The following is a 144,179-nucleotide window of genomic DNA, read 5'->3' as shown; positions in this document are numbered from 1 at the left end:
AAACAAAGCCTGCCAATAAGAGAGAGGACAAGAAGAAGAGATTAGGAAAACAAACAAACAAAGCAGACCTCTAAAGGATCAATGTAAATGAAGCCGTTACATTGAATATTCACAGCAGATATTTTCAGCCTTCGAGGAAATTTTAAATAAAACATCCAAATCGGTCTGTCGAAAAGCTGTGGATCGGGGGATTTCTAGTGAAATGCTCCATGTGGACAACTTTCCTGGGAGTCGACTGTATGGGAGGGAGACAAAGAAGATTAAGACTTGGTCCTTGTCTTTGAGGACTTTACACTTTCTTTTAAATAGTCTGTCTTGATTGCCTGGGTGAAGTACAGTCCTATTTTGGTTTTCCTCATGTTCTTGGAAATTTTTTTAGTCTGAGTCTACTTTCCTGCCTTAGCAAGTAGAATCTAGTGAGCATCTTTACTTGTGTCGATTTGCAGGCTCATCATCTCAGGAATCAGCGAAATGTTTCCAAGAATGGATGGAACAGATGTTGGGCATGAGGCTGAGACACGCCCTGGAAGGTAACTAGAAGTCGAATTAGCTTTATTTTTTGTTTGCTTTGCCTCGTTATTTTAAAAGTTGTATGTAAAAGAACTCTCCTTAATTAAGGGTTTTGGTTAGTTTGGTTTCAAGTAGATCTTTTCACTGTAAATGATTATATGGCTCTCAATTTTATCATTGGAAGGGGATAGGGATTATCTTGATGATTTCATTAAAGTTACCATGAATGTTAGAGTTGGTGAAAGTAATGAAACTGAGGTTTCTCAGAAAGATATCATTAAAAAAATTTTTTTAACGTTTATTTATTATTGAGAGACAGAGCGTGAACAGGGGAGGGGCAGAGAGAGAGGGAGACACAGAATCGGAAGCAGGCTGCAGGCTCCGAGCTGTCGGCACAGAGCCCGACGCGGGCTCGAACTCACAAACCGCAAGATCGTGACCTGAGCCGAAGTCGGACGTTTAACCGACTGAGCCACCCAGGCGCCCCAAAAGATACCATTTTTAACCCATGGATTGCAATTCCCACGAATGTTTTCTTTATTCCCTATCATGGTGCAGTTGCAATTTGAACAGAGGCCACTGAGGACTGCAGGTGTGGGGGGAAAGCTCTATGGATGAGGTAGGATTTGTGTTAGCCATAAAGAGGAGGTAGATTTTCCATTGTAGGGGGAAAGAGGAAGGGTATTTCCACTTAAGGGAACAGCATGAACAAAACTGTTGAGGTGGTTGCGAGCATGATGTATAAAGAGGGTGATGATGAAACTTGTTTGACCCGAGGGTTGGGCTCATAGGCACAAGTAAGTTTTGGCTGAGAGTAGGGTGAATTTGAAAGTCTGATGAAAATTTTGAAAACTACACTTGAGGTGTCTGAATTTGAACCAGGTAGGGTGGTAATGCAGGTGTTACAAACATTGAAGAAAACGACTGATTAAGAACTGCAGTATTAGGGAGGAATCTATAGCAATTATTAGTTGGATGTTATAAAAATTAACAACAGTTTTGGGCTTTTGTCCCTTTGCCTGTTGCCACATATAGGATAAACTGATTCTTTTAGAACACAATTAATTAAATGAGTTTGATGATAGGCAGGGAAGCCAGACAATGCTACATCACAGACAAGCTAGAAAAATTTTTTTAAAGCTTTTGGAGAACTTGGAGGCTGCCAAAAATAATTTGGGAAAATGTCCTCATAATAAAATTCAGACAAATTATTTTATGGCAGAGAAACACTGCGGGTCCCCTGTCCTTCTCCCTCCCCTCTGTTGCTATCCCAAAGTCAAGCAATTACCATTAATGTATGTGGAAAAAGTTTGAGCATACCCACACCCAAAAAATAACCTCGCTTAGGCGTTTCTGATACCTTAGGACACATCTTGCTAACAGATGCATGAAATAAATCTAGATAAAGCACAGATGCTCACAGACACAGTTAAAAGCTCTGGTGGCTTGATGTGGAGATACTGAGTATTGTTCCCAGGGAAGGAGTCGGGTGGGGCTGCTCTCACTGCTCACGGTGCTTCTACAGAGGCTGGCTAGCTACAAAACAAAACGCTAGGCACTATTTTGGCCTTTCACCTTTTTTCGTGGAAATGAAAATCCTCTTTGGGTTTCTTTCAGTTAGCAAAAACAGGTTCTAACGTAGGTCTTTGGTAAAAGCCAAGTGGCCTAACGTGAACTTTTGAAAAGTGCGGGGCTCCCTGTATTAGGTAGTCAGTGGAAGAATAGGATTTGGGGTTCAAGTTTGGGTCCTGGTTTTACCAGTAATCCTGATACTGTCAATAATTACATTACTCTCAGTTTAATCATCAGAAGGAGATAAAGAGAGATTATCTTTTTCTTCAGTTGTGCTCTCTGTGTTATTAGGCAAATCATTTAACTTTCCTGAGCTTTTAGTTTCTATATCTCTAAACTAAGAATAATGGTACTTGTTGCTATGTTGTTAAGAAATAAATGAAACAGTGTGTCTTATGAACCTTAAAGACCTACTCAAGAATAAGTGATACTGATAATTAATTTCCATCAAGTAATTACAGGTGATTATAACCTGAATAATGAAGCCATCCAAAATATGTCATAATTACATGGATTTGGACATGAAGCATATGGCGAGGGTCTCAGTAGAAGGTTGTCAGTGGGGAGACAGCAGGAAGCTAGGACTTGGAATCAGGACTAGGCCTAGTAGGCAGTGAACTTACTGGATCTGGCCACAGAAAATGGTGGCCAGTAGGCTAAGTAGAATATTCCAGGAGAAGGTGTGGAAATCCTGTGTGGTTTCAGTAGCTACCCACAAATAATATTTTATTTTATTTTATTTTATTTTATTTTATTTTATTTATGTATTTATGTGTGTATTTATTTATTTATTTAAATATAGTTTATTGTCAAATTGGCTAACATACAGTGTGCAAAGTGTACTCTTGGTTTTTGGGGTAGATTCCCATGGTTCATTGCTTACACACAACACCCAGTGCTCATCCCAACAGGTGCCCTCCTCAATGCCCATCACCCATTTTCCTCGCCCCCCACCCCCTCCATCCACCCTCAGTTTGTTCTCTGTATTTAACAGTCTCTTATGATTTGCCTCCCTCCCTCTCTCTTTGTAACTATTTTTTCCCCTTCCCTTCCCCCATGGTCTTCTGTTAAGATTCTCAAGTTCCATATATGAGTGAAAACATATGATATCTGTCCTTTTCTGACTAACTTATTTCACTCAGCATAATACCTTCCAGTTCCATCCACGTTGCTGCAAATGGCATGATTTCGTTCTTTCTCATTGCCAAGTAGTATTCCATTGTTTATATAAACCATATCTTTATCCATTCATCAGTTGATGGACATTTAGGCTCTTTCCATAGTTTGGCTATGGTTGAAAGCGCTGCTATAAACATTGGGGTACATGTGCCCCTATCCATCAGCACTCCTGTATCCCTTGGATAAATTCCTAGTAGTGCTATTGCTGGGTTGTAGGGTAGTTCTATTTTGAATTTTCTGAGGCACTTCCACACTGTTTTCCAGAGCGGCTGCACCAGTTTGCATTCCCAACAACAGTGCAAGAGGGATCCCCTTTCTCCACATCCTCACCAGCATCTGTAGTTTCCTGAGCTGTTCATTTTAGCCCCTCTGACTGGTGTGAGGTGGTATCTCAGTGTGGTCTTGATTTGTATTTCCCTGTTGATGAGTGACGTTGAGCATCTTTTCATGTGTCTGTTGGCCGTCTGGATGCCTTCTCTGGAAAAGTGTCTATTCATGTCTTTTGCCCATTTCTTATGAAGATGTAAAATTGTGCAGCCACTTTGGCAAACAGTTTTAGCAGTTTCTCAAAAGATTGAGCAAAGAGTTACCATATGACCCAGCAATTCTACTCCTAGGTATATATCCAAGAAAAATGAAAACATATGGCCACTCAAAACCTCATACTCAAATATGCATAGGAAGATTATCCATAATAGTCCTGAAGTCATTTAACTTCCCTGAGCCAAAGTGAAAGCAACTCAAATGTACCTCAAGTGATACATGAATGAATACATATGGTATATCTAAACAATGGAATATTATTTGGCAATAAAAAGAAATGAAATTCTGATCTACACTACAACATAGATGAACCTGAAAGCATTATGCCAAGTGAAAGAAGCCAGACACAAAAGGCCACATATTATTTGATTTCATTTATATAAAATATCCAGAGTAGGCAAATCCAGAGAGACAGAAAGTAGGCTAGTGGTTACCAGGGTAGGGTAGAGGGAAATGGAGAAAGAATAGCAATGGGAATGGTGTTTCTTTTTTTTTTTTTTTTTAAGTTTTTAATGTTTATTTATTTTTGAGAGAGAGAGAGAGACAGAGAGACAGAGATAGAGACAGAGCGTGAGCAGGGGAGGGGCAAAGAGAGAGGGAGACACAAAATATCAAGCAGACTCCAAGCTGTCAGCACAGAGCCCAATGTGGGGCTCAAACTCACAAACCGTGAGATCGTGACCTGAGCTGAAGTTGGACGCTCAACCGACTGAGCCACCCAGGTGCCCCGGGAATAGGTTTTCTTTTGTGGGTGATGAAAATGTTCTGGAACTAGGTGATGCTGATGATTGTACAACTTTGCAAATAAGCTACAAACCATTGATTTATACACTTAAAATTTTTAAAAATGTTTATTTATTTTTGAGAGAGAGAGTGAGACAGAGCGTGAGCAGAGGAGGGCCAGAGAGAGGGAGACACAGAATCCGAAGCAGGCTCCAGGCTCTGAGCTGTCAGCACAGACACGGGGCTCGAACCACGAACCGTGAGAACATAACCTGAGCCGAAGTCGGATGCCTAACTGACTGAGCCACCCAGGCGCCCCTGATTTATACACTTTTAAAGGATGAATATTATGGTACACAAATTATATCCCAATTTAAAAATTGGGGTGCCTGGGTGGCTCAGTCAGTTAAACGTCTGACTCTTGGTTTCTGCTCAGGTCATGATCTCACAGTTCGTGAGCTTGAGATCCCACTCTCTCCCTCTCGCTCTGCCCCTCCCGCTCTCTCTCTCTCTCAGAATAAATAAATAAACTTAAAAAAAAAACCCAAATGACACTACATGATCCATATGAAGCTTAACCAAAACCAGATTTCACCAAAATAGAATGAACTCATGATACACAAAGATGAATGTAAAATTTGTCTTTTATACATTTTTGCAGTCATATAAAGTGTTTGACATTGTGGTTTAGAAATCATAAACTCTTGGTACTGTCTGATGCTGGAGTATTCCCGGGGTCATTTTACTGCATATTGTTGGTCCTAAATAAATAATCATTTAAACTGAGGCTTAAACATTTTTAATGTTTATTCAATTTTGAGAGGGTGTGTGTGTGTGTGAGTGGGGGAGGGACAGAGAGAGAGGGACACAGAGAACCTGACGCAGGCTCTGCACTGTCAGTGCAACCTCGATGCGGGGCTTGGGCCCACCAACTGTGAGATCATAACCTGACCAGAAGTCGAACACTCAACTGACTGAGCCACTCAGGTGCCCCTAAACTGAGGTTTATATTAGAGTAAGATAGTTATAGGGATAGGTATAGGGTAACTAATCTTTCTCTAACACTTCCTTATTTTATTTTTAAAGTTTATTTATTTGGGGGTTATGGGGGGGGGGGGAGAGAGAGAGAGAGAGAGAGAGAGAGAGAGAGAGAATCCCAAGCAGACTCTGTGCTGAAGCAGAGCTTGAACCTACAAACTGTGAGATCATGACCTGAACTCCTCGTGACTCTTAACCAACTGAGCCACCCAAGCGCCCCTAACACTTCCTTCTTTATTCTTACTCTGTATTCTTTTTTTTTTTTAAATGTTTATTTATTTTTGAGGGAGAGAGAGAGAGTGCAAGTGGGGCAGGGGCAGAAAGCGTCATACAGAATCCAAAGCAGGCTCCAGGCTCCGAGCTGTCAGCACAGAGCCTGACGCAAGGCTTGAACTCATGAACCATGAGATCATGACCTGAGCCCAAGTCTGACGCTTAACCGAATAAGCCACCAGGCACCCCCTTACTCTGTATTCTTTATTCTGTCTGGATCAAAGACAACTTATCATGGAGGTTTGGTATTTGATTTGGGGGTTCTTTTCCTCACGAAATTTTGAGATGGCAAAATTAATATTCTGTTTTTAATTCTTTCTCTTAAGATGTGCATAATGTTTAATTATGACTTTTTCTTTGAATAAATGGAATTCAATATCTTTAAATCAAATAGAGGTTTTAAATATCACTTTATTTAACTAGTATACCAAGTAATTTTATAAAGATGCAAATTAGAAAATCTAATATCCATTATTCAGCGTTTATAATGATTATAATATTTATAATAATTTTATAATAATTATTATGTAAGTATTTGCCCTTGTAATAATAAATATTTATAAACATTTGGTGACTCAAAAGTATATCATATTCTTTTTAATTTTATCTGGCTCAGGCACTCTTTTAATATTTGCGTTAATTGTCAATCTGTTTCCCAATTTATTTAAACACTTGGAAGTCTTTAATAATTGCTTTTGTATTTAAAAATAGTTTTTACAGTCTTCACTAATCATTAAAATATTTTATTATTGCAATAATATGTATATATTTACACTTCAACTGGTTAATGAGAATTTCAGTATATAAAACACAAAAGATTTTTACTTCAGGGTTCAACAGGAATGCTCACCTATTTTATAGGTGAATATTCAGATATTGATAATAAGTCTAAATGGTGTGCTTTGTTTCTATTACTGATATTGGTGTGCCTACTAGATGTGATGGTTAACTTCATGGACTCATGGGTAATAATCTTATGTGAATTCAAGAATGCTAAATATGTTATTGAAGTATGTGCTTGGCCATTTGGCCTTGAGGTTGAAGCTCAAGCCAAATATAATTTGCCTGAGTATGGACACTGATACGTGCTACGTGCTAGAACATGAAGCCAGATTTTGTTGGAATTCTAGCATGTGGGTTCTCGAGGCTCATCCCAAGGATACTAAGTGCTAGTTTTTAGGAGGCAGACTTATTTCATACTTCTGCCCTCTGTATTATAGAAACTCTTCATCTGTTTATAGCACTGGTTATAGCAAGGTTTTCTCCTTGCTTTGATTTCTCCTTTTTCCTTTAGACAACCGAGGTCCTTTCCATGTCATGCCATCCTAATCTGCCACCTGCTACCTCTCCTTGTTATCCTCTAAACCAGTCACTTCCTTTCATTCAATAAATACTTCAGGATACAAAAATAACCGATTTGAGGGAATACATGCACCCCGATGTTCTTAGCAGCATTATCAACAATAGCCAAATTATGGAAAGAGCCCAAATGTCCATCAACTGATGAATGCATCAAGAAGTTGTATAAACAGGGCACCTGAGTGGCTCAGTCAATTAACTATCTGACTCATGGTTTCAGTTCAGGTCATGACCTTGTGGTTCATGGGTTCGAGCCCCACATCAGTCTCTGTGCTGACGGCGTGGAGCCTGCTTGGGATTCTCTCTCCCCTGCTCTCTCTGCCCCTTCCCTGCTCTCTCTCTCTCTCAAAATAAATAATAAACTTTAAAAAATTATATCTATCTATCTATCTATCTATATCTATCTATCTATCTATCTATTGGAATATTGCTTAGCCATGAAAAAGAATGAAATCTTGCCGTTTGCAATGACATGGATGGAGCTAGAGAGTATTATGCTAAGCGAAATAAGTCAGTCAGAGAAAGACAAATACCATATGATTTCAGTTGTACGTGGAATTTAAGAAGCAAAAAAGAGAGAGAGAAACCAAGAAACAGACTGTTAACTATAGAGAACAAACTTATGGTTACCAGAGGGGAGATAGATAGGGGGATGGGTTAAATAGATGATGGGGATTAAGAAGGGCCCTTGTGATGATCACTGGGCGTTGTGTGAAAGTGCTGAATCACTAAATTCTGTACCTGAAATTAATATTACACTGTATGTTAACTAAATGTAATTTAAATTAAAACTTGAAAAAAAACGCACTTCAATACTTGACCCACTTTCTTCCTCTCCCTCCTTAATGTTAATCATATTCTTGGTGACTTCAACATTCATTTAGAAGATTCAGCCAATCCTCTGGCTCTTCAGTTCCTTGACCGTCTCATTTCCAACTGTCTTTTTCTTTATTCTGCCTGATCAACTCAATCTCGGGGTCATATCCTTGAACTGTCCTCACCAAAAACTGAACCACCTCAAAAATCTTTTTTTTTTAATTAAAAAAAATTTTTAAAAACATTTTTTAATGTTTATTTTTGAGAGACAGAGATGGTGTGAATGGGGGAGGCGCAGACAGCGAGAGGGACAGAGGGTCTGAGGTGGGCTCCGTGCTGACAGCAGAGAGCCTGATGGGGGGCTCGAACTCACGAACTGTGAGATCATGACCTGAGCTGAAGTCAGATGCTTAACCGGCTGAGCCACCCAGGTGCCCCCAAAATCTTGATCTTAATTATCATTAGAGTCCTTTCCTTGTGTACCTCTTCAGCTCTTGCCCATCTCTCCTCCAGCTGTTCTTTCCTTGCAAAATCCAAACTCTGTTAATACCCTGCTCTCTGCCTATTCCAGGCCTGTATATGAGCAGTAGACACTATTGGGAAAAATATACAATCATTCTGTGCTCATCAGAAAAATGGCCCCCCAACGATATCTGTGTCCTAACCCCAGTAACCCACAAACGTGACCTTATACGGCAAAAGGGCTTTGCAGATGTGATTAAGACCTTGAGATAGGGGAGGTAAACTTGGATCATCCAGGTGGGCCCAATCTAAATCCACGAGACCTTAAAAGTGGAGAAGCTTTCTCAGCTGTGGTTAGAGAGAGACGTAACATAAGCACTCCTGGTATTGCTGGTTTTGAGGATGGAGAAAGGGGTCCAGGAATGTGCGTGGCCCAAGACACGCTGGAAAGGGTACGGAAATGGATTCTTTCCTAGAGCCTCCAGAAGGGAAGGCAGCCCTGCAGGTATCTTGACTTTAACCCAGTGAGACCCACGATGGACTTTTGACTACAGGGCTGTCAGGTACATTTGTGTTCTTTTAAACCATGAAGTCTGTGGCCATCTGTCATGGTGTCAATAGAAAACTAGTCCATGTGCTAAGTGGTCTTACTTTATATTTGTGTCCTCAAATTTCAGGCTTACCTTCCTGGGAATTCTATTATACTATCTTTGCATATTTGCCTTTACTAGTCATTTCATTCATTTTCCTCTCTGCTGAAACTTCTAAAATACTCCACCCCCATCGAAAACCACATTATCATAGGGGAGTTCCCTCACCTTTCTACTAGTAAATCTATCGAACCTACTTCCGTATATTCTTTGTTTCTATCCAAGGCAATCCCTCCACTTGTGCTCTGGATCCCATCTGCTCTTGACTTCTCAATGACTTTTCACCTGTCATTGTCTCCTCTCTGTTCTGCATTGTCAGTTCTTCTGTCGTGGAATATTCCCTTTCTCTGTCTATATGAGTATGTTCCTGTGTTTCCCTGGATCTCACATCTCTCCTTCTTGATATACCACCCCATTTTCTTGATCCCTTTCATGAAAAACTTATTTAAAAGATTTGTTCATCGTTGCCGTCTCCATTTCCTCATGACCCGTTCTCTCTCTCCAACCAACCACAATCAGGCTTTTGTCTTTAATACTGCAATGACTTTTATGTTTTCAAGTCCAGTGGCCAATTTCTAATCCTTGTTTTTTTTTGACTTATTTCATTTTTTAAAATTTCATTATTTAAATCGAAGTGTGGTTGACATACAATGTTACTTTAGTTTCAGATGCAGTTAATAGACTTCTTGTAAACATCTGACACAATTGACCACTACCTTATTCTTGAAATCACTTCTTTTTTGGTTTCTAGGACACCATATTTCCTTCATAACTAGTGGCTGTTCATTCTTAATCTGCTTTGCTGGCTCCTTTCCTCTGCCCTATTTCTAAATGTAGAAATGCCCTAGGACTCAGTCCTGGCCCACCTTTCTTCTCTATCTATACACTCTCTCCAAATGATTTTATTTAGTCCCCTGACTTTCAGTACTGCCTATAGGCCGATGACCCCTCAATTCTCATTTCCAAACCTGATGTCTCCTCTAAACTCAAGATGTATAACTGTTAACTTGAAATCTCCATTTCCATATCTAATAGGCATCTCAAACTTTATATATTCAAAATAATTATTTATCAAGAAAGGGGTGGATTTTCTATGAGTCATCCATAATTTCCCACCCAGTGAAATCTATTTGCAAGATTCTTGGCTTGGGTAAAAGCTCTAGTCTGTGACTGAAGAGCCAATTTCATAAAGAATCCTTGATTTTTCCTAGTCTCATTAATATTGTGGGTTGAAGTTTTGTTTGGTTGCAAAGAATAGAGGCCCACTCAGGCTAATTTGTGTAAAGGGAGGGTGATTTTTAAAAAAAAAAAAATTTAAGTTTGTTTATTTATTTTTGAGAGAGAGACAGAGTGCAAGTGGGGGAGGGGCAGAGAGTGAGGGTGACACAGAATCTGCAACAGGCTCCAGGGGCAGAGAGTGAGGGTGACACAGAATCTGCAACAGGCTCCAGGCTCCCAGCTGTCAGCACAGAGCCCAGTGTGAGGCTTGAACTCACGGACCATGAGATCATGACCTGAGCTGAAGCCGGACGCTGAACCAAATGAGCCACCCAGGTGCCCCTAGGGAGGGTGATTTGATAAAGGAAAGTGGCATTCAAATCCAAGTAAAGAAAATGAAATGTAGCTAGGCCTCATTGAAACTGTTGGCCAAACTAAAATATCATCCATTTCTCAGGGGTGAAGTCTCTCTCATTATATCCCTGCTTCTCTCTGTGAATCTGCTCTATTTTCTCCTCTCTTCTGGCATCTTCTGCTCACCCATTTTCCACATGGTTCCTAATGACTGTGCCACCAACCAAATCAGCCCGATGGCCATAGGTTCTTTCCTATCGAGAAGTAAATGCAATGATGTACTGGTAAATGTTTAATAACTGGCTCTTGGTGTGGGGGAGAGGGAAATGTCCCGGTTTGTCACATTTTTCAATCTCTGTGGTTTAAAGATTCTCACCATGGCTTATTTCAAGCTACCAACATGACATGAATGAGCTTGCAAAATTCCTGAAGGTTTCACATTTTTCCTGCACAGATGGGTATGGGTTGACTCTAGTACACTACTACTTAAAGAACTCAAGCTTCATGGCTTCTCACTTGCATGAGTCCCTTCCCAGGCCTTGTGCCTAGTTTCAAATTTTGTGTTCTTTTCCTACAAATTATTCTGCCCTGCCCCAGTGGTATAAGGTCTATGCTGCACAAAACCTGGATTTGCCTTGTTAATGACCTTTCAGTTCAGCTCCTATAGCTAACTTGCAATTACCCTGTGACTTCTCTGTGGCTTTTTTAAACTACCCAGAAAGGAGGTTATTGATTTAGCTCACCTCTTTCAGGGCTGATCTCTTTATGCCAGGCCAAGCCTTAGGTCAGTTATGAGTCTGTGGCTGAACTTGTCAGGTTTAGGTGTCCATCTCTAGTCTAAAGAACTGTAGCTGGGAAAGTGGAATCATGTGTTTCACTGCCAACTTAACAAGGGCTGTGTGGGGGCCAGTTTCCCATAGAAGAATCTGTCAGTAGAACGCATTTTACTTAGAGATGTCAGACTTCCTGAATGTCCTAGCCATCAACACAAATAAGACTTCTAGCACAATAAAGCACAGTCTGTATTTGATATAGTAGCTGAAAATGATCAGCCTGCCTTCTAAGTAACACCTTGAAGAGTATCATCTGATCTAGAGACATGTTACTTTTTGATCTAGACTGCTCCAAGAGTTATTGAAATAAACAAGCAGATAAGGATGCAAGATTTATGGTGTTGACCAAAATTAACAAATGACCACATGGGATTTCCAAGTGGAGATGGGATACAGTAGACATGTTAGCATTTATATAAACTGAGTCTTGTATTTGTATGACCCAACACATAGGATGGTTCAGCAGAAATGAAGACAGATGGTAGGTGATTAGCCTTGAGGATTCTTTTACACCATCGCCACTGTGGTGAGTTCCTTTCTGTAAGTAAACCCTTCTCACAAGAATATTCCCACTTCCAACTGGCAATAATTTGGAATACATAAATTCCTGAGTTGCCCCAAAGCCTCTGAAAAAGACTGTCTGAGGGAGGGGCCCAGGAACCTGTCTTTTGGATAGGTCTGAAAGCTATGTTTTATTATATTTTATTGATGTACACTGAAGTTTGCGAACCCTGTGCCAGACTATCTGGTACTGTTTGCCACTGTATGCCCAGCACCTAGAATAACTCCTGACGCTGAGAAGACTCTAAAAATGGTTGAATGAATGAATGAATATGTCCCTTGGGGTCTGGGAATTAGTCGCCTACATCTTCTTTAGAAATCATAGGGAAGAGGACGTGGAGATATGTACTACATGCTTTTTAATTGCTGGAAACGCTAGGCTGTTTCGGATGTTATCCAGGACATATGTATAGAAAACAGAATCATTTTTATTTACCTCCTTCATCCACCTAGTTCTCCAAGTCTCTGTCTTATTCAGCCCATTTAGCTCTGTAGGCTGCCTTGCTCAAGGGATTCACTCTAATTGCTCACACCATCAGGATGGCACTTCTCAACTTGTCATTGTCATCAGGGGTGAGAGTCAACATGTTTAACAACTGATACAGGGCAGGCACCAACCAATCAGTACAGATTCTGGCTGTGAATAACTGGGAGGGCCATCTCAGTCCATAATTGCTGAAGATCAGCTTTGATCATTAGCCTTGTGTAGAAGACTGTGCTCCTAAGCATTTGGCTCTGTGGGTCCTTACCAGAAATGATCTATGAAAGGGTGAAGCTTTCTGGGTCTTGGGTCATAGCTCAGATTATCCTGTGATAGGTGAGAATAATGGCCCTTTAAAGATACCCATGTCCTAATCCCCCAAACCTGTGAATGTTAGCTTAGATGGCAAAGGGGACTTTGCAGATGTGATTAAGTTAAGCATCTTGAGTTGGGGAGATTATCCTGGATTATGTGGGTGGGCCCAGTGTAATCACAAGGGGCCTTCTAAGAGAAAGAAGGAGGTTGGAGAGTCTGAGTCAAAGAAAGAGACATGAGGAAGGGAAGGGAGGGAAGGGGGGAAGGGGGAAAGATGCTATGCTGCTGGAAGATAGAGGAAGAGGCTATGAGCCAAGGACCGAAATTTGTCTCTAGAAACCAGACAAGCTAAGGAAACAGATACAGAGTCTCCTCTAGAGCTTCCAGAAAGAGTACAGCCTTGTTGATGTATTTAAAATTTTTTTTAATGTTTTTTATTTTTGAGAGAGACAGAGGCAGAATGTGAGTGGGTTGGGGCAGAGAGAGAGGGAGACACGGAATCCGAAGCAGGCTCCAGGCTCTGAGCTGTCAGCACAGAGCCCGACACGGGGCTTGAACTCATGAGCTGTGAGATCATGACCTGAGCCGAAATCGGACGCTCAACCAACTGAGCCACCCAGGTGCCCCAGCCTTGCTGATATCTTGATATTAGATCTTCTGATCTCCAGAACTATCAGCTAATAAATTTGTGTTGTTTTAAGCCACTAAATGTGTGTTGACTTACTACAGCGGCAATAGAATACCTTTTGTAGCTATGATTTTCATAGCCAAATTCAAGTATGTAAAGAGGTAATTCTCTTTCCCCAGTACTGTATGTAGTCCATGTTCTGTTCAGTCTCAGAAATCTTAATGTTGACAATTAAAGAAAGGTACTCCTAGTCAAATGTGTGATTAAGCATTTTTTTTTCCAAGGAAAAACCCAGTAGAAATCAAGGTTTTGTTTTTCCCCCTTCTTCTTCTATGGGGTAGCATCTAAGTATCAAAGTGGAAGGCAGAGTATTTTGTCCGTGATCATTCTCTGCTTTCTTCTGGTGTCTGAGGAGGGGAACTGAGCTCCTATTATATTTGAGTTGTTGGTCTTTATCCCTATTGCAGTGTCTCCTCATGTCCACAGTCCCAACCGGACCTATGTTGCACTGTTAATGTAGAATTCATTGTCAGTGTTTCCTTATTCAAATTCCAAGGCTCCTACACATCTTTCAGTCATTTGTACCCTTCTTGAGGGCACAGATAGCTTTGACCTATCATCCCATCACCCTCTGGGATCTTAGGATATTTGGAAGACTTTCTGGTCCTCTCTATCTAGACACATCTGGCCACGATTTTTGCAGAACTTGCTGTTTTCTTGAGCTTTCATCAGGGAAGTTGAGCACAGGTCTCTTCTCTGAATATTCTCCAAATATTTCTGGGGTTTCCATCACCCCTCGTCCCAGAAATGGCTTTCAACTCTCCCCCTTCCTCAGCCAATCTAACTTAATTTCATTTTGGATGAGGAAAATTGGCTCTTCTTTCACCATAAATTTTGCCCAACTCCTTTGTTTGTGTGATAACCTTTGTGCTCTAGGTCTTTATGCTAAGTCTTTAAACTTTTGAAACTCAAAACCATTTTCTCCCTTCAAAATCTTGGGTTGTGTAGTCTAAAGCTTTATCTGTTGCAACAGTGGCTCTGCGAGGGCTTCAGGGGTCGAATTCCAAAGTAAACTCCAAGAATGTGACTCTTTGTTTTAGGCATCGGGCTCTTACCTGAGGTAATACGTCTCAGCCTCAAGGTCTAATTTTAATGGGAAATGTTGAGGGGTAATGAGGGGTAAAAACAGAATAAAAACCCATCCGTTAATACTTGAAGATATTATGCCTTTACGTTTTTCTCCTTAGTAAATCGTTGCATTTGGATTCCTCCGCATAGGTCTCCCCTCCCCGTTGCTCCCCTCCAAGTTAGGCAAGGCCATTGAGAGACTTATCTGACCTCTGTGGAGGCTCTGCCTTCAGTTATGGCAGAATTCAGAGGGGAACTAAGTCTCTGACCAGAATCTGTGCCTCCAGAGTAACAGCTCCCAGAGTTTGTAGGGGTAGTTATTAGGATAAGCTCCAACAATAAAGGTGACAGATTTTTAGCTCCTGACCTCAAAAGACAAAAACAAAAACAATCCCACGACAACCAAAAACTCAGCCACTTGTTTCCGTATAATGGAAAAAAAAAGTTAGGAAGAATACAAGATCAATGTGAACACTTTCTCCTGCCTTTTCATAGTCTCCCCATGTCTACCACGTGTGCAACACACACATGAAAAACTTTTCAAGCAGGCAATGAGAAGAGCAGAGAGTTTTGGAGAGGTAGAAAGAGAGTTAGACGTGCATCTGGAGGTTCTTGTGTTCTGTCCCCTCATCCTATTGGGCCACATATGAGAGGCTGTAAAACATGATGAAAATCCACTTGAAGGTTGAAGAAATCGGAGGAAGGATTTATATCCTAGGTGAGGACCAGAGAGCTGGGCAGCCTGGTCGAGCAATCTACCTCTTTTGATCCATTGCAGGAGCCTTATTGTAGAGCTGAACTGTGTGACAGGTCTAGGCAAGGAAAGGCAGAGATAAGTGTCCTCTACTCTTACTGCTTGCCAACTCCCATCCCCTAAGTTCTCTAAACCCTCCAGGGACAGGGGGAGACCATATGAAAGTGCCCCGTGGTTCCCTGAATTGAATGGGGGAGGTTAAATGAGGGAAAGAGAAAGAGAACCAATGTGTTTGTAAGGTGCTTTTATCCAGGATAAGAGGATTCTGTGTATAATTCGAATAGTCTCTGCTATGAATTGGGATATATGATGCCTCTCACTGGCTCATCATCTGACAAAGAGCTAAGTGGGAGCTAAATGACTAGAAAACAAGCAATTTCCATTTGTGGCAGGTTGATGCAGTATTTCTAATTTATTCATGCCTTTCTTTTTCTATACTCTTTGATAGCATCCTTCACATGGACTGTGAAGCTTGGTCATGTTGCCTTTTTTTGTTTTGTTTTGTTTTGTTTTTTGTTTTTTTTTTTGGCCCATGAGGCAACAGAAAATATGACAGCTAGTAGAAACTTCAAGGAGTGCTCACATATTAGGGTTTGCTTTCTCTTGCTTCTGTTGGGATTCCAGATTACTCTGTGATCAGCCTGTTGGATCATGAAAGACATGTGGTCCAGTTACTCTCTCATCCCAGCTGACAGCCAGCCAATCTGCAGACATGTGAATGAGGTCCTTGACTGCCAGCTGACTGTGGATGCATAAATGAGTCCAGCTGAGTCCAGACCAAATTGCTTACCCACAGAGTTGTGAGCTAAATAAATGGTTGTTATTTTAATCTACTAAGTTTTGAGGTAGCTTGTTAAACAGCAAACATCAACTGATAGAAAATTCGAGGGAGCATCGTGCAACATGTGTGCCTAGGAACAGATGGGATGAGTTACATCTGTGGCAGTAAGAAAGCAAGGCCAGCACAGTGGCATTCCCTTTAGCTGCCTCCTCTTTCCCAAATATCTCCAGAGCTGATCATTGATTCTGAGGACAGCTTAAACTGGGAAATGTCTGAACTTACCTGGAAAGAACTGGCTGCAATTTTCTGTATTAGGCAGAATGGTGGTGGCTCAGAGGAGGGCATTTTTTTCAAAGCATGTCTGAGCCTGTGACCAGGGAAATCTGTGCTTGCTGTATTTGGTATTTCTGGGGTTGATGCCCTAGACTGAACCTGATGTATCTGGGTGATTAAGCTTAGAGCTATGTATCCTACTCATGTACAGATATGAAGACCTGAGTCAATACCAGTTTTGAGTTACTTCCCAAGGTGCAGGAAAGGGGCTGCCTTGCTGTGAGTTGGAGAAACATGAGAAAATATAGAGACCCATAATTGATTGTCATTATTCCTTTAGCTTTGCTATAATGGAGAGCATGATGGAGAGCAAAATAGCAAGGGGAAAAAAACATTTTCCATAGGTTACATTTATTAATTTTAATATTTTAACACTTAACATTAGATTGAATACTTACTCAGCACTATGCTACACCCTTTTATGCATTGCCTCATTTAATCCTTGTAACAATGTATGAGGTAATACATTATTTCCCCCATTAAAACATTTTTTTAATGTTTATTTATTTTTGAGACCGAGAGAGCACAAGTGGGGGAGCAGCAGAGAGAGAGGGAGACACAGAATCCGAAGCAGTCTCCAGGCTCCAAGCTGTCAACACAGAGCCCAATGTGGGGCTCGAACTCCAAACCACGAGATCGTGACCTGAGCCAAAGTCGGACGCTTAACCGACTGAGCCACCCAGGTGCCCCCAGTATTTTCCCCATTTTATAGGTGCAGAAACTGAGACTCAGAGATGGAATTACTTAAGTTCATGCAATGAATAAAGTGGCTGAAATCCAGAACTGTCCGTCTCCAAAGAATGTGATTTCATTTTGGCAAAACCCTGCTTCTTAAATGCATGGTAGCATTTTGAAATTTATTGCTCACCATGAGTTTTCTTACAAGAGAAAACAAGTATTGAGAAGGACTGGAGAGTAAAATTAAGTGCTGAAGAACCAGTTATAATTTCATTGGGGGACTCAGGACATTGAGCAGAGCAAAGTTGAGAGAGGGGCCACTTTGTTGCTTTTGGATGACTGATCTTGCTCAAGGGGCTTCCTGTAGACTAGAGATGATGGCAATGATTCATATTGAATTTAGCCAGGGGAAGGAAAAGCCAAGTTTTTCTCTTTAAAGTAATAGTGCTTTACAATGAATTGTCCTGATAATAGCTTTCTTGTAAAGAAAATAAGATATACAATCAAAGAAAGCACAACTGGTCTTTAGGCCTTCCCCAACATCCAGGTAAGTACTAATTCCCTCCATTTAGAAATTGGTATATTGATAAAATGTGTCCTGATTGTGATTTTATACATCTGATCTCTAATTAAAAAATGAAATATTTGCAGGCCAAGAGATGCTCATCTGAAATAACTTGCTAGGTACTATAGTCATCACATCTCTCGATCACCACTCTTAGGTTCCAGCGGAGGCCATGGAAGATAGAAGGCTCTTTGCTTTCTATCCATTCTACCTTAAAGTATCATCAGTGCAGTACCAAACGTTGGCAGAGCCCTTTGACTTAGTGCTATTCTGACATTCTTGCAGTCTGTGCTAGACATCGACATGGCTTTGCCTTGTGTTACTGACCATTTTGGCCGTTAGGTCACCGAAGCCCCAACTACCCCAACTGCTGCCACATACAAATTCATCCTTGAATGCCAATCAATGCACGATCAGTGCCAATCATTCAATGGAGTGGCTACACTTGCCCCCCAGTTTTTTCTATGAAAGTCAAGTATGTTTATTAGGAAATATCTTTCCTGGAGGCAGGAAACAAAATGATTAGGTTGAATGTATGGTCTAAAAGCAATCTATAGATTAAAAAGACATCATCATATGTGTGGAAGCATGTAGGTAGAAGGCACTTACAAAACGTGTTTCCCTCCCTTTTCACTTCCATTTTCACATGAATGAATTTGTGGGAAAATACAAGGGTACTTTTTTTTATGGCAAACTGAGCTATTTTGAAGATTGTCAGTCAACAATTAATCTAGTTTCTAAACTATTTTCAATGAAATCTCCATAAGTTTTTGAAATGTGTGCCCTTTGGTTAGTCTAGCGATTGTCACCGTTTGTTCATAAAAACCACTTTCAATATCTTTTTTCGAGTACATTCAATTTTCTTTAATACTAGGCAAAATGCATGATTCTGTATGAGATACTGTAATCCTTTTAGAATATAGTTTCTGAAATCTTAGAAATTTCATTTTAGCTCCAAACAACCAGGTTGTTAGTTCCTTGTTGCTAAGGAAACCATTGTGTATAAATCACCAGTAAATACAATAGATGGTAGTTAGACTCTTGTTTGGTGGGGGCAAATGCCTCTCCTTTGAGATTAGAAAATTACTACCTTTTGATTGGAAAGAACAAGTCATGTGGGTTTAGGCTATTGCTTTAGAGAAACACACCTGCAGGATTCTATTTTTTTTTCTTCTGTTTTAGTCATGGATGAATAGGCAGGGAACCTAGACATAGTTTTTAGAATGACCTGGTAGACAGGCAGCCCTGTCTTTCTCCTTTCCTGCAGATGTCCTGTTCCTAACAGTGAGAGGCAGAGATCCTTTACCAGTGTCTCCCAAATCGATTCTTTCCTTTCTTTTCCACCTCTATCTCCCTGATCCAGCCCTTGTCCTCTTGAACTGAGACTTGACAATAACCTCTACATTGGTCTCACTATGTCCAGACTCTTTTTCCTGTATTTCATCCTTCATATGTTGTGTCAGATTAATTCTGAGCCAGTCTGCTTGTGTTTAAATCTCAGCTCTGCCACTTACAAACTGTGCGACCTCTGGACACGTTACTTAACCTGTCTCAATTTCTTCCTCTGTAAAATGGAGATAATAATATCTGTTTCATAAGGTTGTGAGGAATAAATAAGTTAATTCATGTAAAGCTCTTATTACCATGTCTGATACAAACACTCAATAAAAGTCAGCTCTTACTAGATTCCCTAAAACATCACTTTCCATACCACTATTTTCTCTTCTTGATTCAAATACTTCGATGATTCTCTATCATACTCTTTGCCTTGACATTTAGGGTCTTCTCTGAATGTCAATATATAGCAATATACAAGGCAATAAATGGCACTCTGTAGTCAATTCTTACATATCTGAAAGAGCCTCTCTAAGTAGCCCTGGGAAGTGGCAGTGTGTAGTGACAAGGATACTGGCTTAGGAGTAATTCACATCTGAGGTTGAGTATCAACTCAATAGCGGTATAATCTTAAGCTGTTTGGTCTTCAGTTTCTTTGTCTATAAAATTCAAATGACAAGTTCCATTCTCATGGGGGTTCTTTGGAGAATTAAACAAGAATGTCCTTATAAAAGCACCTAGTATAGTACCTCCTATAACAGGTGCTTAACAAACATTATTTCCTTTTCCCATTCCTTCCCTTCCTCTTCGGTCATCCTGGTTGTTATGGGCTGAATTTTGTCCCCCTACATACAAATTCATATGGTAAAGCCCAGATCTCCAGTATTTCAGAATATATTTGGAGATAGTGCCTCTGAAGAGGGAATTAAGTTAAAACGAGGCCACTAGGGTAGGTCCTAATCCAATCTGAGTGTTCTTATAAGAAGAGGAAATTTGGAAACCTGGAGAAAAACCAGGGATGTGCACCCAGAGAGGAAAGAACATGTGAGGACACAGTCATCTGCAAGCCAAGGAGAGAAGTTCAGGAGAAACCAAATCTGCTGGCCCCTTGATCTTGGACGTGTAGCCTCCGGAACTGTGAGAAAATTACTATCTGTTGTTTAAGCCACCCAGTGTGTGGTATCTTGTTATGGCAACACTAGTAAACCAATACACTGATCTACTCATAATTTCCCAAAGGTGTGTAAGTTGCCACCTTTTAGTTTCCAGCTTGGTGGACAGACCATGAAAGGTGGAACCAGATATACTACCTGCTGTGAGAAGTCACCCACATGGCTTCTTCTAGAACTTTCCCATGGGTTACCACCATGCTTTATATGAGATGACCATACCATTCCAGCCACAACTGATTGGGCCTTACCAAAACTCAGTCATCTAGACAGGTCAGTGATCTATGGGTGGCTTGGCATAGAGCTATCCTAGAAGGGGTACTCTAAACTTGACAGTGATGATCCAGCCCGTTTAGATTCTCTGTGTTGTGGCACAGGTATGAAAAACACACTGAGTATCAGTAGATGGAAGAGTGGGCAAGAACCTAGACATACATGGGATAGGATAATAATCAGAAGCTACAAATAAGCAGAGAGATAGTTGAGAGAGAGAGAGAGAGAGAGAGAGAGAGAGAGAGAGACTATCAACTCATTTGTAGGAGAATGGGAACATCGAAAGATGTAACCAGAAAGTAAAAAACATACAAAAGGTGAAAATAGTTGAAGCTGTGGGAGTAGAGTTGAAAGTAATACATGTCTACCTGTGTGGTTATCCGTTGGATTTTTAGAGTTGCTATTCAATTACTGAAACCACACATCCTAAAAGGTATTGAAGGGCCACACGATGCCTGGCCGTGGAGCCGCTGAGACCATTTCCTGTATTTCCCTACTTCCCCACAGAGCCTTGCACTGGAGGGTTACTTCTCTTCTCTCTGAAGTACCCTGATGGTGCCTTTGTTCTTGAACTTCAAGGGATTAACACACTTAAAAAATCATTGCCTCTCCTCTTTGCTTTTCTATGTCCTGCCCTTCCCTTGTGACCTAACTCAGATCCTGCTTTGCCAATAAAGCCCTCTTCAACTGCTTCAGTATTGGAAAATACCTATAGCACTTATTGGCTTGACTGTGTATTTGGCCCTTATCAGTTCATTGAAAATATTTCTTTCTGCATTAAAGAACCTTTGCTTATGGACTCCTGAGTCACTGGATATGTTTGAATGTCCTAAAGCTCTATGGGTTCATAAATATGGAATTTCGACTCACATTAATGAATAGTCTTCTCCATATTATTCAAATTAGTGAGGTAAGATTGTCAGCCCAACCTCACATCTGGTCTTCCTTGTTATCAAGAGAGGTCCTGATAGGGCTTCATTTGGCACCTGACCTTCTAGTGTCTTAACGGCTGTGGCACTCGGATGAGGCCTGATGTCACCTGAATCGTATCGAGGCACCAGATTTATTTGCAGAGTCACGCTCTAAAGACCAAAAGGTCAACATTAAGCTGTGGGATGATTATGTTGTGTGTCTTTAATAAGCAGCCATCAAAAATGTTGTCCATTCCCCCCATGCTGCCCATTGGGATGGACCTCCCCTGTAGTAGCATGAGGGCATGCTGACAATTGTGAGGGCCTGGCTGTCTAGAGTAGTAAAGGTGATGGCCACAGCCAGCTCCTCAGCTCCTGTCAGAAAATTACAATTTGCTCTTCTGTGAATTAAACCCCAGAGGAGTCAACTAGCTGTCTTAGTAATGACCTGATGAACAAAGGTGTTTCTAAGCTAATGTCTGGCCCTCTCTGCCCCCTGCCCTTTAGATGTATTAGTGTCCAACGATTTGGGTGAGTTTGTTTGAAAATGTCTGGAGTAGCTGTTCTGGGAGGGTGAAGGCCTTTGTACAATATTTGAGAAAAAAGAAAGTAGAAGAGCTATACTATGATCACTCTGAGGGAGACAGCCGAGATATTTCCTGAGCACTAGAAAGAATGGATTTTTCCTGGAATTACTTGACTCTAAACTCTGGACCCTCCCTTTACTGTCTCTTGCCTAGTTCCTTTGATATTGATTAAGCTTCACTAAATGCCTTCGGAAAAGTGTTGCACAGACCGGAAAATGTTAAATTGTCACCTACTCTGGATAAATTGAAGGCATCAAAAGCCAGCAGTATCTCTGGAATAGGAGATGGAACAATATTGTAGTCTTGGTTAATTAATAGCCTTCCAGGGCATATTTCATGGTGCCAACATATTGGGCTTTTGGTTCCTTTATCATGATCACTGGTTAATTGCATAAGTAGAGTCAAAACAAAATACCATTGAGAGCTAGAACAAGTAAATTGTTCAGGCAAAAACATGGAGATTAGGAAGGGAGGGACAGGGGCAAGACACTGAATACCTTCTTCGTGTCAGGTGTTCTGTTTGATGCTTTATCTAAGGTAACACAAAACCGTGTAAGGTAAGAGCTACTCAAGTTCCCAGGATGGGGAAACTGAGGCACGCGGGGTGGTTAAATCATTTATTCAAGGCTACAAAGCTTATAAGAGTGGCAGAGCTGGGATCAGAAACCATAGTCGTTTTACCCCAGGGCCGATATTTTAAACCACAAAAGCAATATATCTTAATATAATTTCATGTTACTACTAGGCCTTAAGTGCTCACTGACGCATTTGATTGATTTATCAGATTAGCTAGAATTCATCTTGCGTGGGCCTGAGCTTATGGTACACAGGGGAGGGGAGTTTTAGAGGGTGACTTAAAGAAGGGAAGCATAGTCCAAAGCAAAAAGATCTGAACCATATTTACTTACTGGTATACTGGGAAGTTAGAACAATTTCCACAAGGGACTTCCGAGGGGGTAACAGGAATAACCTCAACAAGAGATCACCATCTACCAGTAGATCGGAAAACCTTACCTGGTAGGTCACCAAGTTGTTTGTCACTGTCATTTCCTATTCTTCCATCAAAATGTATTCTCCTGACAAGGTCAGTTACATCTTAGTGTTTAGTGCTGACAAGGTTCTAACATGGCAAGGATACTAAATAGTTTTAACACTTGGATTCATTGTATTGTATTGTATTTCTTTTCTTTTATTTCATTTCATTTCATTTCATTTTACCATCTTCACAAAGACAATTCTAAGGCGGGGCAGGGCTAAGTGGTTGGGAATTGGATATTCCATGTGGACAATGACTCTATTTGCTAGAGTCAACTTTTGGCTAACCCCAAGGACAAATCTTTATAAGTCCTTACTGACATTGTCTACCTAGTCTGCTGATTTAAGCTTTTGTTGACAGAAAGAAGATCATTATTTATTCTAGCTCAGCGCGAATACAAACAGCTCTCTCCCCTCCCCTTACCCACCCCTCCTTTTACCTTCAGGCTGACTTCCTCATTACACATTAGAATCCGAAAATAAAGCTTTTATCTATTGGCCATTGAATCTTGCATCATTACAAGCTTTAGAAATCATTGGCTAATACCATCATTGACGCATAGATTGAAAATGGAAACCACAGGGAATGATGTGACCTGCATAGTTTTCCAGATAGTTATTTAGTTAAAGGTAAAATAACAAATCCCCTGATCTCACATTCAAGGCTGATATTCTATGAGGGTGTCCTTTTTTCTTTTCTTTTCTTTCCTTTTTCTTTTCTTTTCTCTTCTCTTCTTAATCCAGGAGTCATAGTAGAAACTCTTATTTCTCTCATTATTATTATTATTATTATTATTATTATTTACCCAAAGTTTTCAGCTTCTGAAAAATGGCTTCAATCGTTCTTGATCTTTGTTTCCTTGTGTAATTTTCCTGACTTTGGGAATTCATCCCTTAGCTGGAGAGTTGGGGGGTCGGAGGGAGAGCCACAGATAGTTTAAAAGGTTCTCTGTTGCTGCAAATTGCATTTCTCTCACAAACAGTTTCTGCAGTCACCGGTCCTCTATGTCTAGCTTTTCAATGTCAATGGTCGCTCAAATTCCCACAATTTTCCAGTCCCTTAGGGATGGAATTTCCTAAGTGGCAGCACAGGGGATTGAAACACAGATTCCCTTTCATGATCAACATCTCAGATTACAAATAATGTATGAGGTTTAAATATTCCCTCTGTCTCAATCTTTGCGTTTTTATTTTCTGAAAAGGCTAGCAAAGGTTTTCCAAAATTCCTTTGCTGAAATATTCATGGCTGGTCTAGGAGGCTGAAGGACACATTTATAAGACAGAGGTCTCTCTAACATAAACAGGAGGCTTTGGGCTCAGCTGGTGTTTGACAGTGGGGATGTTTATCTTCAGTTAGCTTTTTGTTGAGGGACTTTCCTCCATCACAAAAGCCCCCTTTTAGTATTCACTAGTAGACTTCGTTAACTCCTTTGGATCTGGACCATTGCTATTACAAACTGATATCATAAGAGAAATCGATTTATAGGACCCTATCAGACCTCAAAATCAGGCAAGAATACAGCTTATTTGGCAAACGAGGACGCAAGTCCGGTATGAAAGTAAAAAATCTGAAATGACCATTTGGAAAGAAATAGTTTTATTCCTTTCAAAGGGAATGTTAAGAATTAGCACAGATGAACATATAAGCAAAATTTTTCCACATTGCCTAATTTTGTCTTAGAAACCAAGGGCTCTGAATATACAAACGGTATTTAGTTCCAGGTGGACCCAGGCATTTTGAAAAACGTATGAATCTCTTGAGCTCTTGGAACTAAGAAAGGCAGTGAACATGTATCGAGCGCTGTTTTGTACCAGGCACTACGTTAGGCACTTTACATAGACTCCATAATTAAATTGTCTCAACAATCAGGGAGGTAGGCACTATTCTTCCTACTTTATAGAAAGGGAAATAAGTGTGCCATTTCTGGACCTGTTTGCCCCAGATCCATTCCTTGCCTTTTCCCTACCCTGCTTCATAGCACAGGAATGCTAACCCCTGCAGACCACATATCTCAGGCACCAGTGAAAGCTAGCTTTCTGGCTACGTACAGCCAAAGAGGGATGCAGGTAGGAGACTGGAGGACAGGAGAGGGAAGAAGCCATGGTATTTCTTACCTTCCTTCTGAACCCTCCAGCCTGGGGCAGCACCTTCAGAAGTGGTTGCCTTTCCTCTGTGGTTCCAGTTCCACCAGACAGGCTCCATGTAGTTCTAGCTGCTTCTGGGTAACTCTGGCCCCTGGGCTCCAGAAAAAAACATTTCCTTTCTTTGCCTTTCCAGTCCTAGGGGGCGGTTAGTGGCCTCCTGCTGTTTCTAATCTCTGGGCTGCCCACCTTCCCTTTATTTGGTTTCTCAGCTCCTCCATCAACTACATAATGCATTTCTTGTCTTTTAAAAAAAAATTTTTTAGCCTTTATTTCTTTTTGACACAGAGAGAGAGACAGAGACAGAGCATGAGTGGGGGGAGGGGCAGAGAGGGAGGGAGCCACAGAATCCGAAGCAGGCCCCAGGCTCTGAGCTGCCAGCACAGAGCCCCACATGGGGCTTGAACTCCCCGGCTGCGAGATCATGACCTGAGCCGAAGTCGGATGCTCAACTGACTGAGCCACCCAGGTGCCCCATGCAGTTCTTGTCTTAAATACCCTGTATTTCCAAGACTATATCAAAAAGAGTTTCTGGTTTCCTGGCTGAGCTCTGACCAATACCCCAAATCATTCAGCTAGGAGGTGATTAAGTCTCAAAAGTGTATACTCTGTCTTCTTGGTTTGAAAATATCACAGATTTGTGATTCTCAAGACTTTGAAAATCTTTGGCAGAGAAACAGTTTTGAAATATTTAATCGACAAAATCCTATTTCCATTTCCCCAATAGTCTCCATTCGTAAGTTATCAGACTCCAAATTGATAAGAGTTCGTTCTGTTCCCTTCTAGCTAGGCATTGAAGTATTCATTATAGAGCTAGTCCTTTGCTAGCCCAATGGAAACATCTTTTAGGTTTCTTACTTCCTCAGTGTCATCCCACTCCACTCTTAGAACAGCATTCTGTTGTTTCCAGTTTTCATTCTTTTAGTTATGTCAACTCTAGTGCGGTGGATTTTTTTTGAGGCCTGGACCTCTGCAGAGAGAAAAGTGCCTGAGGTCATACTGTCAGTCTAGATCTGAGTTTCCTTCAAGTCATTGAGAGAGATGGGAAGGATGAATGCAGGGAGGGAGGGAGAGAAGAAAAGGGACAGGGCAGGAGAGAGGGAGGGAGAGAAAGTGAGGAGGAGGAGGAACACAAGAGGAAATGCGGCAAGAAGCAAAAGGGGGGAAGACATAAGGAAGGAGGGCGAGAAAAATGGTTTTCATGGATTAAGGCAAATGTCATGTTGGGTTTTGCAGTATATATTTAAGAATATGAATATGGGGATTTGTAAGGACAGAATAGGAAGGTAGTAATTGTCAACTCTCCTTCATTATCAAATCTTGTCCTTTTTTCCCTCATGGAACTGAGACAGTTTCCTAAATGAAAACTTATCACCTTGTATAAATGATAGATGTTGCTTTAAAAGAACTTGCCATTATTAAAGAACAAATCAGCAGAAAGCCAACTAGTCCTTCATCCTGGGAATATAGCTGAGATTGGCTTGATTTGTTAAAATGTTTATTGAGAGAGAGAGAGAGAGAAAGAGAGAGAGAGAGATGGGTGGGCAAAGTGAGAGGGAGAGAGAGAATCCCAAGCAAGTTCCGCACTATCAGCACAGAGCCTGACATGGGGCTCATACTCACAAACCTGTGAGATCGTGACCTGAGCCGAAACCAAGAGTCAGACACTTAACTGACTGAGCCACCCAGGCGCCCTAGGTTTGTTTAAAATCTTTTTGTTTGAGTTTATAAAAATTAAGTACCACCTCCCTCACTCCATATGCATAATTAAGAATGTTTTATTTGGGGCTGATAGTTGGGGTGGGCACAGTGATTTGCAGAAGTTTTGTAAGATATCTCGTGCAGCTGGGTTTTGCTAGCCTCATGTTGGAGACTTTCTTTCCAGGAGACACACGAAGTGGCAGAAGCTTGGTTTAAAATATAGCACAAACCCCTTTTCGGTTGGTTTGGAGATTTATTACTGACCTCTATAAACAGGCAGCAGGTGACTTGATTTAAATAGAATTTTTAGTTGTAGCCTAGTAGGGGGAGTCCTCAAGCCTAAGGAGGGGGCTTTGGGAAGTTTGTTGTCACCACCTTTTTCCTCCACTGGCACCTACACTAGACCCAGGAAGACTGGGAGGTCAGTGACCTTTTTGTTGAATGCCCCCTCCACTTTTAGTGACCCTTTCTGTCTACCTTCTTTATCCACCCTTCCTACAAAACACATGCGCATAAATGCACACTCCTTGTCCAGAACCCCAAGGACCTCAGGGGACTCTTCCCAGTAAGTAAACAAGACTCTTTCTTCTTGTTCATCATTATGTTCACGTGCTGGGCCTTTTCCCTTGGGGAAGACTCTCCAGCACAATCTGAGATTGCAAATTCTGTTTTAGAAATGCCTAGAACTGTCTTAATTAAGTGTCTTAGTCCCTTTCTCAAGCATTTTGTGTTTGCTAGGGGTCTTCAGTTCATAAAGGCAAAGGAATGGGGAATCTAGCAATTTGCAGATCCTGCAGGGAGTTTTGTTTTGTTTACTGTTTTTTTTCTTTTCAAATTCTTCTTAAATCAGGTCTGCCTTAGGGCTTTGGAGGTGGTGCAAACATCATTTACCCTCAAGTCCAATGTCTGACACTGCAAGAGGACTTGAAAGCTGTGCCGAAACGGAAGCCAGTGTTAGAAAAGTCTCATCACTTTTATCAGCAAAAGTGCCTGCTCTGCTCTTTTCTTTGGTGAAGATTTGGAAGTCCCTTTAGTCAGGAATCTAACATTAAAATGTGGGAGGGATTTTCAATGAGCTAGTTAGGGGCTATCACTATTTAAACCGCACCTTAGAAACTCAACTCTGAGACAGTCCATCTCATGGTCTGACATGTCCCCATTAGTGACATTCCTTTGGGCTAGAGCAGAAGAATTTACTGGATAATATATTCGCTGGATACTGATTGCTCAAACATTGCCATTGGAAAATGTGTCGGGGCAAGGAGATTGGCCCCATGAGGCAGTTTTGATCCCGTTGAATGCTGCAGCTCTGGGGCCAATGGGAAACCTGGGGGACAGAGTGTCGGAAGAGGGCTGATGAAAGATTCAAGGCAGTGACTAGGATTGACCGTGTCCTGGGGAGAAACCGGACAGGAAACCTGCCTGTATTCTGTTCTTGGCTGATGATTGGGGCCATTCTGCATTCCACTCCAGGAGTCCGTTTGATTTCTTAACCATTGTTAAGAACTCTTAGCTTCTCTTCACTTATTCAGATGAAGTTTTTTTTTTTCTTACATGGGGTAAAGTGTTCAGAGAGAAAACTACTTTGACCATTTCTGTTTTTTTTTTTTTGAATTTGACTATTTTTTTCCCCTTCGAATTGTTTGAAATTACCTATTTCTTCATACTAAGTGTCATCCCTAATTCCTCTCTTTTCTAGACAAATCATGCATTTGTCTCACAGCTTTTGGGGTTATTTGCCTGAAGGCTAAAATAGCCTGGTTGATTTCTACAAAGAGAATGTGAACAGGTGGAAAGGAATATTCTTGGTGTATAAGCCTTGCTACTACTCAATCTGGGTCAAATTCTGAAAGTTACTCAGACTGGCCTGCCGGTCCACAGAGAATCCAGTCTCTCCTCTTAATCCTCATGACTGTACCCACCTCTGGAATGATGTCATTCAGCTTTCTCATTTGGAGAGAAGGGGATGAAGAGGCCATTCAGAAAATAAGTACCAGAGAGCTACAAATATCGGTATGATAGCTTAATTTCTCGGAGTAATTTGGTCTTGACTTTCCGTCCATACACTGGCAAATATATTTGTAAGCATTAACTGATGTATGGGTATAAGGCAATGAGCAGTCATTTTCCAGAAGTATTCTTTCCTAGTCCTTTCTATCAGCAGCATGCCTGTAATTCAGTTGTGTATCTATCGGAAGTGTTTCTTTATGGGGTGAGGAGAATGAACCCCTATGCATAAAGAGTCCTAATAAATTTTGTGCTTATTTCAATCTATGTTTACCTAGATCCCATCCTTCTTAGTAACACTGGTGGAAACGGAGGCAGCTTAATAGTTTCAAAAGTAGGCACTGTGATTAAAGCCTTGCTCTGTATGGACATAGGGCTTTGAGGCCACAGGCCTGGAGTTAACTTCTGGCTTTGTCACTTATTAACCATGTGACATTGGGGTGATCTAGTGAGACTTTCACTGCCTATTCTTCATCTTCCAACTAGAAATAATAACACTTGCCTTGTAGAACTTCTAGGAAGATTAAATGAGCAAATGTGTAAAAGCTTAATCTAGTACCTGGGATGCGGTGGGACACCAACAGATATTTGCCAAATTAATTAATTCCTTTCTGGAGCACCAACAGTAAAAAAGAACCAGTCTTTTGATGCTAACAGACCCCAGTCCCCTTAGATGCGGTCCCAGTTTATACGGATGCCGCCTCAACACAACTGGGTTGTCATTCGCCTGACAGGCCTGTAGTCCGCATCCCTGTTTATCTTCTTTGAGCCATTTATCATCCCTTCCTCTTTGCATAGTAGGGAATATTTGGCTTTGCGCAATAGCTATGTGCGTATGCTATTTATCAGCTTCTCAGAACGCGCGGCAACTGATTCGTTAGCAAGAATTTGGTGACCACACTGCATTTTCCCAATTTTCTATACTTTTCTATAGCTTAGGCTACATAATACTATTGGCCTCCCAGATATGAGGAATGAACAAATTAAGTGCTAACTCCAAGCTCCCTTTGATTGGGTTTGTTGGAATAGGAGGCATGGGGGCACCTAGGTGGCTCAGTCGGTTAAGCGGCTGACTTTTGGAGCCCTGCGTTGGGCTCTGTACTGACAGCTTGGAGCCTGGAGCCCGATTCAGGCCTGGAGCCTGCTGTGTCTCCCCCTCCCCTCTCTCTCTGCCCCTCCCCCACTCACGCTCTGTCTCTCTCTGTCACTCAAAAAATGAATAAACATGAAAAAAAAAAAGACTAGGAGGCATGTATTCCTGCCCTCCATTCCCTTGGCCTGTTTGCCGTGTGTCCTCTGTGCTTACCCATTAGCAAGTGTGCCTCCTCTGCCAGCATTTTTTTGGGTGGGAAGTCTGGGGAGTTCCATTCCAGATTCTCTAAGGACTTTCTCTCCACTTTCTTCTTCAGAGTTCTGGATCTATACTTTGGAGCTAGGTGAACTTGACCAACTGCTTCACTTTTTTTTTTTTTTTTTACATTTTATTTAATGTTTACTTATTTTTGAGAGAGAGAGAGAGAGAGAGAAAGAGAGAAGGGGAGAGGCAGACAGAGAGAGGGACAGAGGATCTGAAGCAGGCTCTGTGCTGACAGCAGAGAGCCCGACGCGGGGCTCAAACCCATGAAGCAATGAGATCATGACCTGAGCTGAAGTCAGATGCTTAACTGCCTGAGCCACCCAACTGCTTAACTTTTTTTTTTTAATGTTTTTATTTTATTTTTGAGACAGAGAGAGACAGAGCATGAGCAGGAAGGGGAGAGAGAGAGAGGGAGACACAGAATCTGAAGCAGGCTTCGGACTCTGAGCCGTCAGCACAGAGCCCGACGCGGGGCTCGAACTCACGGACTGTGAGATCGTGACCCGAGCTGAAGTCAGACGCTTAACTGACTGAGCCACCCAGGCGCCCCAGCAACTGCTTCACTTTTTAAGCTTCGCTTTCCCATCTGCAAGATCTGGGTAATATTAAGTACATGGCAGGACTGTTGTGTAGATTGTTTAAAAAAAAAGTGATTAAAATCCTTGATGTACTAGAAAACACTGTACAAATGTGGTATTAGGAGAGAACTGAAGAAACACTCAGAGGTGGGACGTGATGGGCATATTCTGAGAGCAGTGCAAGTAGCTAGATCTTCCGGAGGAGCTAGGTCATTCCCCCACTTACCTTCTCTTCTTGCTTTCTCCTGGTTTTTTTGGCCCCACAGCTAAGAGTTGTCAGTGTTGGAGAAATATGGGCAGGGTTGGGTAGAGGTGAAGGAGAGCTGAACCATGCTAACTCAACACTCACTGCCATCCTAGATCTCCGGCAAGTTTGCTGCCCCCGGTCCCCAAACTGGTCCTTTGGCCCTCCTAGTGTGTCCCTGCCCTAATCCCCAGAACCTGTGAATGTCACCTGAGATGACAAAAAGTGCTTTGCAAATGTGATCAAGTAAAGGATCTCAAACTGGAGAGATTATCCTCAATTGCCTGTGTGGGCCAGTGTAACCACAAGGGTTTTAGAAGACAGATATGCAGGAGGAGCCAGAGACAGACAGAAGGTGATAAGAAGATGGAACTGGAGAGACTGAAGCTGTTGCCTACAGTGCTGGCTTTGACGCTGGAAGGAGGGACTGCAAGTCAAAGAATGTAAAGAATGCAGCTCTAGAAGCTGGAAAAGGTGGGGAGACAGACTCTCCCTAGAACCTCTGGAGGGAGCGCAGCCTCGTGGCCACCTTGCTTTCAGCCCAGTGACACCCATTTCTGACATCCGTCCTCCAGGTTTGTAATAAATTTGTGCTGTTTCAATCCACTAAGTTGTGGTATTTTGTCATAGCAGCAAGAGGAGACAGATCGCACCAGGGGCAGTGGTCACACAGTGTTTACAGATTCTAGGGGCGACTATATTAAGTGGTCTCCTCATCTTTACCTCCACCTGGCTTCCTAACCAGATGCACCTGGAGTGACCAACCATCCCGGTGTATCCTGACCAGCTCTGGAAGCCCCGCGTTCCGTGAAACCCCTCAGTCCCTCGCAAACAGGGACCAAGGGGTCACTCCACACACTGTCAATTCTCCAAACTTTTACTAGTCTTGGTTATAGGGCCTCAGTCTCTAAGACGTCTTCTATTGTTTATGTTCTTAATTTGTTACCCATTTTTAGTTTCAATTCAGGCACCAAGTGGCTTCTCCTAGTACTTCCGGCACTGTTCCCGGCCTCCCCCTGAGTCACATTTCTCTTTGCTTCGCGTCCCGGATGGCGGCTGCCGCTGCTTCTCTGATGATACGTCCTCCAATCCCCACGCTGCCCGGTCTCAGTCTTGCTGTTGCGCGGTGTTGCCTTGGGCTTGAACAACCTTGTTTTGCTTTGGAACATGTCTGCAAAATTGTGTGACTCTTGCGTGGACTGGGGCGACGGAAACAACCTTGAATCACTGCCTTTTAAATGTCACATCCTGAGCCTGCCAGTGGGAGGCATGTTTAACTCTCAGAAGTGGTGCCTCAGTTCAACATTACTCCTCCTCCTGAAAGGTTCCCACTTTAAGGGGATCTGACACACAGATACACAAACATACTCAGGGGAGAAATTATTCACATAACACAAGAGATTCTCAACTTTACAAAAGGTTTAACTTCATGGTTTACTTAAATAGCAAGTCCCCATAGTGGACTTTACATGATTTGATTTTTGAAAGGGAAATTCACAGTTTTCAAGGGCATTTATGGTGATAAACGCTATAAGCTCGCCTTAACTCTGTACGTTCTGTGGCTAATTGAATGTATGACATTTGAATTCATTTTATGGAGTTGATGCATCTCTGATCTTACAGAGTACTGGGTCCCAAGGAAAGAAGGGTTTTGTAGCTCGCTCACCTGTTCTTAGCCCCCTCCTAGAGGCATGTTACCAGCCAGTCATCCGCATGGACATGATGCTGGTTGGTAAGGCTTTGTGTCCCTCTTTTCTTCTCTGTGATGGGTCCCTTCCTCCCTTCCACTATTCCAGTGGCAGGACAGTTCATTTTGACTCTAGGATGTATCTTTGCCAGATGCTTTCAACAGTTCCAGACCAATATTCTCGGACTCATCCTCCATTCTCTTTATTGCCAGGCTAGCCCTGACCTTTTCTTTCCATTCTGATAATTGGCCAACTGTCTTATTCTGAGAGCCAGTCCTTACTTTATATCTTGGCTCTGATTAATGTCTTGTTTCCTGTGCTTGAGACTGTGTCTTGTTAGCCTGCCCAACAGCCTCCTTCCCCTAGAACTGACCCCTATCTTGATTTTGTCATCACTACTGCCCCTCCTACCGTATTGTGAAGACTCCCTGAATTCCATCTCGGTGTCTGGGTCCATCGCTAACATGTCAGTAGAAAGCCAGCTGCAAGGACTAGCTACATACCAGTGTTTCTTGAAGTTTTTTTCCCCCATTTTCCATTGGAAAAAATCTGAGGACAAGAACTACATCTCACTCATGTCAATTTTTCAAGTACTCACCTCAAGGTTTTTTACATGCTCAGTGAGATTTGTTCAATAGGTGAGGAATTGGATAAATGATGAATGAATAAGTGAACTGATAAATGATATACTCCCTAAAAGCTGGTGATTGGTGGACACCAGCCTTTCAGGTGTTACATGACTTCTGGGATGTGACCCTGGCCCGTATGGACTCCTAATACTAATGTGCTCGCTAGGGTCCTTGGGAGATCTGGTTCATTCATTCCTTTTCTTCCCTGCGTACGATGTGTTGAGATATAGGGAAACAATTAGCACTGAAAGCCAATAGCAATAAAAGCTACAAAGCCTGTGAGAGTAAACCAGCAACAAAGCAACCAGCATCAGGCCCCTGTGAAAGAAATACTTAATGCACTAATACAGAATGTGATGTTAGATGTTGGCTGGTCCTACAATAGGAATTTGTGGCAGCTGTACAAACCAGAGGGCAGCCATCCGTCTAAGGGAATTCACATACGCAATTTAGAACCATACTGTGTAAGGCAAGCAAAACATGTCTGAGGGCAGCATCTGGCTTTCAGGTCTACATTTTATGACTCTGAATTCTTCTTGGCTGATAATCGTGAGGGTGATAAGTGGCTAAGTTTCCAAATGGGGGTATTGTAGTAAGATAGCCATACTGCGAGTAGCTGAAAGGTGGAGAGAGGCTGTTAATATTCATTGGAAGAAAGACTCAGGAAACTATTCCCTGAGATGACTGGAGAGTTGTCAGGGGATTCTGGTGCTACTCTGGGGCCAGTCCGTGGAAACTTGTTTACTGCTGGGCTTCTGAGAATGGCTTATTAATGAATAATGTACTCTTCTCTCACTGGCTCTCACATGGGAGAGATTTGGGGAGCACTGGGCCTAACCAAGCAGGAGATAGCTTAAGCTATTTTCACAACTATTATTTTTAAGATCCATATAAATTCTTAGAGAATAGAATATTTGAGTTAGATATCAGCATTACTTTAAAATTTAGTGCACTATTTATTCTTCTAAGCAAATCATGATAAGATTAGCATTAATCTGATAGAAATGTATTAAGTTATCCGATTCTCTGTCAATTTTGTTAGACCAAAATTTCCACCTTACTCTTTTTTAAACTTCGTTTTTAAAATGTTTATTTAGTTTTGAGAGAGCAAGAGAGCGAACGGGGAAGGGGCAGAGAGAGAGGAGGACAGAAGATCTGAAGTGGGCTCTGTGTTGACAGCAGAGAGCCCGATGTGGGGCTTGAACTTACAAACTGTGAGATCATGACCTGAGCTGAAGTTGGACACCTAACCTACTGAGCCACCGAGGCGCCCTTCCAGCTTATTCTTTTTTTTTTTTTTTTTTAATTTTTTTTTTCAACGTTTATTTATTTTTGGGACAGAGAGAGACAGAGCATGAACGGGGGAGGGGCAGAGAGAGAGGGAGACACAGAATCGGAAACAGGCTCCAGGCTCTGAGCCATCAGCCCAGAGCCCGACGCGGGGCTCGAACTCACGGACCGCGAGATCGTGACCTGGCTGAAGTCGGACGCTTAACCGACTGCGCCACCCAGGCGCCCCCCAGCTTATTCTTTAGTATGCTCTCTTTGACTAAATGTGTGGCTACCCTCTCAGCCCCACCCTCACAATACACTTGTTAAATCATTTCTATTGTGAAAACCCTTGGATGTGTTTTGTAGTTACAGTAGTTTAAGGAATATGAATATAGAAGAAACCAGGACAGGAGATTGTCAGAATTTGAAAATGGGGCTGGCCGGGAGAGACTTAGATGTTGAGCATTGCCAACAGATACCACAAATTAATGTACAAATGGGATCAGTCCATAAAGGCCCACTTAAGCCATGGGGTGACAGGCAACGTGTGCAGTCTTAGGGGGTCTGGCAATATGAATGGTTGGGTGTATCAGTTCTGAGACATAGTCCTCTGCTATCTTGAAGCATTTGTAAATCCACAGAGCTATTCTGCTGGTGATCAGGTAGCCAAAGGCCTGTAGGTCAAAAGCAGAAGTATTGGGGTCATGAGATATTTTTTATAGATGATTTTGTACTGTACATATTTTAGGTAATACTATAGTCAACCCAGAATGAAAACCTGGCTCTCAAATAGCCTATCTGTCCTATAAGACAGTTATTCCAAAATGGACCTGGGACAGCTTTATATGCAGATGTAAATTGGCTACTGCTGATATCTTCCCAGAAATGAAGGAAGTTTACCAGATTTAGGCAGTGACATTGAGTGAACTTCTTATAGGCATTCCAGAACATAACTCTTGGAAATTATCCAGTTGTCATGGCATCTTGCCATTGATTGTGAAGGAATGGCAGGCATTGAAAACTCCTGTACATTTTAAGTTTTCAGGGGAATAGAAATAAACTTACATATTACAGAATCCAAATAACATACTTAGGTTTTATTTTTCCACTGAATTCAACTGCCTTAATTTTTTTTACTTTGTTCAGTCACATTGGTTTGATTTGCTATATCTTTGTACAAGTATGGAAGGGAAAAAAGAACCTTCACATTTATTGAGCATTTACAAAGGGCTGAGCATTCTACGATTTACCTACATCATTGTAGGTCACCTAGTCAGGCAGAAATTGTTATCTTCATTTTAGAAATAAGGCAACTGAGTCTTAGAGAGGTTAAGTAGCTTGTCTAAAGTCACATAGCTAGTAAAGGGCAGAGCCAGGATTGAATCTCGAGTATTATCTGTCTCCAAAGTCCACGTTCTTTTTGTCATAAGCTGTGTCCTTGAGCAGACTTTGTTATGTTCAGACAGTTTGAGTCCCATTCAGTGACAACAGAAGTGCAACTTATTTTGTAAGAGGGCACTATGCGTGCGGTAGACATGATAAATTTTGGTACGTTAGTAAAAAGTTGAATACTTTAAAATACAGTGGTTTAACAGGAAGACTTGGATTTGACTTCTTTTGTACAAAACCACAAGTAAAAGAAAACCTTTCTGAATTTTAGTGTGAGATTTCACCTCCTGGATTTTAATTACTGTATTTTTCATTACCCGATGGTGCTTCTGTATTTTAATAATCATCAGCTTTCAGTAACTAATACCAGTGTGTATCAGTAATAAGCTTTGCTTTATGAATGAATTAATGAATGTATCGGCCATCTTTACCCCAAAGGAAATGTTAATGACGTTTCCTGAAACCCAATGAGTCTACTGAGTCTCCGAAATGTAAAATTTTAAATCTGCGATTTTAATCTGGAGATTGTGCATTTTACTTCACTCTGGGGGGAACCCCAATGTTGCTTTGTTGTTATTTTCTTAGTTGTTTCTTTTGAATCACACGATTCAAGTAATGCTTTGGAAAATATGAGAAGCTAAATGCCACATTTACAATTGTTTTTGAAAGGTCTAACCTTTATTAAAGTAACTGGGTAAATACAATTCAAAAGGGTTTACTTCTCTTGTAAATTAAATGGTATGTTTGTAGACTGAAAGGTCAATTTTTCAGCAGAGTCTGGTTTTTAAAAACTATCACTTTTTGCCTACAATAAATCAAGAAAGCTAATTTGTTTTACATGTATGATACATAAGCAATAATGCTGTTCGTCTGATTTCAGGCTCAGTTACCTGTGGCACAAAAGCACTTTTTTTGTGATGAAGTGTAAATGTTGGCTTCTGAAGACAGATGTAAGAGAACTTTGGACTGAAGTATTTGGCTTCTTACACTCAAGAAGTGAATTTATCTTTGGATATATGTAACCCAATCATGTTCTACGTGTCGCTTTGGGTCTATTGAGTCATTTCATACCACGCCACAGAAAATATTATTTTTCCTCTTTTCATTAGAGACAAAAATCATCTTTTCCTTTTCATTATCCAAAAACTCTTTAAAAATTATAACCCACTTAAAAAATGCACACACACACACACACACACACACACACACACACAGCGTCAGAGTCCTCCTTCAGGCTTTGTTTTTGGATATTTGTTTTGGGTCTGGAGTCAGTCTTGAAATCCTGTTAATTTAAAGAAGAGATGCATGAGGGAAATCCTGCTTTGAGACCGCTGGCTTTGAACAGAGCCTGCCCAGAGCAAATTTAATTGATAGATGGAGTCTTGGGCCTGATTCATTCCTTGGGTTTGAAGGGCTTTGGTTGGTTTTACACAAATGAACAGGTAGCCATCTATAAAATGATGGAACTACGTGAATAATAATGGCAAATACTAAATGTTAAGTAAATGCTAAATTCAAAGAATAATAAATGCTTGTTCCAACAAGAGTATTTGAGCAATTGTTTCTCTTAATATGCTTGATTTTTTTTGTCTGTGTAGGGAGTTCAGCTTAGTTCAACACGTTAATTAAGCACTTACGTGATAGGCTTTGTGCTCAGGAGTGGAAATTCAGAGAATATGAATATGGCACCAGCTGTACCTTCCTTTTTCCTTTCTTCTTAATTCCATTTTTTTTGGCCACAGAAGCTCGCCCTTCCTTCCTTCCTTCCTTCCTTCCTTCCTTCCTTCCTTCCTTTGTTCCTTCCTTTCCTCCTTCCCTCCTTCCCTTCTCCTTCCTGCCTTCCTTCCTTCCCTCCTTCCTTTCTTCTTTCCTTCCTTCCTTCCCTCCCTTCCTCCCTTCCTCCCTCCCCCACCTTCCCTCTTTCCTTCCATCCCTCCCTCCTTCCCTTTTCTTTCATTCTGAAGTCAGCAAAATGTGTGAAAACTTCTGTTCTAGAATCTTAGATTGAGGGATCGTTGACTTTTTTTTTTTTTTTTGCTTTTGTTTTTGATACTCACCAGCTTGCCTCGGGGACAAAGTATGTGGCAAGTTGTTATCCTGGTTTTATGGATAACTACAAGTCAGGGATATGACAAATCATTTTACCTCTCTGAATTTGTATTAGATTAGCTTCTTATTTTTTACAGTCCCTCCCGTCCCCCGCCTTAGTGGCTCAAGATGTTCTGCTTAGGCTCCTCGTAATTTAACCTAACAATATGTTTGTCACAACAGCACTGGATTTAATTTAATTCAACCAATATTGTCATTTTACAAAAGCACTCTGCTTGGCCCTGTGGGGGCTACAACAAATAAGATCCAGTCCTGTCCTTGGGGCTTTCCCAGTTTTGCCTGGGGGGAAGATAATTATGCAAGTAATTATAATAAGGCAGGATATGAGAAAAGCTATAACAGGCATGAACAAAATGCTATAGTGACTTGAAGGAGGGAGAAAGCACATGTAACCGGAAACATCTGAAAAGGTTTCCTGGAGGTTGTAGCGTTTGAGATGGCCTTTGGAGAATAGGTATGATTTAATAAGCAGGATGCACAGAAGTTTCAAGCAAAAGGAGCGAGAGCAAAAACGTGGGATGGAAACACACAGGGAATATCTGTCTGCAATTCAGGGTTCCTGTTGGGGCTGGTGGGAGATAAGACTTGGAAGAGAATCTGGAATCCTATTGAGGAGGGATTGAGCCTGTTGAGCTGAGGCATTTCTACTTCATTCTGTGGGCAGTGTTGGGATGGCAGTAAAGATTTAAAGACATCCATACATAGATTTATTGGTTTATTATTTATTTATAACAGGGAGTGACGTGATCTTGCAGAGGGAACGATCTAACAGTAGGCTGGACTGAAAGGGGAAAGCCAATTTGAAATCATGAATAAAATCTTTTCCCTTCTGATTACAGCAGCAGAGCAAGCCCATTATAGAAACTCCAACATAAAGAGAAGCACAAAGAAAAAAAATTACCTGTGATTTCATCATTTACCCATTATTTACATTTTAATGTATCTGTTGCACACTCAGTTATTAATGGCATTGTAGATCATCTCCTTCTGCTTCTTCATATACCAGGAGTGGTTATCAGGCCATTCAACTGAATCAGGAACTCTGTTTTAAAAAGGGAAATTGTGTTACTTTTAAGAACAAAAGGTAAGTTTACAATGTCATCAAGTAGAGGTCCTGCTAAGTCAACTCTAATAAGTATAAGAATTATTTGTAGGGGCGCCTGGGTGGCTCAGTCGGTTGAGTGTCCGACTTCGGCTCAGGTCATGATCTCACGGTCCGTGAGTTCGAGCCCCGCGTCGGGCTCTGTGCTGGCTGCTCAGAGCCAGGAGCCTGTTTCAGATTCTGTGTCTCCCTCTCTCTGACCCTCCCCCGTTCATGTTCTGTCTCTCTCTGTCTCAAAAATAAATTAAAAAAAAAGAATTATTTGTAATTAGGATGCCAATTATTTGATTAGTTAGTACTGCTATGGGGTGCACTTTTTGTAAGTCAGTTCAACATGCTACTCTGTCATATTTCTTCCATTGTTAGCTCACTGATATTTAAAAAAAATAGTATAATGTTAATACGTAACTTTACTCCTGTCCAGCTTTTCAAAAACTCCAAGTTAGTGTGTTCTAGATCAAATGTGATTTTCAGTAAGTTTATTTAGGAAGAGAATTTTTCATCCCCCACTATATATTTTTTTCTTTTTAATGATCATTGAATGGATCTTTTTCTGGTCAGTATTCCTTGGTAATGTTTCGGTTATTTGGAGGGATTGTTTTGATATTTGAACTGGATTTTAAAACATCCGACACATTGACACATTTTTTAATAAGAATTTTTATTTTATTTTACTTTTTTAACGTTTATTTATTATTGAGAGACAGAGAGAGACAGACCGTGAGCAGGGGAGGGACAGAGAGGGGGAGACACAGAATCCAAAACATGCTCCAGGCTCTGAGCTGTCAGCACAGAGCCCTACACGGGGCTTGAACTCACAAACCGCGAGATCATGACCCTGAGCTGAAGTCGGGCGCTTAACTGACTGAGCCACCCAGGCGCCCCGACACATTTTTGTTTTAAGGTGTACATATTTATCAGAAAAATGTAGCTGTTAAGGGATCCGAGAACATTCGGTATTAGGAAATCCTGCTTTTTTTTTTTTTTAAATGAGATTTGGTTTTTGATGTTTTATTATTTAATCAAAGGATTAAAAAATCACTTCGCCATCTCTCTTTTCATCATTAATCCCTTAAATTCAGTTGAGTGCCCTTCCCGCTCTGGGTCATGGTAATGCCTCCGTCGTGTAAACCTATGTTCTATCTGTCACGAACTTTCCATTAATGCGATGCTTCAGCGCTGCTTACTCAGTTCGGCTTGTAGGCAGCCTTCCCTGGATTTCCATCTGCTTTATAGCCTTGTATTTCATAACCAGGATGTGACTCCACCAGGCTCTTGTGGATGATACTATAAACTGTGTTGTAATGGCTCGTAGGATTAGATAGAGGCTATTATACATCTAGCCTGGAGTGCTAATGTCTAAAATTAGGCATGGATTTTGTAAACTGTAATGAAATGGAAAGAAATGACTTTCAGATGTATTTTGGCCCTGTGCTATGCAATCACAACCCTAATGTAGCAGGGAACCGTGTCCTTCTCCCCCTCGTGATTAAATGCTCTACCCTTCCTTAACTAGACTATTGAATTGTGTGTGTAAATCTCAGTGTCCCTTAAGTATTATTAATGCCATAAAGCTGGGATGCTCTAATTACCAATATTTCTCCCTTCTTGAATTGTTTGCTCTTTCTGGGCTGTCTCTGTGACTTCAGTACATTAGTGGCTGACCCAATCTCAGACCTATGGCCTTTCCCCCCTCATACAGCGTGTTTTGTTTAAAGAGGTGGTAAGAATGCATTTACAACACTTCCCTTAAACGACAGGGTTGAGAAAATGGAGTCCTTTCTGTTTAAAGGGTCTCTGAAAGAGAAGAGTCTGTAAATCATTTTGCAGGATAACCCTTTATCCTGGATTTAAAGAAAGCACAAACTTGCCTGAACATAGAAATGTATGAACATAGAAAGCATATCAATTAGTGATTGATTTACTACATCACAAGAGGAACTTTCATTTAGTAAAAAGATGTACCATGAGGTTCCTAAAATGGAGGGCACTTCTTAGGGCATGTAAGGTTTTGACAGATGATTGCCTGTTTGGCAATCACTGTGGATATGTGCAAAGAGAACATGGAAGGGAAGAATTACTGCCTGTGGAAGATTTACCCCCACAAGCCACCTTGTTTCTAAAATTAGTGGATAAGCTGATGGGAAAAATAAGGGTCATTAAATTTGTTTCTGGAGCACTTACTATGTTCCGGGCACTTTATACACGTTATGTCATCTAACTATCACATCAACTCTACGAACTGTAAACCAGCTTTACAGACGGACAGACCAAAGCTTGCTTAGTGTTATATAGCAAGTCATTTTTGTCTCCAGGGATTGTAATCTTTATACATTATAAACTAGGCATTTATTTTTTTATTTTTATTTTTTGAATGATTTATTTTTGAGACCATGTAAGTGGGGGAGGGGCAGAGAGAGGGTGGGGGCAGAGGATCCGAAGTGGGCTCTGTGCTGACAGCAGTGAGCTCAATACGGGGCTCAAACTCATGAACTGCGAGATTATGACCTGAGCTGAAGTCTGATGCTCAACCGACTGAGCTACCCAGGTGTCCTGCTAGTGGAATTTAGAAAACGTTCATGTGTGTGCACTTTTCCCAGACTCAAAATTAGTATATGTAGTAAAGGGCACAGGTATGGATAAATCTGGTTTTAAATCTCTGAACATCATTCAGTAAACAGCCCGAGATTCTTTCTCTTATTCATTCTGTATGGTCTCTGAGAACTTCCTTTGATAGGAAGGTACATCTGCTATGCCAGTGATCTTAAAAAAGCATTTTGAAGCCAAACAGAGGAGGTTTCCAAATTTGCCTCTGATTGGAATGATCTGGATTGCATCTCCCTTCCATTAGAGTGACTGTATCATGTATGATGTCAGATTTTTGAGGTTTTTAGACAAGTCCAATTGAGCTGCATTTCTTAAGACAGTGTGGTACAGTAAAAGGAACATGGACATTGGAGTTCCACAAGACGGGGTTCTAATTCCTCTTTTCCTAGTTGTTGGCGGCAAAAACTCGGTGAAATCACTTAACCTCTCTGGGCTTCAGTTTCCTCATCTGTTTGCCATTTTCTATTTTAAAAGGGGCGTCAGCTCTCCTCCCTCTCTGCTTTCATTCCCAGTCACAGAAGAGTTTCAGTCAATCATACCCCTAATCACATGGATGGGTTCTTTTTGTTGTAACAGACAGTATTGTATTCGTTTCAGGTGTACAATGTAGTGATTCAACAGTTCTGGACATCACCCGGTGCTCATCACAAGTGCCCTTCTTAATCCCCATCACCTGTTTCACCCAACCCCCACCCACTTCCCCTCTGGTAGCCATCACTTTGTTCCCTATAATTAAGAGCGTGTTTCTTGGGGCCCCTGAGTGGCTCAGTTGCTTGGGCATCCGACTTCGGCTCAGGGCATGATCTCACGGTTTGTGAGTTCAAGTCCCACATCGGGCTCTGTGCTGACAGCTCGGAGCTTGGAGCCCGCTTTGGATTCTGTGTCTCTCTCTGTCTGCCCCTCCACCGCTTGCACTCTGTCTCTCTCATTGTCTCAAAAATAAGTAAACATTTAAAAAAAAAGTCTGTTTCTTGATTTGTCTCTCTCTCACTCGCTTTCCCCTTTGCTCATTTGTTTAGTTTCTTAAATTCCACATATGAGTGAAATCATATGGTATTTGTCTTTACCTGACTTATTTCACTTAGCATCATATCTAGCTCCATCTATCATTGCAAATAGCAAGATTTCATTCGTTTTTATGGCTCACTAATATTCCACTATATATACAATCTTCATTATCTATTCATCTATCTTCATTATCTGGTCATCTACATTATCTTCATTATCCATTCATCTACCAATGGACACTTGGGCTGCTCCATAATTTGGCTATTGTAGATACTGCTGCTATAAACATAAGGGGGCATGTATCCCTTTGAATTAGTTACTGTTTTTGTATTCTTTGGGCAAATACCCACTAGCAGACCATCGGGTAGTTAGTTCTATTTTTAACGTTTTGAGTAAACTCATACTGTTTTCCAGAGTGGCTGCACCAGTTTGAATTCCCACCAGCAGTGCGGGAGGGTTCTTTTTTCTCCACATCCTCGCCAACATTTGTTCTTTCTTGTGTTGTTGAGGTTAGCCATTCTTTTTTTTTTTTTTCAGTATATGAAGTTTATTGTCAAATTGGTTTCCATACAACACCCAGTGCTCATCCCAAAAGGTGCCCTCCTCAATACCCATCACCCACCCTCCCCTCCCTCCCACCACCCATCAACCCTCAGTTTGTTCTCAGTTTTTAAGAGTCTCTTAGGCTTTGGCTCTCGAGGTTAGCCATTCTGACCAGGTGTGAGGTGATACCTCATTGTAGTTTTGATTTGCATTTCCCTGATGGTAAGTGATGATGAACATATTTTCATGTGTCTGTTGGCCATTTGGAAGTTTTCAATGTAGAAATATCTGTTCATGTCTTCTGCCCATTAAAAAAAATTTTTTTTAATGTTTATTCATTTTTGAGAGAGAGAGAGAGAGAGCATGAGTGGAGGAGGGGCAGAGAGAGAGATGGACACACAGAATCCAAAGCGGGCTCCAGACTCTGAGCTCTCAGCACAGAGCCTGGTGCAGGGCTCTAACTCACTAACCATGAGATCATGATGAGCCACAGTTGGACGCTTAACCAACTGAGCCACTCAGGTGCCCCTGTCTTCTGCCCATTTTAAAATTAGATTATTTGTGGGTTTTTTTGGTGTTGGATTTTATAAGTTCTTTATACATTTTGAATAATAATATATCTGATCAGATATATCATTTGCAAATATCTTCCATTCTGTAGGTTGACTTTTAATTTTGTTGCTTGTTTTCTTCACCATGCAGAAGGTTTTTATTTTGATGCAGTCCTAATAGTTTATTTTTGCTTTTGTTTCCCTTGCCTCAAGGAGACATATCTAGAGAAAGTTGCTATGGCCAGTGTCAAAGAGGTTACTGCCTGTGTTCTCTTCCAGGATTTTTATGGTTTCAAGTCACATTTAGGTCTTTAATCTATTTTGAGTTTATTTTTGTGTATGGTATAAGAAAGTGGTCTAGTTTTTTTCTTTTGTATGTTGCTGTCCAGGTTTCCCAATACCATCTGTTGAAGAGATTGTCTTTTTCCCGTGACAATTCTTTCCTGCTTTATTAAAGCTTAATTTACCATATAGTTGTGGGTTCATTTCTGGGTTTTCTATGCTGTTCCATTGACCTATGTCTCTATTTTTTGTGCCAGTACCATACTGTTTTGATTTCTACAACTTTGTAATATAACTTGAAGTCCAGAATTGTCATGCCTCCATTTTTGCTTTTCTTTTTCAAGACTGCTTTGGCTATTTGGGGTCTTTTGTGGCTCCATACAAATTTTAGGATTCTTTGTTCTAGTTCTGTGAAAAATGCTATTGGTATTTTGATAGGGACTGCATTAAGTGTGTAGATTGCTTTGTGTAGTATAGACATTTTAATAATACTGTTCTTCCAATCCATGAGCATGGAATGTGTTTCCATTTCTCTGTGTCATCTTTAATTTCTTTCATCAGTGTTTTATAGTTTTCAGAGTATAGGTCTTTCCCCTCTGTAGTTAGGTTTACTCCTCGGTATCTTATTATATTTGGTGCACTCGTAAATGTGATTATTTTCTTAATTTCTCTTTCTGCTGCTTCATTATTGGTGTATAGATATGCAACATGTTTCTGTACATTGATTTTGCATCCTGTGACTGTACTGAGTTCATTTATCAGTTTTGGCAGCTTTTTGGTGGAGTCACTCAGGTTTTCTATATATAGGATCATGTCATCCACAAATAGTGACAGTTTTGCTTCTTCCTTACTGATTTGGATGCCTTTTATTTCTTTTGGTCTGACTGCTGTGCCTATGACTTCCAGTCCTATATTGAATAGAAGTGGTGAGAGTGGGCACCCTTGTCTTGTTCCTGACCTTAGGGGACAAGCTCTCATTTTCTCCCCATTGAGGATGATGTTAGCTGTGGGTTTTTCATATATGGTCTGGATATATTGAGGTATGCTCCCTGTAAAACTATTTTGTTGAGGATTTTTATCACGAATGGATGTTGTACTTTGTCAAATCCTTTTCCTGCATAATGGATGTTGTACTTTGTCAAATCCTTTTCCTGCATCTATTGAAATATTCATATGTTTCTTATCCTTTCTGTTATTGATGTGATGTATCATGTTGATTGATTTGTGAATATTGAACCACCCTTGCAACCCAGGAATAAATCCCACTTGATTGTGGTAAATGATTTTTAAGGTCTTGTTGGATTGTGTTTGCTAGTATTTCGTTAAGGATTTTTGCATTTATGTTCACCAGGAATATTGGTCTGTAGTTCTCTTTTTAGATGTTGTCTTTATCTGGTTTATCTGGATATCACAATCATATAGGCCTCATAGAATGAATTTAGAAGTTTTCTTTCCTTCTCCTTTTTTTTGGGGAGAAGAAATCTGAGAAACATAGGTATTAACTCTTCTTTAAATGTTTTTTAGACTTTGTTAAGCCATCTGGTCCTGGGCTTTTGTTTATTGGGAGTTTTTTGATTACTGATTCAATTTCTTTTCTGGTTATCAGTCTGTTCAAATTTTCTATTTCTTCCTGTTTCAGTTTTGGTAGTTTATGTGTTTCTAGCAATTTATCCATTTCTTCCAGGTTGTCCAGTTTGTTGGCATATAGTTTTTCATAATATTCTCTTATAATTATTTGTATTTCTGTGGTGTTGATTATTTCTCCTCTCTCATTTGTGATTTTATTTGAGTCCTTTCTCTTTTTTCCTGACAAGTTTGGCTGGAGGTTTATAAATTTTATTGATTTTTTTTCAAAGAACCACCTCTTGTTTTTATTGATCTGTTCCATTGTGTTTTTAGTTTTTATACCATTTATTTAAGCTCTAATATTTATTATTTTCCTCCTTCTGCTGGCTTTAGGCTTCATTTGTTCTTTTTCTAGCTCCTTTAGGTGTAAGGGTAGTTGTTTATTTGAGATTTTTCTTGCTTCTTGAGATAGGCCTATATTACTATAAACTTCCCTCTTAGGACTGCTTTGCTGCATCCCGCAGGTTTTGGACTGTTGTTTTTTCATTTTAATTTGTTTCCATGTACTTTTTAATGTCTTCTATTTCCTGGTTTACCCATTCATTGTTTAGTAGCATGTTATTTAACTTCCATGTATTTGTGGTCTTTCCAGATTTTTTCTTGTGGTTGACTTCTAGCTCCATAGCATTGTGGTCAGAAAAGTTCATGGTATGATTTCAACATTCTTGAATTTGTTGAGGTTCTGTGGGCTAATATGTGATCCATTCCAGAGAGTGTTCCGTGTACATGTGAAAAGAATGTATATTCTGCTATTTTAGTAGGGAATATTCTTAATAGATCTGTTAAATCCATCTGTTCCAGTGTGGCATTCAAAGCTTTGTTGATGTCCTGTTTAGCTGACTTGTCCATTGATGTAAATGGGGTATTAAAGTCATCTATTATTGTATTATTATCAATTAGTTCCTTTATGTTTGTTATTAACTGTTTTATGTATTTGAGTGCTTCTAAGTTGAGTGCATAAACATCTATAGTTGTTATACCTTCTTATTGTATCATTCTCTTTATTATGATATGGTATCTTCCTTTGTCTCTTCTTACAGTCTTTGTTTTAAAGTCTATTTTGTCTGATATAAATATTGCTACTCTGGCTTTCTTTTGACATCCATTTGCATTGATAGATGTTTCTCCATCCCCTCACTTTGAATCTACACGTGTCTTTAGGTCTAAAATGAGTCTCTTGTAGGCAGCATATAGGTGGGTCTTGCTTTTTTATCCATTCGTTCACACATGGATGGGTTCTCGGATGACTATATAATCAGGTCAATGAGAGTTGTACTTAAGATGTTTGGGGAAGAGAAACTGATTTCCCCTGAATGTGAAGCTGAGGTTATATAAGTCTGGTGCTGCTGTGGCCATTTTATCATTGCAAAGAGAGAGACTGTCTCAGAATAAACCAGATCCAAACCATGAGTCTGAGAGAATCAGGTCCTAGTGATATCATTTGAGTCCCTGTATCAAGCTGTGCCCAGATTGAGCAAACTTCACCCTTGAGGTTTTCATTTATGTGAATCAATGTTTCCTTTCCTGTCTTAAAAAATTCTCCTTTTCAGGGGTGCCTGGCTGTCTCAGTCGGTTAAGCATCTGACTCTTGATTTTGGCTCAGGTTATGATCTCATGTTTCATGAGTTTGAGCCCCGCATAGGGCTCTGAGCTGACGCTCGGAGCCTGCTTGGGATTCTCTCTCTCTCCCTCTCTCTCTGACCCTCCCCTGCTTGAGCTTGCTCTTTCTCTCTCAAAATAAATCAACATTAAAAAATTGTTTTTAAAAACTCTCCTTTTCAAAAGACCAGTTTGAGTCAAGAGAGTCCCAATTGTTATACAACCTATTAAGGCTCTGACCGAAAGGATTCAATGAAATGTTTAAAACATTGCTTGGTACCGAACCTAACGTCTAAGGGTCTATGAAGGGTATCCTCTCTCTTCCTTCGGTAGGATCCCTGGGGTCTGGGCCCCGAAGGAGCCTACTATTTAATTCCAGTGATATCATTTGTGTCTCTGTGCGACTTAGCGGAGCTTTGCAGAGGAAGCCATGAGGGTCATTCAGCAGGTGCCCAGCAGCTGAGCTCCACCGCTTCCTCCAATCTTTGTACACAGGCCATAGACCATCTCGGTGAATCCTCATCAATGCCCAAATGCTGAAGTAGACCTTTATTTCTCTGCCTACAGAAGCTGTATATAAACAAAGGTCCACTTCAAGTCCCGGGCATTGATGAGATGACTGATGGCTTATGTACTAGGATCCGGGAGAAGTATAGCTCTGCTCCTGACCACTGCTGCGGAGCTCTTGTGGTCACGGACTTGCGTGTATTCTTTATCCATTTGTAATTTTCTGCACTTTTGTATAAAACTATTATTTTGGACACTTTCCCATCAGTTAATCAGATGGGTATGACTAGTGGAAACAGTTCATGCCATTTGTCTACATAAAACCCTTTAGCTTCTCATTACTTTCAGAACAAAATCCAAGCATTGTGCTATTACACATAAAGCCCAGCATGAACTGGCTTCTGTCTGCTTCGTCATACATTGCAATGTACTGTACAAACTCATGCTTCAAGCAGGTCAAACCTCTGGCAATTCCTTGAGCATTTCTGACTTCCACACCAACTGTTTCTGCTGTCTGAAATGACTTTTCCTCACCCTTTTCATCCTGCACACTTCCACGTGCCATTTAAAACTCAACTCAAGCTACACTGTCTCTGTGGAAGATGTCATTGGGTCCCCCCTCCCCATGTGATTTAGATGCTCACTCTACTTAGCCCTATCAGCCTTCATTACCATCATGTTTGAGTTGCTTCTCTGTCCCCTTCTCTAGACATGAACTCTTTGAGGGCAGGGCCCTATCTTATTCATTTGTGTTCCTATCACCTACTATAATACCTGGAACAGAGTAGGTGTTCAAAATATGTTTGATGCTACAACATGGTCTAATTTGTAGTAAACAGCAGAGTTCTAGTGATTGTGCCCTCACAAATAGAAGCGTTGTGTTGTGGTAAGATAAAAGTGAATGACTACTTTATAGTAATAAAAAATAAGATATTGTAGATAAAGTTGAAAAAAAATCTGAGTGGAAGTCTTGTTTTGTTTAAAGAAGGTACAGTCATTTTAAGACAGACTGGAATCAGTGCAGAGATAGTCAGATTAATCAGACAGAATAATAAAAAGCCAAGGCAGCAGCTCAAGATCATGTAGGAATTTAGTATTTCTTAAGGCATGCGTTAATTACACTTACTCAGCAAATGCTATTGGGACAATGGACTAGCCATTTAGAAAAAAAGAACTTTCATAGTATGCATCAAGGAGTTGCAGGTGGATTAAAGATTTAAATGTAAAAATTAAATGCTAACGTTTGCAAGGCAGTATAGATTGATGTTAAGAATGCCTGGATTCAGACTCTAACTCCATCAGATACTAGCTCCGTGACCTTGGCCAAGTCACCTCATCTCTTCACGCCTTAGGTTCCTCATCTATAAAAAGAAGATAATAAAAGTACTTACTTGGTAAGGTTATTGTGAGGATTAAGTGAGTTAATGCACATAAAACAATTGGAAGAGTATCTGGAACAGAGTAAGTATATAAATGTTGTATATTGTTGTTCCTAGAAAAATACAGGCAAATCTTTACGGCATCTTGAGGTGAGGAAAAGCTGTCAAGGGATAATAAATAGAAAAGGCACACTTGAAAAGGTATAGGTGAATATATTTGATTACATAGAATATATTTGATTACATAGAGTATGACCTTCTCTCGGTACCTACTTCAGCCTCTCTTATTCTCATGGCTTCCCCCAGAGGAGCCTTCCTTGATGTTCCAATTTAAATCATGTATCTTCCCCCATTTTTCTTTCTCATGGCATCCTATTTTTTGCCTTCAAAATATTCATCACAATAAATAATTATACATGTCATTATATGCTCAATTTCTCCCTAGGCGGGTCCCTTCAGCAGACTCTAACTTCTATGAGAGAAGGAACCATATTTGTTTTTTCACCATCTTTTTAAGCCAAAGTCAGGCAGTGTCTGGTACCTAATAAACATTTTGTACATTTTGCTGAATTATTGAATTTAATACAATAAAATCCTGATTCATGAGCATTCTCAAGCTTGTGTGCCAGAGTCTGACTGATCATACGTTTTTCTAGAAAGCTTTTCCTGAGAGGCAGTATAGTGTAGTGGTAAAAATTATTGACACTAGACTACCCTTTACTGGTTGTATAGCCTGTTGGCAAATTATTTCATGCTCGTTCTCCCTTGGTTTTCTCATCTATAAATTGAGGCTAATGTTAATGACTTACATCCAGGTCTGGGATGGATGTGGAGGAAGAGAGGCAAAACTATATAAGGGGTGCAGCTAATGCCTCTTCAATTCAGAGAATATGCTGCAGCTTATTTTCTTTTTAAACTAAGTCCTGGGTTTCTGTTTGTTTTCTTCTAAGTGGTATTGCATTTGTAATTAAGTGACCAAGTGAATGAATGAATGGTTTTGATATCTAATCATTGGTCCTCTTTTGGTTTTTTATTTTTTATTTAAAAAAAATTTTTTTTCAACGTTTATTTATTTTTGGGACAGAGACAGACAGAGCATGAACGGGGGAGGGGCAGAGAGAGAGGGAGACACAGAATCGGAAACAGGCTCCAGGCTCTGAGCCATCAGCCCAGAGCCCGACGCGGGGCTCGAACTCACGGACCGCGAGATCGTGACCTGGCTGAAGTCGCACGCTTAACCAACTGTGCCACCCAGGTGCCCCGATTGGTCCTCTTTTAAAAAGAAATTGGCTATTTTTACCTATTTTTTTTCAGATAAGCATTATAATCATTCTGTCACAAGTTCCAAAAAGAATTTTCCTGAAAATTTTGATTGGGATTTCCTTCTGTTTATAGACTTAATTTGGGAATCAATTGACATTCATATACTATTGAGTCTTTCCATTCAGGAACATGGTATGCATCTCCACTTAATAAAATCTTCTTTTTGGCCCCTCAGTAATTTTAAAAAGTCTTTATTTTTTTTTAAATGTTTATTTATTTTTGAGAGAGAGTGAGCATGAGCGGGGATGGGGGTGGGGGCAGAGAGACGGGGAGACACAGAATCCAAAGCAGGCTCCAGGCTCTGAGCTGTCAGCACAGAACCCGACACAGGGCTCGAACTCACAAGCCATGAGATCTTGACCTGAGCTGAAGTCAGACGCCTAACCTACTGAGCCACCCAGGTGCCCCTAAAAAGGCTTTTAAAATAGTTATCCTTCATCATTTACAAAACTTATTGCCATTGTTAGTCTTATATTTTAAATAGTTTCTAACAGGTCATTTTGTGTTTGTATATATGGAAGATACATATTTTGAAGTAATATATTATAATTAGTCATCTTTATTATTGATTCCAATAAATTTTCAGTTGATTTTCCAGGTAATCAGCAGTATCTATGATAAATAAAACTTTTGTTTCTTTTGCAATATTTCTCTTTATCTCATTACAATATATAGAATTTCTGGAAAGAATGTTAAATGATAGTGGTGATACTGTCTGCATTGCCTTCATCCTTACTATGATGGTAATGCTTTAGAGGTTTATGATCAGCTACATTATTTTTTTTCATGTTAAGATAATACATGCAAAGTCCTTATTTACTTTTGTTTAGGGATGGATGGTCAATTCCAATCAAATGTGTTTTTTTCCTCTTTGACCTATTGATAGGGTAAATACATTCATCACACATCAGTAAAATGGCACATTATTGATATGGAGCATATAGATTTTATTTTATTTTTTATTTTTTAAAGTTTATTTATTTATTTTGAGAGAGAGAGGGCATGCAGGGTAGGGGCAGAGAGAGGAGAGAGAGAGAGAATCCCAAACAAGCTCTGCACTGCCAGCATGAAGCCTGACATGGTGAGACCATGACCTAAGCTGAAACCAAGAGTTGGACACTTAACCGATTGAGCCACCCAGGTGCCCCATGAAGTATATAGACTTTTTTTTAAGTGTATTTATTTATTTTGAGAATGACAGAGAGTGTGAGTGGGGGAGGGGCAGAAAGAGAGGAAAAGAGAGAATCCTAAGCAGGCTCCATGCTGTCAGTGCAGAGCCTTACACGGGGCTTGATCTCACCAACCATGAAATCATGACCTGAGCCAAAATCAAGAGTCAGATACCTGACTGAGCCACCCAGGTGCCCATGAAGTATATAGATTTTAAACCATGAATGAATTCCTAGGAAAAGGTAAACTTGGTAATAATCACTACTCTTTTGTAACAACTTTTATTATTTTATTTATTTTTTAATGTTCATTTATTTATTTGAGAAAGAGACAGAGTGAGAGTGGGGGAGGGGCAGAGAGAGAGGGAGACACAGAATCTGAAGCAGGCTCCAGGCTCTGAGCCATCAGCACAGAGCCCAATGCGGGGCTCGAACTCACGAACTGTGAGATCATGACCCGAACCGAAGTCCGACGCTCAACAGACTGAGCCACCCAGGCGCCCCTGTAACAACTTTTAAATTCGATTAGTACCTTATTTAGTAGTTTTGCTTTTATAAAGGTAAATGAGTTTGGCTTGTCAGTTTTCTTGTGCTTTCATTTGACAATCATTTGTTGAGTGTCTATTTTATTTCAGGCACGATGCTAGGCATGGGGTGTTCTTTTTTCCACTTTTCAAGCCACAGACCTCTCCTATGTGTTGGGGAAATGTGAAAACACTACATAGCATTAGGGTTACTCTAACTTTATAAAGTGAGCTAGAATATTTTATATCCTTTTAAATGATTTGTAATACTTTAAATAGCAAAAGAATTATCTGTGCTTTGAATGTGTGGAATAACATACCTGTAAAATCACCAAGTGTTTTTTCTTTAAGTAAATGTCTAACCTTTTACCAACTTTCCCTCCTGTCTTTGGCTACCATTAATTTGGAGGGTTATTCTTACATAAAAACATGGTAGGTCATATTTTATTTGAAAATCAGCTATATTTTGACAAGTTTAATAATGCAGACCCATCTGTATGGAAGGGAGCATTGGGAACAGGGAAGAACACTCCTCTCTCCATTAATATCCTTGATATTTTTCTTTCTTTTTAAGTTTTTGTTTACATTTATAACATTTCCTATAAGAAATTTTTAAAATAAGGAAAATTGAAAAAGACTATTTGACAATTTAAATAAGGACTCAGATTAATGTTGAAGAAATCAGATATTTTCATTCATTCAACCAGATGATGAACTTTGAGAGTACTGGCTAGCAAGATGACTTTAAATATAGCTGCAATTAGATTCATCTGAGAGAAAAAACAGGAACACGAAGAAGAGTCTGTGGAGATTATGCCATGCATTCTGATTTGATAAATAGAAATGCTGAACATTTGACATTTATTATGACTTTTCAAAGGACAAAAAGGACCAAATAACATGCTTTTGAGAACAATAGTAACTCAGGATAAAATCTGTCATTTTCAGTCTGAGGTAGGAAGACTGTCGTGGCAAAACCAACATCTTTAAGTCCTCAAAAGCCAACAAGACCGAACAACGTGTGAGGGCGGGATTGGTGTGCTTTTCTTTTTTTAAAAAATTTTTTTTTTCAACATTTATTTATTTTTGGGACAGAGAGAGACAGAGCATGAACGGGGGAGGGGCAGAGAGAGAGGGAGACACAGAATCGGAAACAGGCTCCAGGCTCCGAGCCATCAGCCCAGAGCCCGACGCGGGGCTCGAACTCACAGACCGCGAGATCGCGACCTGGCTGAAGTCGGACGCTTAACCGACTGCGCCACCCAGGCGCCCCAAGGTGTGCTTTTCTTATCCATAGTCATTCTACAGAGTCAAACGTTTGGTTTGGATCATTACATACTGATCGTGGAGCAAAGGAAGGGAGTCAAAGGACTTGGCGAATTGTAATGTACTGTGTAGGTATTTTCTCGTTTAAGCTAGATATCCACACCACCCTTATGAGTCAAATAATATTATGGCTGTGTCTTTAAAATGGAAAATAAGATCTCAAAGAGGTCAAATAAGTCACTCAAGGTCATACAACTAGTAACTGATTTTGAACGTGGGCTCCCTGACTCCAGTGTCTGAACATATTAGTCTCCAGGCTCCCCTTGGCATGGAAAGTGCTCAGGGGGTAATATGAGTGGACACTGCTGACGTGGCCAGATTTCACTGGCATATTTTCTCTCCAGATTTTGGTAGCCCCAGATTAGTGTGTGGAGGGTATTTCTTCCCCTAACAGGCTAGATCTTCCCAGTAACTTCTTCCCCCTCTCCATTGGCAACTGCCACACTGGCAGAATATAGCCAGCTATAAAGTCCTAACAGCAGAAGCCAAAAGAGGACTTAGTTGGCAGAGCAGTTTTTAGGAAGTGTTGGGGCAGGGGGTGAATACATCGTTTTCAAAAATGCCACCCAAACTCTGTCCTTTGAGCAGCTGTTTAGAGCACTCACTGCTGGCCACAGTCCTCTGGAGGCTCCTGATCCAAGATGGGGGTGGGGGGCAGTTAGCAAGAGTAATTGGTGATCCATCCAATCGTTACAAAACCCACACCAGCTATTGATACTGATCAATTTGTGACTTGCTTTATAAATATGAACAGAAAAGGAAAAGCCACTAGACATATGGACAGTATCCCCAGTTTGATAGAGAGTAATTAAGCTGAACAATCAGCACATTTGGCCCCACTAAAACGGAGTTAATATAGGAAACAGGAAATAGCTTTGAGAAAATTACAATCCAGTTTCTTTCTTTTAAAAAAAATTTTTTTTGGCGTTTGTTTTTGAGACAGAGAGAGACAGAGCATGAATGGGGGAGGGTCAGAGAGAGAGGGAGACACAGAATCTGAAACAGGCTCCAGGCTCTGAGCGGTCAGCACAGAGCCCAACGTGGGGCTCGAACACAGACCGCGAGATCATGAACTGAGCTGAACTCAGACGCTTAACCGACTGAGCCACCCAGGCGCCCCCAATCCAGTTTCTTAATAACGTTTGAGAGGTTGTAGCATCAATAAAATAAGACCAAGCTGCCATGACAAAGAGGAACTGTGGGGGACAAAAAATGACCTTCTCTGGCCCTCCACCTATCTTCTGCTAAACTTTATCTCAGTACTTTGTATTCTTCCTAGCACTTATTAAATTTTTGTAAGCAGTTTATTTTTCAGTTTACTTTTCCTCCACCTCCTTCTCCACAGTCTACTAAAATACACTTCCATGAGAATAGTTAGAAGATTGGTTTTATTCAACTGTTTTTTTAAATCCCCATCCCGATTTTCTACTGCACAGCACTTGATGTGAAGTAAGCAATCAGAAAATACTTGCTGGATGAATTAGAATTTACAAACCCTATTAATAATATAAAATAAAGAAAATGACTCAATAGAGGCAGCATATAGAAGAAATGACGTTGCTGAAGCCCAAAGTACTGAATTAAAGCACCTACTTAACAACTCTCCCCATAAAATTGGGATGGGGATAAAACAGAAAAAATAGTTTTGGAAATTATGGCTTAAACTTATCAGTTTGAGGGGAGGTAGTTGATAAGGTTTAAATGATGCTATTATTGGGACGCCTGGGTGGCTCAGTTGGTTAAGCATCCGACTTCAGCTCAGGTCATGATCTCACAGCCTGTGAGTTTGAGCTCCACGTTGGACTTTGTGCCGACAGCCAGAGCCTGGAGCCTGCTTCACATACTGTGTCTCCCTCTTTCTTCCCCTCCCTGGCTCACGCTCTGTCTCTAAATAAATAAACAAATAAACAAGCGAACATTAAAAAATTAATAAAAATGATGCTATTATTGATAAAAAGATGTAGGTTAAACGTGAGTTTTTTGAAATGTAAAGGGAAACTCAGAAACCATGAAACAAAAGATTTACATTGTTGGTTGCCTAAAAATCAAACCTTCTATATGACTAAAATAAAAGTAGAACAATTGAAAACTGGGAACCATATTTATAACATGTAGGACAGACACATTTAGAAAATGCCTTTATGAATCAGTGAGAGAATGATGAGCGACCCATACAAAAATGCATAGAAGATATAAATAGGCAGTTTACCAAAGAAAGAAATAAAAATGACCAATAAATACATGTTATAATTCTCAACTTCACACATAATCAAAGAAATAAAGGTCAAAACAATGAGATTTCACTTTTCATTTATCAGATCAGCGAAAACTAAAAAGTGAGATGAAACCCAGTGTTGGTAAAAATGTCGGGAAATGAGCAATTTGCACATTGTTGATTAGATTGTAAATTTATGCAAACTTTTGGAAAATAGTTTACAGTATTTATAACAAATTAAAGTAATTGTACATTTTGATTCAACAATTTTATTTTTAGCAAAATTTTAGTAAATATTCTTGCAAATGTTAACCTAGATGTTCGTTGTAGCATTTGTGTGTGCATGTGTGTGCTTGTGCCGTGTGTCAACACATAACAAAAAGTGAAAACAGCCAAAGTGTCCACTATTTGAGTACTGGTTAAATATACTGTGGTTAATTCATATGGTGAAATGCTATGTATTGTTGAAAGAATCAGGTATCTCTGAAAGTGCATGTGGGAAAGAGCTCTGAGATATGTTACTAACTGAAAAAGGCAAGCAAGGTTTGGTATTACCTCAGATAATATGTATAAATAAATATATATGTGAACATTCAGGACTTTGTATTTATAGAATAACAAGAACTTGTAGTTGACAGGTGCAGGGCTGAATGAGGGAGGCTTTCAATTCTCATTTTGTATCTTTTCATACTCTTTGTTTTCTTTCTTTTTCACTTTTCAGAGAACAAGTGTGAGCAGGGGAGAGGAGCAAAAGGAAAGGGAGAGGGAGAGGGAGAGAGAGAATCTTAAGCAGGCTCCAGGCTGAGCATGGATCTCATGGGTCCAGCATGGGGCTTGATCTCATGACTGTGAGCTCATGACTTAAGCCAAAATTGAGAGTCGGATGCTTAGCCAACTGAGCCACCCAGGTGCCCCTCATACTCTTTGATTTTCAAAACTTAGTGTATATTACTTTTGTTTATAAAAATATCCTTTTTATTTTATTTTATTTTTATTCATATATCATCTGGTTTACATATGATTGGGATCTTTAACATCACAAGTTACATTAAGTATATTTTATGAAATAAATTTATTTTTAACGAAAACAATGTTCTTTTTTAAAATTCTTATCAGATGCATCTACATAATCTTCCCTATTATTTTAATGCCTGCATAATATTACACAGTGTTAATCTTCTGTTATTCCTCTGTTGTTGGATATTGAGAAGGGTAATGCCATGCCTTCACTTTAGATAACACTGTAATAAACCCATTTGTATACATAGATTTTCTTCTGAATTATATAATTACAAAAATCGCTTATGTGTTTCTTGTAAGTTATTTACTTAAATTAGTTGGATTGCAGAAAAATGTATATTTTTTCTTTGTGTTTTCTGTCTTCTAATTCTTATTTCACAGACCACTATCCTAAAGACTTTAATGTGTTTCCTTTTGCAAAGTGCTTATTTTTAATTTAGAAAAAATTAATCAAGAATACATCAATAGACACTCTTCCAAATAAGACATCCAGATGGCTAACAGACACTCATCATCAGGGAAATACAAATCAAAACCACAATGAGATACCACCTTACACCTGTTAGAATAGCTAAAATCAACACCTCAGGAAACAACAGACGTTGGTGAGGATGTGAAGAAAGGGAAACACTTTTGCACTGTTGGTGGGAATGCAAAATGGTGCAACCACTCTGGAAAACAGTATGAAGTTTCCTCAAAAAATTCAAAATAGAATTACCCTACAACCCAACAACTACAGTACTAGGTATTTATCCAAAGGATACAAAAATGCTGATTCAAAGGGGCACATGCACCTCAATGTTCATAGCAGCACTATCAACAATAGCCAAATGATGGAAAGAGCCCAAATGTCTATCAACTGATGAGTGAATAAAAAAGATGTGCTGTATACACACACACACACACACACACACACACACACACAATGGAGTATTAGTGATCAAAAAGAATGAAATCTTGCCATTTGCAGCAATGTGGATGGAACTAGAGTGTATTATGCTAAGCAGAATAAGTCAGAGAAAGACAAATATCATGTGATTTCACTCATGTGGAATTTAAGAAACAAAACAGATGTCATAGGGGAAGGGAAGGAAAAATAAGAGAAAAACAGAGGGAGGCAAACCATAAGAGACTCAACTACAGAGAACTGAGGGTTGCTGGAAGGGAGGTGGGTGGGGGATGGGCTAAATGGGTGATGGGCATCAAGGAGGGCACTGGGTGTTATATGTAAGTGATGAATCACTAAATTCTATCCTTGAAACTAATACTACACTATATGTTAACTAGCTTGAATTTAAATAAATAACAATAAATAAATAATATAAAAGAAAATGTCTTCATAAATAACCCATGTATTAAAAAAATTGCAATGGAAAATTAAACATATTTAAAAGTGACTAATAATAGAAAATACTACAGATCAGTGTTTGTGCATCACCATAAGAAAAAGTCATGAAATCCCAATCAAGATTTTAGTTGAAAATGATGTTTTAAAAAATATTCTGATGGGTTATTAAGGAGGAGGAAATTTTGAGAGTCTTTTAATTTTTGTTTTGTTTTCTTTTTATTTCTTTGCATTTAGAAAACATGTTACATTAAAAAATAAGACAATGTATAGGTAGAGTGGACCTATAATATAGTATTTCCAAATAATTAGTTATAAAAGCAGAACATACACGTGGTCAATTTAGCAAAGTCAGGAATACATAACAATACACGATTAGACTAGGGAATTTTAGCTTATCTCACTTGAAACTGTGAAGTTCAAGTAGACAAAAAATAATAATAGAAAGGTTTGAATAGCATTATTAGCAAGCTCAGTTTTATATAGGTACTCTTGTACTATGCACAGTATTTTAGAATAGCCATGGATACTCTACAACAATTTAACATATACTAGGTCACAAAGAATAAACGGAGGGACATCCTTGCATTCCTTGGGAGGAGATGGATGGAAGGACTCAATATTTTTTAAATGTCAATTATCCTCATGTAATTAGAAATGAATTTCAAATAACATATTTCAAAGACTTTGAGGAAATGTGAGAGGTTTATATTCTAGTTTACCTTGAAAAATAAAAGAGATAGGGTAGCTTAGTCAATTGGGGAAAAAAACTAGTTGTGGGGGAGGGGAATTGTCCTACCAGATGATAAAGCATTGTATAAAAATAAAGTAATTAAAGTGTGTGATTAGCATGAGAACAGCCAAGTAGATCAATGCAATTGAATAGGAGGTTCAGAAACAAATGCATATCCATCTATTTATCTAATAACATACCGATCTAACACATATTAAGGCATTTCAAAAGACTATATTATTCTGTAAAGGGTTTGGGGGCAATGTGTGAAAAAAATTATTTATCTACTGACAGCTCATACAAAAGAATATTCCAGAAGGATTAAGTACTTAGATAATGGTATTAGAAGAAAATATAGGTGAATGTTTACATAATCTTGAAGGTTGGTGAGGATTTTCTATGCTTGACATCAAGGCCAGGAAAAAAATGAAAGAAATTATTTGAAACATTAACACACACACACACATCTCTACATACACATTTTTTTTTTGTATCAAAGGCCAACATAATGTTGAAAGAGAAATAAATTGGAAAAGCTATTTCCAATATTTATGACAAAAAATAATATTTTTAATATATTAAAGAACTATTGCAAATTGTTAGGTAGAGCACTTCCAGTTACAAGAGATAAAACCAATTCAAATAGAAAAAAGAGGGAAAAATGAGCAGAAGAAATAAGTTCAAGCTAGTAACCGACAAAAGATATTCAGTGTCACCAATAATTGACAGTGCAGTGGTTTAAAAGGATTAGGGCAATTTATAGATGCTAAGGTGGGTGTGTATCTATGTTATACTGTTAAGAGAAAAAAGCAAATTTCCATTTATGTGAAGCTACAAATATACAAATAAATCATATTCACACAGAAAAATGTAGAAAGATATATAGTTGACCCTTGAACAATATGGGAATTAGAGACAGTGACTCTCTGCAGTCAAAAATGTGCATGTAACTTTTGACTCCCTGCAAACTTAACTGCTCATAGCCTACTATTGACTGGAAGCCTTACCAATAACACAGTTAACACATATTTTGTACATTTCAATTATTATATACTTTATTCTTATAATAAAGTAAGCTAGAGAAAGGAAAATGTTAATAAAATCATAACAAAGAGAAAATGCATTTATAGTACTATACCCTGTTGATGGAAGAAAATCCACATACAAGTGGACCTACATAGTTCAAGCCTGTGTTGTTCAAGTGTCCACTGTACTGTTAACTTGCTGTGTCCAATATGGCGGCCATAAGCCACGTGCGGCTATTGAGCAACTTGTGGGCTCCTCAGAATAGAGATGTACTGTAAATGTAAAGTACCTACCGGAGTTTGAAGATTCGGCACAAAAAGTAGGTAGCATATATCATTAATAATTTTAATATTTTAATTTTTATGTGTTGGAACGATCATATTTTGGATATATTGGATTAAATTAAAAATATTATTAAAAATATTATTTAATGTACTTTCCTTTTTTTGGTTGTTTTTGTTCTATTTTGTTTTACATTTCAGTGTGGCTACTAGAAAATTTAAGATTATATATGTCCTCTCATTATATTTCTTCTGGATAGTGTTTCTATAAGCAGTTAAAAATGGTTGTTTCTGAGGTATTGGGATTGTCAAGAAAAACTTTAACTTCTTACTTTATGCATTTATATATTGAGTGCATATTACTTTACATGCCGCTAAAATCGGTATATGTTACTTTATATCAAGAAAAAATATATATTTATTTTGGAAGGGCAACTAAATGATGTGACTGGCTTCTTTATCTTAATGGTCTAGCTCATAATATCTGCTTCTGGTCATCAGGTACTGACCAGGAAATGAACTTTCCAGCTTACTCATCAGGCTCCTCCCCAAATTCCTTTTAGCTTCTTCCTCAAATAATGTTCATACTCCAAGAAGAGAGACTTTATGATGAGGTTGTCCAGACAAATTTGATACAGCTCTGAAAGTAATTCCCAAAGAGAAACTCCAAATGTGTGTGGAACAATGGTACAAGGTCTTCTCCAGGTGGAGCAGATATGGCTGCCTGAGGACATTAGGTATATGGAGGTCAAGAGTGATTCTAAAAGAGAGCCTTTAAACATCCAGGCCAGATGTGGCCTTCTAGCTTTTACTACAGCGTGATGCCTGATGGAGAACGGAAACATAGGTGTCACATTGGGACTTGGGTGATAAGAGTACAGAAGAATCTGGGAGTGGGGTCAGGCAAAGATGTTGATGTTCAGCTTCACAGAAGACATGCTGTTAGGTATCCCAAACCAGGCAGGCCTGGAAAATCATAAAAGGCAAAGAGGAGCAAGTAAGTGAAAGCGGTTGAGGGATTTCAACTAAAGAAGGAAAGCAGGATTCAGAATCCAGGGAAGTTAGGTAGACCATAAGTGTAAGTTTGAAGACTGGAAATCATGGAAGGGAGTTAGTAGAAAGATCTGGGCAACAGTAAAGTAGGTATCTAGAACTCAGGCTGAAAGTTCTAAGCGAACAAAGGTGAGCTTCTAGGTCTAGGTAACAGGTATGGGTAATAGCACTATGATTGAACCAAGTGTATACCTGATACTCCAAAACAGTCCTTAGACTCAGAGCTTGGGCATGATGTAGCTTTCAAGTAGGGGCATTTGATAGGATTAAGTGGGGGAATAAAGGGGGCAAGGAGTCAGTGGTTCTGATTTGAGAAAGGGGCTGCTGTGAGATTTTTGTATAATAGTCTGGGCAGATATTCTGGGGATGAATGTGAAGTGAGGTCAGGATCAGGCCTCAGTGTGTCATTCACCTTCAGTTCCCATTAGTTTACCTAAGTAAGGTTTTGAGGCCAAAGAATCAAGAGAAAACTCAGCCAGCATGGTTGGATTATGCTTTGGTGGTGAGGGATGGTATTTGTAATGGTGGATTATTCGGTAAGACTGTGACCAATGGAGAGATTATGGAGGCAGTATTGAAACATCTGGGCCCTCCCCAGGAGGGCATGGTGAGTGCATGCATCAGGAAGGAAAGCTTGGAGAAGGTGCTTCAAAGCTGATTAGGTCTCACAACTCACAAGTGTTGAAAACTTTGCTTCTCTTCCAATTATGGCAATATGTCTCCCCTCATTGGGAGACACTTGTACTTATTAATGGGTGAATTTTATAGTTTCTTCAAGTTAGCCAACTTAAAAGCACTGATTCTAACAGGCTGCATATTTATTTTTTTTAACTTTTATTTATTATTTATTTTTGAGAGACAGAGAGAGACAGAGCATGAGTGGGGGAGGAACAGAGAGAGAGGGAAACACAGAATCCGAAGCAGGCTCCAGGCCCTAAGCTGTCAGCACAGAGCCCTATGCGGGGCTCGAACCCATGAAACCATGAGATCGTGACCTGAGCTGAAGTCGGACGCCTAACCGACTGAGCCACCCAGGCGCCCCTAACAGGCTGCATATTTGAGGCAGATGTTATGTTTCTGTTCCAAACTGTTTTCAAAAGCATAAGCACAATTAGTAAATTATGATACATCTATAAGAGAATACTATTTAGTCCTCACAGTGATGTTGCAGAAGATGAATGTGTTTTTTGTGACTTGAAAAAAAAATCCAATAAATGCTATTAAAAACTTTTTATGGCATTTCGAAAGTGTGTTGGCTTGGCTACCAGGCGGCCTGTGTTCTACAACCAGTTTAGCCACTGAATTGTTACATGATCTCAGACAAATCACACCTCCTGCTCTTCGGCTCAGTTTTGTCAACAGGGGGTTGGGCTGGATTAGTGGTTTTCCAGCAATATTCTGGGAAGCCCTGTGGTTCTGTGATGATGCCTCAGGGGCTGCTCAGGGAGGGGGAGGAGGAGACTGGGTGGGTGAGGTGTAGGTCTTTCAGATTACTCATATATGTATGTGTGTGTGTGTGCGTGCGTGTGTGTATACACATATATATGTATGCATATATATGTATGTGAGTATATATGTATGTATATGATTATACATGTATATATGTGAGAGTATATATATGAGTATATAAGTATACAATATGAGAGTATATGAATATATGTGTGAGTATATGAGTGTATATATATATATATATATATACACGTATACGGGAGAGAGAGAGAGGTTGAAGTTTGAAAATCACTGGGATAGATGATATCCAAAGCTCCTTCCAGCTTTGACAGATTCTGTTCTTTAGACTTTTCACAAATTCCCCGAAGCCTTATCCTGAATTGGTCTAAATTTGTGTAGGTTTATATTAAATTTGGGATAACATGCTTGGTGCCAAGAAACAGTCCCTTCTTGCCTACAAGGCTGTGTGCAGTGTTGCAGACGCTGCAGGGCCATGCAGTCAGTAGAATGAATTAGCTTGGTTTTGTACGAAACTGGAAAGCTAATCAGCAGGGGGAGAGTTCCCTGGTGGTCAAAGGCTCTTTTGAAGCCCGGTGCGGTATTTCGAGGCAGTTGTAAGATGATGTCTCTAACGACCTATGGCAAGAAATCTATATATTTTCTCAAGAAGGAGAGACAAATTAATCGTTCAGTTTTAAATATTGAGCCCTGGGGTGGGACGGGGAGAGAGAGCATATCCCTTTGTGGCTTTCCTTTTTGTTTCATGTACCTTTTGCGGCTGTATGCCTTGCTGGTGTGGAAGAGGGGAACTGAGTAATGAGGTGCTTAGTAGGAGAAAAGCATCATCATGTTCCTTCTTAATGTCCCTCCTTATGGACAAGAAGTCTCAAGAGTGGGTGGGACTCCTGTGTTCCCAAACATAGGGAAATATGACATCACAGCTACTGATTAGAGGATTGGCTGGTAAGGTGGCATCTCAACGCAGAACTAGTTTTTTACTGTTAACCTAAGGGTTTTGTTGGGATTCAGCCTACTTGAAATGAAGAAAACAGTGAAATCGTCTCTGGAACACTCAGCTTTTCTCCAACCCTGCACCTTGTTTTTCCTACTCCTAAATCCTAGGGATCTCATAGTCACTTGCTCTCAATCAATTCTGTTGATTACAGAGCACAATTGTTTTACAAAAAAATTTTCATGTTTATTTATTTTTGAGAGAGAGAGGGCAAGCCGGGGAGGGCAGAGAGAGAGGGAGACACAGAATCCGAAGCAGGCTCCAGGCTCTGAGCTGTCGGCACAGAGCCTGATGCAGGACTTGAAGTCACCGACTGTGAGATCGTGACCTGAGCTGAAGTTGGACGCTTAACCCACTGAGCCACCCAGGCGTTCCTATCGCATAATTTTTGATAAAGTCATTCTCTAAGTTACAAATGACTGATCATATAACCTGACCCCCTGCCCCCAATAGAAAAGACCACTGATACCCTTAAACCAGAGGAATAAATTCACAATGGTAGAATCTTGGCGGCATTGAATGCACGGAGTAAGTTTCTTGAGGAGGGACGCTAGCCTGGGACTCCTGTCTACTTAGTCAACACGTTCTAAGTCCCACTCCTTGGGTAACCATCTAATCACAGGCCTGAGCCTGTTCTTGTTTTTCTAAATATGCGTTATGATAATTAGGAAAAGTGTAAAAGTGTAAAGATGGGGCGTTTATTAGGCCTGGTGATGTGACAGCCTCCCAGGGGGCCTAGCTGAGGACGATCTCTGAGAAAGCAGCCACTTTCCTTAGGGGCAAAGGAGTTAGGAGATAAACAAATCAACCTGTGAAAGTAATCCACAGGACCAAAGGATTTCTGGTAGAGAGTTAAAAGAAAATTGCATTCAGTCTATTGCCACTGTTTTGAATGGTAGTCAAGATTTATCAGAGGTGTTTAATTTTAGCACAAAAGAGAAGAAAAGTAGTTTAAAAATAAACCAGAGATTTAGAAAAAAGGCTGGTGAGCCTAGTTTAATCTCAGGCATAAAGGCACAAATGTCCCGAGTTGGATAGATGGGAAGGGGCTGAGACAACTGGGGGCCCAGATTGAGCGTTACCATCTGTGAGTTGTTAGGTCTGATTGCTTGTCAGTGGCATTTCCAAAAGGCTCATATCAGGCTAGATGATGGGGTGGGTGGGTAGTTTACATAATGGATATGGAAAACCTATTTCACATTCACTATTAGGGTTTAGTGACAAAATGAATCAGAACACAGTAGGATCGGTTCAGAAAGGCTTTCTACAGAAAGGAGGTATCCTTGTGAGGGATGGTCGACATACAGCATGGCAGTGTTTTCCAAAGGAAGCTACACGTCAGAATCATCTGGAGCACTTTCAAAAAATACAGATTCCCCACGTCTCCTTCAGAGGTTGTGATTCAGTGGCCTGGAGCAGAGTCTGGGAATGTGGATTTTTTACAGGCTTCCCAAGTGATTGGGAAACACAGCCAGGTTAGCGCCTGACAGAGGGGATGAATTGCCCAAGGAAATAAGAAAACCATGGGCAGAGAAGCGTGGAGAAAAGGATCATTCATTCGTTTGGCAAACGTTTCCTGAATGTGTACTAGCCGGATCCAGGAAGGGGACAGATTTGGCCCCATCCTTAAAAGGAGTTCCCAGTCTGTATCAGTGGTTTGAGGCCCTCGATGTGGATCAGAATCACCTGGGGACATTTCACCTGTAAGATGCCAGGGCCTTCTGCGAGCATTTTAATTTCAATAGGTGGGTGTGGACCCCAGTCACCAGTGGTTTTCAAAGTTGCCCAGGTGACCCTAAAGTTCAGCCAGGGTTGAGGCAGTTAGGCAAGTAGACCTATTACAATCCAGTGAGGTAAATGTTCCCAGAGTTTCTCAGAATCTGAGAGAGACCTAAGCTTCTTCCGTGTTTTGAGGCACCTCATTATTAAAGAGATGAAGAAATGCCAAAAAATAAAAATGCTGTATTTAAATTTAACAACTGGATCCTTTTTACATACACAAAGAATACAATGTCATATAATTGTGGCATTCGTAAGATAATTACACAGAATTGAGAAACTTATTTCACAGTGCTCTACAGGCAGTGTAGTCTGGTAGTTGGATACTATTTAAAGTTGTGTGAAGAATTCTGTCTTCTCCAATCCTCCACTATATCTCTGGGACTATGTATTGTCTCAATGGAGGCCACTCCGGGCGCCGTGAGCACTGAAGGACCTCTGACCCAGTTTATGAGGGTCAGGAAGGGTTTCTCAGAATTGGTGCTGAATTCTCTTTCCATGTGTGTTTAGTTATTACATGGCTACGAAACTGTTCTATTGTCGAATTATAATGGGTAGACTTTTACAAGACTACTTTTCAGTGTGAGGGAGGAAGCCACTGCGTGCGTGGGTCATCACACAGAATTCTCCTGAGGTGAAATGGTGACGCCAAAGGGAGGCAGGAAGGCTAGATCCATTTGGGCTCAGGGGGGCCAGTCTGTATAGCCTTCCCTGTCAGCTTGGAATTAGATCATGGCCCTCAGGCTGGAACCCAGAGAAGGATTGTGTGTGGGTGAGGCAGGTTTGGAAAAAGTTTAGTTTGTGGGTTTTTCTTTTTCTTTTTTCTTTTCTTTTCGTTTCATTTTGTTTCGTTTTGTTTCTTCTCTTTTTTCTTTTCTTTTCTTCTTTCTTCTTCTTCTTCTTCTTCTTCTTTTAGCTTTGCATTTAATTCTTAAATGAGGTGACACACTCCCCCCTCCCCCCCCCCCCGAGGGACCAGGATTGGTTCGGAAAGGGAAGAAAAGGAAGGAAAAACCTTGAGGAAGGAACAAAAAACTTAGTAGAAATGGTTGGGAATCTACAAGAACAATTATCCATTACCCCTTAGAGATTTTCTTCCAGAATGCATCCTCTGCTTGCTGGAGAATATTTTGCTTATTTTTGGGTACAGATCCTTAAAAGAAGGCAAAGCAGTTGGTTTGCCTGGAGCAGAGAGTCTGTTTTGGGAAAATGACAAGACATGAGGCTGAGGGCAGCTGAGGCCCTTGTTGGAGCACCACGCGCTCAGTGTTGGAGAGTTGGCCTCTGACACGATGGATGGACGCTGTAGTGATCCTATGTAAGCCCAAAACACTGGAATGCTTGAAGATCATCAGGCCTTGCCTATAGCCAAGGGTGTTTACCCCCACCCTGAACTTTCAACCTGACAACAGGCAAGGCCTGGAATGACTTATGCTGCCCTGCATACCTAGACCCAGCCTATTTGGCACGAGTCCTGGGCACACACAGGTCCACTGAATTGCAGCTTCTTTCCTCACCGCGCTTGCAATCCCCCACTGGATTTTTCCATCAGTTTTCTATTTAGTGCTATGGTCCCTTGCTGGGACTGGAGCCTTGCCCTGATTTTCAGCCTACTTTCCCGGGCCCCAGACTTTCTCTCTGGTTCTTTCCATCTCTTCCCCTGAACTTAGTTTCCTCATCTATAAAACAGGATTATGTAAAATAGTGATAACAAGAACATATTTTATATAGGCTTTTTACGATGATTAAAATAAATATAAAGTGCTGGCGTGGAGTAGCTATAGAACATCTGGTGGGTGCTTTCATTGTTATAATTATTAATACTGCTTAAATTTGTACTTTTCGCTCCCAGTCACTTAATGGGGTCTTGGTTCCTGATACAGTGGTCACGTAGTCCTAAAATGACACCTTTGGTGCCTATTCTTGTCATTCCCCACCCATGGGCCACTGGGAGATGGATATCGGACCACACAAACCCTGAATTGGTTATGCTCCTTTGGATATTATTTATAAGATTACTTGTATTAGTTTCCTATTGCTGCTATGCTAAATACCATCAACTTCATGGCTAAAAACCGTACAGAGTTATTGTACAGTTTTGGAGGTCAGAAGTTCACAATGGGTCTCACTGGGCTAAAACCAACATGTCAGGCTATATTCCCTTTGCAGGCTCTAGGGGGGCACCGAGTGCCTTGCCTATTCCAGTTTCTTGAGGTTGCCTGCATTTCTTGGTTCATGAGCACCTTCTCTGACTCCGACTCTCCTGCTTCCTCTTTCACTTATAGGGATGCTTGTGATTACATTGGGTCCACCCAGATAATTCAGGATAATTTCCTTTTAACACGTGAGGTAACATATTCGGAGGTTCTGGGTATTAGGACTTGGAAGTCTTTGGAGGGCCATTATTTTGTTTATCATACTTCCTCAATCAAAATCCATACCCCAGTGGCTGAGTCAGAAGAAAATAGAAAGCCAGATCCATGTGTAAAGGTGTTTTGGAATCTTGGCTTTCTCTTGGAGAAATCTTTAATACTGTCATTTGCAGCTTGAAGCAAAAGGGATCATCTGCTTAGCTGGCCTGGTGTTTACATGATATTCATTCTCCCCTCCAGGCCTTCACTCATACCTTGAATTCACTACGTGTTCATTCCTGAAAATTCAGATTCTTCCTATCCTTCATGTTTTAGCTCCAGGCCCAGCTTCTATGTGGAGTCTTCCCTTAATTATTTTTTATAGTAACCATCAACCCTGTATGTCTTCTTACCTGACATTTTACTTCTTCTCTCTGCTGCCTACTTTGGTGGGGGGTACATGGAAAATAGATTGGCATTACCCAGAAAGTGGGCATTTCAACTGTCATTTCAGAGTAAGGAAGAAAAAGAGTAGGAGACTATTTTGCCTCTGAGTCCCTAAGCATCTTGGACAGCAGAGAAGCCGCCAAATGTAGTCCATTGCTTCAAATCTGATAATCCTTTGAGGCTGAGCATTTGCTCTCGGTTACTATAACTACGGGTTTGTAGGCGAACATTAGAACATAAAAAGACGTGAGTCTTTCGGCTAGTTTAATGAAATCTGGAAATGAAATCTCCCTGAAAGATAGTCCTTAGGTCTAATCATGTCAACTGGTTACAATAATTGTGCCAGCCTGTGCCTAGGGGGTCTCCTTTCAGGATGAGCCTCAAAACAACCGGGAAATTTGTTAGAAAGCGTGTGTCAAAACAGTTGCTTAACTAAACTAACAAGTTAAGTTCAGAGTTCAGTCAAAGGAGCCTGGAAATACCACCTTCTAAATTAATGATTTCCTGATAAATGTCTGATAAATAATCATCAAAGTATATAAGAGTATATCTTTAAAAAAAAAAAAAGGATGGAATTTTTTGTTGATTCATCTGCCAGAAATCTCCTGGAGACATGTCAAGTATTTACAAGCATTTCTGAACAGGCTGTCGGTAAACCAAAGCATGCCAGCCCCACAGGGCAAACATCTAAGACCAGTGGTGGAACAGCAAACATCTGGATTGAGATGGAAAAAAAAATTCAGGAAGCATCCAAACCTTCTAAATGCCACCATTTTTTGAGTATCTATCTAAATAATTGCTTGGCTTTTCTACTTTTCTTCTGGATGTCCCTTGGCTTAAGAGATACAGTTTCGGTATCAAAATAGGTGTTGGGCTACATGGGCCTGGCCATTTGCTGGTGATTTCGATTACTTCTAAACGTCCGACTTTTGGGGCTCCAACAAGGCAAAGTAAAACCCATTCCAACAGGGATGAAATATAACAATGGGAGTTAAATTAATGCATGGAAGACACTGATTAAAAAGATATGCTGAGGCATATGCTTCATTGATTCTGTTTCTAATTCTTTGTGTACAAGTTTTAGCGGTAAACAATTTTTTACAGAGCTTAATGTATTGGTGTTAAAAAAATTCTCTTCTTGGCCAGTTGCCACTTGAGTAGCACTCAGTGTGCATCATAGGTAATATTTCCATTTGAGAATATTAATATTTTATGAACGAAGGTTTTGGATCAAGGCACACTATCATCTTTGTGGTCTTTTGGATTGAATTATCACTTATATTTATGCTCTCTTCTTCACTTTTCTTGGAATTGTTAAGTCTTAGGTTGTATCCACATATCACCAAAAGTATTTAAAAGTGAGAAATCTAGTCTCTAAAGTGGGATTTATTTTGGTTGGTGTGTTGAAACAAATACACCAGAAAGCAGCCAAATCAGATGGAACAATTAGGCGTTCGTTGTGAACATAAAAAACACAGAGAAAGACACGCCAATTTTACTGTCCTCAAAAGATAGCTCAGATATGCTCCTGTCTCTCCCACTCCGCTGCTGCCCGCTTCCCCCACCCCGGCTTTGAAACCTCTTTTAAGTGGACCAGTGTAATAGTCTTCTGTTAGCTCTCTTAGTTTCCTCTCTTGCTCAGCGCGAGGCAAATGCAGGCTGGCGCTAAATACTGTGGAACCAGGGATCAGTGCAAGGTCCAAGAGGCCTAATTTTTAAGTTCGAGTGGCTGACTGAAAGTCCAGGAACTCTATGGGACACCTGCAGCAGCCAAGCTCAAAGGATTGCTGTACAGCCTTCTCAGGAACCTGTCCAGGTGGCTGCCAGGAGAGATCTAAGGTCATAGTTGTCGTGACTGCTTTCTGAAGGTGTCTGTAATCCTTTATGCCACAGCAGCTATACCTCATGGCTTGACTCCCATCCCTCCTGGCTAACCCCTCCGGGTTTAGAGAGCTCTTGCTGGTTTCTGATAGGGTTTCCTTCATTATCAGTCTTGTAAGTGAGCTAAGGCTTAATAAAAACACTTAGCATGGGGCCTGGCATAGGGTAAGCCGTCAGTAAATATTATCCATAAGATATTATAATACAAACATAATATATACACGAAAATGGTATAAATGTTATCTATAACATGAATATAATATACATATGTAAATGATACAAGTGTTATCTATAGGAAGATTATCTATATATTCCCTCCTCTGGCTACATAAAAAGTCGAGAGGAGCATGTGAATGCTTTGGGGCTAGGTCATCTGTCATCATCACTGTTGTCACCCTCTCAGGGCTGATCAGAGAGCCCAAGACTGGCTGTATTTTCCTTAGAGGAGAGTGTAGCGAGAAAATTCTGGAAATCTGAAGTTTGTATTTATAGAGTCCTGGTTAATCAAAGTTCTAGTGGGTGTCTCTGAAAGCACTGAAAAAAAAAATCTAGTACCCATCTTGTCTCTTGGGAAGAGTTTGGTTCATATTTCGCGTAGAAATTTCAATATTTTTTTCTCCCCTAAAGCATCCTTATGAAGTATATCTCCAGTTCTCTCCTGCTTAGATTATCAAGAGGAGTTGAACTGTATGGTATTTGAGAATGTTTCCAAAGGTTAACTGTTCTTACCTGCGGTATCAGCATAGGCTTCTTGAAAAGAGGTTTTGTTTTTTGTTTGTTTGTTTACTTTTGCTAAATGAAACTCCTTTTCTGGAGTGAAGGGCATTTGTTGAGGATTCTGATTTGTTTTTATTCTTTTCTGAGTTTGGTGAGTATATTAGTAATTGCTTTACAGTGACGTTATAACCAATCACTTAGGGCCTGGACAAAGACAGGGCAATGAAAAAGGGAAAGGAGAGAATGTTTTCTAAGGCTTTATTTAGAGTTGATTTTGCTCCAAGCAATGGTTGCAGGAGTCTCAGCTTTTCTGCCCTCGTGGCTATTGCACAATGATTTCAATTTTAAAGTAGAACCACAAAATATTAGAGCCATCTCTCTCATTTTACAGATGGAAAACCCCAGACCCAGAGAGGTGAAGTTGCTTGGTCACGGGCACACAGCAAGTGAAATTCCAGAGATTCACAGAGTCTCACTTTGAAGGGAATTTAGAAGTTATGTAGGTTGACTTCCAACCCATGGCAGATGTCCCCTCCATACTGTTATTGCATATTGCTTTTTCTTGTACATCCTGCTGACTGCTTTGTTCACTGGAATATGCAACCCTAAAAAGGAATGTGGATTCTTACTTTAAGGTAGGTAGAACAACATCAAATAATTGGTTCCGGTCAATTGGAGCCAACATTAGGCTAGTACACCGTAATACGCCGTAATAACACAATCAGCCAAACAGGAATAATTTCTCCAACAACTTTCTGGGTCCGTGCTGCTCATCTATTATGGGTTGAAGGCTGTTTTGTTTCACTTTGTACTGGTTTTACTAAATTGACTTTTTATAAGAATCAGATGGCCCAAATCAGCTGTTGAAATAGCCCCAGGATTATTTATTTATTTTTTCTTTTTTTGGCCTGGCTGAGGTTTCCTTTGGTAATTCAACAAACGTACTTCATTATGGGATAAAGAATAATGGTACTTAGATAATATTGGTAGCTACCATTTATGGAAGATTTTCAATGTACCAGGCATTGTGATAACAGGTGCCTTCCATGTTTCCTCATTCTTCCTAATACCCTCCAGGAGGTAGGTTTTACTAAATCCATTTTGTAGCTAACTGGAAGCTCAGTGATGCTGAATAACTTGCTTAATGGAAAGCAGTTAGCAGTGGAATGGCGATTTGATTCCAGGGCCACCTGATGCCAAAGCCCATGTATTCCACCACATTGCCCTGCGGAAAACATAGTTAAGAAATTTAGAAAATGAATGAAATAATAATTACTGTAAAGTGCCAGTCACAGAAGATAGAACTCATGGAGAGCCTCACAGTTACCAAACACTTTGCCCTTATTATCTCATGTATTATCCTGGCAGCTCTATGAGGTAGGCATTGGGATTATCCCCATTTTTACATGAGGAGACTGGGCAAGTTATGTCACCTTTTCTGAACCTCAGACTGTGCACACATAAGTGGCAGAGAGGGCAGTGGAAGAGTGGGGATTTAAATCCCTCATCTTCAAAGCCTCTGCTCTTTCCACTTTCCTGAACAGTATTACCAAGAACTGACATTTAAGTAGGACAGCTGTAAATACGATGCTGTTTCCAAAGCATGAGGGAGGCTCACTCTCTGAGCATCCTGTTGTGCGTTTGTTTGAAAAACAGTAAAATCTCTTTTTTGGGGGGTTTCTTTTTTTAGACTGTTTTTGGGGAAGCAAATAACCACTCACTTTTAAATTGGTCTTTGGGATGAATTGGAATGTTTTGTACATTGCCTTAGCTTAATCAGGGCACGTCTATGGTATCAAATGGTTCCTCATTTGATGTTAGCGGTCATTGAATCTCTAATAGGAAACTAAAACCGCTAAACACTATTACTTCTGTGGTTTGTCTCAGTTGCATTGTACATCAAATGGTGGGTAATGGGGCTCGATTTGGCCAAAGATTGAAACCCAATTAGCAGAGCCAGATGAATGTTGTAGTATCCGAGTACAAAATAATCAAGTCTTGCAGGAGTGTTGGCTTCGCTTCTATTATAAAGGCAGCTTCCACAGCCTTCTGTGTAGAAGGTGTGACGACAGCACCTGACTGCTCATTATTATTAGAAGGAGCAAATTGTTTTTAAATTTTGATCCATCTCCTGGCCACTGATAATGTAGAGGGGAAAATGAAAGTTCTGAATCACTTCTGGTGCATTGGAGAAAAAAGCCAATGCACAGAATTCTTGCTTGGGTTTCTTTTGCTAATTGTGGAATGAGTGCAAGTTTGATTTTGTCATTCTGGTCCAGCCTGGGGGCCGTGTATGGGTGGTTTGACTTGTCCTAGTGACACTAGTATTCACTTAATTAATTAACTAATTAATTAATTAAACAAACGAACTTAAAAATCCACTGTTTATTCAAGGGGTGTTTATTGGGCACCTGATCTATGCTAGCCATTCTTCTGGGCTCTAACAGCTACAACAGTGAACAGAACATATGTGACCGAAGAGGGACAGAATACGAAATCTAAGGTTCAAGGAAGGCTTCCTGGATGAGATCAGTTATATGAGAAAATTTGAAAGTAAGTGAAAATTAGCTAAGAAAATTGGAAGAGTAGGGAAATAGATAGGTGCAGAGAGGCAGGGAGGGGAGAAGCATGGAAAATAGCTCAACAGAACTAGGGCATAGAGTGCAGTGAGGGGAGTGATAACACACAGGATGAAAGAAATAAGCAGGGGCAGATCATAAAGCACCTTGTAAACTATGTCCACAGATTTGAACTTTGCCCTAAGGGAAATGGGAAACCACTGAAGAATTTTAAGCATTTGGTCTGGAACTATCACCTGATGGTTTTGGAGAGTTCTTGTGGAATCTGGGGTAACTTTGTGCCTCGAGAGAAGATACTGCATGTACCATTTATTCCCGTGTCCCTTGTCTATGCCAGGTCTCATTGTCTTTCCTGCAACTGAAGGAATGTCTGGTTGCAAAGACTATCATAATTATGCTATACAGAGGTACCATACGGTACCGTTTTTGCTGTAGACATCATTGGTGTACTGGTTTTAGTATCCTAATCTCCTCTTATAGATCCAGTCTTCTTTCACTCTATTTCTCAATAGTGATCCCTTTGCAACTTCTGGTCTGTTCCTGTGCTCTGAAGCTGTTCATTTTCATATCCGCCCTTCTGGGCATGTTATATCATCCATCTGGAAAGGTGACCCCTTTTCCTTTTTGCCAATCCAAACCTTACCCGTCGTTAAGGGTACACCTCTGGTCTCACCTTCTCCGGGAAGCCTTTCCTGATTCCTCCTGCCTCATTGATCCTATTATTTTCTTACTTCCTGGAGAATTTTGATTATTTCTCCCCTCCTCCCAAATTAATCTATCACTCCTTTATGTACCCTTTTGTGTTGTCTCTCTTTTAGTGGTACCCCCAATTGGACTGATTATTAGAATTCCTGGAAGAGCTTATTAGAAATATAGATTTCTGATCTCTACCTCCAGAGATTTTGATTCAGTAAGTTGGTGGTGGGCCCAGGAATCTGAATTGTTATAAGGGCCTAAATTAATTCTGGCAATTAACTGCTCTACATGATTCATATAGATGAATCTTTCCTTTGGATCTCAATGGAAGTTTCTTGAAGGCAGGGCTCATCTTCAAATTCCTTTGTACTTTTTCCATCACTGCCAATCCTTTTAGGAACCTACAGTAAATGTTTGTTGACTTGATTCCTTCATCTCATTATTTATTCTGTTATTTTTGGGTATTCAGTGATAATTCACTCTTCTTTTTCATCTCTTGATGAACAAATATACTATGCAGTACATATGCCAACATATTTGCAAGAATGTCTCTCTGCGTGTTGTTTGGCATTGGGGTCACCAAAATTCAATCTCAAAGAGTTCCCAAGGCTTCTCATTGAAATACATGAGACCATACCTGCCTCCCCAGACCTCATTTAATTTTGCATAATCCCCATTAATATTGCAATCATTGGTATCCAAGGATGCCCTTTGCATTGGGAGTTTCTTTTATAACGTAATTCGGGAAAAGAAACAGTAGTCTTTGAAGGGAATTACGCTGTTGTAACCCAGGAGGGCTTTCTCGGCGCGAGTTGTTGCACATACGAATCTGCAAGACTGAAATATGAAAGCTGCCACTCCGTTGCTGAAGATGGTAGGTGTGTCTAGCATCAAATGCATTTATCTGAATACATCTGGGATGTCAAACTAAACCTGTTAAAGATGTGACCGATCTTTGTGCATGGATATTATGCTTTAGGCTTTTTATTAATTCTAGGATCTTAGAGCCAAAAAATTGTAGAGCTCTCTCTCTCATACGCATTTATGTACGTAAGTACATATGTACGTACACATGTTGGTATGTATCTATCTACTTATCTATTATATATATTGCAGAAAAAGAATGTACCTATGAAGAATCTGGGAAAACTTAATTTGAAAAATGAAGTAACACACACACACAAACACAGACTACACAAAACAGTGAGACTTAGGTTTAGAAATATAGACTCAATTATTCTGACTGGCTAACTCACTGTATTCTAACTCAGCTGTTCGTTTTGTTGTGGCGATGACCTTGTTTTTTTTTTTTTTTTTTTTTAATGAAGTTCTGGATTGTCTCACTTTCTGATGATTTTTGTAAATGGCTTGAAGGTGACAGTGAGAGGGCAGGTATGTGTGGATGGGTGCGCCTGCTTATATGCCTGTTTGTTAGAAGGTATTTGAGGAAAACGGCAGCATATCCACCCATGGTAGTGGACGTCTGATGGGTCGTAGCAAAGGGATTTCTTGCATCAAAAAATGAGTCTTAGCAGAGTTATAGGTATGAAAAATTTTGAACAAAGAAGGGAAATTCTGACACAATCTCTGATATGTGCCACAGATATCAGTAGCTTAAGCCACACTATTTTTCTCCCCTTCATTATTTTTCTTGCTTTTGTTTATGGTGCAAATAACATACGAATGCATGCTTGTAAAAATAAGCAAAAAGTATAGGAGAATATTTAGTAAAAGATGAAAGTTCACCTTCAATTTCTCACCCAATCCCACTCCCCTCTATAAAATAAACGTTGTTAACTAGTGTCTGTTTATATGTCCCATTATGTTTTTAGGTGAATTTCCAAGTACAGGGAAAGGAGGAGGCCAGTCCTTTATGGTTTAACATGTCATATGTTTTGCTTTGGTTTCTGTACTCAGGCTTCTGGGATGAGAAATCCTTTTCTTTTTGTGAGGACTGTGTGTATGTGTGTGTGCATGTAGGGCTGTGAGTGGGTGTGCACATGCCTGTATGCACTTGTGCATTTTGGATGCATACATTTTCCACACGTGTCAGTCAATTGATGAAGTTGTCTTCATGTGGTGGAGATAGGAATGGGAAGTTGTTTCTTCTTTAATTGAAGTCACTATAAACAATCAATTTATACTCCAGAGGGTTTTATAATTACTTCCTGCTATCTTTTCACTTCTCTGGGGCTCAGCCTTTTAAAGAAGATCCAAGAAGTCCCAAGCTTCCCTTTGCTCTCTAGGGTCTGTTCATTGGTTCTAGGGTGATCATTTGAGAGAGGGGCAGTTATCCCAACTATAGGTTCATTATAATTTTTTTTTACTATCTTTGGGCTGAATATTGACTTAGGGGTTTTCTTTTAACAGTAGTAGTAGGTACTCTAAAGCTACCCAAGAACTCTTTTCCAAATATCAATGCAGTGTGGTAGAAAGAAAAGTCTCTTTGGTTTGACATGTGGGCTGGTGATTCAATTCATCATGAAATCCATTCTACTTGCAAGCATGGATTTGCCTAAGTGGGGAAGTTTCTAAGTAGTTCGTGGTTAAAAATGGTTGCATCACTGCTGCTTCTCTTGAAATTAAAATAATTTAAAATGCCAATTGAGTCATGGCAAAGAGCTTTGTGTCTGCCAAACCATCATAAATAACTCTATAAATGGGGAAGGATTAAGGAGCTCAGGAAAAGAGCTGAAAAAAACAAAACTAATGAAAATCGTGGTTTGTGTCCCAAGAACAAGAAAGCCTGGGAGTGGGGAAATAATGACACTCGTATCTGAGTAGGTTCTCGTATTGGAAAAGTTTGTCTATGGCAGGGGCTTACATGATTAGTGTATGAGATTTAAGTTCTGGTGAAGGATTCCTTTCCCAACTGGACCAGTTCACTACACCTTTTTTTTTTTTTTAATTTTGTCCATTGCTGACTTTTTTTAAAAATAGGCTTCACACCCAGTGCGGAGTCCAATGTGGGGCCTGAACTCATAACCCTGAGATCAAGAGTTGGATGCCTAACCGACCGAACCACCCAGGCACCCATAGACACACCAGTTGGCAAACATAAGTTATCAGCCACTCACAAAGAATTCCAGGAAAGAGATTCTGTGTACACAGTGCAAATCCATACCTACCCGCGAGCATCATAAATTCCACCGTATTTCTGAATATTTACTCTTTGCCAGGCATTTTGCTAGATACTTGAGGGTATGAAATGCATTGCCCCTCTCTCAGAAGACCACCCTGGAACCAATGAACAGACTACAGAGTGCACAGGGCAGCTCGGGGCTTCTTGGGATCTTGTGTAAAAGGCTGAGCCCCAGAGAAGTGAAAAGATAGCAGGAAGCAACCATAAACCTCACTATTGTTTGTAGTGACTTCAACTAAAGAAATGAGTTCCATGTTCAAAGAAGTGTGTGTATGTACGTGTGGATATGTGCACGTGTATGCAGATGGCTGAACTCGCAGGTGTGCTCACTAGTGTACATGGCAAATAAACAAAGTGTTAGAATATGTTGGGATTTCTACAGAGCTTGGTAAACAAGGTTAAGGGAATGACTGTACATGGTGATGCTGGGATGCCTTCCCAAGGCTAGGTCTTCGATGATGATTAGAGAAGAGTACGAATGAGGGAAAGAGCAGGGGTGAAGGCAAAGAGGCCTGAAAGTGCCTGGTGAGTTAGAGAGGTGGCAAGTTATCTCGTGTCAGGAGTGAGGTATTTTCAGGGAGGTTTGGGGGAATGGCAGCAGATGAGGTTGTAAAAGTAGGAAGGGACAAAATTGCCAAGGACGTTACAGGTTGTAAAAGAACTACATCCTGAAGTGTGTTTGGAGCCACTGAAGATTTTTTTTTTAAAGCAACACGATTTATGGTACCTCAGTAGTGCCATTTGCTGATGTAACAGTCATGTACATTTCAAAGTAAGGCTTTTGTTTCAGCCCTGAAAAAAACTTTAAGCGGGGCCAGCATTGCCCACAATTTGCCTTTGGCCTATTGCTTGTTAAACGGAAGGGTTAGTTTCATTCACTGCCATTTAGAAAATCCAAGCATTTGGGCTTCATCTCCACTCTCACTGCAATAGGAGATGGCTGCTCACAAAGGTCTTCAGACAAGTCTTGGAACTCTGGGACCCTAGGCTTTTTCCAAGTGGCTGCTTTGAGTCCTCTCATCTTCCTTCTGCAGGAGAAAAAAAGCAAATGATAATGATGAAAATATTCTAATGTTCCCTCCATATTTGTACCTTTTCTCTTTTGCATTCTTTAATCTTGACGGGAGAAGATTTGATATACACTAAAAGGACTTGACTGATTCTACTAAAACTTTCAAAGCCTTGTGATTGTAACCACGGAGAGTCCATTTATTGTCTCCCTGATCAAAGTTACTGACATAGTCTGCGAATTAGAGGAAAGGGCTGTGTTTGCGTATTGGCCTGAAATAACTGTCAATAGATCATTTGTGAAAACATATACTCTGCCTAGCACCGTGTAGATTGCACTTCCTTTTCTCTTCACCATAGACATATGTTGCTGAGGCTCTGGGTAACCAATCTTAAATCAGTAGGATGCCTGCCAAGCAAAAAATGCAGTGATCTACAGCACTGCACGATTCTGTGGCTTCAGATATTAGGGTTAAAGCCATAAGCAAATCTGGAATTCTTTTGTGAGAGAACCTCAGATTGGATGGAAAATGGTGTGTCACAGTCGGGCTAATCTCATGTGGGCTTTATGGTACCTGTTGGAACTTAGGTTTGGGAGGGGGCACAATCCAAACCAATCACTTGAAATTGTCTCATTAATAGTAATGATGTAAAATTTCCCAGGGTTTAGACCCCTTAGAAGTTGGCTTCTTCATACTTAGATAAGTCCCAGCACTGGAGGGTGTTTAGAAGCCTTATAGCAGTCTCTATTAAATGATACATTGGAGCCGATGGCGAGAGGGTCCATGTGAAGAGCTTTTATTGAGTCTGTGTGAGTGTTCAAAGCCTTGGATGTGTCTTAGCAGCTGATTCAAGATTAGCTCAGGTGGGTGTGGAGTTACAGATGCTCAGAGCTCTGGGAGCCAAGATTTTTCTGAATCAAAGCTGGAAATCAGCACAGCGTCTCCCCACTCTTTACATGTTCTGCAAAGAGAAGAAATGTGCAGATCTATTCTGGTCACTCAGTCTCATTGAATATTTATGGAAGTTCTGAAGCGAGTGAAATATTCCCAGATATCTCTTGAAGCTGAAACAGGCGGCTTGGAAATAGATAACCGGCAGTACTGGGTTTGTCTGTGTAGGGCAGCATAAATTTGAAAAAAATCACACAGGAATTGTCAAATGTGCCATGTCCTGGTGATTTACCATAAAATTAGTGAATTCTTCTGAAATCCAAGAGATTAGGAAAGAGGAAAGCAAAGCAAAATTAAAAAGAAAAAGTGGCATCTTTAAACAACCGTTTGTCAGTGCTTAATGAGGCAAGTACCCGATTTAGTTGACCAACGGAATAGAGGTTTCTGTTTTAGTCCAACTTCTTGCCATTTGGTACCATGTCCTGTATTTGGTTGTCCCTAAATTATTTCTTCTAAAATTGAGGACTCTTTTAATAAGGGATCTCTTGATTGCAGAGAAAAGACATTCACTCAAGAAAGTTCAGGTAAGGAGGATTTGTTCTAAGTAATCTAGCCAATGTCACGAACCTAGGAAGCAGAGTATAGTCACAACTCTTAGGAAGTAGAGTTGGGAAGGTACTAAACCAAAGACATTCTTTTCTATTTTTTGTCAGAGGTTGTGGAAGATATATTGCATTATGGTTCTGATTAATGGATTAATGGTATTCCTATATATTCACCCCGTGCCCTGTAACTTTGAAGCCCTTTCCCGCTCTGACTCTGGGCTCAGCCACTTGACTTACTTTGGCCAGTAGGATATTAGCATGCATGATGTCAGCAGAGACTTGAAAAGTATGCACATATTTCCTGTCTTACTCCTCTGACTTTGCCATGAGAACAGGCCCAGGTTAACCTGCAGGACAATGATACACATGGAGCACAGCCAAGTCAGCTTGGTTGTCTCAGCTGAAGCTCTAAATATGTGAGAAAGTCCAGATAACATTAGCAAAGCTACCTAACTAACGCACATTTGGCTGTAGATCCACAAAGGATGCCATGGACGCTTGGTTGGATCAAAAGAACTGCGTAGCCAACACAGAAACTCAAGACCAAAAATAGATATTTATTCTTGAGTGCTACTAATATTTTCTGGTTGTTTATTCTGCAGCAATATTGTGGCAATTAGATCATGGAAAAAAAGTTGAAATTATCTCTTTCATTTCTGCTTCTCCTTCCCTCCCTGCCATCCAGTCCCCAGCTGTACATTGCCCAGTTTCACTGCCAGACCTTTGTCTGCCTCACCTTTGTCCAGTGCACATGACCAACTACATACGGTCTCTTGGTTCCAATTCTTCACATAGGGAAATCTCTCATTAGTCTATGGAAAGCCATTGAATTGCTTTGCTTTGGGTCGGGTGTCCACCTGGTCTAATCAGCCATTGTTAAGGTGGTGGTACTGGTGAAAAAAGGACAATGTCACGTGACCTGCAGGGGCAGTTCAAGGAAGGCAGGTCTTCTCAGAAGGGCCTAGAGCCAGAAAACCACCGTATCTTATATCTCTAATCAAAGGGCAAGCCTAAAGTGTGGCAAGATGCACAGAAAATATGATTTGTGGATCAGTACACCATCTTGACATAAAATGCAAACTAACATTTTTTTTCAAATATGTCAATAATAATTCTCATAGTTTACATTAGTGAGTCTTGGCTACGTGATGACACTGTGATAAATATCTTATTTAATATTCATTACAGTGTTATGAATATGAGACTGTCATGATCATTCCCATTTTACAGATGGGAACTGAGGCTGAGGGAGGTTAAAGTAGCTCTCTATCATACAACTAGAGAAAAGTAGAGTCAGAAATAGAATCTAGATAAGCTGAATCCAGATCTCATGAATGTTATCTTTCTTCAATTACTGACCTTACCATTTATAAGGTATACCATTTATAAAATGTATAAAAGACTATACATTGATACATAATGGTAAGGCCTACCAGGTGCCTGGTTGGGCGAGAGCGAGGTCAGTCAACCTATGCATGATTCAGAAGGGGTTTAAAAGATGGTGCTGCTTATCAAATTATAGAAATTATGGAAAGAGCCCAAATGTCCATCAACTGATGAATGGAGAAAGAAGGTGGTGTGTGTGTGTGTGTGTGTGTACACACACACACGGGACTATTACTCAGCCATCAAAAAGAACAAAATCTTGCCCTTTGCAATGATGTGGATGGAGCTAGAGTGTATTATGCTAAGTGAAAGAAGTCAGTCAGAGAAAGACAAATACCATATGATTTCATTCATATGTGGAATTTAAGAAACAAAACAGGGTGGCTCAGTGTTTTAAGCATCCGATTTCAGCTCAGGTCATGATCTCACAGTTCATCAGTTCAAGCCCCATGTCGGGCTCTGTGCTGACAGCTCAGAGCCTGGAGCCTGCTTCGGATTCTGTGTCTCCCTCTCTCTCTGCCTCTCCTCCCACTCGCACTCTCTGTCTTTCAAAAAGAAATAAACAGTAAAAAAATAAAAAAAAAACAAAACAGATAAACATAAGGGAAGGAAAGGAAAAATAAAGTAAGATAAAAACAGAGAGGGAGGCAAACCATGAAAGACTCTTAACAATAGAGGACAAACTAAGGGTTGCTGGAGGAGAGGTGGGTGGGGGGATGGGCTAAGTGGGTGATGGGCATTAAGGAGGGCACTTGTGATGAGCACTGGGTGTTATATGTAAGTGATAAATCACTGGGTTCTACTCCTGCAACCAATACTATACTACATGTTAACTAATTTGAATTTAAATAAAATCTTGGAATAAAAAAAAATAAAAGGTAGTACTCCTGGGTACAAGGTTCCTTCTTGATTGCTTCTTCCTCAGAGATTTACTCAGCCATTCTTGGGGAATTAAATTCAACTTCCGTTTTCTGTACTCAGATTTCACTATTCAGTAGGAAGGTAGACTTTCACTTAATTTCCCTGTTTTCAGCCTTACGCCCCACTCCTGTCTGGTGGTACCACATTCAAAGCCTCTCAGCTTCAATATCTTTTTTTTTTTTTTTCAACGTTTATTTATTTTTGGGACAGAGAGAGACAGAGCATGAACAGGGGAGGGGCAGAGAGAGAGGGAGACACAGAATCGGAAACAGGCTCCAGGCTCTGAGCCATCAGCCCAGAGCCTGACGCGGGGCTCGAACTCCCGGACCGCGAGATCGTGACCTGGCTGAAGTCGGACGCTTAACCGACTGCGCCACCCAGGCGCCCCTCAGCTTCAATATCTTAAAAAAAAATAATAAACCTCTTGTCTCCTTTATGAGGGAGGATAGTGACTCAGCTGCTCAGAGTAGAGGTTTGGGACATGGAGGTCCAACTGCTCAGTAAAAAGACTTTGAACAAATCTCATTGTTTCCTCTCCTTTGCACATTCCTGCCTTTTGTGGTACCTGATGCCTCCAAGACATGACATTTCCTTTGTTCTATAGGGAAAACTGATTTTCCTCTAAAGAATATAATCTCTCTTTGTAGGTTCTTAGATTGTAACATGCTCTGCTAAATTAATTACCTCACTCTCATATACTTTTGGTCTTCAAAAATTTCATTAAGATCTCTAGCCCACTGTTTCTTTTTTTCCTCTGTTCCTGGGACTTTATCTATTTTTAAAATTTGTTTACTATAATTATAGTTGGGTTTTAGGAAGAGATTATGATTAATCAACTATGGTTAGGAAATTGTCCCACCCCCATGAGCTTTTAAATAGAAACTTTTTCATTTGAGTTGTTTCAAGCCCTTATCTGAAAATTTTATCAGTAATATTAGTTAATGTTAAATTCTAGCATCACTTCCTTATGAAGCTTCTAAACAAATAAACCAAACACTTAAATTCTGGTCCTAAGTGCAGTGATGTGATTTTTTTCTACTGCACAAATCTCAACTTAATGGTACTCTAATTTTAATGGCACTCTCACTTCAAACATTTTTCATCTAGGGCAAATATTGTTTGTGAAGTAGTCCTTCATCTTGTTTTCTTCCAGGGCAAAGAAATACCCTTTGACCTTCACCTTGGGAGAAAGTAAAGGACAGTGCTGGGCTAAGGATTTGACATTTGAACACCAGTTATTCTGATGTGTTGCTAATTCTTACCACCAATATCACCCCTGGTTCATAATTTGAGATTCATCTATTTTACTTCGGGCTCATGTGCTTTTGTAGTTTGTATATTGCTATGAATCCATAACATTTTAGAAGATTAGTTAGTATTGGTTTCCCAGAAATCCATAGAAATGTTACTTCTAACAATAACATACTCATGTCATTGGCATTGCAAATGCTCAGTTCTGCTTAGGAAGAAAGCTCTTAAGAAGGACTGCCAGGGCTTGTGAGGATTCATATATGCACCCCAGCCTACTGTTATTGTTGCCTAAGAACAAGACAGGCCTGAGCAAGGCCTCATGTTTGTAGCCCCCATGCCAATTAAATGTGTAAACATTTAAAAATATTATTGTATTATTGCAGCTATTTATTTCTGGGAAACTCTGGGGTAAATATATATATATATATATATATATATATATATATATATGAGAGAAACCTCCCACAAATCTCTCTCCTATATATATATATATATATATATATATATATATATATATGGCTTCATTCATTCATTCAACACATATGTCTTAAAGTCCTACCCTGTCCCAAGCACTTTGCTAGGTCATTATAAGCTCAAAGAGTTTATAACTTAGTGTGGGTATATTAGATATATACTTATATGAATACGAAACAATGCAGTATAAGATAAATATCATATGAACAATATAAATGATGTGTTAGGGAAGAAAGCCTGACTACTTTAAGAAGGGGTGATTAGGTAATATATGCTATTTGAGCTAGATCTCATGGTTTAGCTAGCAAAGGGAAAATTACCTAGGAAGAGAGAATGTCATGATCAAAGTCATAGAAATGAGAAGACACAGGGCATTTGGGTAAACAGTGAGTAGGAGTTTTTGATTGGGGTTTATGATTCATATTGGAAATTATTGGAAAATAAGACTGGAAAGATAGTGAAGGGTGCCCTATAGGGAATTTAAATGCCAAGCAAAGTAGTTTAGGTTTTAATTTGTACTTGGTAGATAGGTATAGAAATTTTTGAATAGAGTTATTAATACAATTAAACAGGTGGAGATTTGCTGAATGATTTAGGGAGCGGATTCTAGAAGCAGGCAGGGAACACCTGAGTGGCTCAGTCTATTAAGTGTCTGACTCTTGATCCCAGCTCAGGTCTTGATCTCACGGTTGTGAGTTCAAGCCCCATGTTGGGCTCTGTGCTGGGCATGAAGCTTACTTAAAAGAAATACATAAATAATTAGAAGCAGGCACGATAACTAAGAGCCTGAAGCAGTCATCTGGCCATGAGAAGACTGGAGCCTAAATTACAGAGATGACATTGAGAATGCCAAGGAAGAGAATACAAAAAGATACATTATAGTCAATGTACAGTTTCAGGCAGCTGACTGGATATTGGGAGGGAGAAGTAATGAAGAATTCATAGTCATTCAGTCTTTAATTCTGGGTGACATACGGTGTTCTCAACAGAAATGAGAAACCACTGGGTCGTGAGACAAACACTGAGTTTAATTTGTATTGTTGGAGGTTTCTGTAGAATCCAGGTGGAGATGTCCAGTAGATAGGCAGATACAGAAGTTTAGAGCTGGCAGGAATGGTTGGGCTTAGAAATAAAGATTATGTTCATCTTCACAAAGGTGATAGTTAAGCCAAGGGAGTGGAAAACACTTCAAGAAAAGAGAGTACACGGAGAGACATGGGCCAAACCTTGGGCAAGGGAAACAGGTCAGGAGACAGAGGTAAGAGTAGAACCAGAAGAATGAACAGAAGACAGTGAAGGAGCAAGTCGTTGGTCTAGAATGGCAGATGTCAAAGAGAAGCCACTTTTCTCTTCGTTTTGGGATGGAGAACTGGTCTTCTACAAACTAGTTCATAACAACCAGAAGTAGAAGGCTTTTGTTTTTTATCTGACAATTGCCAAGTACTTTCTCCTAGGAGTGTGCAATTTGTACTCAAAAATAACTTTGTTATGATTGTAAAATAACACATGCTTTTTTGTAAAAATTAGAACAAATCAAAAAGTATATATTATTAACCTTAAAATTACTCATAATGCTAATATATAGGAATAACCCATTTATTGTCTTGTGCATTTCTTTCCATTAATTTTCCTGCGTTTACTGTAAAATTGGGAACTACATCTATGAACTTTCCAGCATTCTTCATGAACCAACCATGAGAACACAATTCTCTCAATATCTGCTTCTTTTCACTAAAATCATTTGATGAGTTCTTCATGTTTCTTTTTGTAGAAACTATTTTTAATGACAATTTTTCTTTTACCGACGTATCAAAATGTATCACCTCCTTCATAGACATTTGTTTCCAAATCTCACCCTTAGAAAATAATAATTTCTATCAAAATTTTTTGCAGCTTGGTTTATACCCTGAGGAATGAGTTTACTAGGTTAGAAGTTATGTACATCATTTAAAAAGATTTTGATACAAAAAAATAAATTAAAAAAAAAGATTTTGATACATTTACCAAATGACTTTCCCTCAAAGTTGTTGTGGTTTGCTTTTACCTTTGAGGATAGGATGTTCCCTAGTTATTGAGCAAAGTGACTCCTGCAATAAATGAAGGTTGTCTTTAGTTTTCCATCTCCCTGGGTTACCGTTTTCCCACAAAACATTTTAACGAGCATAATTAAGAAATATTACCAATCAGTGCACATGGCAGTAGTCATAAGTTGTAGACAACTAATCTAATAAAAATCCCATATATATTTCTATCAAATGCTAAGGTCATTAACTCGTTTACACCTAAAAAGGTCTGTAACACCTTTCAATGTAGATGATCGAAGGTATTTACATTCACTTAACAAGAGCCAATGAAATTGACCCAGTCATATCCATCTTTATTTTCATTTCTCTTACTCATCTCCAGGTTTTAATTTCTCTAGAATCAAGTTTTCATGGTCAACTCATATAAAACTCTGATACCACGTTATTTAATTTAAAAATTGATTTTAAAATAAAAACTATGCAATATTTTGTACAAAAAGGGGGCATAAAAATACATATCCATGTTCCTTTTTAAATGAATAAAATGCCCTGGAAGGATACACAAATAATTACTAAGAGTGGTTACCTGGGGATATGGGTGGGGTGATTTCTGGGTGGATGATGGATGGAGTAGGAAGGAATTTTGAGCCATGTCGATGTTTTACTTATTCAAAAACTAAATTAAAAAAAGCGAGATCATGATTTTATGACTTAATAAAAGCAAAGAAACATGCAAAAGAATGTCTATTGCAGTATCAATCATTTTTATCAACAAAAAACTGGGAAAACCTAAATATTTGTTAAATGGAGAAACGATAAATTATAATGTAGTCAAGGAATTAATAGCATTTGGTAACCGTTTGAATAGAAGATATGACTCCAGATTTCACACTTGGGTGGGTGCTGGTACCATTTAGCTAAGAAAGGGAATAGAGGAGGTGTGGTTGGGAGTTCAGTTTTTTTTTTTTTTTCAGTTCAGTGGACATGTGTAGGAGGTGTTTGTGGAACATCTAGGTAGAGATGTGTAGTAGGCATTTGAATATTTGAGTCTGGGACTCAGAAGAGAGTTCAGACTGAATTTATAAATGTGTGAACCATCAGCATAAAAGTGGTAGTTAAAACCACATATATAGGGTGATATTTAAGGAAAGAAGAACAATTAAAGGCATGTTTTATTGCTGAAGACATTACTTTCATGGAGCAAAGAAAATAATCTCTATTATTTTGTAAAATCATACATAATTTATAAGGCCACTAGCATTTTTAATGTTCTTACCTGTTTCTATTTTATTTCTTAGATGTTTGGTACGTTTTCATTATTCTGGGTTTAACATAAAGACAGTAATTTGTGACTCGTGGGTCCTGGGTGAGGGTTATACTCTACCTTATTGGGGTCAGGGGTCAGGATTTTGAAAGATTTGACACTATGAAAATGTAAAACCTTAGTATCTTTGGGTGATCAGGCCAGCCACTCCGAAGGCAGGCATGGCAAAAGACATGGGAAAGAAAAGGAAACATTTTATCAAGCACCTTCCATGTGTCGGAAACTGTTAGGTATTATATATGTATATTACCATATGTAATTGTAACAATAGATCTGTAATGCTAGTAGTTACCCACAGTTTAAAGATAACATAACTGAAGATCAAAGAGGTTAAGTGACTTAACCTAAAGTTACTTTTTAGGAAAGGTATAACAAAAGCCAGCATTTCTTAACCCTGGTGTTGAGAACTGTCTTCCATGTGTGAAACTTCAAAAAAAAAAAAACACATTCCAGGCTCCCTAGGAGATTTTGATTTCAGTAGCTTATTGATGTGGCCCTAGGTGATATAATTTTACAATGTTCCACGGGTAATTCGGCTGTGCTGTAAGGGCAGTGGTCATGAGCATTGGCTCTGGATTCAGATAGACTGCGGTATGAGTCTTGGCTCCAGTTACTGGCATTGTGATCTTGGGCAAATTAATCTCTCGAACCTTCCGTTTATTAATCTGTAAAGTGAGGATTATAGGAGACTTCCCTTGTGCCAATGTTGTCGACATTCAAAACACATGTGTGCTGAATTGTCTCCCATTTCCCCTCCAAATCCCAGCTCTTTTCTGTTCTATGTCCTAAGAGGCTGGCTTGCAGTGCCTTCATCAAGGGGCTCCCTTGCCTTCCAGCTTCTGGTTGGGTTCAGCCAGCAGGAGGCCAGAAGTCAAGAGGAGAGCGTGCGTATTTATTCCCTGGGTTTCCTCTGATGGTTTGTCATGAGTTGGCAGTGGTTGTGTTCTTCTAACTTAAAGTCGCAGCTCCTGTCAGATGGCCCTCTCTTAGAGCTACAGCCACAGCTGTAATATTTTCTCAATCCCAGTAAATGCCTAACCCCTTGTCCCTTCAGCATAGGTGAGAAAGAGTTTCTGGCTCTTGCTATCCCTGGAGTACTGCATCATCCTTCAACCTTGCTCACCCTTTTGCAAATAATCTCTTCATTAAGCTCTTAATTAGACCATTTGAGTGTGCCATCTGTTTCTTTGGACTCTGACAAGGTACTACATATAGAATGCTTAGCACAGTTCCCTGCACATAGTACATCCTAAAACATTCTAATGTTTGTCATTATAGACCAAGTAGTATGTAATACATTCTTCAAATGTATGCATTTTGTTCACTCATTTGGAGTTTATGCTTTGCTTGGTTCTTAAAATGTAATTTCAGTAGAAACTCATTTGAACAGAGTTTATGTAACAGGGACCCTCAATTAACCAGATTTTCTCTTTTTTTTCCCCTGCTACATTTTGCTTTTTTAGAAAAGAAGATAAATGACTGGAAGATAAATTTATATTTAGGATTTTGTAAAAAGGGAAACAACTTTTTGGAGCATGTTCTAGAATGGGTGTACATTTAACCAATATGACATAGAGCTGGGATTGCATCCTCGCTCTGCCTCTACTAAATCACTTAATTTATCCTAATCCATAGATTATCTGATAATCCAATGAAACAAAGTATGTAAAGTGCCTAAAACAACTCCTAATGCATGGTACAAGTGATCCCCTTCTCTCGCTCTCTTAGTCTTTATCCCAGGCTTTGGCAGATTGATGGCCTTGAGTTCCTATAGGGTAACCACTCATCACTCACATGTTCCAAGTGGTTTCTAGACTGGATTTATTCAGGCAGGAAAGTAGGTAGCATGTTTAAAAAAGATGTTTAGCAATGATGCAAAATCCAAATTAAATTTTCGGTTATTATCTTCTGAAAACTTGAAAATTCCAATAACAAGATTCCTTGCATTTATACAGAATTTTGTCTAAAATGCATTTGTTTTATTATTACTACTTAAGGTAATTGTTTAACTCCAAGCTCATATTTCTTTTTTTTTTTGCTTGGAATAGCAAAAATTTCAGGTATGCCAACTCTGTGTTCTCCATTGTATTAAACTCTTCCATTAAACAACAAGAACTGTAAGGTTGCTAAGTCTAATAGAATGGAGATAGGGCCAAAACCAGAAAATCGCATCATGTATTTTGAATTTTTATTTCTCTACCACCTGCCAGTTACAAGACATTAATTAAAGGCCACTTTAAAGAGACAGAACTCCATCTCTCTTTAGGGAATACACATTAAAATATGCAACCCATATTTTATGCCATTGTCTTATGAAAAGGAGAGAACGAAAGTGGTACTTTAAAATGACATGTGATTTATTCTTCAAATATGATTTTTTCCTTGTGCTATATAAAATGTAGCTTGAAGACACTGACTAGTAATGACGGTGATTTTAATTTTTTTTTATTGTAGAGGCCTCATTACATTATGTTGTATAACTATAGAATATCAACCTTTTTTGTGACTTCAGTCTAAAGAATGGGTCAAATTGATAGGATGTATAAATGAGCAAAGTTGACAGTGATAGGCAGTCAGTTTTTTTCCTCTCTGTCATTTTGAACCAACTAATTGTTATTCCTGCAGATTCTGATTTATGGTTTCACATATCTACCACATGAATTGAAGAGAGTTATTCACCTTACATGTTAAAAAAAGGGTTATTCACTTTACAACAACAAATGCATTTAGGTGTTTAGTGATTCACTGTTGGAAGTTAAACTAAGAACTCAGGTGTTGGAAGCTACTTCCCTTTGAAAGTCCTTCAGAAAAGAGAATAACTCTAAATGATTGTGCAGACCAATGGGAAATATGATTGAATTGACAAAAGTCCCATTTATTTTATGTGTTTTTGGTAGCACATTACATTGCAAGTCTATACATAGATCCCGTCTCCTCTCTTGAGCACAGGATTCAAGTCCAAGGCTCTCCTTTCCACTCCTTTAAACCTAGGTCTGGTTGGTGATTCTGCAGGACTTTCATGGCTTACATGCCTGCTTACCTAAATATTCTATCTCCCTTTACACAATTCACATTACCATATTAAGGATTCTGCTATGTTCTGCAGAAGAGAAATCTCTTTAACCTTATTGAAACAAGCAGTTCCCAAACTTATTTGACCATGATTTCTCTCCTTTTTTTCAATGTAATACCTAAAAACACCTAAAAGGATTCATGAGAGGTTCCAAAGTTTCTGGTAAGCCCTTTTCCAACATTGCTCCTGCAGTCTACAAAGGAGGCCTTTAGAAAGTTTATTGAAACCAGAGACATTTGACCAACCACTCCTCCTTGTTAAAGTCACCTACTGAATTCCTGGTTATTATCCACATTCACTGCAAATTTTAGCTTTTGACTCACTACTTTCTCTCTATTCCCTTTCCTTTCATCATTCTTGGTGACTTAAGTGTCCAGGTAGGTATCCTTCCAACTCTCTGCCTTCTCTATTTCTTCACATATTCTCTTTGAGTTATCTTGACATTCACTCCACCTTCGCCAACATTGTCATAGTTTAGACCTTGTCATTACTAATAAACTGCCCTCCCTCCTGAAATTTGACTTAGAGCATCTTACTCCCCGAGCACTGCTTCCTATCTTTCTGGCTTACTTAATTTGGTAACTCTAACTCAACAATTCTTTAAATACTTTGGGATCTCCAATCCATTGACTCCTCACCTTGTTCAACTGTCCATGATTCCCTTCATACCCTCATTTCCTCCTTACCAAATATAGATTTCATGTTCTATCACTATAATCCCAGCTTTGCAAAATACTGGATGACTTTATTTCTCTCTACCTCGATCATGTTTACCTGGGAAACCATTAACCCTGGTTCAGTCTGACACTCCACCAATTCAGAGTCTACACCCAAGCAGTCAAACCTGACTGGAAAAAAATCACAGCTCTCCTGACTGGATTAAGCTTAAATTTTAATCTATAAATTTCACTATCCCAACATACTTCTTAAATCACTTGCACTCCCATGTTCCCAGAAGATATTTTCACCTGTTCCCCTTAGAAACTTCCAACAGCTTCTTTATTCCTCAACCTGAGCTGGCAATCTTATTTCATTGAAAAAACAAAAGCAATCTGAATGAAGCTACTTTATCTTCCCACCTCCATATCTACCAACCCACCTCTGATGTCTTCTTATAATTGATAAACTGCCCCTGGTTTCATCTAAGGCCAGCCTTCTGCATATGTACTGGATCTCATCCCCTTTCAGTCTCTCACTTTCTCAACTATTTTGCCCTACAGTTACCTTCTATTTCTCTTTCAAAATTAGATTTCTCCCTCTCAAGGATCATTATCATTAATGCACAAGCACATAATTTGTTTCATCTTAAGAAATATTCCTTCATTGACTTCCAGCCTCCACCTTATGTCGCTGCTTTCTTTTATAACAAAAATTCTAAAAATAGATATCTGTACTCCCTGTCACTGTCTCCCATTCTTTTTTGAACACACTTGAATCAGACTCTCATTGCCATCCTTTGACTAAAATGGCTTCTGTTAACGTCAAAAAAATGACCATTATCTTGTTCAGTCCAATGGTCAAATATCTTTCCTCATCTTAACTTGTCTTTCAATATCATTGATACAATTAATTCTGTGTGTCAATTTGAGTCCTTGGAGGAGCAGATGCAAGGTGGGATTAAAGATGCAAGAGAATTATTGAGGGCAATACCTATAAGTAATAAAAGGAAGGGAACATTCGGAGAAGGTAAGGAAAGCTTCAGTCTGTGATGTACATCAGAGGCATGTGAAAAGAGATAAGGGAAAGAATACAAAGTAGGAAGAGGCTCAGAGGAGTCAGTGAACCATGGTTGCCCATTTGGAGTTCCACATCCTACGGTAGAACTCTCTACTGTGCTCACTCATTGGCTGGCAAGGGAAGTGTGGCCTGAACACAAATGGCCTGGTGGATACAGAAAAATGGAAGCTGGGGTTATTGGTCAACTATATCCCCAAAGGTAGGTTGAATGGAGCATTAACATGGCCACACACACTCCTTTCTTTTTGAAACACTTTCTTTACTTGGTTTCTTGGATGCCGTATTCTTTTGATTTCCCACCTTCTCAGTGTTTCTTGTTGATCCTCCTCTTCTTTCTAACTGTAATGGCCAGAGTATTTCCAGGACTAAACCCTCCACTCTTTTTGTTATCTGTGCATACTACTTAGTGGAATTCACACAGTCCAATGGATGATACACAGATTTATACTATAATTTACAACTCCTTTATTTGGAAATCTTAAAAAATGCCTCAAGCTTAACATACCCAAACAAGAATTACTGGTTTTCTTACTGTCCCACATCCCACAAAACTTTTCCTTCCATAATGTTAACTAATTCCATAAAAGGCCACAAAACCATTCATTAATTATTCAAGCCAAAGGACTTGGAGTTATCTGTAAGTCCTCTCTTTTTCTCACACTGCAGTATTTAATTCATCACTGAATTCTGTCAGCTTTGGCTCAAAATATGCCCTCGTATGACTATTTCTAAACACCTCCACCTTTACCACCCGAGTTCCACAATACTGCTGCAGGATCCATCTTTTACCCTCCTAATAGAATTCTATTGTTTTTGTCCTGGTGTTTCGAGACTTCTGCATCTTTGCATTCCTCTTCCTAAGCCTTGAAACTGATGCTCCAGTTGACATATTTGCTAGACTCTTGATTCAAACCTCACCCCTGAACACTAGTTTTTAGAACTTCCTGTGACTGTGCCTGTGCAGCTGGCAACTCATCCATTCATTCAACAAACGTTTATAGAGTGCCCCCATGTATAATGAATAGTTTTAGGTAATGGGGATATAGCATGAACAAAATAAATACTGGCATGGCCCTCTATAGAACTTGTGTTCTAATGGAGGAAGACAGACAATAAGTTAATATATAATTTGTCATGTGGGATAATTGATGGCAACATAAAAACAAGTATGGGGGTATCAGAAGCACTGGGGCATGTCTGCCATTTTTATAAATGGTAGTTATGGAAAGCTACTCTGGGAAGGTGACATTTGAACAAAGCTGGGGGGAGAGAGCCATGTACCTATCTCATGGGTGTTCCAGGTAGAGAGAACAGTTACTACTAAAGCCCTAAAGTAAGAGTGCTCGTGGTGTGTTCAGTGGGGCTGTGTTACTTATCTATTACTGTGGAATACATTACCCCAAAACCTAGTGGCTTTAGATGAAAATTATTTATTATCTCACAGTGTCTGTAGGTAAAATATCTAGATGTGACTTAACTGATGTACCTCTGTCTCCAAAGGCTACAGCCAAGGTGTTAGCCTCGGGTAGGATCCACTTAGCTTACTCATACAGCTTCTGGCAAGGTGCTGGACTGAAGGTCTCATTTCTTTGCTGGCTGTTGCTCAGAAGGCTCTTTTCATGTGGCCCTCTCCATTTTTTTTTTGTTTTTAATATGAAATTTATTGTCAAATCGGTTTCCATACAACACCCAGTGCTCATCCCAACAGGTACCCTCCTCAATGCCCATCACCTCCCTTCCCCTCCCTCCCACCCCCCCATCACGTGGCCCTCTCCTTGGGGAAGCTCACCATGTGGGAGCTGGCTTCCTCAGAGTTAGAAAGCAAGAGAGGGTAAAGATTCGGTCCAGATTCTTTTTGTAACCCAATCTCTAAAGTGATCCCATCACTCCTGTCATATTCTATTTCTTAAAAGCAAGTCACTAAGTCCAGTCTCCACAGAAGAAGAGATGACAGGAGGATGTGAATACTAAGCAGCAAGGCTCATTGGGGGCCATTAAAAAAAAAACTTACTACTAGGGCACCTGATGGCTCAGTTGGTTAAGCATTCCAACCTTATCTTGGCTCAGGTCATGATCTCAAGGTTCGTAAAATGGAGCCCCATGTTGGGATTCTCTCTCTTCTCTCTGCCCCTCTCCCACTCATGTGCTCTTTCTCTCTCTCATTCTCTCTGTCTCTCTCTCTCTCTCAAAAATAAATAAATAAACATTAAAAAAAGATTCCTTACTACAGAGGTCACTGTAGCTGAGCAGAATGAGGAGATATAGTGATAGGAAATGAGGTCAGGAAATATATATGATCATGGACAGTATTAAAGGCTTTTGCATGGATCTGAATTTAAAAGAATCACCTTGGGGCGCCTGGGTGGCTCAGTCGGTTAAGCGTCCGACTTCAGTTCAGGTCACGATCTCGCAGTCTGTGAGTTCGAGCCCCGCGTCGGGCTCTGGGCTGATGGCTCAGAGCCTGGAGCCTGCTTCCGATTCTGTGTCTCCCTCTCTCTCTGCCCCTGCCCCATTCGTGCTCTGTCTCTCTCTGTCTCAAAAATAAATAAAACGTTAAAAAAAAAAGAATCACCTTGGCTGCTTTTGGGAGAATAGACTATATGAGAGCAAGGGCAGAAGAGGGAAAATCAGTTACGTGGCTACTGCAATAATCTGGGGGAGACATGAAGTTGTCTTGGTCCTTTGTAGTGCCAGTGGAGGTTGGATATTCTGGATATTTTCTGGATATGGAATGTGAAAGAGAAGAGTCAGGGATGACTCTAAATTTCTAATCTGAGCAACTGGATGAATAAAATAAACGTTAATTGAGATGAGGAGAAGTAGGCTTAGAGAGAAAAATCAAGATTTTTGGTTTTGGACACAGTAACTTTGAGATGTCCACTAGACAATGTCAAGTAAGAAGTTGAACATAATAGTCTGTTGTTCAGGGAAAAGTCCAGACTGGCTATATAAATTTGGGCAACATCAGCATAAAGGGTATTTAATGTCATAAGACTGGATGACATCACCTACAGAGAGAATGTGGAAAAGAGATGTCTGAGAACTGAGCTGTGGGACACCTCATTTGGAAGAAGGGGAGGGGCCAGCAAAAGAGACTAAGAAAAAGCAGCCAGTGAAGTAGAAGGAAAACTAGGAGCAATTCCCTCAACAGCATTTATTTGCAGTACCATTTAATTCTTGTGGCTTCAGATGGGGGTGTGCCTTGAAGATATGAAAATAAGAGTGAAAAGGTAACAAGTGCAGTTAAGATGATTTTTGCTCAGCCTTCTCAGCAGAGGATGAAAATTGGCTAGCTCTAGCCCAACATGAGAGTGTATGTGTGTGTGTGTGGGGGGGGGGGGGGACAGAGAGAGAGAGAGAGAGAGAGAGAGAGAATATGTGTGTGTGTGTGTGTGTGTGTGTATTCATACTCAAATATCCTCAATTTGAATGCTCTATTGTTTGACAGAGGGCCAACTGCTCCCTACTGCATAATTGTTGCTGTTGTCATCATCGTCATTGTCTTCTTCTTCTTCTCCTTCTCCTCCTTCTTTTAATTAAGTAGGCTCCATGTCCAATGTGAGGGTCAAACTCATGACCTTGAGATCAAGAGTCACATGCTCCACCAAACGAGACATCCAGGTGCCCCGTATTCTTTTTTTTTTTTAAAGTTTGTTTGTTTGTTTATTTATTTATTCATTCATTATAGAATCGCAAGCAGGCTCTGTGCCCAACAGCACAGAGCCTGAAGCGGGGCTCAATCTTACAAACTGTGATATCATGACCTGAGCCTAGATTAAGAATCACACGCTTAACCAACTGAGCCACCCAGGTGCACCCTCCCCCCATATTCTTCTTGACCCAAGTCACACATCAATGTCCCCTACCAGGGTCCTGGAAGCTTTTGAGTTTGGGAGGAATATAGTTGGAACCATTTAAAACATTTTACGTTTCTAAATGTATCCCATTCAGTTCAATTTAACAAAACACAGAAATACAAACAATCCATATAAATTTTTTTTTTCAACTTTTTAAATTTATTTTTGGGACAGAGAGAGACAGAACATGAACGGGGGAGGGGCAGAGAGAGAGGGAGACACAATTGGAAACAGGCTCCAGGCTCCGAGCCATCAGCCCAGAGCCTGACGCGGGGCTCGAACTCACAGACCGTGAGATCGTGACCTGGCTGAAGTCGGACGCTTAACCGACTGCGCCACCCAGGCGCCCCACAAACAATCCATATAAATAAAAATACCAGCTAAGTCATTGGCGAACTAACCTAACATTTCACCTAACATTGGTGAAATGAAATAGTTTTTCTCTCTGGAAGAAAAATCAATGATATTAAAGACAATTGATATTTGTACAGCATTTTACTCACATTATCTCACTTGAATCCCACTGTAACAATAGGATGTGTTTGCTATTATTTTCATTTTATAGACGATGTAAATGAAGTTCGGAGAGCTTAAGCAGCTTGCTCAATGTCATACAGTCAGTAGGAGTCATATCTGGGTCTTGAACTCAGTTTGTGATCAATTTTCCATCCTAGGTACAAGCGATTATAGCGCTTGAAAGAAAGGTCATTCTCAGCAGGGGCTGTGGGAACAAACTCTAAGGCTTTAGGAAGGTGCAGGCAAATCAGCTACTATGTGTGCTGCATAGACAAAATCATTTTCTCCGAACGTGAGGTTATATGAAATATTTGCTATGAACTGGATGGAAAGAAACTGCTTTTTGCACCTCAATGAATTCCTAAAGTCCCATTGGTTTCTCCTGGAAGAGAATCAGACTTTACTAGGTTTGCTAACACCTGTAGCGGCATCACTTCTGTGTATTCAATGGCATCATCTCCCCCCATGGTGGCATCCACTTAGCTCAGGTCTAAAGGCCTCTTGAATATTCACAGGCAGATATTATATTTAGGGAGCCAGATCCAGTTATCTCAGACTCATATAGCCAAATGCCACATGTATTTTTCTTCTGGAAGCCATTCCTGCCTTCTCTCACTTTTCTTCATGAAAGAAATTCAGAAGCCATAGTGACTCCATTGGCATCCAGGTCACCATCTTCCTTTTCTCTTGGGCTTCAAGGAGAAACCACGCTTATAAATGAGGTTTAAATTATGGTATGGTGAGGATGCTATTGCCACTCATAGTTCCTTTCTGCAATATTTCAAACTTTAATGCCTTAGCTAGTTACAGAAATAAAGCTTTAATATTATTATTGCATTCATATTATTTCTTGTAGAGGTACCTGAAGCTTACCCTTTGTCCAGGGATACAGCATTTATTGGAATTCTCAAATCTATCCCTATATATTTTTTAAATGAAACAAAATTCAACAGAATCAAATGTTGACAACATGGAGCTCAAGCCCATCTTCTGCTTTGAGCTGATGTCCTGTCTTTCTTTATATAATAATTTGTAGCTTCTTACCTGTCAGCACCAGAATTATGGATTGAGTCGTAAATTAAAGGTAGAGTTATCAAGTCTAGGCTAGTGACATATAGACTTCAAATCTTTTTAGTAGATTGTTTGTTCTAAATGAAATTTTCTGTGAAACTCAATATATTTTTTAAAAGATAAAAATGGAGTTGCTCTGGTTAAAGCTCTCATTGGTGGGGGTCCGTGAGCCACGTCCCCTGAGTCTCCTCTTTACTCCACAGTGGCCTTGAAGTAACTTAGTAGAACCCTCAAGACTTCTAGTAGTTTGAAAATCACAGGAGTATACGATTAGCACACGGGCACACAGCACTCAAAGTAGGGCTCAGAAACCTATGGTGAAGGATGGACCTGGAGGAAGGAAGAATTGGAGCATTCTGGAGTGGAAACTCATTTAAGTATTGGGGAAAAGTATGGACATAGGAGTCAGACCCATGCAGGCAATTAAATCAGAGCTTCCCACAAAGAAGGAAGGTTAAGGTAAATGACACCTTCAAGACCAGGCAAACAGAAAGAAGGACAGGTGTGCAGGATTCCCCAAGAGGTAAGGAACAGATAGAAAATAGGAAGGGCAGGGGGGAGGGAAGGAGAGAAAGAGAAGGGGAGAGAGAGAGAGAGAGAAAGAGAGAGAGAGAGAGAGAGAAGTGAGTGAGGTGCCAACCTCAGTTTGAGAACTTATATAAACAAATAAGGGACAGACTATAGAAAAAAATATCCTGCTGGGAAAGCAGCAGTTAAATGACTGAGGGTATAAAAAAGCTGACCTATTATTTATGAAATTAGAATACACAGTGGTGCCTGTTAAAATGTCAAGTACCACAAGGATCCAGGGAAAAATTGCCTTTGGAAGAAAACTTTTTTTTTTTTTTTTTTTTTTTTGCGAGGGATCAGACAGAATAGGGTTAAATAAATAAAATATGCTGAGGAGAGTCTAATGTGGAGAGGAACCATCTGGCAAAAATCTCCACTATGCCCACACTGCCTTCTTTCTCAGTGCCCTTCCCTAGGGACCTTGGAACAGCTGTGTTGAGATACTAGACCCAGAATTTTCATATTCATATCAAAAGTGAAACCCAAAATGTCTGCACTGCTGCTGATTAGAGAGAGCATTTGAGTGGTTCAATATTGAAAAGATTTGTGGCACATTGGACTCCTTTGCTTTGAAACACCCAACTTGTTATGAGTTTGTTTCCCAATGCTACTTGGCTCAGCTTTTATTTTTAAATCTTCCTGCTTTACTGCTGTATTGTCTCTACTGGTGATAAATACAGAATTTCAAGGAAATGCTTTTTAGACATTCTATTGAGCCAGGATTTCAGTGCTGCATGGTACGTTGAAAAGAACAAAAGGCTTTAGGGTCAGCAAGGCTTGTGTGAAAATTTGTCACTTAGATGTCATTTAAGCAAACTGCTTAAGCTCTCCAAACCCATTTCCATCATCTGTAAAATGGGAGTGGTCATGGTTGTCTTGCATGGTTGTTGTGAATAATAAAAGATACATAGAAGGTAAAGCAAAATATGGTGCCTGACACATAGTCTTTGGCCTATAAATGTTAGTTGCTATTATTGTTTTCATTATTACTAACTTATAATGAAAATATCTGAAAATATATGCTTCTTAACTGTATGCACAGGGGTGTGTGTGTGTGTGTGTGTGTGTGTGTGTGTAAAACACATCTAAGTCTTTGATTAGTGATGGTCATCTGATTATTGTGACAAAATTTAGTATAACTCTGAGTGATATAAAGTGCAAATACTATATATGTTTCACCTGGAATTGTTCTTGGAACATGTCTTTTCATAGTTTGTACTTTTGAAACTTCTAGAGGCTTTAAGGATAATATTGGGTTACTAGAAGGCCATTATGTGTAAGGGAAGGAAACTGGGAGGCTTGGGGGTGTGGCTCAGGGACCCTACTCCTACTCTGCTTCAATCAGAAAAACTCCATTTTTTACCAGAAAAGTGTGGTAGTTTTGTGCTAGGAGCCAAGAAGGGAAAGTGTTTCAAGGAGGAGGAAGTGAACAACCAAACCCGATGCTAGGAAGATGCAAATAGCCTCCAAGGGGAATGGAAAGCTTCAAAAGTTCGTTGGCATTTGTAGAGAAGGTGGGAATCCTAAGCAGTGGTGACTTGATGGCCATGGCCCAAAGTGTTGAGGGCCAGGGGTCCAAGTGTCTGATCAATAGGATGCCATGAAACCATCTACCAGAAGCCACAGATAAAATCAAGAAACTAGAGATGAAGGAGTAACCTTCCTAGCTCCTGGCACCCTGGTTCTTTGTAGGGATTAAGGCCTTTTACTTTCTCTCATTTGCTGGAAGAGGGAAACTAAACCCTATGGAGTTTCTACGAGGTATAATTAAAGACAAAGATCCTGGTGGAATATCATATCAGAGAAACTACAGGATTAGGCAGAAGATCAGCAGTTGATAAATCAGATGGGTCAGTGATCAGGCAAGTTCTTGAACAGCAATTAAATCATGAAATTGTAAGCCAGCACTGGAAAGTGGTAAGGGCCAAAAACAGGTATCAAAGTCAGTGATCAAGAAATGAGATGATCAAAATGAGGCAAAGGGATCAAATTCTTGGACAAAGGGGAAAGCAACCCAAGGAGCAGCCCAATGGAGTGTAGGGATAGAAATCAAAGAATTAGGTTGGCCTCCACGATCCCTGAGTACCTATGTAGTTCTGACATGTTATCTTTTTTTTTTTTTTTTTTTTTTTTGTCTAGTGAACACGCTATGAAGCATTGCCTTTGAAAATTTTGTCTTAGATGTGGCCATGCCTTCAGGGATCATGTAGTCTACTAGAAAGAATAGGACAGGATCTAAACAATAAGTCAGATTTGCAGAGTTTGTTTTTCAGGCATCCAATGCTCCTTTCCCACCCAAATCTGTTGTCAAGTGGAAAGAATCTTACATACTTTGGCATAATGTCTACTGTGGTATTCCAAGGGGATCTGATCTTACACGATAACTTTCTAGCATGTAGAAAGGTCAGTGACCTTTTTAGAATAATGAAACTCACTATGTTTGCTGGTGATTTCTCAAAGGGTGGCCTACCGACCAACTACATTGAACTCACTCGAAGGACTGTATTAAAAGTGTAGATTAACTGACTCTCTACTAAATTAGCTGATTCAGAATATTTGAGGGCAAGATCTGAGAATCTGCATTTTAACATACAAGGTGACATTTATCCACAAGTTTAAGAACTGCTGATGTGTGAAGTCATCCATTCAACTTAATCATTTAGGCTAGGCTTCAGATGTGAAAAACTCCTTCCCTGGAGTCGCTGGTATACAGATATGACATCCTAAATACATTTGATTTATTTAACCCAAAAGGAATGCAGGTCAGCTGCTATTGGATGATGCCCTTGTTTTTAGATGCTTTTAAACAATATTCACATACCTTTGAATCCCATTTGCACTCTGAGTATGATCTCAGTGCAGAGGTCAGGGTGGTGAACTTAAAAAAAAAAATCTTTTGTTTTTAGTGGATCTAAGATTCATTTACCATAGTCCCTGGGAGCACAGGCAGAATACCAGTTTTGGCTTATTTTTGTATGAGATGCAATGAGGAAAAAGCAGAGGGAAATGCAACCCCGAATTTCTTTTCTTCCTTAATCATGTTATTCAAAGTTTGGGGAAATATCTGGGAGAAAGCATTAGATTTAGGGGAAAAGGCATCTAAATCATACCCAAGTACTAAATAATGAAAACATTGACCTCTGGATGGCTAGGATTGATCTTACAATAGTGGGGAAGAACAAAAACCTCCATTACCATAAAGGTGATTTAGGGATAGAAGTCTGACCTTTCTTCATTCTGTAAAAGTTACATTATTAAAGACCCAGTCAATTATGACACTGCTGAAGTGAAATATTGTTATTATGTTCTGTGGGGTTTTTGCTCTAAAGAAAATTCTTGATCATTTTATTTGTTTTGTGTGTGTGTGTGTGTGTGAAGTCTAACAGATAGACTAACAAAAAAGTACACATACTGTGAAATGCTAAGTAGCAGAACCCAGGCAGAGAAAATGAAATGTTTCTAGAAAGACAAACAAAAAAAAACCCCTAAAAGACCATTTTACTTTATCTCTATCCCTAGAGATATGATTAATCCCCTCACCCTCCAAAAGCTGTTGGGGTGGTGTTTCAGGGTACTGTGAGAAGTATTTACTGAGTATCCATACTGTGTCCATCATTGTGCTAGATGCTAGTTTCGGATCACCCCAATTTACTCCTTTTTGCATTTTTCTCTTGAAAAGGAAGAAGTGAGGCAGACATTAGGTTTGCCTATAACGCACCTGAACCAGATGTTCAGTGGGTTCAACAATTCAGTCAAAAATGGATTTTTGGCATTTATTAAAACTACCCCCCACTCCTTTCTACGCATTGCCTTTAGTTAGTTGAACCCAACCTGTCTGCGTTCTGAATTTGGTCAGCCTACTTTGTGCATGTAGACACAGAATTTGGTATTCAAAAAAAAAAATATGCTTCACAAAATATCCCAAGCTACCCAACTTCGATTGAATTGCTTGAGTCGCTCTCGAAAAGCCAAATTGAAAACAGGAAAAACCTAGCCTTGGCTCATTCAACTTAAGGATTGAATTCCCAGACAATATCAACCCTGATAAAATATGAGGCTAGATAAAACACGGTACAAGAGGATCATTTCGAGGACTGATCAAGTGTGGGAAGGCGCTCTTTATTGCTACCGAGATTTCAAGGCAGAACAGAAGCTAATAGTCTCTTTGGTAGTTATCGTGGGGTAGGTGTGACTTCAGGGTCATAGATAAATAAAGGTGATTACCATCTGTATACCCAGACACTATACAGTCCCTCAACTCTGCAAATTCCCATTATGCCCATCCAACAAGATTTTATTACAGGTCAATAAATAAGAGGGAAGGAGTGCAATTGTAGCTGGTGCTCTGAGGCGGAAGGAAAGGAACACGGCTGCATTTAATTGTGTTGTGATTGTTATGTTTGGCTTCAGGTTTGCATTCAGTTAATCATAATTTGTTTCTCAAGCAAGTTTTTTAGGTCCCCCTTCGTAACGGACTCTTCAATCTACCTCCTCAAATGGCTTTTCAGTGCTTAACGAGCTTACTACAGTGGTCTCCTGTGAGGTAATAGCAATAAAGTTAAAAGGAGGGGAATCATGAATCACAAGCTTTGTTCACGGGCCATGGTTTTTCCCGGGTGTTAGCCTTAAGATGCTAATTAATGGACACCTCATCCATCAGCTGGTAGATAGACACTTGCGTGCTTGCTCAGCCCAGAGGAGGATCTAGCCTCTGTAGCCCCATGCTACTTTGGGTTAATATCAATCTAACCACCATGCCTACGTCTCTATGTATTCTGGTGGAATAAAGAGGGGATGTGACAAAATGTGGATATAGGATGGAAACAAATCAGTATAGAAAATAAATAATAAGGCTGCTTGTTGTCAGGGTCAAGATTATAGTTGGTAGGTAAGATAGGGATATTTGGAGAGCTTTGCAACTTGTGTGGACATGGCAATGAGTCTGTGAAAACACATATATGGCCTATTATCTTGGAACACTGGCTCCTTAAAAAATATAATCTTAAAAAAAAGTGTGGCATAATGACCTCAGCTCTATATTTTCAATTCAGATCTTGCCCACTACTGCTGGAAGTCCCAGAGGGTGGTGGCCCAGTTAGCAGTGGCCTTCTTCTAGTGGGAATATTGAAGTAAGGAAGTAATTATTATGCTCTCATTGTAGACCCTGAACTTTGTTATAAACAGTAGGAATCTGGGGAATAAAATGATAAGAAAGGCAAGATTCTTGCTCACAATTAGCTTCCAGTGTAATGGAGGGGGGTGGGGTGGGTGGGAGTCTTATATACATAGAGAACAATGCACAAAATCATTGATTCCTAGAACCTTAAGGGACCTTAAAAAGCATCTAAGTCAACCAACACTCTGGTGCTCTCATATTCCCCAATCATATCAGTTAAAAGGTTACCTGGTATCTGTTTGAATGCCTATAGTAATAGGGATCTCAGTAATTCTGGAGGTCATGTACTTGGCCACCAAATTCTTCTCCTTGACACCACTCATCGTAAGTGTACTGCCTTCATTCATGTGATATTGAAAGTAGTAGCTATGTGTCATAGAATTTCTCTTCTTATTTTTAAAAACCTTATCTTGTTCCCTCAACAATTCTATTAAAAGACAATGAATAAGCATAAAATTTTATGACACAAAGAGTCCTTAATATAGAAGTAAAGAGAAAGGAGAGTTGAGTTGGGCTGGGTTGTCGAGAAAAATAAGGTGGTGATACTTGAATTATTTAGCTGTCTATTTCCTAACTTCCTAGAATTCAAGTTCCATGAGGGCAAAGACAGCCTTATTTATCATTGTATTCCCAGAACCTACAATTTTGCCTGGTAAATAGTGGGAGCTCAATAAAAAGGAGATAATTTGGAGAAAATAACCTGAAGAATGTCTCTTTGACCTGTCTTACCATAATATAAACCATAAATTTAAAACCACTGAGTGAAAAGATATTTACTGGGATAGGCTTGCTGCATATAGTGAAGAATGGACATAAGTACAATAGCTGAAATAACAAAAGTGCCCTGGAAAATGTACACTTACACAGTCTATAAACTAATTGCTGTAAAGTTTGCCAAAAGATCTTATCTGCTGGAAACCTCCAAGGGGGACTAACAAAAGCATTTATTATAGTTTTGGCATTTGTTTCAATTTTGTACAGATTCTTACTGGTTTGGGAATTATGAAAGGAGAAGAGCAAAAGACAGGGGATCAGAGTCTGTTGCTTTAGCCAACCTACCAACATCTCTCCCTTACTTTCCCCACTTCTTTCTAGAGGTAGTGTCTTGTTTGACCAAAGACCACCAGGAGCACACCTCTAGTTGAATAAGTTGGAGTTAATACTCATTGCAATGAGGAAGAAGAGAAACCATAGAGAACCATGGGGTTCCTCAGTGAGAGAGCATTGGAAAGGACTTATTGTAGGATTTGGGCTGTGATTAGGTAATTTGAGGGAGGGCCTAAGGAAGCAGGTATTCTCTCTGAGGTGGGTGTTGGCAGCAAGTGGGGACAGTTCTATCATTGGATATCCCAATCCAGAGTTGAGGCTGAAGCTGTAAATGGTAAAGAAGACTTAGCTCCTTGTATTAGCCAGGTGAGAAAGATATTTGGTATTTTGTGGCTTGGGAAATATTCATGTTTTTGTTTGTGCTTAGATGAAAATTATAAAGTCACCTGTTTTCCTATATTATTGTGGTCACAGTCTGATATTGTCATTTAGTAAGATAGTTTATGCCCAGCAGGGAAACAACATGGCCTGTCTGTGAGTGCCAGACCAGCTTCTAGCAACACCGAAGCCAAAGTTTCAGACCTGTTCCCAGAAATCAGGGCTTTCTTAGCAACAAAAGCATGGAAGCTGGAGGTGGCTCCTACAATGGCAATATTTTCTCTTCTCCAAATTAATCATTCACTAGGCACTGACCCTACACTCAACTAAGGGAGAGTCTTGCCCAAAGGATTTTGTCAATGTATAATCTTGATTTTGTTGATTAATTTTTGTTCTTCACAGGGTCAATAGATACTTGTAGGTGCTACTACAATATTTTGTCATGGTCTATCTGTGGTCTCCAAGATGCTTTTGAAGGGCATTCACAGAATTACTCAATGTGGCCAGTCTCTTCCCGTTTGTTCAGTGTCCAAATTTTTCCTCTTCATCTCAAACATTGTTGAATGAAAAAGATACAAATACCCTCCTCTTTGCACACCGGGCTCCCTCCCATTGAGCACAAACTAATTGTTGCATGTACCTACATAGCCTCTGCTGGTGCAGTTATAAAGACTATTAGTGCTCACTGGGAATTGATTCTGCATAATATATTAGGCCACATTCTACCTTTCAGTTCATTTAGGAGTGTCCTCCCTTTGCTCAAGATAATTAATATCGTTTGGCCACCTGCAAAACATTGTAAACCAGCTAGTAAAGAGCCGAAAAAAACCAATTAATTTTTACTCATGGTAGGTTTTCTGAGCAAGACTTTCTGGGTCTCGTATAATGCTGTGGTTTGGACAATGATTAATTAAAAGAATAAAAAATATATCCGGTGGAACAGTCTCCTCCTGCTTCCCTAATGTTTCATGATTTGAGGAGCATTGGGCAATTTCACTGTGTGCCCCTCCTATGAAGAATGAGCTTTCCAAAGCTAGGACTCTGTGTGAACTATAGGGAATCTTCCGATTCTCATGCACATAGCCTGAGATGGTTAGATAAATACAAACATAACTGAGCCTTAGAAAGATAAGTAGCATTGGAGAGAAGATGGGTGAAATGACAGAGTTGCTGGAAGTTGCAGACTGGGTATTAGGAAAGAGTTGATTTGCATTCAAATGGTCAGATTGCTTCCACTGTAGCTCCTGAATAGCAAACTGTTGCTCAGTCTTTGCCTCTCACCAGACCATAGAAATGAGCCACAGAAAGTGTTATTGACTGAATCCCTTGGCCATTTTTTAAGAATTGAAGTATAGTTGACACACAATGTTATGTTAGGTTCAGGTGTACAACATAGTGATTCAGCTACTCTCTAGGTTGTGCTGTGCTCACCACGAGTGTAGCTACCATCCATCCGTCACCAAACAACGCTATTGCAATATCGTTGAAACCATGCCCCATAAGGTTACTGAGGTTGAAACTAGCAGAAAGTTTAAAGTTGTTTTTCCGAGAACAGCCTTCCCCCAATCAGCTATTGTGCCTCTTTAATCCCACCAGCAAACTCACTAGCTGTCTCTGCAGAAATCTGGACTCAAGATCACCTGATATTGTTCTAGCCGAGGAACAAGCAAGGCCCTGCATTCTTTACCCAAGATAACAAGCCCAAGACTCCATCCAGTTTATACCACCTCTCAGAGCACGCCCATGGCCCCTTCTTCCTGTGCTGAGAGAACCTCCTGATATCAGTAGCTAAAGGTTGCCTTGTTATGATGTGTGCACCCCAACAGTGAACATGGGATATATGTTACATACATGTTTGCTCAGTGCACATGCGCCATCTTTCCTCATGAATAGTTACAAGATTCCTCATCTTTTTCATCAATACAATATGTAATCTCAACCATCGTGATTATGAGGTGGATTTGAGCCTTGCCTCCTATTTCCTTGTTTGGCTGCCTCACATACCCTCTCCTTGCTGCATACCTGATGTCTCAGTGATTGGCTTTGCTGTGCCTCAGGCAGACAGACTTGGGTTTGATTACATCATTGACTATGTTCCCTATGCTGGGCCTTTCATTCCCATGACTTATTCATTCCATAACTGGAAGCCTGTACCTCCCACTCCCCTTCATTCATTTTGCCCATCTCCCTACCACCCTCCCCTCCAGCAACCACCAGTTTGTTCTCTGTTTCTGCTTTTGTTTGTTTATAAGTTTGTTTTGATTTTCAGATTCCATGTATAAGTGAAACCATACAGTATTTGTCTTTCTCTGACTTATTTCACGTAGCATTATACCCTCTAGGTCCATCCATGTTGTCCCAAATGGCAAGATTTCATTATTTTTAATGGCTGAGTAATATTACTTTGTATATATATATCACTTGGCTTTTTAAAAATCTACCTGGTAATACCATCAAAACAGGTTCAGAAAGAAATGATAAAATAGTATTTCATTTTAGTAGTAGTAATAGTTTTTGGTTCCTTCCCACTTATCCAGCTTAGATCTTGCGTCTCCAAATCTTCCTTTTCAATTTTCATTTACAGAGGGAACTTTATTTTTTAGTAAGGTAAAAAATATATATAACCTTATATTAATTTCAGGTATACAACATAGTAATTCCATATTTGTATGCATTACAAAGGGATCACCACCATAATTCTAGTTACCATTCATCACAATAGAATTGACCCCTTTCACACTTTGTGCCCACCCCCATCCCTTCCCATTTGATAACCGCCAGTCTGCTTTCTGTATCTATAAATTTTGTTTTGTTTGTTCATTTATTTTGTTTTTATATTCTACACATAAGTTAAATCATACAATATTTGTATTTTTGTGTCTGACTTATTTCATTTAGCATAAAACTCTCGGGTCCATCCATGTTGTCACACATGGCAAGATTTCCTTCTGTTTCCATGGCTGAGTAATATTCTATTGTGTATATTTACCACATCTTCTTTATTCATTCATCCATTGAGAGACACTTAGGTCATTTACATATCTTGGCTATCATAGATAATGCTTCAATGAACATAGGGGTACATATATATAACTTTTCAAATTAGTGATTTGCTTTCTTCAGATAAGTACTCAGAAGTGGAATAGCTGAATAATATAGTAGTTCTATTTTTAATTTTTTGAGGAATCTTCATACTGTTTCTATAATGACTGCATCAATTTATATTCCCACTAACAGTGCATGAGGGTTCTTTTTTCTCTACAACATCTCCAATACTTTTTATTTCTTGTCTTTTTGATAGTAGCCATTCTGACAGATATATCTCTTTGTGGTTTTGATTTGCATTTCCCTGATGATTACTGATATTAAGCATCTTTTCATGTGACTGTTGGCCATCTGCTAAGTTGTCTTTGGAAAAATGTCTATTTAGAATCTCTGCCTATTTTAAAATCAGATTGTTTTTTGTTTGTTTTATTTTGGAATTGTGTGAGTTCTTCATATATTTTTCATATAAGCCTTATTGAATATATGATTTGCAAATATCTTTTCCTATCCAGTAGGTTGCCTTTTTATTTTTGGATGATGTCCTTCATTGTGCAGAAGCTTCTTAGTTTAATGTAATCTTGTTTGTTTATTTTTGCTTTCATTGACATGGCTTTTGGAGTCATAATCAAAACATTTTTTGCCAAAAGCAATGTCAAGGAGTTATTGCCTATGTTTTCTTCTAGGAGTTTTATAGTTTCTATCATTACATTCAAGTCTGTAATCCACTTTGAGTTAATTTTTACATAAGATGGTGATCTAGTTTCATTCTATTGCATATGGCTGTACAATTTCCCCAATACCATTTATTGAATAGGCTGTCTTTTTCCCATTGTATATTCTTACCTCTTTTGTCATAAATTAATTGACCATATATGTGTGGATTTATTTCTGGGCTCATTATTCTGTTCCATTGATCTATGTGTCTTTTTATGCCAATACCATACTGTCTTGATTACTATAGCTTTGTAGTATAGTTTGAAATCAGGGAGCATGATACCTTCACCTTTGTCCTTCTTTCTCAAAATTGCTTTGGCTATTTAGGGTCTTTTGTGGTCCCATACAAATTTTAGAATTATTTTTTCTAGTTCTGTGAAAAATACTATGTAATGCCCTTTTTTTTGTCTTTTATTACAGTCTTTGTTTTAAAGTCCATTTTGTCTGATATAAGTATAGCTACCCCAGCTTTCTTTCCATTTCTATTTTCATGGAAAGTCTTTTTCCTTCCCTTCACTTTCAGTCCATGTGTGTCCTTAGATCTGAAATGAGTCTCTTTCAGGCAACATATAGATGAGTATTGTTGTTGTGTTTTATCTATTTAACCACTATACATATTTTGATTGGAGAATTTAATCCATTTACATTTAAAGTAATTATTAATAGGTATGTACTTATTGCCATTTTGTTAATTGTTTTCTGGCTGTTTTGTAGTTTCTCTCTATTCCTTTTTTCTCTTGCTCTTTTCCCTTATGGTTTGATGAATTTCTTTAGTGTTATGCTTAGATTCCTTTCTCACTTTTTGTGTATCTACTGTAGGTTTTTGCTTTGTGGTTACCATGAGGTTCTGTCTATCTATATCTATATCTATCTATCATCTGTTATCTATCTATCTATCTATCTATCTATCATCACAGTCTATTTTAAGTTGGTAGCAACTTAAATTTGAATGTATTCTAAAAACTCTACATTTTCCTACACCTTCCTCATGCTTTATGTTTTTGATATACTTTATATCTTTTTATTTTGTGTATCTCTTAACTAATTATCATAGTTATTAATTTTTACTACTTGTGACTATTAACCTTCACACTAGCTTTATAAGTGGTTAATCTCCTACCTTTACTATATATTTGCTTTTACCAGTGAGATTTTTACTTTCATATGTATCCTTTCTATTAGTTAGTGCCTTTCTTTTCAGCTTAAAGAAGATCCTTTAACATTTCTTGTAGGGCTCATTTAGTGGTGATGAACTCCTTTAACTTTTACTTGCCTGAAAAACTTATTTCTCTTTCAATTCTGAACGATAGCTTTGCTGGGTACAGCATTCTTAGTTGAAAGTTCTTTACTTCAGCACTTTGAGTATATCATGCCACTCCCTTCTGAATTGCAGAGTTTCCACTGAAAACTCAGCTGACAGTTTTATGGGAGTTCACTATACATAATAAGTTGTGGGGGGTTTTTTTGCCACTTTTAAGTTTCTGTCTTTATTTGTAACTTTTGACATTTTAATTAATGTCTTGGTGTGGATCTCTTTGGGTTCATCTTATTTGGAACTCTCTTGCTTCCTTTCACAGGTTGATAAGTTTTCAGCCGTTATTTCTTCAAGTGAATTTTCTGCCCCTTTCTCTTTTTCTTCTCCTTCTGGGAATGTTACTCTGCTTGGTGTTGTCCCACAGATCTCTTAAACTCTCCTTGCTTTTTAAATTTTTTTCGTTTGGCTTCTCTATTTGGGTGATTTCAACTTCCCTGTCTTTCAGGTTGCTTATTTGTTCTTTTAATTTACCTAGTCTGTTATTGAGCCCCTCTAGTGTATTTATCAGTTCAGTTATTATATTCTTCAGCTCTGTGACTTCTGTTTTGTATTTTCTTATATTTTGTATCTCTTTTTTGCAGCTTGCAATATGTCCGTCCATTTTTCTCTGAGTTTAGTGAGCATCTTTTTGAATTACTTTGAACTCTTTATCAGAGAGATTACTTATCTCCATTTCATTATAAGGTCTTTTACTGGTGTTTTGTCTTATTCTTTCATTTGGAATATATTCATCTATTTCCTCATTTTGCTTGACACTCTGTGTTTCCATATATTCGGTGAACCAGCTACCTCTCCCAGTCTTGAAGGAGTGGCCTTGTGTGGAGGTGAATCTTACTGTTCAAACTTGTTCTAGCTTTTGGTTATCTCTTGAAACATTGTTATTGTCTAAGTAGCCAGATTTATTCTTGACAGGTCTCAGTTGTTGAGGCTATGACAGGATTTGTCAATATTTTAAAAGGAGTGATGTTAGCACCTAGATTAAGGCTGATTGAAAACCAGATATTCAGGCTGCAGCTTTAAAGTATGAAAATATGTATTGGGGCACCTGGGTGGCTCAGTAGGTGCAGTTTCCGACTTCAGCTCAGGTCATGATCTCACGGTCTGTGAGTTCGAGTCCCGTGTCGGGCTCTGTGCTGACAGCTTGGAGCCTGGAGCTTGCTTTGGATTCTTCCTCTCACTCTGCCCCTCCCATGCCCATGCTCTGTCTCTCTCTGTGTCTCTCAATAATAAATAAATGTTAACATTTTTTTTAGAAAAAATAAAAATAAAAACAAAAATAAAGCATGCAAATATGTATAGTCCTGTGGGACTGCAATCATAGACTCTGGTGACTTCCACTTCAGGAGATCAAAATGTATCTCCTGGATGACACTTGCAAGAACTGAAGCTTCAGATAAATGTATAAGCTCATTTCTGGGAGGTACCAACAAGCTGCAGTGAGGCTAACAGAGGGCACAAAGATAGTTCTCTACCTATGTTCCCCCTGAGAGTGCCTCTGTAGCCTTTAGATGTGTGGTAAACCTGAAGCCTGTCCTTCAGGTTGAAGCTCCAGGACAATTAAATGAGCCTTTTTCACATACAGACTGGGGATGTGTTTTGGTTGTAGTATGTGTTATGCCCTGGGTGTGGTATCCTGTCTTTCTACTGATACAGTCCCATGGGGCCCAGGAGTACAATCACGTCTGGCCACCAGAGCCAGACAACCAAGAGGTGTCCCTGTGTGGACTGTTCCCACCCAATGGCTTTAGCAAAGCTGCAGGAGGCTTTTGGGGGTGGGCCACAGCTTGTGGCTTTTGTGAGGCTAGGAAAAGAGTGTTGGGAGCAAGGCATGCTCATAGTTTTAGCAATGTCAGAGAAGAGTGCTGGGGGCAGGGCCACCTATGGCTTTAGCAAGGCTGGAGAAAAGTGTTGAGAACGAGGGATGCCTTCAGCTTTAACAAGGTTGTACCTGCACATGCTCATCTGCTGTAGTAAGGTAGAGGGGGCATAAAAGAAAATGGCATTCTCCAGCACCTCTGTCTGAGGGCAATCCCAACTAATTCTTGCCTGTCCAGCAGATGCTTTAAGATTAGCAACTGAATTTCCTTCGCATATAATCCAATGGCCTTTCAAACTGCTGCCTCTGTGCTGGTTCCTGGGACGAGTGAGTCCATGTGTGAGCCCTTCAAAAGGAGTGCCTCAGATCCACACAGCTCTGTAGGTCTCCTGGATGTAAGCCTCATGGGTTTCCAAAGTTAGATATTTTTGAGTCTGTACCTCTCTGGTGTAGGTCCCAAGGATTGGAGTGCCTAATATGAGGCACAAACTACTTGCTCCTCAGGAAGCTCTGGGTCATGAGATCCCCTCCTATTGGGTGTTACCATGCCAGGGGGATGGGTTTTTTTTTTATGAGACTACATCTCTGCCTCTCCTACTCATCTTGATGTGGCCCTTTCATTCCTTGTTTTGGAAGAATCTGTTCAACTAGTTCTCAAGGTTTTTTTCAGTAGGAATTATTCTGTATGTAGTTATACTCCATATATACCATATACACTCCATATATACCTCTAAATGTAGGTATACTCCATATACCACAGAATTTAGGCTGTCATTGACTCTGGCTATAAATGAAGCTTGCTCATATCATGTAAATAAAACCTTTAAGGTGACAATATCATGGGACTCCCTTAAAAGTCAGCCAGCAGAATAACAATCAGGGAGAGTGATGGTTAATTATATGTGTCAACTTGACTGAGCCATGGGGTGCCCAGACATTTGGACAAACATTATTTGGGTGTGTGTGAGGATGTCTCTGGATGTGATTAACATTTGAATGGGTAGACTGAGTAAAACAAATTGCCCTCCCGTATGTGGGTGAGTCTGACCCAATCAACTGAATATCTGAATACAACAAAAAGGCTGAGTAAGAGGGCACTCCTCTAGGTTGACAGTTGAGCTGGGACATTGAACTTTTCCAGCCTTCAGAGTCAGAGTGAAACACTGGCACTTCTTGGGTCTTGCGTCTATAAGCTTCCAGATTGAAACTTACAGCATTGCTTCCCTAGCTCTCAGGCTTTTGGACTCAGACTGGAACTGCACATTGTCTTTCCTGGATCTTAGCTTACTGGCTGCAGATCTTGGGGCTTTTCAGCCTCCATAAGGGTATGAGCCAGTTCCATATTATAAATAGACTTATTCTTTCTTTTTCTTTCTTTTTTCTTTCTTTTTTTCTTCTTTCTTTCTTTCTTTCTTTCTTTCTTTCTTTCTTTCTTTCTTTCTTTCTTTCAACAGAACATGTGTGTGCACAAGCGGGGAAGGGGCAGAGAGAGAGGGAGGGAGAGAGAGAGTCCCAAGCAGTCTCTATGCTGTTAGTGTGGGGCCCAATGCAGGGCTCAGTCTCACAAACCATGAGATCATAACCTGAGTCAAAACCAAGAGTTGGACACTTAACCAACTGAACCACCCAGGCGTCCCAATTTTGTTTCTCTTGAGAGCCCTGTCTAATACAGAGAAGTTACTCTTTTCTCAAAAATGGTAAGACTATGTATAATTAGAAGAATTCAATAAAAATATTTTTTCAGGTTTTCCTACTTGCCATAGTTATTTCAATTCCAGATAGAATTAACTAATCAATTTAGGGAAATACTGATTTGGTCAAATAGCTGACCTGTTATAGTGCAACAACAAACAAGTTCAGTCAGGCAAGCTAGTCATTTTAATCAAACCACTATTCATCTTAGTTCTTATTAACTAGTTCAAACTTTCCTCAGCTGGTCAAGACTGTCAAAATCAGCCAAGGAAATAGTTTGAACTACTCTACTGTAGATAGGAACCATATATGCTAGTTAAGAGATATAATAAGACTTCATCAGAGGGGCACAAAGGGCAAGCTTTGGCTGATATGACTGAATCAGGTAAAGCAGTTGCAATGGTTTGTCAGTCTATCAGTAAATTTCATCCAGCTGAGGGTAAGTTTAGTTCATCTTTCGTTTTGATTCATTTTGAATTATTTGACTGATCATTTTGGCCAAATTAACCAACCAATACCGTAACTTCATAGAGGCACACACTTTTAAGGGGCTGCATTTTTTGAATCTAATTAACAAAAACATACACATAGGTAGCACATACATAAGAGGTCCATGAACCCTGAAGGTGGTCAAGGCAAACTATTAAATGATTGAACCAAATGGTGTAACAAGTGTAATCTGTTTCCTTCAGTTGTCCATACTGGAAAAGACCCTGCTGAATAGAATCTATACAGGAAAATAGTATTGCACAGTCAGGATGGTTTGTTGGTCATCTCTCACTGCCAGTATAAAACCAAATATTCAAAGCAATGTATCAGAAAAAGTAATAAAAGAGAAAAATGGTTACAACTTCCTACCTGATCTCAAAAGATTTTATTCATAAGAAGAGAATCCCATATCCTGAAGAAACATTAATTCGATTCATGTTCTACTCCTTTGAGGATTACAGTATAAATTATTTCCCCATTGCCTGGCTCCTGCCCTGAATAAATTTCAAAGATTTTTTTTTTCCTCAAAGAAAAGCAAATTAAGATTTTTACTTCTCCCTCAAAAGCTAACCATGTCACTGCAGTCCAGAATGGTGTCAGAATATAAGTTGAATTCTGTAGGTGGGCTATAAAAAACCAAACCGAACCAAAAACACCAAATTTTTTCAAGGTTTTGGGGTTAGGAGAATAAAAGCTATTTGGAATATAATACAGAAACAAAATTCAGAGGCAGAGTGTGCAAAAGCAGTCCTGCAATTTTCTACTTTGAGGAATCCTGTGGCTAATGTTTAAACCCAGGCTGACATCTCCCTGCCACCCTGCATTCTTCCCGCCTGTATCTTGAAGGGAGAATGCTTTTCTACACTGCACTGCGCTGTTTTTCAAACTGTGGTCACAGCCCATTAGTGAATTGTGAGATAAATGTAGTAGGATAAGACTCACCTATTTTTTGCCTTTTCTTTCTTTTTTTTTAGTGAAACAAAATAGAGTAGAAAATATTAGAGTGCATGGCCCACGGTAATGGTAGTATTATTTTGTGACTTTTTGTGTGAATCCTGTGATCATAGTCTGTGTGTGCGTGCGTGTGTGTGCACGTGCGTGTGTGTCTATCATGTGTGTGTCATGTATGTGTGCTTTTACTGGGTCATATGTGAAATGTATTTCTTACAAAAGCTCGTGGTCAAAAGGTTTGAAACATACTACTTCAATGTGAAAAGCATGTATTTTACAGTTACACAAATCTGGTTTCCAAAAGTGTACCCAGGGTTGGGGACTGGAGGAAAATTGGTCGGAGTGATCCTCCCAGGCAGGTAGAGAAATTATTTCTCTGGCATGTTTAGCATTGCCAGCTTATGTTAATCATAAAAAAGAGCTACTAACGTCAGCGTTATTGGTTTAAAATTCCTTACTGATGATGTACTTCCTTATTTCCTGTACCCATGATCTATTGTGCACAACAAATATTTTTGAGTAAATAAACCTAAGATTATTTTGGGCCTTTTACCAGTCATGTCATAATTTGGGCTTATATTAGCGTTGTGGTCAACACAGACTTCCAGTCTTTTTGGATGTAAATCTCTAGAAAGTCTTTACTCAGTTTGCCTTTGTTGACTCAATTTTTGAATATACATAAGAATCTTCTTTAATTTGGTTCTGTCGATTTGGGATACTTGTTGTATCTAATTGAGTAATATGAATCTTAATTCTGTCGTAGCTTTCTTTCCCAGCTGTATGAACTCTGGAGCAAAAAAATAAACGACCACCAAGAACAAAAACAAATAAAATAAAATAAAATAAAATAAAATAAAATAAAATAAAAGCAAACAGCAAATAAAAAACTCTAAATAAAATGACAACAAAATGACCTTTATATCTGTTCCCAAACTTGACTCAGACTATTTTTTTTAATTTTTTTTTCAACGTTTATTTATTTTTGGGACAGAGAGAGACAGAGCATGAACGGGGGAGGGACAGAGACAGAGGGAGACGCAGAACTGGAAGCAGGCTCCAGGCTCTAAGCCATCAGCCCAGAGCCCGACGTGGGGCTCGAACTCTCGGACCGCGAGATCGTGACCTGGCTGAAGTCGGACGCTTAACCGACTGCGCCACCCAGGCGCCCCAGACTCAGACTATTTTAAGACAAATAATATCAAAAAATGTGCTGCAAAAATCATATGCGTTATAAACCTATTATTCAGACATTTTGCATTTAGTTCACTAATTTAGAGTTGATAATTCTGTTGGCTGACTATAAGGTGGATTCTCAAGCATTCAAGATGGCACCTTTTGTCCTATCTGGTCGGCCCCCAAATGTGCATCTTTGGTTAAAAAGGGCATGCCTGACTTAGGCATTAACTTCCCTACTAAGCAATCAACCCTAAGCACTACTTATGGGGGGATCAAAAGGGCAAAAACATGGTCGATGGATGACAGAGTGAGTCAGGAGGTGGCTAACTTAGGGAAAAATTGCTGAGAATATAGCCAGAGGTGTTAAGAGTAAACTGATTTTAAAAGAGTAAGATTCTGATGTCATATAATTCAGAACTCACACAGAGTTACCTTCTAGATAAGTTAATCTTCTCAGCTTGCTGATTTCTGTTCTGTTCAATCTTTCAGTATAAAAAACCTTATAACCATTGTTCTGTCTCTTCCTTTTTTCCTTTACATCTGATCCAAGGAAAAGTTCTTTCTTTTAAGTCCACCAGAACTAGGTTCAAATTCTGCCAGTGCTTCTCACTAGCTCATTTTCCTCGGCGATAAAATATCTTGTAGTAAGTACTCAAAAAATGTTTCTTTCCTTTTTTTCATCTTCCCTTACAATATCTTTCTAATTTGTTCCATTGCTACCACTATCATTAATCACTTCATATTCAAAATACTGAAATACATTTGTAGATCAATGAGATTTTAACCTTTTTACTGCCTCAACATAAAGGGGATATGACATGTTCTTATCAGCTTATCAGTAAAGTGGTTCCCCATTCTAGTGATTATCATCTGGACATGTATGGTGGAAAGGAATTTATCAGAATCTAAAGGAGCTATGTCTTGAAACAAACAAAACAAATGTATGAAGAAAGAAGGAAAGAAACAACAAGACCCCAGAGATTCTGATTCACTTCTGTAGGCAGCTGCCCATATGTCACAAAGAATCACTGTCAACTTTCTTGCTTCCAGGATCCTCTAAGATTTGGTTTTGTCTACCATATAACAACAGATAATACTAACTGACAGTCACAAAAAACTTTACAGTATTAAAACTCTTTTACATATATGTTTAATTCTCCTCTAACACACCATATGGTAGGTATTGATATCCCTGTTCCACTGATGAGGAAATGGGCTTAGAAGAGTTCAATATCTTGACAGAGCTGACATAGAGAATATGGAGCAGAGTAGAATTTAAACCTCGGTCATTCTGCTCACAAAATATGTAGCCTGGGTCCTGGCCGCTGTTGGCCCTCTCTGGTTCCCAGTACTTTTCTCCTTTGCTGCTCTTTAGCTTCTGGGCTCTCTAGTTTGATTCATGCCTTTAATTAACACATTTACTTCTCAGATTGCATTGGTTGATTTGGGGCCCTGATCAGACATGGCTCCAGTTTCTGTTCAGGTCCTTGTATTACTCCCTTGCCCCATAAGACCGAGGTCAGGTTGTTCCTGCAGATTTAGGAGTGCCCTTGGTCTTTTCTTCTATCGCTTCAAGTCCTTCAAGGCCTCACTGGATTCCTAGTCTCCACAAGGCCTTCTCTGAATAATTCAATTTAGTGTTTCTCCCTTGTCTGCCTCCCTTAAGTATTGTTTGTACTGCATAAATGAGCATTTTATCGTAAAATGTCTTTTCTAATAATTCTAATTCTAAAGGCTTCAGGGGAATGCCTTGTCTATTCACTAGGTTGTAGATTCTTTGTTGGCAAGGACTGTATCTCCTACATTATTGTACCCCTCGTAATGTCTGATGTCATGCTAGATGCTCATACAACTAATGGATCGAATGTTTTCAATGGGACAACATTGATAAAAATAAAATGGAAATGACCACTGCTTGAATGTAATGTTCTGAAATGTGCCTCAAACATGAGAACCTCCACGGGAATCTTAAGAATGTTAGAACCTGTCCAGAGATTCTTTTGTTTTGTTTTATGTTTGGTTTTTGCTGCTGCTGCTGCTGCTGTTGTTGTCGTTGTTTTAGTTTAGTTGCATTCATTGCATGCCATCTGGACAGACTTTGAGCTGAAGTCTTGCTGCTGAAGTACAGCCTGAGGAGGGCTCACTTTATGATACGATGAATGTCATTTTCTAATGTTTCTATGTCCCTTTCAGAAGCTTGTATGGAGGTCATCTTAAAGCCCTTCCAATCTCCAAGATATTTGAAAAGCAGTAGTGCTTGTTCTCTTTAATTCTCTGCCTCTTATAGTCTCAGTGCTTATCACAGTGGGAGATACATCACAAGCACTCAGTAGAGTTTGTTGAAGGATGTCTTAATATTTGCATCTTTTGCTATGTGAGGCAGTACAGCTGAGTGACTAAGAACATACTCTGGAACCACAGTGTCCGGGGTTAAGTCCCAGCTCTAGTACTTACGAGTGCTATGACCTTCGGAAAGTCACTTCCGTTTATCTCAGTTTCCTCACCTATAAAATGGGAATAGTAATAGGAACCACATCCCAGGTTTTAGTGTATATTAGCTACAATAAATCTATATAATAAAATTCACATAATAAATCCAGTGCCTGGAACATAGCCAGTGTTTGTTGTCACTAGCATTTTCCTTTTCTTTGCAGCCAGTATCTGTCTCATTTCACTGCTTGTCCATTTCTTCTGTATCACGTATAACTTACAGAAAAATGCAACCAGTGTTTATATATGGTATTTTCTAATTGTGTCCCACGTAGACTGTCTCTCACTGAGATATTTCCTCAGTGTGCTGAATCCTTAATATCTGTAATTACTGTAGAATCAACTGCTGAAATGCCCCTTCGGATGTGTGAGCAGTGTGAATGTGCAGCTATTAGGAAAACAGTACAGAAAAAGTAATAAAGTTGAATCGATTTGCATCATTCATGCATCATCCTTAATGTCCTTAAACATTTCCATTTATTGGGCTTAGTAAACTCAGACCAAGGTTGATATGTTGCCTGGATATTCTAGCGATTTTCCAACTTTAAACTAACTGTTCTCTAAATCTTCCTCTGCAGCTGCTAGTTGAAGCCAGTCTCATACATTCTTTGATGGGTTTCAGACTAAATCATTTTCCTGACTGAAGAACCCAAAAAGAGTCCTATATTTAAAAACAGATTTTTTTTTTGAGTGAGGCATTGGAGTGATAAATACTATATAGGTATTCACACTGCATCCTCCCTCCCAGTTTTGAAGAGTTAATACGATACTTTTTCTTGCTTTTCCTTGTGATGTCCTCAATAGAAATCTGAATGATCCTGTGTGCTGAAAGGCAAGAATGCATGCTCTAGCCACTGTTCACACTTCTATTACTCTGACAAACCCTATTTTGGCTGTGCTGGGGGCAGATCACGCTATAGATTCACTTCTGGCTTTGTGAAGAAAGAATAAAGAGACTTGGCCCTATAATTATATTTTACTACTTGAGCATTAAAATTCCTTTTAGAGTGCGATTGGGGATGAGACTAGATAAAGCAAGTAAATATGGGACAGCAGGGCAGAATTGTTAAGCTCCTGTACTTTGGAGCCAGTCTTCCTGGAGAAACCCTGACTCTGCTGTTATCTATTTGGCCTTTGGCAAATTACTTAACCTCTTTGCGCTTCAGTTTCTGCATCTGCAAATAAGCATTTGCAAGAGTACCTGGCATGTAGTAAGTGTGCAGTAAATGGTTCTGTTATTACTCTGGGGTAATATATGGAGGTTTGTTGAGGAGAGACAGTTGTATCTAGAGAAATTTCTAAGAAAGCTTCTAGAAAGCTCTTTGTTGTCATCTGGTACTGCGTTAGAATTTACCTATAGGCATCATCTTGTTGTACTGTTCCTATGCAACTGGAGAATCCAATGTCTTAGTAGAATGTGGTAGTTAAGATGAGCCTGCAAAGTTATTATTTCTCTCTGGATATTGTTTTCGTGTCCACTCTCATTGGGCATAGGGTGACTTTGGAGATGCGCTCTGAAAATCTCACTCTACCTGTAAGCATGAATGATAGTGAAGTATAGTGAGAATGGCATGGATTTGACTTCCATTTCTAGCACTATCATATATTAGATAACCTGGAAACTCTCACCCCACTCTCAGCTACGGAACACCAGAAATACTGGATAAATTCGCTTATTCATTCACCAAGTATTTTTTTTAAATAAGAGACTTATTGACTTATCATTTATATACTATATAATTCACTCGTTTAAAGCGTACAGGTAAAATATTTTTGTAGTCTGCTCACAGATGTATGCAAACTTTACCATAGTCAATTTTAGAATATTTTCATGACCTCGAAAAGAGATACCAACCCCCTAGCTATTGAACACCTTTTCTATGTGCCAGGCAGCGTTCTAGGTGCTGCAGAAATAAGTAAGCCAAATAGACCCAAATTCCTGACCTTGCGGAGTTACATTCTGGTGAATAGGACAAACCTGGTTTTCAAGGTATACAAGTTTTCAAGACAGAAAGACATTTCCAGGGGCCAAGCACAAAGAAGAAACTGTAAGCCATGGTGATACCCATGACTTAACACTGTGGTTTCCCCGAGCGTGTTGGAAGTTTGGATATGAGTGACCCAGGTTTGTGTTCTAACACCCACGCACAGTGTGAGAGTAGAGGCCAAGACCTCCATGGAAAACTGGGTGGCTTTGGAGTTTGAATTCAAACTCTTTGCGTAGTCCAGAAATGTATAAGCAAAAAAACAATAACATGAAAGTGCTGGCATTTGCTGCCAAATGTTCCATGGGAGCAATTCTGCCGTCATGTCCAAATTCCAGCCAGCAGAAAGGAGGACGGGGAGAGAAGGTCTTCAAACCCCCTGTGATGACTACACTTGCAGGAGATACTTTGAATCATGAGCTAAAAGCCTAAAATTGAGAATTATGGACAAGTGAGATAGATCTGGGACCTGGATTCCTGATGATAATGGAGCCACCACAGTGGCCCTTGATTTTCTGCGTTAACATAAGAGAGAGATACACTTCTATTTTGTTTACATCATTATTATTATTATTATTTTCCTATTTGTGGCTGAATCTAATACCAATTAATACGAATAGTGTGAATAAAACAAAGGTATTTTCAAATAAACATCACTGAAAGAACCACCAAAGGATGTACTTCAGGAAAAAAAAAATTGAACTGAGAGGGAAGGCATGAGAAGCAAAACAGATTTTTGAGCAAATGAATTGGTATGTAAGTGAATATATCAAAAGTAGCATTGATAACCCCCCAAAATTATAATAGTCTTGAAAGAGTATGGATTTTTGAATTAGAGAATAGAGACGTTACTTCACTTCTCTGAGTCTCAGTTTTCTCCTTTGTAAATTGGAAGAATTACAATAATATCTACTTAACATTGGAAGAATTACAATAATATCTACTTAACATAGTTAACTTAAATATTGGAAATAATTTATGTAAGACTCTTGATATGCTGCTCAATGCATTCACTTACATTATGGCAAATTATAGTATGAACAATTATAGAGACAACAAATGTTTGCTGGTAATCACAAATGACATTGGAGATGGCTGGTCCTTTGCCTGGGTAATGGCCATTTGACTATTTTCCCCAAATAGTTCATTGGGTAGCATTTAGTACACTGGGTCTTGTACTTTGGTTTGAGATTTAGCCTTCAGCCTGTTTGTTTAAACATCGGGTATTGTCAGTGTATTTGGAATAGATCTGTCACTTAGAGGCAGATGCATACTAACTATTCTCGCAAGAGTAATGTATAAAACTAGAATGTCAGTGTATTAATGAATGATGAACAACATGACTGCTACACAGACCAAAAAAAACTTGTTTTGGCATGACCAGAAATTCTTGCCTTCAGGACAATCTACATGGGAAGCCAAACCATAATCAGAGTGTCAGTGTATTAAATCACAACAAGAAATAAATTTCATAGGAACTGGAATATATAAAGTCTTTATGACCAATATAGGCAGATGGATATGGGAAATCAAGTCAAAATTGTGGGACCTTTAGCCAGTCATTTAATCATGAAATTTATTTAGCTTTGAATCAGGTTAAGGTGAGGCAGATGAAATGAATATTTAATGGAATAAAATGAAGACTGATACATCTCAGATAAGGGGAGGTCTTGCAACAGGAATGACATACTTGATTTCCATTGTCTCAAAGTTCTTATAGCCATTATCACAATAGAGATGGAAAGTCTTGCTAATGGAATCAGAACGCAAAATCCTTTGGCTAAGGTATTTTCTTGTCCTGGGCTGGGCACCGTCAAAGGCCAATATTTGTTCATTGACTATCATTTTTCCTGTGTCTGTCTGTTCAATTCCCCCTTCTCATAGCACACATTCTTCCTGTAGCTATGTTAGTAAAGTTAATCAGGTGACAGTATGATTCTGTTTGGCCTACAAAAATTCAGTTTTGACAACGATTTTGCCTATTATTCTTTTCATTTATTCTGTGTTTTCTTATTAATTCTGAAGGCAGTTTTATTGCCCTTGTTTTTAAGTACTTGTGTGTGTGTGTATATATATATATATATATATATATATATATATATATATGGGGTGGAGTATTTTATTGTAGGAGGCTGTGTGAAGATGGTTAGTGATCCACCACTGATTATTTGATTAAGACACATTTTGGCTTCGTCTTATCACTGTGGAAAATACAAATGGCATATATGTTGTCCTTCTAATAGTGGAGAATGGATTTGCACTGAGTAATGTACACATTTGTTCACAAATTTCTAGTGGCTTAATTGCAGGGTATGTATGGTACTTCAGCAGCCCAGACCAGTGGGGAAAGAGAAGAAGCTTGGGACGTGACAGGATCAAGGCCCAAGATGAATGACGCACCTGTAGTATTGCATTTTGGAAGGGGACCCAAAGTCCAAAGTGAACTGGCATTACTTTAGGAGTTGATGATATATATAGTCATTCAGGAGACAAGGATGTAGTTAGAAAAATCCTTCAGGATGAAGCAGGTCTCCAGGCTGTAGCTGAAAGTACAAAGACAAAATTCATCCCTTAAGTAAGAGAAGTTGGCAATTGCTCAACAGGGAATCAGGATCCCAGTCACATGGGGCTGAGGTTAACACAGTGTCTACAAGGGATTATTTACCTGCCTACCCAGAAGCAGAAAGGTAGACAAACTGACTCGAAGGTAACACTTGAAACTTAAGTGCCATGATCTTCTAAGAATTTAGAGCATTGAGTGAGAGATGGGGGTCCGAGAGGCCCAAATTTATTCAGTTACTTCTGCTAAGATGAACTCCCTAATATAAGGGTTATGGAGAGAAAATTACTACTTTCTGAGAGTATTTTTAAGGAATATTTTTGATCCAAATAATCTATAATGGAATTCAAAAAGTATGGATGAGCTTTAGGTGGCAATGATAAAAAATAAGAATTGTGTATATAATCTTATATATAACATATATATGATATAACTTAAATAAGATATATAAAGATATACTATAAATCACATATAACTTATATAAGATATATATCATATAATATATGATATAATTTATACAAGATATATAAAGATACATATGTAAGATATATATAATATATAGCTTCTCTCACTATAGATGTTTGGCTTCTGTGATGAGAGGAAATACAGGTTTTGAGTGGCTAAAAAAAGGTTGCATATGTCTGGAATTGGTTTGGGTCGCTGGTATCTCCATGGCTACAAGAGTATCCAGCAGCAGAAGGCTACTAGTGAAAGGATGGCCTGAGGTTTTTTCTCCCTTCAAATATGTTTCTTGAACTAAATCTGAATTGATCAAAGGCATTTTTGAACAAAATCATTTTCCAGATATTGACTTGATTATTATTTCTCTTTATTTAAAAATTGTGAGCTCAACTATCACTTCTGTGTTTTTGTGACTACTAAACCAATATTTCTATCCTCCCTCTCCTTCTTTTAAATCCTCCCCCCAATATTTCTACTGTTCAATGGATATATCCAATTGGATGTCATAGGGGGCCCTCAAATTTGACAGATATCAAAATGAACTCATCATCTTCCCCCTTTCCCTTACTATATTTCCCATTTTTGCATATTGTGTTAATGATACACAGGCTCAGGCCATCAGAGTATAATAGTTTTCCTTCGATTACATAGCCAGCAAATGGCAGAGCATGCACTAGAATCCAGATCTTCTCATTTCAGTCCTGTATGTTGTAGTGGATTGGGCCAGGTGTGAAATGATCAAACCCCTGAGTCTGACAGTCAAGGCCCTTTACCACTTCAGCCTTGAACCTGCCTTTCCAAACTCACTTCCCACCACTTCTTCTCACGTTCTTTTTGCCCAATAATGCCGTGCTTCTTTTAGTTTAATAAGTGCGCTTGGCATTTTTTAGTTCCCAATTTACAAAGCGACGGCCATAGGATTATAGTCACAGTCATAGAGTGCAGAGCAGGTGCTAGTGGACCCCAGGGAAGTGTGCCTTACTCAGATTTGGAATGCTAAGGACAATCAGGAAAAGACTCTTTGAGGACTTGACACTGTAACTTTTTTATGGCAAAGTCCTTGCCCAATGAGTTTTCCTCTGCAGAACCCTCCAGCCCTATGCTGTGTACCAAGTAGGCTCTGTCTGGCATTGTCATATGTCCTTTCTGGGGCTACCCCCTTATTTTAATGTAGTCAGTTATACTTCATTCTTTTCCTGATATTGGGAATGCGGTAATAATTAATACTCGAGAGTAGATATCTAGTGATAGATTGAAAATCTGAGTTAAGGTCTTTCCTAGATGGATTGTCCCTTTCACATGTGTCCTAGTATTAAACAGCAATGCAGATGACCACATTGTGGACCTCATTGTAAAAAAAAATCATATAGTAGCTAAACCTTGCAGAACAGCCTATTTTCCTTTCATAGTAGTTATCATGGTTTGTCACCATGTATGTGTATAATTATTTCCTAGATATCCATCTTCGCAAAAGATCAAAAACTCCATGAGAGAAAGTATTACTTCTGTTTTGCTCAGATTTGTATCCCCAGGGTCTAACACAGCGCATGGCACGTAGCAGCCACTCAATAAATATTTGTTCAGTGAATGAATCAATCACTTAAATAGCCAAGATTTGATATAATTATTTTGCCACTTACCTTTAAAGGATTGTTTTATTGATGGATATTGGAACAAAAAATGATGAGTGATTAAAACGTCTTTATATGTTGTGTTTTGCAATAAAAAGACAAGAGACATACAGATATATGTGTATATTCATAGCCTCCTAGTAGGTCTCCCTGCTTCCACCCCTATTCATCTAGAGTCTATTCTCAGCACAGCAGCCAAAGCGACCTTTTTAAAAATGTAAACTAAATCATCTTACTTCTAAAATCCTCTATACATTCAGAGTAAGACCAAATTCCTTACCATGACCTACAGAACCCTCCATGAACCTGCCCCTGCTTACCTCTCTTCCTCTTGCTTATTCTACTCTATGTTTCTGTCTCTTGAACTCACCATGTTCTTTCTCTAATAAGGACCTTGGTGCTGGCTCTTCCCTTTGGCTGGAGTGTTCTTCCCTGTGTATTTTGCATGGTTTGCTCCCTCCTCAAAGAGCCCTTCACTGGCCACCTTGTCTAAAGTAAACCCTATCTGCCACTTATATATATATTTTTTTACCTAGTTCCACTTTTACAGCAATTCTCATTATCTGAAATCATCTTATTTGTTTGTTTACTTTTGAGGGGTCAGTCTCCTCTACTATAATATAACCTCCATGAGGGTAGAAATTTTTGTCTGTTTTGCTCATTGTTGTATTTTCAGCACTTAGTCCGGCATAGAGTACACATTCATTAAATACACAATATGCATCCTTATCTTTATATTAATATTGAATTAATAACTATTTTATTCTTATATACTTCAAAAGACTATAGCTTTTAGGGGAGGAAACCATGCCTACTTTCCTTCAGCATTTTAGCCCCAGTGTCTTGAAGCCTGCTTAGGACATAATAAATGCTCAATAAGCATGTTTGAATTGAACATAGTCATACCCATAGATACAGGGATTGAATGCACCAATTTACTTTTAACATTACTGAGCCCTTTCTGAAATGATAAACACTTCAGAAAGAACCCAGAAATTGAGACAAACTTTGTTTACAAACCTTGAGTATTTAACTAATGTGCAAATATGATTCGTTCTTCCACTCCACCTTTGGCAACCTCTTTGATTTTTTCAACCTAAAACTAGTCACTTACCAAGTCATACAGGTTGTATTTCTATGTCCTTTCTATGTCCACTGACATTCTTCTAATAAAGACTTTCATTGCCTTTTATCTGGACTTTTACAGAAACCTTACATGTCTCCTTGCCTCCTTTCTCACCTCCTAGTCATCCAAATACAGGATGCCAGGTTAATCTTCTTAGAGTTCATATTTGGTCATATAATTTCTCCGTTCAAAAAACTCTAGACCCACAAGGTATGTATGGCCCTGTGTATTTGAACCTTGTCTACCAAATTAAGTATGGAATCTCACCCTCACTTTCAAAGCTCTCAGTGGTATTATACCGCTTGGTATTATATCATTTTCAGTGGTATTATATCATTTTCCAGATTTACTTTTTATTATCCACTTCACGAACCCTACCATCCTTTGAAACTTGAGTACTTGCATATCTTGGACACATCCGTTACTCTAGTCATGCTGTTTTTTCTAACTCAAATGCCCTCTTTTTCATACTTGTTTGCTGACATCCTTTCAACCGTATGTTAAATATCATCTCTTCTTTTCATGCCTTTCCTAGGGGAGATACAAGACAAATACCCAAATAGATGGCTTTCATGCTAGGTAAACTAAGATGAACTGAATCTCACACCAAAGTAAATAACAAATGTCTGTGGGATACAAAGCTCTGTGAGGACAGGGAATGTGTCTATCTTGTTCTCCATCATCTGCTCAGTTCCTAGCACAGCTTCTGGCTAAAGTAGATACTTCAGTAGATACTAAATAAAAATGTGATAAATAAATATTGAATGACCTAGAGAAGAGGAAAATCCTACTCCATATCTTGAAGACAGGAACTTCTTTTCTAAATTTATGCTCATGTCCCTTATAGCCCTACATAATAGATGCTCAAGAACTATTTGTTAAATGTAATGGAAAACAGTGTCCTATAAACAGTGTCATTACTTGAATACTGATTATATTTGAACTCCATTTGTACTGGGCCAGTGTCATCAACAAGATGTAGGTCTGGGGCAAAATGATGTATTGCTATTTTACTGACAGATTCAGGGAGGATGGAGTCAAAAGAGGCCAAACTGAGGGCTTTATGGAGTCAATTAAAATCTCTACATAAAGAAGATTGAGTGGAAAACACTCAAAGGCCAAATAAAGTTCTCAGAAAGATGATCAGTCCAATGAAGCATTAGTTTTTACTGTTTATCACCAGTGAATCATTTCAGTTGTTTGTGAAGGGAGTTAGAACAGCTTCATCTTGTGGCTTCTGGACCTGTAGCTTGGTCCAGCCATTTGAAACAAAGAAGCAACAAAAAGAGCCCCAACGTGGAAGAGGTAAAAACTTAAATTGTGCTGACATCGGTGTTATTTGATGCCTTTCTTCACTTGTCTCTTTTTGATTTCTGTATAGGTGCATGGAACTGTTGTACTTACTCTTTTGTGGTGCCCTGTATTATACAGCAGACCCTCTATGACTTGGGTCTTTCCCCATATACTCTTTCAAAATCCAAATGGACATAGTCCCAGGTTCTCAAAAACCAATGTGGAAAAAAAAATAAGTCAAGGTGTTAAGTGGTGGCTTCTGGTTTCAAGTGTGGCATCCTCGCATTTTAATGGGTTTTTAAAAGCAAAGCCTTTACCTAACAGAAAACCCTATTCCGAGGTGATTTCAAGTGCTAAGGCAGGATTGGACAAACCAGGACACTTCAGAGTGGCCCATCTGACCCCGAGTCCCTTGAAAACCAAACGCAGTTATGTTAGCCAAGACTCTCAGGAGAGGAATCGAATGCTCACTTGTTACTGGGTTATTTGGGGACATCTTTAAAGCACTTGAAACTCATCAAAGACAAGTACTATTACTAGGTAACTTGAAAGCAATAAAGTAGAAATACCGCTTTATCCAGAAGGTGGTAAACATATGGAACCCATTACTTTAGGAAGTGGTGCAGGCTAAAAGTAGGAAAAGGGTCAAGAAGGGATGAGAGAAATTTTTGGATTTTATATCCAAGGGAAAGATACATATGTCATGGACCTTTCAACCTCTTAAGGGGATGCCATAGGTGACACCCTCTTATAAGGTTTCTATTTGGCCAGGGGTGCCTGGGTGGCTCAGTCGGTTAAGCGACCAACTTCAGCTCAGGTCATGATTTCATGCTTCGTGGGTTCGAGCCCCATGTCGTGCTCTGTGCCAACAGCTCAGAGCCTGAAGCCTGCTTTGGATTCTGTGTCTCCCTCTCTCTCTGCTCTTCCCCTGCTCATGCTCTGTCTCTTTCTCTCAAAAATACATAAACATTAAAAAAAAAAAAGTTCCCATTTGGCTTGATGATGGAACCAAGAATGGCATTTCTTTTTTTTTTCTTTTGATTAAACCAAATTGTTTTATTTTTTTTAAATATATGAAATTTATTGTCAAATTGGTTTCCACACAACCCAGTGCTCATCCCAAAAGATGCCCTCTTCAGTGCCCATCACCTACCCTTGCCTCCCTCCCCCCTCCCCCCATCGACCCTCAGTTTGTTCTCAGTTTTTAAGAGTCTCTTAAGGAATGGCATTTCTTATATTCTCATCTTAAGTCTTTTGGAAGTGTCATTCCTTCTCTTTATCTCTTTAAAATCTACCCTCTTTTTCCCCCTCTTTGCTCCTTCCCCTTCCAAATCTAGAGGCATTTCAAGTATTTTCTCTCCCCATCAGTCACAGAATTCTGAGCACCTAGAGCCGCACTGTTCAATACAGTAGCCAGTAGATACACATGGCTACTGAAATTTAAATTCAATTAAAATTAAATGAAATCAGTATTTTAGTACCTCAGTTGCACTAGAAAAATTTCAAGTGCTCGATGGTCCCATGTGACTAGTGGCTAAGCTACTACAGCTCAGATAAAAGATATTTCTATTATTACAGAAAGTTTCGTTTGACACCACTGAATTACAATTCTATTCCCCTTTCTCCCAAAGGCCTAGACGTTCATAAATTTGACAACAGAAACATTTTTTAATGCATCTTATCCAGGCACTGCACTCAGCTTTTTACATGTGTAATCTCATTTAATCCCCTCAACATTCTTATGAGCTAGATACTACTATCATCTTCGTTTCATAGATGAGGAAACCAAGTCTCAGAGAGATTAAATAACGTGTCTGAAGCCACACAGCTAGGAACTGGGCCTGGATCCCTGGCCTGATTTTAAAGCCCATGCTCTTAACCATTCAACCAGACTATCTCCCATCAATTCCTCTTTTCCTCTCAAGTTCACGTTGTCTTCATCCTCTGATATCACACAAGAAGGAGGTGACATGATGTGGAAAGACCCTGGCATCCATCATGTTTTGAGCTACATAGATTCAACTTGAACATCTCCTTTCTCTCACCCATCACTCAGCTGTCCTTTCCTACTCACTTCCCCATCTTTCCTTTCCTATTCTGAAAGATGCATATTGCAAGAAATAATTGTGCATTACTGATTGATTTCCCAAAGTAAACCACACAAACATTGCTCTGGGTCCAACGGCTTTTCCTCCGGAGCCCAGTATGGGAAAAAGTTGGAGGGAGGACAGGTAACATAGAAGTCTTCCTGACCACAATCAGTGTCAGCGTTTTTGAAAAGAAAATGTGGTTATGTTGGAAGACTATGAAAATTTTAACCTCCACCCAACCCAACCCAACTCTGAGATTTACTCAGTGTCCTATTTAAAACTCAGGCAAAAAGGTCAGTATTTGTCTATATCATCTGTCTGCCTATATTCATCTTTATATCCATATTTTTAGTACATTTTCAAACATCCCATAACACTGAACAATGGATATTTCACTCACAAATTTATCTCAAGTGTTTCCTAAAATGGTGTGCTATGGAATACTATTATACAAGATGTTCAAATGTGTTCTATAGGGATAAAAGTCTTTAGTGATCAAACGTGCTTGGGAACTGCTAGATTAAAAATGCTAAGCAGATTTCTTTAAGGTGGGACTTCTTCTCAAAGTCTTGATGTAAATTGAGTAAAGCCACTTTCCTGCTCAAAACCATTTAATCCCTACCACACTTTACAAGGCCCTACATGAGCCACCCCCTGCCTTCCTTTTCAGTGTCATCTGGTACCACTCTTCCCCTTAACACTACCCTCCAGCATATTAGTTTACTTGCTATTCCTTGAACACATTAAACTCTTTCTTGCCTCAGGGCATTTCCAGTATTCACTGTTCTCTATGCCTGACTCTTCCCCTTGCTACTCCAATGGGACAGCCTATAAGTTTCAGATCAAATATCACCTCTTGGAGAACTCTTCCTTGATGATTCTGTCTAAAATGGTTCCAACACATCCTCCTGCCATGCTCAATCACATCCCTCTGTTTTATTTAATTCAAAGCGTTTATTATCAGACCAAGATTCTCTCATTTATTTATTCATTGACTTGCATATTTTCTGTCTTTCCACCCAAGATATTAGCTTCATGAGGGCAGGGACCACAACTGCCTTATTCACCATTCTGTCTCCAGATCATGCAATAGTTCCTGAAATATTTGCTCAATTGAAATTATAAATAATAATTGAAATTGTAGATAATTGAAATTATTAAAATGGATTGAGATTATAAATCATGTCCATGTATGTAATAATATGATATAAAAATTTCCCCAAACCTGTTTGAGAATGCAACCTCCTCCCTTCAACACACACTTAAACAAAATTAACTCTGAAGTCATGGTCTGTGGTACACAAGTTGGAAAAGGATGATCTAAATTTTTGAGGATTTACTTTTTCAATTTGGGGGTTCATAATTTCCCATAAAATCGATAGAGGCTTGAACAATTTTGACCAAAAGGCTGCCACAGTGCATATCCAAGAATAAAAGCCAGCAATTTATTTTCTTTCTTCCCACTTTCCCATCTCTCACCCAATCAAGTGCTCACATAAAGTTTCTCCATGGAAAGTTATCAGAAAGATAAAAGGAAAAACACTAAGAGGAGATAGCAATAAATAGCTTTTTTTCTGGGGGCAATCTGGTAACAGACCCTATTAGGGACAAGGAAATGAAAACAGAGGGGTCACTCTACTTCCTGAAAATGTCAGTGAAATGAAATAGCAATGCAGAGCATTTCTACCTGCAGGCTCATAGGAGGAGACTGTAACTAACAGGAATAGCAAGCCAGCACACCAACAGTTTTAATTTCATCTTGTGAACAGAAGGTGGCTAGACAGATGCGTGGTCCAATGTGATAATTACCAATGTCTGCTCGGAATATAAACTTTCTTGTCTTCTGCTTCATTTTCTTTCCCAGTGAATGGGTTTAAAGAGCCATTTTTGAGATTTTAGTTAGGCTTTCTGCTTTTCTGCCAAGGACATTCATTAAATATTTAATGAAATTCTGGAAGTTGACTTTTAATTATGATATGCAAGCAGGCTGCTTAGTCATAGGTCAGAGAAACACCATAGTAATCCAATGAGAGGGGTCTCTGACTGAATGCAATTATAAAAGTAATGCTAATACGATTTTTCCAAAAAGAGGGGATTAGATTCTAGAAATTATAGGCCAGTGATGTTGACATCAATCTTTAGTGGAAATCTCTAGTGGATTCATAAAGAAATGGTCGCAAACACTAAGAAAAGGCAGTGGTGATCACGAGGACCCAGTATGGCTTCACCAAGGGTTCAGTTATGCATAGTTAATCCCATTTCATTTGGCCAGTAACAAACAAAGGAGTATCACCGTGACTGCATGCGGGCTCTAGCAGTACACTTCAGGTTTTAAGTCACAGCTGTACCACTTATTAGCTGTGCAGTCTCAGGCAGTTGAAATCGTCTCTTTGTTCCCCGGTTTTCTGATCTGTAATATCAAAATAAAAGTAGCACTTATTTCATGGGATTTTTTGTGAATGTAAGAAGTGTTTATACAGGTAAAATTTTTTGAACAGTAGCTAAGGACTTTAGAGCAATATCTAGTAATTGGTCAAAAACCATTAACTATTATTATTTGGGTGCCTGGAATGTGAGCCGTAGGGCAACAGCGTTAGGTGGCTCCATAACTAGCTGAATAACTCCAGTGCAAAGCTGCCTTCAGGAATTTATGTCAGTCAGAAAAGAAATTTCTAATGGTGTCTTGTTCATCATTTTTATCAATGAAATGGCTGAATGTTTAGATATAAGCCTATTAACTCTGTAGACGTTAAAAGAGACCTAGAAAGATAGAGTGAAGGTAATAATACTGGCTCATTTAATATGTGCAAATTTCAAGTCCCAGCTCTTGCGTTTAAAATCAACTGTACAAATGTAGGGTGCAGAAGATCGGGTCCAATAGGAGATTTTACGTGCAAATCCTAGAGGATTATCTGACTGCATGCTCAGTATGAATTACCACTGACCAGCCATGCTGATGGAGCCTTAGGCTACACTGGTAGAAATATAATATACAGAACAGGAGAGATGCGTTGGCCCAGAGAGTCCTTTCATAACATTTGTTTTTTTTTAAATATTTATGTATGTATGTATGTATGTATGTATGTATTTATTTATGTCAACTCTGTGCCCAATGTGGGGCTTGACCTCACGATCCTGAGACCAAGAGTCACATGCTCTTCCAACTGAGGCAGCCAGGCACTCCTGGTAACATTTGGTTCTAATGTCCTATTTTAAGAAATGTTTTTGACCATTGAATAACATTTTTTTGAGGATAGGAGCTGTTTTAGTCATTGGTGTATCCCCAATATGTAGCATAATGCTTAGAATGTAGTAGGTGTTCATGAAATGTTGGATGAATAAAAAGATGAATAACCAAATATAACACATCCATAAAACATGACCAAGATGAGGAAGAGGCCATAGGCTATGTGATATAAGGAACTGTTGAAAACACTGAAGCTGTTAAAACTGAGGGTACATGGTAATCTGTCTCCAGATATTGTTATGTAGAAGAGGTATCAGACATGCTGTGCAGTATGAGGTTCGTTTTAGAACAAACAAATTTCAACTAGGTCTGATAACATTCATATGGCACTTTATAGTTTATTGAGCACTTTATCATACATCACTTCCAATGATTTTTTTTTTGCCAACCCTAGTTACTGCTGGAATTTTGCCCCAATTTAATGAAAACTAGTCACAGCTAACACTTCTATTGTGCTTACTGTGTACCAACCATTTTGCACATATGAACTCGTTTATATTTCATCACACGAGTTAGTTGCTCCTATTCTCAGGTACACCTCACAGACAACAAAGCTGAGGCATGAAGGGGTTAGGTAACAAACATTCCCAAGATCACACACTGGCAGCTGGCAGAGCCAAAGTTTGATTCCCTTCGGTCCAGACTCCAGTCCGCACTCTTAACTGTTACGCTACACCGCCTTTCGCATGAGCACCTTTCTACAGAGGAGGAAACCGAGTTGTGGCTAGATCGAGTGATTTAAGATCACTCAGCTAAAAAGTGGCAGTCAGGATCCAAATTCTGACTAAAGATCCAGTGCTTTCTCCACTACCCCGAGATGTTTCTCTTGTTGGATGAAATTTGAACTTTTTAGAGGCATTCAACAGTGTGATCAGGTACAGGGGCTGAAGACCTACCTTTGAGGCAAGCTGAGGAGGTGCCTACAGAGAGGGTGAAAGGCACTTCAGTGATCTTTAAGGTTTACTCCCACTCAAGACTTTATGAGTTTACGAATGCAGGATTTCAGGAAGAGTAGAGGCAATCAGCTGAGGAGGAGAGGAAGATGGTGAGGGAAGGCCAGTCTGCAAGTGCTTCTCAAAATGTGGTAGTCAGAATATCTGTGTCAGAATCTAAGGCACTTGTTCCATGGCAGATTTCCAGGCTTCTCCTCAGACTTACTGAGCCTATTTCTGGATTAGGACAAACATACCAAGTGATTCTTGTTGACATACATTTTGAGCACCCCTCATTTACAGTTGACCAGAGTCTTACAGTTGAAGCAAGAGTCTTCAAAGTCATGCTAGGGATAAATGAATAAACAAATTGTTTCAAGGAAAAGAGTGATATGAAAAGATTTTCTAATTAGGAAGTTCATCCTAGCTATCATGAGATGGATAGGTGAAATGAGATGAGATTCTCGGGCACGAGCCCAGGAATGTAGGTGGGGGGAATAGACAGGTGTCTGTTTTAGTAATCCAGGCAAGATATATTTCCAACTCAGAAGAGTAGTTACAGATAGCATTGTGATAGTCTCAGTTTGGTATTATAGATTGGGACTCTAAAATTCTTGGTTCCTGCACTCTCAGTGACCCCTTCTTGCAGTGTTCTGTGTCAAGGAAGCTATGGAAAAAGAACAATAACCAGGTGGGAATTTAATTACCATTTCAGTAATAGCTGAGTCAATACTCATTAATCCTTTAATAAAAGCGAAAGAGATAATGGGACTAGACTGGTGGCTTAACGGAGTCTCTTACTCACCCCCACTCTAATCCTAATCTTGAGAACTCAGATGTGCCTGTTTGGGGCAGGAGGTAAGTGGAGGGCGAGTGGGGGAGAGAGAGAGCAGCCAGATCTCAAGAGGGGCCCTGAGTCCCTTGACTCAACAAGCTATATGGAGTGGCACAGATAGGAGACAAAAAGAATGCCAAATTTGTTCCTGAGGCAAGAAGGTAAGAAAGAGAACGGTGCAGAAAAAGGTTGATTGGCTCTGCACCAATGATATAGATCCTTTCTAGAGGTACAAGTGAGAGAGTGTCACGAACGGGTTCTGGAACAATAACTATAGGCACCGTTCAAATGTAACACGATGTACGTTTCAGGCTTTGACCAATAAGTATATCAATTCTTTTTCCCTTGTGGAAGTGCTGTTAAGGGGACAGACAGAGGAAGAAGTTTCAAGAGGAGAGTGGAATTTCCCCCTCTGCAATACTCAGAGCAAAGAAACTTTTGTTATATGGTGACCGTATGTTCTCTAGCTCCTGGCCATGGTTCTAGTAGAAGGCATCCAGGAGAAGGCAGGGAGATAATTTAGAGGATGTAGATAGATTCTTTTGAGCCAGTATCTCACTGGAGAAAAACAAAGCCTATCTCTTGAGTTCCTCAAGAAGCATTTCAAATCTTTCTGCTGTGGAATGAGAATAGGCCAATAGCTATGCTACATGACCTATTCAACCAGAGTGTTGCAGTCCTTTTCACCAAATTCGACCACTGTGAAGAAATCAGGATGCGGGCCCAAGCCATTTGTCCCTTGGTGACATTACAGAAATGTCCCTCTCTGCTCCCTTTCCTCTTTGCCATTTGTTGATTAAAATGAATCATTCTTTACCAAAGAAAAGATCTCAATCTCATGTTCCTTTTGTGAACTTGGCTGCAGTGATTTGGAGCTGTATCCCAGTCTAAACCCCAATCAAAATTCCACCCACAAGTTTTCTTTCTTGAGAGAGTAGTCTTCTCGGGCACGAGCCCCGGAATCATTGCAGCCTAATCAGCTTGTCATCCCTTAGTGCCACATATTCTCGTCTTTGGCAAGCATTCATTCTGAGGTGCATCCTGTAAAGCTCATGATGCTATCTTCATTGAACTCATGCTTATAAGAAGAAAATAAGGGGCTATAGAAAACTTATTTTTAAACTGAATTTAAGTAGTTTTGCCACATTTTAAATGTCAGACGGAACTGTTCCACAGTACAAATCTGCCAAGTCTATGCAGGCGGCTGTTTTCAATAGGACTGTTCGTGCCCTATTGTACTAATCTTTTTTTAAACGCACACCTTGCTGGAAAAGGCCAAGAACACCCACACAGGCAGTGGGCACTGTGACTTTTTTCTTGCTCCAAGTGGATGAATAGGCTCTTGTTCCATTTGTTGTGTTGCACTGTGAAGGTTTCCCAATCGTTTTCTTTCCTTGATGGACATTGAGCCTTCCTGGGACACAGCAGGCGACAGTCCCTGTACTCTCCCACATGGCCATCCACTCCTCCAGCCATCTGCCCATTTATGTGCCTCCTCTCGATCAGCCTCCCCTCTTCCTCCACATAGATTGGATCCTCAGTTCAAGAATGATCAGGAATCACATGCAGCGGATAAATGTGGGGATGGTCTGCTGAGATAGAGCTCTCTATCTATTTTCAACCATGAATGCTGACCGTCTTCCTCTTAGGTACGCTTTTCTACCTTAGCCAGGTGCACTCTGGTTACCAGCAGTGAAGTAGGCTTTGATCATTTGTCAAGTTCTTAGGATAGTATCTGTCTCTTAGTTGGGCAGTATGCCTACTGGTTTAAAACTCAGATTCTGGAATCAAATGATACGGGTCCTGGCTCCTCCACTTACTAGCTACGTAATCCCAGAAAAGTTACATAACTTCCGTGAGACTCAGTTTCCTTCTCTGTAAAGTGCAACTAGTCATACCTACCTCACAGCGTTGTTCTGAGGATGAAACGACCTATCTGTCAATGCCTGACAGACTTTCTGCCATGCAGGAAGTACTTCTCGTATACTGTTTTTAGTAATTGGAAGTGTTCAATAAAATGTTAGCTGCAAATGACATTATTTATTATTTAATTTTATTCAAGCCATATGTCGCCATCCCGCCAGTCAGTGCTTACTGATTCTACATCTGTAGTCTTAGACAATCAACAGATATTTTGGGGGGTTCTACTTTTGTATAAAAGATGATCTGGGAGAATACAGAGAAGGTTGACATAACCCTAGTCCTAAATGACCTTTCGGTGTACTTGGGTAGATAAAATATTTGCACCCATAAATAAAACTAATGATATTAAAGTATCAGACATGTAATATAGATGCCGCAAGCTATTAGAGTTCAGAGAAAGCAGGTGCCCCTGTGGGCTGGGCTGGAGGTTGAGCTATGAGTTATGACTTAAAAAATGAAAAAGGACAATAATGATGACGATATATCCTATTTGTTGGAAACCTTACATGGCCTGGGTGCTTTACATGCATTATCTCATTTAACTCACTAATATTCCTACAAGGTGGAGAACGTGATCATCCCCACTTTTCAGGTGAGGGAACTGAGGTTTAGAGAAACTAAGAAACGTTACCTAAAGGCACACAACTGTTAAGTGGCAGAGCCAGGATCTAAATCCTGGACTTTTCACACTCTAGAACTCATTCTCCTTTCTACATACCAGACTTGCCTCTTGTTAGTGAAGAGAAGCAGTCTGAGACAATTGGGCAGAAGAGTTGATGCAAGCAAATGTATATAGGAACTTATATTCAGGGACCAATGAAGGGAACATCTGACTGGTACGGACAGGATTTGTGTGGGGGGATAAAGAGAAAAGAGCCTGGGAAAAACTGGGGCCTGGTTGTGAAAGGACGTGTAAGCTAGGCTGAGGAGATCAGTCTCTGTCCCCCAGGTACCAAGGAGAGGAGATGGGGATCAAGTTGTGTGGTGTTAATATCCCCTTCGAGTGGTCTGTGACTAAGTCTTTAATTTGGGCTTTGGTTTTGTCTCTTCCCTTTCTTTAGAAAGGGAACGATATTAATAATGCCATTTGTTTGAAAATTTGGGGTAGATTTTGTTTGTTTAGGGGTCATCTGGGAAAGCATGTACATGTGGTGGCAGGAGAGATCGAGACAGTTCAATATGACTTGACCCACTGAGGATATTTTTGTAATGCACCAAGGCATCCTTATACCCAGTCTAAGAGATGCTCTCACTATACACTGGTGAGATGAAGCAAATATCACCATGCAAAAGATGTGGATTTCTTCTGATTAGCAAAAAAAACCCCAAAAAACAAAAAACCACAGGATCTTCTATAGTATAGTGTTTAAAAACCTGGGAAAATGCCACGCACATAACATAAGCAGTTCCTAACTTGCAAATGGGTTGACTTCCAAAAGTTCATCTATCAAGCAGTTTTTGTAACTTGGAACATACTGTGCCTTGGAAATAATGCTGTATAAAAATGGCACTTCATTTTTCTCTACAATAGAGATGATAGAATGCTTATGATTCTTTTGTGTAATCTTATGTTCCATAGGAACGTGATGGCTGGCAGTAATTATGCTTTCAAAGGCCTGAAAGGAAAGCCAGTCAAAAGATGTTGGTCTGGACAATAAGTAAAGTTGTATACTTTCCCATGCAATATACTGTTGCCCATTTTTAAAATTAAAAGACTTACAGAAACTCCTGGTTTTCTAAGCATATTTCCAAATATTTAGAGCTGTGTGGGTAAAGACAGCTTTAGCAGGTCAATGTGATGAGATGCTTTTTTAGGACAATTTATTTCTAGCTTATTTATCTTCTATAAAAGACTGGCCCTTTGCCTAAGTGGAGGGTACCTGTGGTAGAACATGAAGGGTAACACTGTTATGTCCTTATATCCCAAGTAATAATCCTACTATGCTGCCAGAGCGCCAGAAACTCTACCATAGATATTCACTTTGTGCTCTGGCATTTTTTTCTTCAATAACTAAAGTGGGAATCTTTTTGTGTAGGGTAACTCATCAAGGTATTCCCAATGATCAATAACTCAGAATGAGTTAGTTTTTGCAGGTAGAGGGTGCTGAGGGCACTCATCAGGGAACAGGTGAATTTTATGGTGTATGCAGAAATTGGAAATAATATTTTCAAGTTTGACATGAACTTAGAAGGGGCAAGTGTGGGTAAGGTTGTAACAAGGAGTCTCGGCTCAAAGGCATTCGTTTTCTGATAGAGGCCAAGAATTGGCTCCAGGTGAAAGAGGGTAGTTTTCACAGTATAGAATAAGTGGTGGCAGAATAGAGGATGGTTAAGAGGGGCTAGAACTTGTAATTTGATTAGAAAAAGTGGGATCAGCAAAATGTTGCAGCTTGGAGGAACAAACTGGCTATGAAAAATCCAGTTGACTTTGCTGATAGGCAAGCTTAGTTAATGAAAGGCAGCAGTGTTAGACAGCCAAGCAGCTCAGAAGTCACAACTTGTTAGGCCAGCTAAGACAGGAAGAGTTAAGGAGATCTATGTAGGCCCAGAGTCCAGAAAATTAGAAATGTTGACAACAATAAGCAAGAAATACTGAAGTTAGCACTTGTCTTGGAGAAGAACACACTCCACTTTTGTTCTTTGTACCAGTGAGTGTAACCTGGTTTTCACAAGTGTTAATTATATATATTAAATGCTTAGAAGTCTGTGGGTATACCTGATTCTACTTGAAGCAGGAAAAAAGCATCACCAATCTTGTCTATTCCAAATTCCACACATGACCTGCTATTATTGGTTATATGTGTATCTTAAAGGAACTCACTTAGGTCTCAGGCAAGAGAATCCCCTTGTGGCAGGCAAGATTAGTTAGGGAGATCTTCCTGGATCTGAGTCAAGAGCTGTGTTTTGAAGGGTGTAACTGAAATGGTAACAAGTTAGGGAAGGAAGAGTCTAGTTTTATAGAACTTTTCAAAAGCCTATCTGGCAAAAACTGGAAATAAGGGCACAAATGAAACTAATGAAAATCATAGAAGTACAAGTAAAATCTTAATGTAGTTTGTATTATTAGACTTAGTGTCTGATTCTCAGTATAAAAATTTCTTCTGAATTCAATGGTGCAGGACACTCTAGTACTGGAGGGCAATGAGCTAGACTAATGATTTACTGGGAGGGCGAATGCAGAGTTTCCTGCCTTTGGATGATATTAGAGACTATGCGACACAGCTTCTAAGATGGCCCCCAAAGGTCCCCAACTCCTGATATTTATGTCCTGTGTAATCTTTTCCCTTTCAGTCAAGCTTTCAGATGAGATTGCAGCCCTAGTGGACAGTTTGACTGTGACCTCATAAAAGACCTTGAGCCCAAGGCACCTAGCTAAGCTATGCATAAATTCCTGACCTACAGTAACTGTGAGATAATAAGTGTTTGTTGTTTTAAACAGCTGAGTTTGGGGGTAATTAATAATGACACAAAAGATAACTAATATAGAGACAAATGTTTTTACCTGTTACATATTTTGGCCTATTCTATGGCTACATACATCCAAATTCATTATTTGGTGTTTTGGTTGTACTCTGCTTTGTGATCAGGGAATTTGTCCACTTCTCGGAGGATAACAACATGTACCGATACTCTAGAGTTTCTGGAGCCTTTTGGGGGCTCTCCTAGTCATCCCTGGGAGGTACCCCCATCACCATATAAGTAACAAAGAAGTCTTCTTGGAGTACAATAGTATGGTGAAGTATGCTCAAATCTTGGCTTGGCCACTTATTAGTGTGACCTTGGACAAGCCACTCTGTGTTTCTATGTATCAGTTTCCTCATCTGTAAAACAATAATGACAATAATAACAATAATATTAACTCCTTTATTGAGTTGATGGAAAATTTTAACGAGTGGTTAGAAGAGTACTTGACACAAATGATGTGCCATAAGTATTGGCGAGGTGAAACACTCTTGTTCATGTCTTCTCACTCTCCCACACCCATAAACCCATTAGACTAGGAACTTATTGAGGGCAAGATGATGCCTTATTCTTCCCTATAACCCTGATACCTAGCACAGGATCTGACACAGAGTAGGAGCTCTGAAAATAAGAGTCGAATTGAACTCATGACAGAGTGCTCTCTCTTAGTATACAGTATAAATAGTACTGGAATGATGATCACAACACACCATTGGTTTCTTCTCTAACTCTGTTTGGGGCAACTGGGGTTTAAAATGCCACTTGCTAAGCATGAGATCTACCCAGCAAATTATACAGACATGGCTATTTGTGCTTAAGCAGTTTATTCCAGTTTGGAGCTCGGTCACAGCTCCCAAGGTGCCTGCTGAGGTGTTCAGGTCAAGGTGAAGCCCCATAGTCAGAGCTGAATGTTCTATAACTGGTTGCATATAGCTCACATTTGGTGAGCCCATACTCTGGTCTGATGTTTTCCTCATATAACCTTTTTTAATCTTCAAAGCAGTTCTATAGCAATTATCATTTCCACTTTACAGATGAAGAAAAGAAAGCTCAGAAAAGTTAGCTAATGTGCTCAAAGTCACAGAGCATGAATTTGAACCTAAGTGTTCTGACTTCAAAGCTTATTCCATAGAGTCAGAAGACATGGCCTCTCTATTCCTTAATGCCTTTTTATAAGAGCCGTTGACCTCATAAATTGTGCCTTCCTAGGGCAGAGCCCAGTACTTATAACTACTTAATCCAAAGTAGAAATGGCAGAGCCAGTACTTTTAGGGACTGTTCTAGAAATTTAATTGATTCTAGAGGTGAGTGAGGAATCAAGGACCCTAAGCAAGCAGAGACATGGTCTGTGGGCACATAATAAACTGATTCAGTGGCTTAACGGTGGCTCCTTAGAATTTAAGGCTGTAGAATCATTGGGTTCTTCTCACACTAGTTCAGGAGAAGTCAGGCCACAGCAATGATATTGAATCCCAGCACTGTCTTTTACTAGCTGTGTGATTTTTGACTAGTTACTTAGTATCTCTGATCCTCATATTTGACATATATAAAATGATGGTAACATTAACTACCTTATATGGTTGTTGTAAGGGTTATATAAGATAAATAATGCATGCAAAATGCTCGTCACAATGCCTGCATACAGGGATCACTTAATAAATACTAAGTATAATTATCACTCATAAGTATAATAAGTATATAAGTATAAATAATGATAAGCTATTCATGTTGTAATATAAGTACACAGACCCTTGAAGTGCTCCCATGAGATTTCTCAGCATCAAAATATTTTTTAAATGGATTCAGACATTTTAGAGGAAGCAGGGGATGGGATGTGTGCTTTGGAGTCAGTCTACTCGGGTCAAATTCTTTACATTTAGTAGCTGTTGTGATCCAGAGCAACTTGCTTAACTACTTTGAATCTCATTATTCATCTGTCAATGTGGTCTATCAGTCAATGTTCTCCAGAGAAACAGAACCACTAGGATATAGATAGATAGATAGATAGATAGATCTAGCAGTTCACTTGATTGTGAAGGCTGGAACATCTGAAATCTGGACAACAGGCTGGGAGGCTGGAAACTCAGACAGGAGTTGATGCTGCAGTATTGAGGCAGGATTTCTTCTTCTCTGAGAAAACTCAGTTTTGCTTTTTAAGACCTCCCAACTGATTGGATGAAGCCCATCCATGCTATTAAGAATAACATCCTTTACATAAAGTCAACTGATTGTGTATGTTAACCACATCTACAAAATACCTTTACAGTAGTAGCTAGATTAGTGTTTGATTGAAAAACTGGATACTATAGCCTAGTCAGGTTGACATCTCCAGTGAGTAATAAAAGAATCCATCTCATGGCCTTGTTAAAAGGTTTAAATGAAATAATCCACGTAGAGAATTCTGCATGATGCTTGCTCATATAATAAGCACTCGAAACAATGTTATAATAATATAGCTTCTTTACTTGGGGTTGCTGGAGAATGACACTCAGCTGTGCTGTGGGAGTGGGGGTGGTTTCTTGAGTTTCTGTGGAGCAACACCTAATGCCTTATTGGGCTGGTCTCTGGTTTATGAAGGCAAGTGAAATTCTAGTTTCCTGGCTAAAGGAACTAAAGGAATACCACTGAAGCATATTTTTCAGTCTCCAGGCACAGAACAGGTAGCAGTCCTGAAGTGACTAGAACTGGGCTGAGGCGAGATTGGCAAATAGATGACCTTGCTAGTTGCTTAGGCAGGTAGAGAGCCGCAAAAGAGGATGGATTCTGTAAACTTTAGCAGCAGTAAGGTCAGCAAAGGCAGGCCCAGGGATTCTGGTGTGCTAGTCAACAGAGGCAACAGCCTTTGACAACCTTCCTGAATCTATCTCCCTGGTCTTAGCCACTGAAGCCTCTTACCTGGACTAGAGTAATAGTCTCCTTACTGGTCTTCTGGCTTCTCCCCTTGCCCCCTTCAATCAAGTATCCACATAGCAGCCAGTGTGGTATCGTTTAAACGTAAGTCTACTCCTGCCATTTTTCTGCTCAAAACCTCCATGGCTTCCCATCCCAATTTTAGTAAAATCCAAAGTCCTCACAGTGGACTATGATTGGGTCCTAGTTCCTTATCCCATCCCTTTGCTACGTTTTCCTCAGTTCATGTGACGTCAGCCACACTGGCCTTCTTAGTTCCTCAAACACAGCAAGCACACACCTGCTCCAGGTTTTCTGTCCTGGCTGTACCCTTTGTCTGAAAGGCTCTTCCCCTCAGATATCCATGTGGTTCTCTCCCTGATCTGCTTCAGGTCTTTGCTCAAATACCACGTATTATTAAGGGCTATTCTGACCACTTTATTTAAAATTGCACCCCCCTGCCCACAAGACACCATTCTTCTTCCCTGACCCGATTTATTTTTTCTATAGCCCCCATCACAATATAATATTAATCAATTAGTTAATTTCATTTGTTTAATGTCTGTCTATTCCTGCTACACTCTGATGTTCATGACAGTGGGGACTCTATTTCTTGTTGAATCCCAATGAATGACGCATGTTAGGTGTTTAATAATATTTGTTGAATGAATGAGTAAATAAATGAATGGACAAGTGAATACAGGAGCTATGGGTTTTAATATCAGTGTTTCAGATTTGAATCAAGGGGCTATGAGTCTTTATATGAGTATTTTAGGCTTCTGAGAAACAAAAGGCTGGGTATCCTCTGGACTAGAGTCTCTCAGAAAGACGAGTTTCTGGTCTTGTGTCCAGGATCTGAGTCAAAAGAGATCACTGAGAATCCTGGGATTTCATCAGATATGTGACAAATTCTCTGGATATTTACACCCTGGAGTAGGATCCTCATAGGTAAGTGGGTATGATGATCATCAGGCTATTAGTGCCATTTCAGTAGAGTGAAGTGATAATCTCTGGCTAGAGTGGATGGAGATTGAGTAGACCAAAGCAAAACCTAAACAATGAAGACTTGTCATGAATGACCTTTGTGTTAGGTCCTTAGTAAGAATGACCACTATCCCAAGGTATGTGATAAGATCCAAGAACATCTGATGGGATCTTGTATATAGGCCCAAGACTATGTTACATGTGTGGTGTGGCATGCAAGTTTATACCCAGGAGTCATGAAGACATGCCTTAGGTTATTGATATGGTAGTCAAGGACAACACTGTTGTCTTCTTGCCATAAACAGAAGC

This window comes from Prionailurus bengalensis, chromosome X (assembly GCF_016509475.1).
Source record: "Prionailurus bengalensis isolate Pbe53 chromosome X, Fcat_Pben_1.1_paternal_pri, whole genome shotgun sequence".
Lineage (NCBI taxonomy): Eukaryota > Metazoa > Chordata > Mammalia > Carnivora > Felidae > Prionailurus > Prionailurus bengalensis.
This window is presented reverse-complemented; position numbering follows the sequence as displayed.